Here is a 144,179-nt window from a genome sequence, read left to right as displayed (position 1 = left end):
GCAAGCCGTTCAATGTGATAAGCATTAAAATCACCAATAACAACAATATTGGCAAAGGGTTGAAGAGAAAGGGCATTTTCAATTTGATCAGAAATTACATCTTTTAGATGTAGTTTCCGAAGTTTTGAGAAAGAGCAATTATTAACAAAGAAAAATGATAAATTAAAGAGTGTTGAGGGGAAGCACATAAAAAAATAGTCAAAGTATTCAAACCTGATTTCTTGACAAATTGGTGAATCGATGCGTAAGTATGCCCTTAAGTCAGGCATGTGACTATTGGAGTCTATAATTTAAAGGATAGTACCCACCAATACTGAGATCGGAAGAAGAAACAGCTGAATTCTAATTAGTCTCACAAAGAGCAACCAAGTCTTGTAAATTTTGCAAGATATAAGGTTTAACTGATGGAAGGTTACTTTAAAGGCCACAAATATTTGTGAAAGATATTTTAATATTATTAATATTAAAATAGTTAGGTGGTGGGGATGGTTTTTATGTTTGAAATCAGATGTTCTAGGTATTTGTATTAAGTAGAGTACAAGGGAACCATGTTAGCTAATGTAAAAAAAAAGGGCATTTTACTCCAGGTTCATAACTTGTAAAGGCTGAGGGTAGACATAAGACTATCTCATCAGTATAAAAATTATGGCTATTGAGAGGCTATTGAGTACTTAAACAGTAGCTATGGAGGTTGTATTAAGTTGAACATTAAGATCATTATTATATAAATCAAAGAGCATGGAGACAATACACTTTCTTATGACACTCCATTACCAATAGTAAATGCAGAGATGTAGGTCTCGAGACCAAAGTCTTGGTCTCAAGACTCCTCGAGTCTCATATTTAGCTGTTCTGGTCTTGAAGCCTAAAGTCTTAGTCTTGGTCTTGAAAGCCTAGAGTATTTGTCTTGGTCTCAGAGAATCCCTTACACATGTGAGCATGAGTTTTATTGTGTTGAACTTCTTAGAACCTAAGTTTTGATTCCGGTCTTGTAAAAACTTTCAAAGCCTTGGTCTCTGAGAAAATGTATTGGATAGTAAGTCAGCCTAAAAGGTTTAAGCTATTTGACCAGCATACAAGTCACACTAGAGACAATTTCAGAGAGTTTTATAAATAATATCCCAACGCATTTTCATAAAAAATATGCTAATTCATTGATACCATTTCTGGTATCAATGCTAAATGCGTATTTGAACCACGAGACAAGTAAAAAATCAAAAAGTCTTTAAAATAGGAACGGGCATGAAAGTGAATTTTTTTTTCTTAAAAACCAAATTAACTAGAAGTCCCTATGAAATTTTTGTTAATTTTTGTTTTGTTTTTGTGAAACAAAAATTATACTATATTTTAGACTAAATCCGAAAAAAAAAAACATCAGCCAATTTTCTGTCTATTAAGTTATTCCTTCTCAACCTTATGACTGTATTAAAAAACTTGCTTGTAACGACGAGATTGCTCACGGTAATAACGAGATTGCTCACGGTAATTATGAGATTGCTCACGGTAAAATCATGAGATTTTCGAGCAATTCTTTCACTACTAATATCAGCTTCGTTTTAAACTTTTGCAGATTCAACCGAGTTTATTTTGATATCTCATATCATATTGCGATATTAAAATAAGATCGAAAATATGTTGAATATAATTTATCGAAAAATTAGGCAAACACTTTTTTTTTCACTTGTTAATGTAATAATAAAAGAAAAGTTCAAAATTAAGTCAAAACTTTTTGGCTGTAAGGTGCGCAGACCGTTTTTTTTTTTTGTAAGATTATGCGCAGACCGTTTATTTTTTCAGTTTAAATAAAGGTGGCACAATGGGGTCACATGGGAATTTGGATCATTTTTTGAGCCTATGTGTGCTACCCATAAAAACAACAAAATCGAAAAAAAAACTTTGGATCTTCAATGATATCTAAATAAAAATAATAACTTGGCACCCAAGGCAGATGGCATTTTTTGAAACCCTAAACATGTATAAAAGAAAAACCTATTTCACTGCTTTTTCGGGTACAAGTAATAGTATCAAAAACAGCCAAACGTTCAATTCGTTTTTTGATCAATTCTTTTCGATATTATTCTGCTTTCCCGCTTTTTCGATGAATCAGATATGCGCAATCTTATTCGCGGGTTTTAAAAGAAAGGGATGCGCGCACTCGTTAAATGTTAAAAATCAAAACAAATGTCATATTGCGTTTTGAATAACAAAAATAAAATGCACTAGTTACATAAAACATCAAATAATAAAAACAACAAAATTATGATTTTTTGATAGGCTGTTGTAAATTTAAGTACAAATAATTTTACAAAACTTCGCAACTTAAAACATGATTCTCAGAGCACAGAATATTATTTGAAAAGTAAAGATTAAAAAAAAGGAGTTAAATAATTTTTTTTTCCTAATGATTTTTAAAACTCAAAAAAAAGCATCAAAAAGACAGCAATTGCGAATCAAATTTCTATTCCAACCGCGTCCTTCAGGTCTGCAAACAAGAAAAATTATCTTTTCATAACAACAAAGTATTACGTAATTTAATAATTAACAATGTTTCTCATCATAAAAACAGTGTTTTTTCTTAAACATAACATTTCTTTGAATAAAAACATTTTCAGGGCCGACGACACGGGTTTTAAAGTGGAGGGGTACAGTCGTCAATTTCTTAAAAAAGTTCTCTTTAACTAGAAATTTCTGAAGGAAAAAAAAGTTAGGTAAGGTCAGGGGGCACTGGTTGTAAAATGAAACTTGTAGAAGACTAGGAAGTATTGAGTACCTCTTTGAATGGTTAAATAAAATGTTGTTTATAATATTATATAGTTTTAAGTGGTTAAATAGTATACATGATAAACATAAACATATTTAGTAAATAATTTTTTATAATTAGATTTATTTAGCCGTTTATAGTATTATAAATCTTTTTGTTGAGTTTAATACATGGCGATAAAATTGTTGGTATTATTTCTATTATTTTATTCTTTAGGTGCCCCAAAAAGTCCTTACGGTCTTATCACAGAGCTCCGTGAAAGAGCATTTGAAAGGAAGTTCACGCTTCCTTCCTTACCAATGCCATAAAAGTTGCCCAGAGGTTGTTGTGTTGAACTGCAGGTCTCAATTTCTGCAGGTTGCTGAGGCAAACGCATTAACTACTGCGCTATGGCTGCTTAAAGCATTTAAGTATGATATTAATGTAATATTAACTAATAATATACTAAACTATATAAAATAATAATAAATATAATATGTTTTTTCATTATTTTTCAAGGTGATTATTTAATGCTTTAGATGTTAGTTTAGTAAACATTTAGTGCATTCAACGTTTTTAGTTCAGCAAGGGTCAATATATCTTTATTATAAACTAATCTTGATGCATAGACTTTTGAATTATATAAAGAGTATTCAATTTGGATTTGTGTGTACTTGCCAGAGCCGTGGCTAGAATCCGCCAAACCTCTAATTGGAAGAAGGAGAAATAACAGCAATTTTATGGGGACCTTTTACAGGTTTGGAGGGACCGATCCACTAGCAATAATAGGTTGCAAATCATAATTAGGATATTATAGAGCTCTTGAAATTCTTGTATGTTTTAGATCCGATCCCAGCACAGCAAAATCCAAGATTCTAGGTCAAGAATTTTAGTTATTATTTTAAGAAATTTTGTTCTTATTTTAAGAACTTGATTCTTGTTTTAAGAACTTGATTCTTATTTTAAGAACTTGATTACTGTGTTATATATACTGTTCTTATGCAAATCCACTTTGCCTCGTAACTACTCTCTCATTATAATCTCATCTTATTCATTATATCCTTAACCACTCTTAAGTTGTTTCATTAGCCTCAATAATAAAACATAATAATAACATTCTGCTTATCAAGTTATGAAAAATAAAACACTCTGTATCTTTTGTTTTAAAACTGTAACAGATAACCACAAAGCCATCTTCTGTGACTGCTGTAGTTCATGGGTTCATGCTAAGTGCAACCAAATAGATTTGCTCACTTATAATCTTCTCACTGAAGACTCTTCAGAATGGTATTGTTTCAACTGTATATCTAAAAACATTCCATTTGGTCTGCTTACTGATAATGAGCTCTTAACAACATTATCATGCAAAAATCCACAAACTGTATCATCAAATTTTCTTGTATCTTCAATTCATTCAATAAACATACTTAAAGAACTTAATAGAATCTCTGGTTCTGCTATAAATTGTAAATTCTATGATGTTATTGACTTTAATAAAGCTATCAAATCTAATTCAGATCTATATCTTCACCTTAACATTGCATCACTTTCCTACCACATTGATGATCTGTGCAGTCTTATCAGCACATTAAATATTATACCCATGATAATAGGAATTACTGAATCCAACTTATATCTTCATGATACCAATATTACAGACATAACTATTAATTGATTCAATATTGAGCATTGCCCCCACTGAGGCCAAAAAAGGTGGTGCTCTTTTATATCTACAGTCTAATTTAAATTTTGTAGTTCATCATGACTTAAAGATGTACTTACCAAAATTACTCGAGTCTGTTTTTGATGAAATCATTAAGCCCCACAAAACAAATGTTCTAATTGGTTGTATATATTGTCATCCATCAATGAATCAAAATGATTTCAATACAACATTTTTAACTCCACTTCTTGAAAAGTTAAGCAAAGAACAAAAATTGATCTTTTTAATGGGTGATTTCAATGCAGATCTACTGAACTATAGTGAATCTAATCCTATTTCCAACTACCTTGATACCTTATGTTCTTACTCGTTTAATTCTTCCATAATCCTACCTACTCGTATAACAGCTAAATCTCAAACACTCATTGAGAACATCTTTATGAACTTCTACTCTTCTGATCATCTCTCAGGGAACCTAACTATTTCTATCTCGAATGGCACAATTTGTCTGTGTTCCTGGCACATCCAACCAACCAAATAAAGTTAAAATTTCTAGACGATGTCTAAAAAAATTTGACTCTAACAAATTTATTCTAGAAATTTCTAAAATCAACTGGGAGCTTATGATTAAAAATGATGACAATATTAATGGATCCATCAATCAATTAACAAAGTCATTTAATAGAGTTTTAGACCAATGTGAAATGTATAAAACTTTGACTAAAAATCAAATCAAACTTAAATCTAAACCCTGGATCTCTAAAGGGTTACTTAAATCTATTTCTGTAAAAAACAAACTATAAAAAATTTGCAAGATGTAAAAACATTAATACTAAAAATGAACTTTTCACAAAATTTAAATTCTATAGAAATAAAATTAGCAACTTATTAAAAAGTAGTAAAAAATCATACTACATAACATATTTTAATAACAACATAAACAACATAAAAAATACATGGAAAGGCATAAAAGATATCATAAATGTTAAAGCATCATTACATAAAACACCTACTTAGCTAAATCTTAATGAAAATACCATCACAGACCATGCCACTGTTTCAAATATATTTAATAACTACTTTGTCTCTATTCGTGAAAAACTACTCAATAAGATCATGCCATCAAAACGTACTTATAGTGACTTTCTTAATTTGCCTAATGCTAATTCTTTCTTTAGTGACCCTGTGAGTGAGGATGAAGTGTCTAGTCTTATTAATAATGATTTTAAAAGTGATAAAAGTTATGGACCTAACAGCATACCTACATTTTTTCTTAAACTTACTTCTCACATAATCTCCAAACCTCTTAGCATTATGATAAATAATTCTTTTAAAAGTGGCAAATTCCCTGAAGTTTTTAAAGTAGCTAAAATCATTCCAATTTATAAAAAAGGCTCCTTACTAGACCTTTCTAACTATCGACCCATTTCTCTTCTTTCCAACCTAAGCAAACTTTTTGAGAAGGCTATGCATAACAGGCTATACAAGTTTCTAGAAAAATTTAAATGCTTGTACCAACATCAATATGGATTTCGAAGCAAACATTCCACAACCCTCGCACTCATTGAAATTACTGAGAAGATTAGATGAGCTCGAGATAGTAAGCACTTTGCATGTGGGGTGTTTATAGATTTGCAAAAAGCTTTTGATACTGTGGATCACTCCATCCTTCTCACAAAATTGGAATATGGAATCAGAGGCATCCCACAAAAATGGTTTACTTCATATCTCCAAAACAGAACACAGTTTGTTTCCATTAATGGCACTAAATCTGATTTACAGAATTGCTCAAATGGCGTCCCACAAGGTTCAGTTTTAGGACCACTTCTTTTTTTTCTTTTTATTTATGACTTAAATACTTCTTTTAAATTTGCAACTGCTTACCATTTTGCTGATGATACTAACATGCTACTGGTTGACAAATCGCTTAAAAAAATCAACAAATATATCTTGTTAACAAATAGATCTTGGAAATCTTGTTCAGTGGCTTCGTTCTAATAAACTTTCTCTCAATTCTAACAAAACAGAGCTGATCATCTTTAAGTTTAATCTGGCACCAATTAATAAGCACTTAAATTTCAGGCTAAGCGGACAAAAAATTTATTCTTTAGACTCTATCATTTATCTTGGGATTAAAATTGATTCTAATCTTTCTTTTCAAGGCCATCTGAATGACTTAGCAATGAAACTCAGCAGATCTAATGGAATGCTAGCCAAAGTCCGCCATTATGTAAATCTAGAAACTCTGCTAAATATATATCATGCTATTTTTGGGTCCCATCTAAGATATGCATGTCAAGTATGGGGACAATCCCATAAGCAAATCATTTTAAGGTTGTCCCATTCCAAAATAAAGTTTTGAAAATAATATGTTTTCAGTAAAATAACTTTAAATCTAATGTGCTATACCTAATTTCCAATATATTAAAATTAAGCGACCTTGTGATGTTCCTTAACTGCCAATTTGTCTGGCATTATCATCACAAAAACCTTCCCCTATCATTTAACCATTTCTTTACAAGTACAAATAGTCAGCATCCTCTTCGCTCCATCAGTAGCTTAAACTTAGTTGTTCCAAAACACAACTCTGCTAAATATGGAAATAAATCCATTAAATATCAATCTATTACCTCATGGAACAAACTACCTCCTGATCTAAAATCTCTGAATTCAAAATCAAGCTTTTTAATTATTTGTTAAAAAAATACTATTAAATATTTCTACAAATTAATATTGGAATTCTTTATTATGTATATCAGTTCGTGATCCTTCAGTTTTTTATTTCATATTTTTAACTTTTTGAAATTTTTTTCTATCTGCCATTTTGAAACTTTTTTCATTCTAATATTATTAATATTAGTACCATAGTTTTGGAATTCTTTATTTATCTATCTATTTATTTATCTCTTTTAATTCAACCATTCTCTACTTCGTACTAAATGTTTGTTGTCGCTGTCATTATTCACTAAATTTTTGTTGCTGTTGTTATTGTCCTTATTTATGAAATTCTCTTTTTATTATAATTGTTATCATTTTGTTACTATTATTATTATTATTACTGCTGTTGTTATTATTATCATTATTATTATAATTAGTATTATTGTTATCAGTTATTATTACTAGTTTCATCAATGACTATAAGGTTATGTTGTATATTCAGGTATTTACTTTATATTAGTACTTGTACTATTGTAAATTTCCTTGAAATGTTATAACTATTTCGAAATATATTTGATTTGATATAATTTAATTTGATTTAATTTGATTTGATTCTTATTTTAAGAACTTGATTCTTAGAATTCTTATTTTAAGAACTACATTCTTATTTAAGGATATTTCAATAAAAAACATTATTCCTAATTTTATAATAACATAATGGTATTATAAAATTAGGAATAATAATAAGTCCTGTGCAATGAGGGGGGGAGGGGAAGGAGGGGTGTGACACCCCTCTATCAATGATTTATTCATTCATTTAGTCGGAAAATTTAACCATTTTTAACAAGTCAGTCGGGCAATCGACAAATTCTAAAAAACGAGGACATTATTTATTTATTTTTTTTAGTCAGCAAAAGCTGTAATCACCCCCCCCCCCCACGTGACACCTACTCGTGCCGGCCCTATATATATATATATATATATATATATATATATATATATATATATATGTATGTGTATATACATATATATATATATATATATATATATATATATATATATATATATATATATATATATATATATATATATATTTATATATATATATATATATATATATGTATATATATATCAAAGGCCTTTCCTTTTTACAGGCATACTTAAAAAAATCATTAAGTTTTGAATGGGACCCCTAAGTTCAGTGAAATTAAATCCATTAAAATTCCCTTCTAATAAAATTCCCTCCCTTCTATAGAATTTGCATTCAATAAGTGCGATTTTCATATCTGTGAATCTAATCTAGTATAAATGTGAATCTTTTGTAAGGGCGAAGTAGTTGCAAAATAATATAAGTGTTAAGTGCAAGCATAAGTGCAAACATGCATAAGTGTGATTAGGTTTGAAGAGCTCCATAGCTGTGCACTTTTTTATAATAAATGAATTAGGCAAAAATAAATATACTGCCAAGCGACGTATCAAGGAATTTTTGTAGGACAGTGCGTGGCTAAAAGGTCTGCCCCCCAACCTATTAGGGCCCAAAAATCTCAAAAACCTTTAATTAGGCACGGTTGATATGTTATGGTGCGCATATGCCAGAAGTTTTTAGAAATATCAGAGATTTTAAGATGGCTGCGGTTCTTAGCTACATAATCTTTTTTTAAATGGCAACTGTTTTTTAGTTTATTTTTGTAAAAATTTATGTTGCAACCATATTATTGATCTGACTCAAAAAATAAATGTCTTTTTTTTATTAGTAAATAAATAAAATTGAGGCTATAAGAGAGTGAACAATCCAAAATGTGGACTGTACATATGTTTTTTTTAATTTAATAACATTGGCATGTTATACATAAGCATGTTTTACATAAGCATGGTACAAGATGCCTTACATAAGCATGTTACATGCTTTTAGATGTTGTTGTTGTTGTAATATTGAGTGATTTTTTATTTTTTTTGAAATAAACTTTGAGAATTTTTAACTGCACAAATTAAAAGTTTTTTTTTTTTATTATTATTATTTTTTTTTTTTATACTTGACTATTTTTTAGTTGTTGCTTAAATTTAATTTTGCTGTAAAAATGTATTTTAAAATAAGGTGTATAAAAATGTAATAAAGATCAAAAGAGCTTTCTGTTTATATGGTTAGGTTTTGATGGCTATTGTTATTTTTTTGATATAGGAATACTTTTTAAGCCCTTTTTTTGAGAAAGAATCGATATATGGTAAATAATTTATTATACTCATTATGAATGGATTCGCCTCCTTGTTTGTAGTATGCTTTGTTGTTTGTATTAATATATATATATATATATATATATATATATATATATATATATATATATATATATATATATATATATGTATATACATATATATATATATGTATATACATATACATATATATATATATAATTTCAGTGAAATACCCTATAAACTACTTATCAACCAATTATTTTTTAAGAATATCTTATCTAAAAACAAGACATTTAAAATAATATACCTTCAAGAATATTGTAAAGAATTATAGTATCCTTTACTTTCTATCCAAAATTATTAAAAATTTTTGTCTATTTTTGTCTATTTGTCTGGAGTCATACGCAAGTTACCATACCTCTCTCCATCTGTAATTTTTTTTACTTCTATAAAAAGTTCTCATTATTATCTTCAATCTTTTAGTAACCTTAAAATTATATATCCTAAATCATTGTTCAGTTAGTGCAACCATAAATCACAAACTAATGCATAAAATCATGGAATAATTTACCATATTTTATTCATGAAATAATTTTTTTTATATATTAAATTTGAATCACTAAACTATGCTAAAACTGGTCTTTATGCCTTTTTTTGGAGAGACTGTTTGTAAAATGTTGGGCTCATTGTGGGTTATTATTATTATTGCTTTTGGTATGATTATATGATATATATTTTCATCGCATTTTTTTACTATTACTCATATCATTATTGTTTATTGCTTATTGTTTATAATATTGCTATTTTAATATTGTTATTTCTAATTTTTTTTAGATTAGTACTAGTATTATTTCTAAATATCCATGAAATGTATGTGTATGTTTTATAAATACATACACATGATATATGTGTGTGTTTTCTTTTTAGCAATGGCAAGTTTCCAAATATACTCAATGTAAAGTAAGTAAAGAAAAGATTACTTTCAATTAGTAAATTTAATATTAATAATTAATTGTGTTGGTTTTTTACATTTTATAATATGATCTAATTAAATGCTCCAGAAAAAAATTATTACAAATTAGATGCTAAATTAACTGACCAGGGTAAATAAATGTTCAGTTAACAGAGTTGATAGAAATCGCAAATTCTTTCTTAAGTGAGTAGTTATTTTTTCAAAACTGCAATGTCCTGTTAGGTTATTCTATAAGTATCCTCTGCTTTTTAAAATTGTTTGTATGCTTTTCTTTTATTATTTTTTAATTCAGATTGTTAGCGAGATAGCTTGTGTATTAAAGTCTTCTGTCACAGTTGACTCAGTGAGAGTAAGCTTGGCTTTAAGAAATTGACTCACTTACATTCTGGAATACTCAAGTTGGTAGTTAATTAAGAAATTAAGAAATTTTCAGAATTAAAAAAACTAAAGTGGGCAATAAATTGCCGACCTTAAACTTTGCAGATCGACATCAGATTACAATTGGCAAACATAAAACCATTTTCACAAAGGTTTCACCATAAAAGATGAAAACGAGGTCAGGGTTATTCCCAAATGAAATTCTGAGAAAAAAAAGACTAAAACTGGACATATTTTTATAAAATGCTGTAAATATATATATATATATATATATATATATATATATATATATATATATATATATATATATATATATATATATATATATATAAATATATAAATATATATATCAGCCCTCGGAATTAGGGTCAGCATTCGGCAGTGTCAACCTAACTACCAGCCTAAAAGGTGTTTGAGAAACAGAAAATTGCTGACCTCGTTTCTATGTTTTATGGTAGGACCTTTGTATTAAATTTTTCTTGCCGACCTCTAAAAGATTGAGGCAAAATATCTACTATATCATATTTATGTAAGTATTTGCCCACTTTTTTTGCTTATCTAAATCGATATGACTTTTTTGGGGGAAAAAAGGAAAAAACGAAGAATAATGAATGAAAAAATTGCTACCCCATGCCAAACCCTCAGTCAATGTAGCAGCATTCCACTGCTAGTCAGGGTATTTGTCAGTCGATGTATGTACTGAAGCCCCCAGCAGCAGGCTATTTGAGTATGATGTCACACTGCTCACCTAAATCAGCATGTGTATATATATATATATATATATATATATATATATATATATATTATATATATATATATATATATATATATCAAAGTAAGGATTTCTGAAATTTTATCATATGAAAAGATGTTAAATTTTAGATTTGAGTTTGTTAAATTTATTTTAAGATAAAATAAATCCTTATCATAACAGACGATGGAGACGAGGCAATCGTTATGCAAGGCGAAAAAATTATTTTACGAAGTATTTCATTTTCTGACGCCGTGATTGGACTTATTGGAATACACTATGTAATGGACATGGATTATGACGCCTATGTTATGACGGCATACACAATTTACATTATATTTTACACTTAAATTATATTTTATTTAAAGATAAAAGCTCAACAGAAACTCGTTTGAGTCAGATGAGTAGCCTATGGGAGGAGTATTGCCGCTACAAGCATTACCAATAACTGGACATTCTAAAGAACAACAAGTTTTATTCCAACAATGAGATTTGTTTAAATGTATAAATCCTTTTTGAATATTCTTATTTTATATCATCCTAATTTCAAAATGTTTCATTTTTTCCATAGAAAAAATACTCTTGTAATATTGTTTAACCGTTCAAGGAAAATATTATTGAAACAATATAATAGAATCTTATTTTAAGCAAAAATGTCCTTGAAATAAGAAAAAAATTCTTATTGATAAAAATAAATCTTAAAACAAGAAAAAAACATCTTTATTCTATACAAAAATATTCTTGAAACAAGAAAAAAAATTCTTATTTTAAGAATAAAAATACTTAAAACATTTTCTATTGTGATATTGTATGTTTGATATATCTTTAAAGTATAAATACTTGCCTTATTTTCATTATGTATGAGCTTTAGGATTAATTGCTAAGATATGTTTTTAAACTCCACTTAAACCCGTTATAAACCCATTTTGTATTGTAGAAGAGAGATATGACACCTTGGGTTGAATAATAATACGTGTCTCTTTAACCTTAGGAATATGTACTAACCTTAACAATATGACCTACCACTGCGTCATACTTAGCTAGCAAAAGCATAGTTTTTAGAAAAAGCGCTACTATTATTCTACTAGTGTCAACAAGGAAAGCAATATAAAGCAATTTTTTAGAGTGAAAAAACTACTCATGATCTATTTACTTTTTCATTGCCTGGTAAAGTTTTGTAAAACCAGTCATAAGATATGGAACGATTATTGCGGTCTTTTGAAAATGGCTTTTCCTTATTCTGGATTTTAAAAAGACCATTCTTAATCAATTCCTGTTTTGAAAGTTTATCTAAAACTAACGGTCAATACCCCTCATCATTAAATACATGTAGATTGATTACTTTGTCATCCAAGTGTTCACTAACTTGCGCAGAACTTGATTCAACTTCAAAATAGTCTCGTAAGGGTTGTGTGGTATTCTCTATTTCTTCAAAAAATAGTTCTTCATGCGCATCATCTTCTCGATTGATGTCATCTAAGTGTGGGCATTTGTCATTATGTTATCTTTGTGTTAGGCTAATCTTTTGAGACAAGACAATAAGTTTGAAGAAATTGTCAATAAAAAGGATTGTTGTGCAGTTTCTTCAGATTTTTCATTTCTTTAATTGAGGAGCTATCATACCAATGAACTAACCAAGAAAACATACAATTTGTCACGTGTTAAGATGTTGTGCATATTATATGATTGCGATTAAAAACATACTGCTCAGAATTTTTCAAGGTTGGCACGTTCACCATTGTGCTTTATAAACTTGTCCAAAGCCCAAGCTTGCTTCTGCATGTTGCGCGTTTTCTGTGCTCGCCGTTTGCGGCATTGTTGCCCCTTTCTTATGGCATTTTTTGTACCACTATACTAAGAAAACCGCCACACAAAAAATGTTAATAAGGATATTATTGATATATTATTATAATAAATATACTTTACTATATAAATAATATTTTGTCAAGAAATTATAACAGAAATAAACGTAATTTTTGCAACTCGATTTCGTTTGTATCGTAATGATTTAAACGCCTACCGTCATATCAGCTATCAGTGAGAGGTGATATAATATCGTGATCATATATCGCTAACTTAACTTATTGATGATAAAACAAGTGTTAAAAGTGTATAATAATATAAGTAGGGGAGAGGGGGCAAATTGATACAAAGCAAATAAAACAGCTATTACACTAATTGCGCGAATAAGATTTGGTACTGGAAATAACTTTTTAGTTCCCTAACGTCCGATGTAAATATTTGTTCCCTAACGTCCGATTTTGTTCATTTAAAAATTGATCAAGCTGGGAAGCATTTTGTAAATCGAGCAACTTTCGAAAAAAACTGATAACGTGTTTCGTAAGAGAATTTACAAAAAAGGTAAGTACTTTTATCTCATCAACCCTTCCATAAGTTTAAGAAAACATTGAAAAATGATTTTGTATATGTCATTTGTTTGTTCATCGCTTCTGTTAAAATTTAACTCGAATTTAATGCAACGCGGTCTAAAGGGGCACGTTGATACAGACCACTTGGGGCAAATTGATACACTGTATCATCTTACCTTTCGGTAAAGCATTTGAATATGGCCGAATATATTTTTGTTTATGGATTTGCATAAATGCAATTAAATTGTTTAGTGTAGACTAATGTTTTTTTTTCTTACAGAGATAGTAAATAGGTAAATAGGCCTAAGAAAACATTGTTAGTCCTACGGCCTAATTATTAATACCACTATTTAAAACTTTTGCAATCCAATCTTTTGGATTGCAATACAACTAAGTTGAACAACTTCCATTCTTATACTTCACGTTTCTAAAAAAACGCGCCCAAATTTCAAAATCAACCAATGAAAATTATAACAGAGTTTAAGTTGCCGTACCGCTAGTATCAGTGTTTTCGTATATTTGTAGTTCCTAGTGTGATTTTATTGGTATTAAATATAAATTTAAATTACCAGAGAAAGTAAACATTTTTAATTTTTAATAATTTCAGATGGTGCGAACATATAAAAGGGGCCTCATTGTAAGTCCTTAAGCTTGCTGCTGAGGAAGTCATTTCAAACAAGCAAAGTCTCAGAACTGTCGCAGCGAAATTATTTTTTGGTCTTTCGCCAAAAGAAACAGGAAAGCTTGCATATCATTATGCTAAGAGTCTACAAAAAATAATTTCTTGTTCCTGGCATGCCATTCAATCTGCAGGAGTAGACTGGTTTAAAGGGCTCATGAAAAGACATGAAAATGTCCTGTCTACCTGCTAACATACAGTCAGGCTTCGAATCTACAGGGATTTTTCCTTTCAATGGTTTTCGAATTGATGCTGTTCTGTTTCTATCCTCGCCTGTTAGTGATAGACCAGATCTTGCAGTTTCTGGAGGTGTCGATTCTGCTTTGAACGTGGAGGAAATTGCTACTGCTGAAAACAATGGTCATCTTCAAGTAGACGTCACTATGAACTTAGCTTCATTTGAATTTCAACCGTTGACATCAGCTCTTTCAGATTCGTTAGCAATATGTAAGGAAAGTCCAGTAGCTTCCACATCTGTTGGAACTATTTTAATAGCCAAGCTATAGCTTCGCCCTATGTGGTACGGTGACTTCCTAAAGCCGGACCACGCAGCCAGAGTAAACGCGGGAGAAAAGAGGGCAAAACACGTATTTTGACCGATACACCAGAAAAACTGGCTATTGACCTGGCAGAACAAAAGAAAAAGAAAAAAGGAGAACCAAAATCTAAATTGGTTGCAGCTATATCTAAAAATAAAACTGTAAGGACTTCATTTTCGAATTCAAATGAAAACATTGATGATACTTTCTGTCTTGTGTGTGACGAGCCCTATTCAAATAGTAGATCAAAGGAAACTTAGGTTCAGTGTGTAGACTGTAAATTGTGGGCCCATGAAGAATGTACAGATGGTACTTCTGCTTTTATTTGTGAAAATTGTTTAGAGTGATTAAAAAAAAACACATCTTCTTTTAGTTTGTTTACTTAATCTTTTGTATTTGTTTACTTAATCTTTTGTGTTTGTTTACCTGTTTACCTAATCTTTTGTGTTTGTTTACCTAATCTTTTGTGTTTGATTACTTAATTAGTTTTTTAAAGCTTCATTTTTAAGTTTTATTAAATGTATCAACTTGCCCCATGGTGTGTATCAACTTGCCCCAGCATGGGGCAGGTTGATACACAAATCTTTACTTCACTTTTTGTGCTGTATTTATTTTAATTATGTTCTAATCAATAAATTGTGGTACTAAAATATGCAGGTTACTTAGTGTAACATATACAATTTATTATTTCCACTCTAAATGTAATAGTTAGCTTTTAATGTCAGAAAATGTAAAAAGTGTATCAACGTGCCACCCTCTCTCCTAATATAAAAATAAACTTACAGTGCAAGTCAAATCTGACTACAATTACAATTACTCACAACTGAAGTAAAATCTAACAATTTTTATTCTATATTAAATAATTATTTGACGTAATTTTAATATTTTTTTAAATTAAGTAATGTCTTTAAAAATAACTTTTACAAAAATTTCATAAGATACAGAGCGTACAATCAGGTGCGACTTGTTTATTATTTATTGTGATTCATTTTATAATAAAATGAATCGCATGATAAAAAAATAAAATGAATCGCATGATAAACAATTTAATTACAAAAAAACTATTAAGGGGCCATCCATAAAGGACGTCATCCAAATAGGGGGGGGGGGGGGAGGGGGGCCAGATTAAAAAGATAAGAGGGAGGGGGTCATCAGAAAAGGACGTCACTTTATATAACTTTTTATATGTAAACATGTGTCTTTATGAAGTTAACGTGAGGGAATGGTATGCTTTTTCAATTTCAATTTTTGAAATTCGTGTTTATATTTATTTAAGTTTTATTTATGTATATATAAATATATTGAATATATTACAATTAATTATATATTGCTCAACCCTTGGTAGTTTCTCGTATCATATATATCATTAGTTGATCGCTACGTGTTTTTGCGCTAATTCTTTTTGCGAAATTTTTCCCTTAGTGTTGATATCATTTATGATTTTTAAATAGAGTTTTACAAATATTTTTCCCAAGGGAATTGCTTGTGTAGCAGTTAATAATGATTGTCTAAAGCGAATATTACAAATGATTGTCCTAAGGGAATTGGTTGTGCAGCAATTATTACATAAAGCATATTTTATTATTTTTTTAATGCGTGGCAAAAGTGTCAAAGATCATTGTTGTCTGTATATTAAAAGATGGATAAAAACAGTCTTCTAAATTCGCTTATAAAATTTTAAAATAATGCTGATTAGTTCAAGAAAAAAGTCGATAGTCAAAAAAAAGTCCATAAAATATGGAATGAGATCAATGAAAAGCAAGATTTGGAGGTTCAAGTAAAGACTTTGATCCAAAAGTATACCTCAATGGTCTTGAAACAAAAAGGTTTTTTAATGTCATTTTGGGCCCATCAAACAACCAAGCAATCTGTTCCTTCTCATGCCAGTTCTTCCTCTTTAGAGTTCCAGCTTTTTTCAGATCAATTTATTGAGCCAATAGATGTCGTTGATACCACTTCAGATGCCTCTCGACACGACATCTTGAGCACAGTTTAAACTGAGACGAAGAAAGCCAAGACTCATGCTCAATACTCAATCAAAGCAGAGATTGTTATTTTAAATCAAGAAATAGTTGCTATGAAGAGCAGAAAAAGAAGTGGCTTAAGGACCGATGCTGAATTAGAAACCATTAAAAAGAAGAAGGCCAATGTCCATGAGCTTACGAGTAATCTAAACAAGTTGATTGGCAATATGAAGTCAAAACAAAAATCAAGGGCTGAAAAGAAAACTGTCATGAATCAGTTAATATTTATCGCATCATATAATAATAAGTTACAATAATAATATTGTAGAAAATGAACATTAGCTTATTTGTATAGTTCTTTCGGTACTGTAGGTGTTCGCTAACCACCCGGAAGTAAAAAAAGCTCTTAAAGTACGTGACGGAATCGGTCGCCCTACTATTGAGGTAGAATAATCTAAAATATTGCGTGTCATCATTCAGCTTGCTGAATATGGATCTGCTGCTCATGAGAAAAGACAATCTGAAGTGTATAGGGTGAGAATACAACATTAAATAATAAATAATTATAATGGACTATATTAGGTCTCAATATAAATTTTCAGCCTCTGAACTTATTCACTGATTATTTTTTAATTACTTTTAAAGAGCCTCAACTCGTTGGATGAGCTTGGTGTCGAGCTCGAAAAGAGAGGTTATAATTTTAGTAGAAGTGCTTTACATACTCGTTTACTGCCAAAACGGAGCAATTCGCTTGAAGGAAAGAGACACGTCCACACGGTTCCAGTTAAGTTGCTGCGAGCTCAAAATGACCTCCATTCAAGTCACGTGGATGGTCCATTTTGTACAGCAACATTAAAGAATGTGGAAGAAGTTTGCTCTTTTTTGGGCCCCAAGGATGTGTGCTTTATAAGTCAAGACAATAAAGCTCGGATCCCTATTGGAATCACCGCTGCCAAAAAACAAGCTCCAATCATGATCAGGAAGAGTTTCTCTTCCTGATCATGATTGGGTTATCGTTGCAAAGCACAAACTCATCTTATCCGTCTACGCAGGTATTGCAATCAAACCAGATAGGCTTGGAAAATCTGACGCAGTTTCCTATTCCGGTCCCACTTATGTTGCTATTCGATCTGGAAAGCATTTATCATTGACAGCGTATGCTCACGGATTGGACTTTGAACAACTTTTGACTCTGCCAGAGTTTGATTCTATCACAAAAAATCCTTTGACCAAGTTGGTCAAGCAAGTGGTTGTCTTCAGTGTTGATGGTGGACCAGATAAGAATCTACGATACGCTAAAGTCATCAAAACTGGTATAGCCTTCTTTTTCAAATTTTTTATTGAGATCTATCAATACAGTTATGTTTCTTCTAATTTAAACATCTATTTTGTTTACAGCAATTCATCATTTCCTTACAAATGATTTTGGATGCCTTATTCATCATGACGAATGCGCCAGGACGGAGTGCTTTCAATCGAGCCGAGAGAAGGATGGCTCCACTGAGTAAAGAGTTGGCGGGATTGATCCTACCTCATGATCATTATGGACCTCATCTAGACTCTCAAGGTATTCAAATTCATTTTTAATATCAACTGTTTATCAAAATACAATATATATACAAGACTTAAGGAGTTAGTTATCTGCATTGCGACTTATATTTAAGGCAGGACAGTGGATCTTCTTTTGGAGAAACAGAACTTTGAATTTGCTGGAAAGAGCTGTGCCTCGGTCTTTTCAGGTCTGATGATTGACCAGTTTCCAACGGTGGCCGAGTATACAATCCAGACAAAAAGACGGAGCTCGATGTCCATCATCACTTATCAAAGGATCAGGACTGGTTTGCCTCTCATGTGCGCACCAGTCAATATTTCACTCAAATTGTGAAATGTGAAGATCCCGGATGCTGCGCTTTGAAAAGGAACTCTTACTTCCATGTTATTCCTGGTCGATTTCTGCTTTCACCTATTCCAATCAGCCAGTCAGAAGATGGCTTGAAAGCTGTATCCATTTCAGACGTCGTCTGCAAGAATTGTTTTCCTTCTGTATTTTTTCTTATCGCTTCCAATATTCAGAGCATCATTCCTCGATCATTGCAATCATTCAAGCCTCCTCCTTACGATCTGTTTTGTCCCTCTGTGCAATCAATTTTGTCTCAGAAAATTTGTAAGCACTGTAACGTGTACTTTGCCTCCCAAGTCATGTTTAAAAAGCATGTCAACTTTGCTTATTCCAATGTTATTAACCGAATGGCTATTACTCTTTTGCAAGTCAGATCTGTTCGCATTGCCGCCAAGCGCAAAAGAGAGTTAATGGCCGTAGTTGCAGTAGAAGAGAACGCGGCCTTTGCTGAATGGTTTGATGAGGACGAAATCGAAACGGAAGGCCTTCATATTCCGAATAATTCAACTATTTCAGACGAACCGGACTGCTCCTTTCCAATCATATCAATTGACAATCACTTAAAAAATCCTTGGATAAATGATAAGTGAGGCAAGTTCCCATGATACACTTTGATTAAATTTAGTATGTCGGATAAGACTAAAGTAATATTAAATAATTTTTTTTTCAAGACAAAGAAACAAAAACAAACGTGGAAATACCTAATCAGATTCTGAATGATATTTATAGGGAGGGGGAGGGGCTCAATTTTATGACGTCCTTTTTAAGGGAGGTATAGGGAAAAGGGACAATCGGTGACAAAGGGGGGAGGAGGGGGTCAAAAAATGCCTAATAAAGGGTGACGTCCTTTATGGACGTCAGTTGCTAGAGACTAAGTTGCAGTTTCGTTCATTTTGTAGTTAAAAAAAAACTAAAATTTTTTAAAAAGTTCGAACAACAGTTGTTGTTTTTTATACATGCATTTGAACAAAATATTTTTAAATTTATGACATTAAATTTTATTTTCTCTTTTGAAAAAACTAAAACCATATATTCTTATATTATTTTTAACAGAAAAAAAAAATTTCAAACATAAATTGTTTTTTCTAATTATTCAGATTAACATGCTCAAGAAAAGACAATTCGCTTATCTAATGTTGATCTAAACAAGATTACTGACTTTACATCGGCTAAGTCAGTATAATCTTGCTCTAGAGAATGACAAGTTTTAAACAAAAATGCTCAATCTTATTTTGTTATTTCATTCAGCATTTTAATAGTTTGAAATTTTTTTTGATAATTTAAATATTAGTGTTTTTTATGGAAAGCTTTATATATAGTCCTTCCCTGATATTTCTTTATTCAACCTATGCACTATTTATTTATTTATGCACTATTTATTATTAGTATTATGCTTTATTTCCCTAAATATAAAGAAAAGTTAAAGTTTAGTTATATTATATATTAAGTTGATAAAATATTTTTTAAATTTAAAATATATTCAAATTTCTATTTAGCTATATTCTTTATTAATGCCTGGTTTATATACTATTTTTTTATTAATTTCATTTTCCTTGTTTACTAAATTTTGTTTTCTGCACTGTTTTACTGAGTGACATTTAAATTACATAGATACCGTTACCGTCTAGATTACATTGTTAAGTGGATTAATTATTTTAATATCTTCTGGCGGCTTTTTAAATCTGCGAAATGATTATTCACATCTTCCATGTTTCTTCCGAATAATTTATAATTTAAAGAACAGCTAGAGCGTTTCTGTCCACTTTTAGACCTGTAGCAATTCTTCACCCTTTTTAAAGTTAAAAAGAATCTTTACCGGATTATTTTTAACAGCAGCAGAGAAAATCATTCTTGGAACAACATTGAAATTAGGCATGTTTGTTTGATTGAATAACTAAAGACAAATTCAGATTCACCGATACCAATTTCAATCGAAGTAGAAACGAAGCTCTTGAAATGCAGACATTCGTTTGGAAAATAAATTGGAGAATGTCCGCATCATTTAGGTAGATTTATACAACTTCCTGGGCGTCAATTTTTCATGTTGGGATTTGCGTATTCTTTTTATTTTTTGAACAGCAAAGTACTTTTTAGTGCCCACCAATATCAATTTTGAAATTTTTCTAAAACTAAACTCTTGAACGAAAATAACTATACACTTCATTCACCACTGTCAAATCAATTTCAACGACTTGAAGTACTTTTTTCACTTTTTAAACCTTTCTATAACTGTTTGTTTTTATAAAAAGTCTTAATCCGCCAGTGGCGGAATTAAGACTTTTTATAAAAATAAAAGTTGGAATTGCCAACTGCATTCCACATGCATTTAGTGCTAGAATAACAAATGCAGTACTAAGAAAAAAAGCCTTAAAAAATAATAGAAGCTTATTGTGCAAGTACTGCACAACACACGAATATTCATTATGTAACAAATTTAAATGATTTTACCTTAACATATATATTAAAAAAGGTAAGTATACAATGCATATAAATAAATATATACTACATATAACATGATAATATGATATATAATTTTTCATACAGTTTTTGCAGAAAAAACTTTTAACATAAAGTAAATAGTCATCCAGCGTGCATACAGTTTGTAAGACGTTCTATGGACGCTTTGTGTCCACTGGGGAGTGTAACTTAAAAAAATATTTAATTCTTACCAAAAGTTGAAAAGCTATAAAACTCATTTTAAAAACCATAAAGAAACGTTAATGACGTTATTAATTAACGTTATTAATTGACGTTACTTAAACATTTTAATTTTCGTTACTTTAACATTTTTTTTTGTCTAATATTAAATTTCATTTACTTCTAACTTCAATGAAAAAATTTTTCTGTAAAAAATATTTTGTTTCTATAGTTTATTTTTGATAACTTAATTTTATATTACATTTTTAACGAAGAAATCAATTTTTAACTGAAAATGAATGAAATGAATGAAAATTTACAAGTGCATTTTATTTATTAATACAAACGTTAAGCAGGTTTGGAAATGTCATAAGAGTTAAGCAGGTATGTAAATTTTATTAAAGTTAAGCTGGTATGCGAATTTCATCAAAGTTAAGCAGGTATGCAAGTATCATCTTAGTATCAAGTTTGAATTAGGTAAATTGTCAAATAAAAATATTTTCTGTTAAAAAAATTTACTTTTTTATTTTTTAATTTTTTTTTGTTCGTTCACAACAGGCAGTTGATTTGCAGTTAAGTTTTTCTTTTAGAAAGCTTTACAAAAATATTTTTACATAACATGCTAATCATGCGTTGCATACTTTTACTTTTTTGATTTGTTAATTTATTCTCATAAGATTTAGTCTCAACTTCAAAAAGTAAAAATTATTCTATCTAAGTAGTTATAAAAGTTGTTTTAATATTTAAAAAATAAAATTTGAGTTAAAAGTTTAAAACCTACCCCTCCCTGCCAAGCTAGGTTTTTTGTAAATAAGCATTAAACAACGACTTTATATAAAAAAATTAATTTGTTGGAAAAAGAAAAAAATATCAAGATAACTAATAAATAAAAAGGGAGCATTAAGAAGGGCGGCTAGCGGAATTAAAACTATTTAGATTTCTTTTTTAACTTAAAAACAAAGATGGTTGCTAAAAAATATAGCATTTTTTGATTAAAATTGTCAGAGGCACAATTATCCAAAGATTTAAATCGATGGACGTCCTCTAATTGCACTGAACGCTGCACAGTAAATCGTCTAATACTGGACAAAACATTTTTTTTCTTCAATTCAATTGATCTTGTTATGAATGGTTGAAATAAATAATACATTACTGTTTTATTAGATAATTACCTAATGAAATAATTACCTTGAGTTTAATAACTTAGTTATTTAGCTGGATACTTATAAAAAAAAAAAGTACGAAGTATAAATGTATACAAAAAGCAAGCATTCATAAATTTAAAAAATAAAATTTACTTATAATCAGAAATCTGATATAGCTTATATTAGTTCTCAAACTGTTTACAAAGAGAAGCAATAAATTACTGGTAGTGGTTTTGAATTTGATTTTCCACTAAAAATCAATGGAACATGAATCAAAGATCTAAAATTTTTGTTTTGTTCATTTTTAAGATATTGACTTTAGATTATTAAACGTTCTGTTTTGTTTTTTTCAATATTGAATGAAGTTTATTTTTAGCTCACGTTTCTGAAACAGAAATAAAATCTTCTGAATTTAAAATAATAATGGTAAGACGCTGTATTTATTAATATTTTTGTTTTTAGAAACAGTTCATCTAGGTTTTTATTCGATTCAACCATGAGACCGACTTCCTTCAGATGTTGTGGAAGCACAGGACTTATCTTAAATTCAAAATTATTTCCCTCTAATCAACTTTTATTTTTATTTAAAATGTTGTCCATTGTTCGATATACTACGGTAAACTTCTTTTTCGAATTTAGCGGATATGCTTGCTTTTTTAAATTGTATTTTTTTTTTTCGCGAAAATCTTGTCACTATTTCTGTACTAAACTCTTTTAGAATAAAATCACAAAAAGAAGAATTTTGTTATTTTTTCGTATATTTTCTCCATTCTTAAAAAAAAATCTAATTTTGCAATATAATGCACTATAAAAAAATTACAGGAAAACGCGGGAAGCGTAGTTTTTATATCTTTACACCTTGAGGTTGGGGTTATATTATGCAAAAAAATTTAGCCTAGATATAAGTTGTTAAAATTAGTTACCAAAAAACAAATAAAAACGCATTTTAAAATGGTTTTGGGATTATCAAAATTGGTCTTTAGTTCTCGTTTGAGAACGCAATTCTTATTTAAAATGTAAAGAAAATTTGCATTTAATTATTTTTGTTAGACTTATAATATATTAATAATATATTTAAACAAATTATAATATACTTACATAAATATATACTTTTATAATACAAACAATTTTTTATTTTTAAGCAGTTTATTTATTAAATTAAAAAAAAAAAGTTCATAATTTCAGGTATAATAAAAATATCATTGCCCTCTCGATGCTTCTGCACCTGTGTTCTCCTATGTTGCTTCTTAAGCTGACTTAAAGACACACACAAAAATTATAAGTCTCTTTTTTGCTTATTTAAGGCTTCATATCCACTTGAATGTAACAGTTATATTATTAACAACCTTTTTTAATGTAATGTTCTCACTGTGCAATGTCACTATTTGACCAGAAATGTTCTCACTGTGCAATGTCATTATTTGGCCGGAAATGTTCTCATTGTGCAAGTTATTATTTGGCCAGAGCCGACATTGAATTTCAAAAAGTGTTTCTTTTTATGCATTATAAAATATTTTTGAAATTTTTCTATAATTTGGATTCATTCGAGACCTAACAAAACAAAAATTCGAAAAAAATTTTTTGTAATATTAAGGGCTTAAAATTTCATGATATTAAATGTTCAAGAGTCTCTAAAAAGATTTTTTTTTAATTTTCTGTTCTTTATTTTACATTTATTGTTTATCTTTATGCAATATATAAAATAGGAAAAAAAATACAAATGAGTATATCAATAAAAACAAAAACTAAAGAATACGGAAACTCAAAGAAGACAATTAGGTCTTGTCGCAGAGAATCGCTAAGGTTTAAACTTAACTTTTTTTAATATTAGACTTATTTTGGGTATTTGTGGTGTTTCTGTGGACATTCTGTGTTAAACTCTTAGGCGTTTTAATCAATGAGCAAATAAGTTGGAAAAAAACATTTTATTCTATCAGAAAATAAAATTTCAAAAAGTATTGGAATCTTGTATAAAACTAGATAGATGTTGGATAAAAATCTTTTTACTTTTCATTTATTCACAGCTATATTAGTTATTGCAACATTGCCTGGGCAAACACTTATCCGTCAAGACTTAGGTAAGACTTGGGCACTTATCCGTCAAGACTAACGTGCATCATAAAAAAACAAAAACAAGCAACCCGACTTATATTAAATGCTAATAAATACACCAATGCCAATCCACTGCTTAGAAAGCTTGGAGTGCTGAATGTTTACCAATTAAATATTTATAATATTCGTTTAAATTTTAAATTTTATCTCAAATATTATTTTGTTTTTACTTTTATTTTATTCTCTTTTATTTTTCAACTTTCCCTTTTGTTATAAAGCGATTTCACTCTTTACATCATCTTTAAATTTTATTTATTTTTTTTATTTTAAGACTTTTGTCTTCTGCCTGCTTCCCTTCGCATCTTAACTAAAGAAAAAAATATTGTAAATAGTTTATTATGAAGATCAGGCCCGGTTCTAATAGTTTTCTATGTGTAGGCGAGATGCAAATTTGCCGCCGCAAAAATTAAAAATGCAATAATTTCCAATTTGAAGGAAAATAGAAAAACACTGAAAATCAAACTTTAATATATTTTTATTTTATTACGAAAAATTACACAAAAACAAAGTAAATAAAAAAACTGAATTTATACAAAAATAAAAAACAAAACAAATTCCATTCATGAAAAAATAAAAAACAAATCGTAATTAAAAGTGAATTTTCCTAGCTTTTAATTCTGCGAAATCTTTAACCAAATCTTTTATGTCCAAATGATCAGCAATTTCTTTCTCGATAGAAATCGTAGCTAGACCAACTAAACGATCTTGACACATTTGTGATCTGAAATAGGATTTTATTATTTTCAGCTTTGAAAAGCTTCTTTCAGCACTAGCAACTGTGACTGGTAACGTTAGTAGTATGCGAAGAGCTATCGAAAGGTTTGGGAATACTTCGACAACATTAGATGTGTAAATACATTTTGATACACTTTTTGGATCGCTATTGGAAGTATCAAGTCGTCTCCCAATAGCTTTAATTTCATACCAAAGTTCGACCCCGTTGATATCAGATTGGCCATCAGACATAAGCGCTAACTGCAAGTCCTTACAGTGTTTCAATAACTCATCATCCGTAAAGTGTTTGCTGCCGATATTGTAAAGAAACCCAAATAACTCGTTATATTCCGATAATTGCGTAAATCTTTCATTTATTGCTTGAATTGCGATGTCCAATATTCGATTGAAAAAAGATACTCTGATACTCTATTTTTTTTTTTTTTTTGGGAAAACACAAAATAAATTAAGAAAATGCCGCTCTAGAAAAGTGCCGCCGTCGTCGCCTACGCTTAAAACCGGGCCCGATGAAGATGACGAAATATATATTAAATATATATATATATATATATATATATATATATATATATATATATATATATATATATATATATATATATATATATATATATATATATATATATATATATATATATATATATATATATATATATATATATATATATATATATATATATATATAAACCGATTAGTTGCAGTATTCGAAATTAATCGGTTTTCATTTTAAAACTCTTGTAACTTTTATTTGATTACGTTTGTTTATTCATTAAAAGATTTCTAACAAAGAGGTATTTTAATTCAACTTTATTGTCTCTATTTCGTCGTTTCCTTTACTGTCATTTAACTAAATTAACTTTTTAGCGTCAGTATTAATTAACGATTAACGATTGACAACATGTTTAGAAAATCAGTTTCCTGATGGAAGAAATACTTCATGCTTTAAAAACTTTAATAACAAATGCCGGACTTATTCTTCAACTTTTATGTAAGAACATTTATTTATCAATTAAAAATGTGAGTCATAGTTAATTTTTTTCACCTTTGTTACTAAGCATTGTTACAAATTTCTTTCTTTTTTTTAGTGGAAAGTTTTTTTCGTATTTCTAGTTACTTTTTTGTGATGTACTAACGAAATTGTAATATGTAATTGAAAAACATGTAATTAATAAATCATAATATGTATTTTAGACAACGTGTATATAAGAATTCGTAATATTTAAACTAGAATTCATAAACTGTGATTGTAAATGCACAATATAAACTTGCGGCTTACTCAGTAAAAAAAAATATCCGTTTTATAACGGTTAATTACCGTTACGTTCAATTTACAATTAGTATGAAAAAAACATAACGGTGTTTTTTTCATACAAATTATACATCGAACATAAGAGTAACACAGTTGACGGTCAATTGCTTTTTTTCGAATGGCCAAAATTTTTATTTTTTTCTTTGTTTAAATTTTTATTAGTATTAGTTCCTCATGACTAAACTTTATAAATACAAAAATAACTTAATGCTTAAAAATTAACGAATTGGTATTCCTTTTAAAATTATAAATTTAAACAAAATAATTGCATTTTTAAAATGGAAACTTGCAAATAACAAACGTATTGAATACCTGCTGATGTTAATAGTTTTAAAATGTTCAATTTAAATCAATTAAAAAAAGAGGTTTGATAAATCCCAAAAATTTATCGATTATTTTTTTAAATAATTTTTAGAAATATTAAAAAAATATAAGCTGAAAACTTAATACTAAAAGAAACTGTTTTATGAAATGCTTCTATAACATTAAGTTATGTTATTTTTCAATATAAGTTTATAGAATTTTTATTGAAAAGTTTTTTCTTTTCGACAGATGATTTTAGCTCATATCTCGCTTGTGTTAAACGTGAAAGTGTTGTTTGTCTCGTTTTGGTCGCCACCGTTATGATAGATTAATGTTTAATGACTTTATTCCCATTTAATTATAGAAAAAAAAATGTGTCAACGCGCAATAATTTTAACTTTATTTAAAAAAAATTAAATCATTGCAAATGGTGGGAAAAGCTTCGAGATAAAACATTTTATGAAAAAAAAAAGAGAAACATGTTTTTAAGTTAACGACGTTAAAGAAAAATGGTTGCACACTTTATATCTCTTTTTATAAAAATCATTTTAATGTTATTTAGTTGAGGGACCGTCCATAAATTACGTAACGCAAACTTTCACAATAAACAAAACAAAAGTTTTTCCTCGCAAAGTCTTAATTTAAATAAAAATCATAATAGCCCCCATTAAGTTTAGTGAAAATCTCAGGGTAAAAGAGTTTATTATTTCCTACTTCTGTTTTTTGAACACATTTTGCGTTTCGTAATTTAAGGATCCCTGATATTAATGTATTAACTCTCATGCGCAAATACTATATTTAAACTGATTACTTAATACTAGAAAGTCAATCGTTTTATGAAATCTACTATAAAAATTAAAACGTTACTTAAAACGAGATTATTACTAAATAAGTATATACTAGGGTTGTTCGCCGTAAACAAAAACTTACGAAAATTTCGCATTTTTATCTTCCGTATTTCAAGTTGTTCAAGGAGCGTTTCGGAATGTGCGCTTACGGAATAAACTCGAAAGTATTCATTAAACTGTTATACAAAAAAATATTATTATTTATTATTTAAATAAAATAATGTTGTTAAATGATTCTTCAATAGTTTTTACATATATATCTATATATCTATATATATATATATATATCTATATATATATATATATATATATATATATATATATATATATATATATATATATATATATATATATATATATATATATATATATATATATATATATATATATATCTATATATATCTATATATATATATATATATATATATATATATATATATATATTTATATATATATATATATATATATATATATATATATATATATATATATATCTATATATATATATATATATATATATATATATATATATATATATATATATATATATATATATATATATATATATATATATACACACACACACACAGACTAAAAAAAAAAGTAGAAATTTCTACCTTAGGGTAGGATATGTGATATACCTTTAGTAAGGTATAATTTTCTACCTTTTAGGGTAGAAAATTATATTAAAAACAATTATTTGTCATACAATTTTCTAACTTAAAGGTATAATTTTCTACCTTATAAAAAAATTATACCTTACTATTGCGGGGAGGGGAGGATCAAATTTAAAGCGTACGTACTTTATGGAGTAGTTATTTTTTAGGATTGACTACATGACCTATATCTTTTTTTGATTTCAACGACAGCATTGTTTCCCAATCACGCAATTTTATTCGTATAAAACCGTTTCTTTTTTTCCATTAACTTACTGACTCAGGGGCTAATTAACTGCTCTCTCACAACTTCGGGTAAGTAATGAATTTAAAGAAAGGAACAGGAGAAAAACTGCCTTTCAGTTAAGCTAACGACAAGTTTACATTAAAAATTAGTTCGATAACGACCCTTTTTTTTTAACCGATTTACTATTTGAGGCAAATCTACATGATCCCAAACAAATGACTTACATGCTCTAAATTTTCTTTTTTCCCTCAAAATGGGAAAGTTTATGTTGTTCAAGTTATGTTCACTATTTAACTCTTGTTCATTGAAAGATATTTTTAGTATATCTTATGAAAGTCTAGGTTTATTTATAAAAATTTACTAACTGAAACATATCAATAATTATTATAATAATTAGTATTTTAGTTACCTAGCTAATCATACGTATTTGATTCATAAAACGTATTTAAATATTTTTAATATGCCGCGTTTCGTAAGTGTTTTTCCGTAATGAAGTTGTTTCGCAAGTTTCAGTGCGAAAGAGTTTCGTTTCGAAAGAAATTTGGTTTTTTATCATTATTTCAAAAAATAAAACCTTAAAATGTTCATATGTTGCAATACTGAAAATAAAATTTTATTATAAACATTTTGGTATATAAAAAATTTAATTTTTACAATTATATCAGTTTTGCCAACAAAATTTTGTTATAGACTCCGAAACGTCGTTTAGCGAAATAGCTCATTTCGCAAGTGTGACTTCCGTAAGCCCTATTTTCGTATGTTGCAAAATAGTTTTGTTTCGTAATTCAACTTGCGGAAGACAACATTTCGTAAGAAGCATTTGCGAAATGAACATCGGCGGTTTTTTTTGTTTCGTAAAATTCGGTACGAAAAAAGAAAATTCCTTATTCTCAATATCCTTCCGAAAGAATTTTATTTTTCCGGAATTGTACGAAACATTCCGGTAAACAACTCTAGTATATACATATTTTTTTTTAAATTTCCATTTCAGGAAATAAAATGCAAACGCCCAATTATCTCTATAAATCATTCATTTATTCATTGCAATTAGCGGCAAAAACTTACGAAGAAAAAAATAAGGAAAATTTAATTAAAAAAATAAAGATGACTCGGTAGAGTTGAAAGGAAAAATGTTCTTAATTAAATACAGAGTTGTAAACAAAGGCCAAAAGTAGCAAGGCCAAGGTCACACGTTACAAGGCCAAGACCAAAAGTTACAAGGCCAAGGTCAAAACAAAGGCCAAAAGTTACAAGGTTAAGGACAAGGCCAAGGCCAAGAGTTTTAAGGTCAAGGTCAAGATTAAGAGTTTTAAGGCCAAGGTTTACGCAAACATTTTCGAGGCCAAACACTTTAATTTTTGCCTTACGTTAAGACCAATTATTAACAAAACTAGACGTAGCAAGTGCTGTGACAATAAAACCACATTTTGTAAAAATAAACCAAGGTTACGGGCAGAATTCAACGAAATCAATAAGAAAATATGTAATTTTTTTCAAGGCCGAGGCCAAAACAATCAAGGCCAAAATTTTCAAGGCCAACCAAAAGTTTCAAGGTCAAAGCCTCAATTTTTAGCCATAAGGCCAGGCCAAGGCCAAGAACTAACAGCTCTGGTTAAATACAGCAAATATTACATATTATGCCTGTGAGGAGGGAGGGGGGGGGGGTTCGTCGTTGTCGAGTGACCCTCTCTTTTTAATAAATTTTTTTGTTTCACGCAAGTATTATAATAAAAATTTAGTAAAAATTTTATTTGCTATTCTAAACTGCCATTTTTATTAACGTTGTAATTTTTTTTCTCGTTTTATCAATAATATACGTAATCATTATGTGTAGTTATAAATACAACAAAAAATTAAGCATTATACATGAAATTACTCCATATAAGAAACAATTTGTAACAATTACTAGTTAAAATGCGAAATAACTTCATTGCAACCGTGGTGTAATGGAGTTCTTTCTCGAAATCAAGAGGTCTGAAGTTCAATGTTGGCTCTGACCAGATAAGCGACATTGGTAAGGAAGGATGTGTAAACTACCTAGTTAAATTGCATCTGATTCGCAAGTAAATGGGCTGCCTTGTAATTTCAAGCAAGCTAAGATATAGTATCTTCTGAACGTCTAATATAAAGTTTACAGTTCTCAGTTGTTTCATTCATTGGTTCCAACTGTATTTTATATTTTTAAATTTTTTAACATAGAGACACATTTCCTGAAAAATTTCTAAATTACCTAAATCTTGATTTCACAATGGTTTGGATATTTAAGTATATTACCACGAGAAATTTTTGTAATCGACGGTATTTCCGAAGTCGATTGCAATGAGTGCTACGCTGACGCTTAAGTTCAATGTTATTTGTTATATATATATTACAAAAACCTGATTAAAAACGTAATACATTTTTTCTATTATTGTATCTTTTTCCAATCCCATAATACTTTCTTATTTTCTGTCGAAGAATTATAGCTAAATTTTACTAAACCGTTTGCAAGAATTATACAATCATCCAAGTTTTTTTGTTGCGTATATACAAAATTTCCGATAGGGTAGATTAGGGTAATATGAGCACCTTAAGCAAAAATTGGAATAATTTCAAAAATAATTTAGCTGGATCCAAAATTTTTGCAAATAAACAATATTTAGGGATCCCTTCTCATGATCCACTTATATATTTGGGCATCCAAAATTTTTCTTAAAAACACAGAGGTTTTAAAAAAGTAACAAAAATGCCCATATTACCCAGACCACTTGGTAATATGAGCACTTTAAATTAGCTTACAAAAAGACATTAATTTTGTAAAAAAAATACCAACCTGACAAATAGAACTAATTTTTGGAATATAATGATTTGTTATTAACAAAATTTATCATTAAAAGATCAAATTTTTAGCCACTTTTTGTTGAAACAATACTATTATGTTTTCCGCAAGAAAAGAAAAAAAAAATTAGTTCGTAATTTTTTCAATTTTATCAACTCAAACCTATGAACCATAAAATTCAATTTTTTTGAATTTAAGTTACAGAAAAATATTTAGTATTGTTAAAATAATAAAAAGTTTTGCTATATTTTATTTTTATTCAAAAAACCAATTAAAACGACTGCTTTTTTAGGACTTTAAACTAGGTAATTTCAATGAAAATCACTGGGTAATTTGAGCATGCTCATATTACACAAAAATGGCATCTTTAAATAAAGTCAAAACTAAATAGTTCTATGCATTGTTTTTCAAGCCAATAAGGATTGGATTTTTAGCTAACATATTTTCTTTATGAAAAAATTAATTTCATTATTTTAGCACCAAAATTTCGCGCCACAGAGTTATTCATGCGCGATGATATTATTTTAAAAACGCAAAATATTTAACAGCGTTTTAATTAGATGATACCCGCTAATTATTGCATATAGATTTACGCTAACTGTACTGATTCCTGTTATCACCTCATAAAGTCGATTCAAAAAATAGCAACTTTAACTTCACTGCTTACATCTAAGAAACCTTTAAGTATGCTCATATTACCAAGGTGCTCATATTACCCTAATCTACCCTATATAATTTATTGTTGACTTTATTAAAGCCAAGTACAAAAACAACCCTGAGTAAATTTTGTATGAACAAATGAGTAAAGGCAACTTTATATGAACCGTCTATTACTGGGAAATTTCTAAAGAAGTTTATTAATTTTGATTTATTTGTTTACTAGTTTATGATTTATTTATTTATTAGTTTGTTACGTCTTGTTGCAATATTTTTCAGTTTTATTTACAATATTTTAACTTAGATACATATTATGCTACAAATAATTAGGTATCTGCTACAATGAAGTTTGGCATGCTCGTAAAAAAATAATGTTTTAAAATTTTCTCCATAGGTTCAAAAATGTTCTCAACATACCTTCAATATAAATTTGATGTCTGATCAACAACGACGTTTTTAAGAAAAGTTAATTCAATAAAAGCGGTTGTAACTACAAAAAAAAAAAAAAAATACAATGTTCTAAAAATACAAAAAATACAATGTTCAAAAAATACAAAAAAAATACACGAAGTTCTTGTCTTTTGCTTTTTAAAAGATGAACTCTTCTGCTTTTTAAAAAATGTAAATGTTTTAAAAAGCAGAAGAGTTCATCTTTTAAAAAGCAAAAAAAATTTTCCGTGTAAATGTTTTAAAAAGAGGTAACAAATGTGGAAACGTATACATAAAATAAAAGGATACATGAAAAACATTTGTTCACTAGCCGTATAGTATTAGTTTAAACAAATTTACATAATCAAACGTTTAGTTTAGTATTTATTTTTTTTTTTTTTAATGTAATAATTTTTTTTAGATAAAATTAAGATTATTATATACTAAATATACTATAAATATACTAACCTTTATGAAAAGATTTAATAGATTAGCATTTTAATTTATTAACTTGTTTAACTAAATAATATATTTTAATATTGTTTACATGTATTTTATTCTACATTCATAATTATGTTTTATGCTATATGTGCTATGGTCATATGATGTATATGCTATATGTGCTATGATGTATGGGCTATCAACACTTCTTTTATCATTTTATATATTTTAGTATAAAATGGCCGAAAAAAATTTAACAGTGAACGATGACTTAAGCTAGGCACTTCAACATTATTTTTAAAAGTGTAAAGTGTATATGAAACAAATATCATAAGTTAGAGCTAGATATTAACGTTAAAAAATGTCAAACTTATATTATTATTATATTATTATTAGTTGAAAAGTTATGCAACTTTTAAATAAAGCTATGCAACTTTTAAAAACTTAAAGTTAATAATTTTTTTTTTGAATGACTTTCGACGTTTTTAGCAATTTAGCGTTTTTAAGAATTGCATCAACGTTTCCATCGCGTTCGTTTTTTTTACAAAAGTAACTATAAACAATACCGGTTTTTTTTATTCAAAACTAAGAATATAATAATAACAAAAACTATAGTAATTGGTATTGTATTGGTATTGTACACGACCCACTTTTGACATAATTAATCTGCGACAGTACTTTTTTTAAAATTTAAAAAATTAAATTTTCGTCTGTTTAAAAATTAAAAATAAAAAATAAAAAATTCCAAGTTAAATCTTGAAAATTGACGATTGTGCGATCAAGGCTCACCATTTAAACTTAAGCTCACTAATATAATGCTATAATTAATTTTATTATTAAATCAAAAAAAACACCAAATACGTTAAAAATATTTATGTTATAAAATGATCCTAATTTTTGAATCAAGTTATCTCTAAAAATAAAAATCTCAAAAATTTTTATTTTTGATACTATTGTTAAGCTGTGGTTAATTTTTTTTTTTTGCAATAAGCAAACAAAAAGTTGTATTTTTTATTGTATTTTAAGTCATTGGTTGAATGATGGAAGAACATATACATCAAAATTTTTTGTCGACATTTAAATTCTTTAGCCGTGTTTTAAACGATTATCAATATTACGCTCTCAGATATTGAAGTACCTACTCAAGATCATCTGAAAAAATATTTAAAGAACCAAACTTTTATGATATTGAGAATTATTTATTATCAGGAATTTTTCCTGTACATTTACAAGGTATTGGAACATAGGTATTAAAACAAAATTTAAAAAACAAACTGACAGGGGTATAATCGTTAATGGAATGTTACATTACAAATATAGAAAATCATGAAAGTTATCTGGTCCAGAGACTTTATGTGTTGTCAAAGATCTAATGTCACGTGATCAGTACAAAAAAGCTGTACGTGATAGATTAGGCACATCAACTGAATCATAGTCTATAGGTGGATATGTTGGAAGAAATAAAAAATTATGGAAATTGATTGATTCAGGATATTGGTGGCCGAACATGAATAAAGATGTTCAAAATTATGTCGCCACTTGTGAACCTTCACTTGTGAATCAAAAATCAAAATCAAAAATGAAAAAAGTTTCTTCAGAGTTGCATCCAATACCAATTCCAACAAAAATATGGCATGACGTTGGTGTTGATTTCTGTAGTCTTCCCAAAAATCCAGAAGGTTACGTTGGCATTTGTGTAGTTATTGATTACTTTTCAGTATGAATCGAAGCGAAGCCTATATATAATAAAAGTGCTAAAGAGGTATCAAGATTTTTATATGAATTTATATGTCGTCATGGTTGTACATCAATTTAAATTAATGATCAAGGTTGAAAATTTTGTAATAAAATTATTGAAAATTTGTTGAAACTTACTAGAACCTATCATCGTATTACTTCAGTTTACAATCCTCAAGCAAATGGTTTGGTCAAAAGCGCTAAAAGAACTGGGTTCTATACTTAAAGTTCTGAACGGAGAGCAAGAAAAATTGCTTTGTTCATTAGATGGCATACTGTTTGCGTTTCAAACAACTTGTCACACGTCAGCAGGTGTCACTCTCTTTCAAGTTATGTATGCAAGGAAGCCAGTCTAACCTTTACATTGCAAAAATAATTATCAAAGCTAAATTCTTGATGTACCTGTTAATTTAAACAGAGAAGAAGATATTTATTTTAATAAATTAATGAAATGAATTTATTAAACTTTTACGTACGATATGAAAATAACAATGAAGTACATCGAAAAAATGATCGCAAAAAAGCTCAAAGAACACAGAAAAAGTATACTTAAAGAAACTAAGTGGTTACTTAAACTTAAATAGTTGACTTAACTATTAAGAGCAGGAAAAATTTTTTACATTAATAACGAGTGCAATCGCATCACATATATAAACGACAATCAAATAAAAATACTACATAAAAAATCAGTAGACTTGGAAAATCGATCTAGAAGAAATAATTTAGGAATAGAAGGATATAAAAGAGTCTTCAAAAGATAGCTGGGGCGATTGTAAAAAAGCGGTAAAAGAAATCTTTAATAAACAACTAAAAATATCAAACGAAATCGTGAAAGAAAGAGCTCATAGCATTGGTCAACGCAAAGATAATAAACCAAGAACATAGTTCTAAAACTTTTAAATTTCCACAACAAAAACAGAATACTCAGTTCAGTAAAACAAAAGAACTGGCGTTTACATAAGCAAAGATTTTACCCAAAATCTATCGAGCATTGAAGAAAGCTTTCGGAAGAAGTGAAAAATTACGTAGCGAAGGTAAATACCCCATTTTAAAATATGATAAAATTTTTAGTCTAGATTTTAAAGATACGCACTTTCAAAAATAATTCTACGCAAATCAAATTCTATTTTAAAAGTTTTAACTTAGTTAAGCAAACGTGTTTTTTAATTTCACGCTTTTAACATTACAGGGACAACTAAATAAGCGCGAAATTCAAAAGTGCGAACTGGCACAAGTGCAAATGGCGTAAGTGCAAACTGGCATAGGTACGAAGTTGCATAAGTGCGAACTGGCAAAATTGCAAAACAGTTGCAAAAACTGGCATAAGTGAAATCAGCATAAATGCGAACTGGCATTAGTGCGCTAAAAGAATTTGTTAACATTGACATAAGTGCGAAATGCAAACTCGCACTTATGTTAATATTTGCAATTTTGTTCGACGCATTAATGCCTAATCGCACCTATGCTAGATCGCACTTATGCCAAAGTATGCAATTTTTTTTGACGCACTTATGCCAATTTGCTCATATGCAAGTTCGCACTTATGCCAGTTTTTGCAACGCTTCGCACATATGCCAGATCGAACTTATGAAATTCGCCACCCGAATTTAACTAACATAACTGGGGCCGTATTCTCAACTCTCCGTTAAACTTAACGGAGCGTTAGTCAAAAACTTCTTATTTTAAATTATATTTTTAAAGGATTTTTTTATTAATGTAGTTAATTATAACTACATTAATAAAAAAATTATATAAAATATAATTTTTTAAACATAAATGTTTTATTTTGGTATTAGTTTTATTTAAACGAATTTATAGAAATTTTCGTCGTTTCTATACTTAGAAATATTGTAATGAAATTTTAGACAAAAGCTCCGTTAAGCTTAACGGAGAGACGTGAATACGGCTGCTGGTAAAACTGGTAACGCTGTTCATACCTAAACATATAATTTTAAGGAACATAACATTTAGGACATTCTTTACTTAACAGATATAACGTTAAATTTTTCATTGATCGTTATGTTAGCGTTATATTTTTTACTCTTTATTATGAAACGTCTTCTTATGCATGAGTTAGTTATATTAAACTAATCTTTTTTGTATACACCAGCAACAATTATAAAACCGAAAGATAATCATGTTATATGCTAATACACTATGAGCCAAAATTAGGTCAATAAAATCCGTTCTAATATTTGTTTCACCAAATTGTTTACATCCATTGTTTAAACAACCATATTTTATTTGTTCAATGTGAATTTTCCTCAACTAACTTATAATCAAATGTCAGATTTATCGCTTTTAAGCAAAATTAATTTACACTGCATATAGTAATTGCTTTCAACATTAAGAACTTTCATGGTCTCAATTTTATCTTGAATGGATGTAATATGCAACTAATTCAACATAATGAGTTTTCCAAATATTAACGTTAATAAGTTATTTTTATAAGTTCCATCTTATTACTCAAGCCGTGCATAAAACCAAAATATTTTATTATCTAAATTATTTTTAAATTTTTAAAAGTTGCTTTTAAACTAATAACGATAAAATCTACTATAGACCAAATAAATGTCTTCAACAAATTATTTCACCATCAGTAGGTTCAAGAACATTGAGCACTCTACTTGTAGAATATACTAACATATATATATATATATATATATATATATATATATATATATATATATATATATATATATATATATATATATATATATATATATATATATATATATATATATATATATATATATATATATATATATATATATATATATATATATATATATATATATATATATATATATATATATACATATATTAGCCTGTGTAATTAAGTAAAAAAAACATACTTTCCAATCTTAGTCATTTAACCCAAAAAGGCTATATATAATTTAAACTTTAAATTTAGAGTTTTAGTTCTGTAGGACAAGTCTAATAGGATTATGTTGATGCTGCCATTTTTTACAATTTACTTGAAAAACTAAAAGTCTTACTAAAAACTTTTTTAATTTTGTCATAAAATTTTTTTACTTTTTTGTAATAAAGTTAATAAAGTATTTTTAAGATAATAAGAGTCATTTCATCTGCATTTAAGTAAAAGAACATAAAAATAAAAAATGCTAGGTGCTTTTTATGATACTGGTTAAGACAAAATATTTAAGCAGCCACTTAATTTTTAATTTTAAGAGTTGACAAGATACTCCTGTTAGAATGCAAAAAAGGTTAAATTTTTTTGGGGTACAGTTTTCATATATCTTTACATAAGTATTTAGGATATACTTTTTTCAATAGGGGCCTCAGAATGTCAGGTTAAATATCAGTATGTAATATTTACTGCTTCCAATTTTGAATAGAAAATCATAAATTTCTGCATAAAAGCATTATTTTCCCTGCTGAGTATATTTTTAAATACTTGGTTCACTTACACTTTTACTTTTTATATTCCGCTACAAAATTCTAGGTTAAGAAACCTGAGAATGCTATGTGAATGAAACTTTATTTAAAAAAAGTTAATTTTATTCAAATTTTTCTCAACATTATTAAATAAATATTTTGCAGTATACTTCTGTATAGTTCTGTTATCAAATCTCCTTCAAAACACATTTTAGTCAGTTTTCTTTGTTTGCTTTAAAAATTAATTGGTTTATTTTGATATTCCTTTGGAGTTAGAAATGGGAAAGTATTTTTTATTTATTTTTATTTATATTCTTGTTTTTCATTGTAAAATGAATTTTTATCTAATTTTTTTCAAACAAAATTAATATATTGAAATACATTATTAATAATGAACGAGGAAGTTTTTGCTACTTATCCTTCTCTTAGTGAACTGAAAGAGTATCCTTTTGTTTTCAGAGCTATATCTTTCCATATCGAAAGTTTAAAAAAAGATTGCCAATCTTCGAACTCATTACATAGTCTAGCTATTGAAAGAACCAAAAACCTTTCAAAAGGAAAAAATTTTTTTCTTAAGTTTTTTCACCCGAAAAATACCTCCAAAAATAAAAATACTGGTCTAGTGATTAGCATAGCAGGCGACTTAAGTAATATTTATAATATCTCAATAGACTTAAGTAATATTTATTAGACGACTTAATCAAATTAATCAGACAATATAAGTAATATTTGTAATAGCCAACCAAACATATATTACCTGCCACTTAAGAGCCATCAATCTCACTCCCTAAATCACATATAACTTTTATTATTAATGTCAAGATTGATATAAAATTAATGACTAGACTAATATTCAAATTATGTTAATATTTTGAAATTATTATTTTTTAGGCACCTTATCATTTGTGTATAGCTTAAATGAGAACATACCAAATGGCTTTTGTCTGATAAAAGAGGAGTGTGATAGTAAGTTTAAATTGCTATTTTTGTTTATAAACCCCTAAAAAGTTTTTAAATAATTATTAAAAATTAAAAACTTACTGTAAACATTTTTAAAAGGTTTATAAAATAAAATCTTTTATATATTTTTTATCATAAAAACTCTTGTCTAATGGTTTAGGAGAAGATTATTCAAATGACTTTAAAACCTTTCCATCGTTGAACCATCAAACCTATTTAATTAAAGAAAATGAGTTTCCTCAAGTTTTATGGTGGTATCCAAACATTTATCCGCACCATCTTGAAAAAAAAATTCACTGCAAACTTGGTAAATAGTTATAAAACTGGTATTTATAAAATAATAGTTAAATAATAATTAAAGACGTTTTCTCAGTATAGCATTGTTTGTGTATAACTAAAATTGCATTCATCTATATATGCATATATGTATATATATAATTATATATATATGCATTCATTTATATATGCATACATGAATATATATGAAATTAAATTTTACTTTCAAATTTTTTTTTCACAATATGGAATAAAATAGTTCCAATAACAACTTCTAATTACTAGTTATTAAAAAAAATTGAAATTTTTTGTAAAAAACATCAAATTTTAGCAGAAAAAGGTCTAAAACTTTACACATGTATAAAACAAGTAAAATCAAAGATAAAACGTCTATTAAAATTTCTCTTGAAATTTTGCTAATTTTATCTAATTATACCTCCTGACTAAAGTGAAGCAAAAAATAGAAAAGAAATTTGAAATTTGCTATAGCTTTTACCACATTTTGATGGCACATTTTACATGAAAAAATTATGAGCAATGAGTAATAACACTGTGAATATAGCTTGATTTTAGTTCAACATCCAGATTTAAGTGATTACTCCAAACACTGAAAATTTCAGTACCATATCAACAACCAAACTAGAATTATTTTGTTTCATGTAAAGGTAAATAGTTGTCATTTCCCTTGTCACCTGATTTCTTCCACTTACACCAACTTTCAAGTCCTGCAGGACATAAAACATTGTGTTGCAATTGAGTGTTGAAATTGGTGCAGTGAAAAAGTTCTACTCTGAAAAGCAACAATCGTTCTTAAGTAAATATCAAATGCTTTATTTTGTGTTTTTTTCCACAGTAAAAATGCACCATTCATATGTACAAAATGTACATTTGATTGCGTGGAAATCCCATTTCTTAAACTGTGTGGAAATCCCATTCTCTTTGAATTGTCATTTTATATGGTTACTCTATTTTGACAATCTGGGGAGCTACCAACTTGCATCAAAGTTTCTTTGAGAACAGAAAAATACATAAACAAATTAAAATCATCTAAACACTGTTTTTCATTCAGTTTAGATGGTTTTATGACTTATTCTTCCCCAGAGATAAATAAGTCAGAGATCTATAAGAGCTCATATAAAAGCTCACACTGAAAGTTTGTTTATTTTATTTTAATCTACAATATAGAACAGAATTGATCATTGTCATACTTTAATTCAAGTATTTGAAAAGTACGCCAAGTATACAAAAATTAGTCCAAAACAAGGAAAAAAAAGTGTGTTGCTAGGGGCCATTGCTATGAGAAATATGTTTAACCATCTTGCTTAAATCTTAAATTAAATCTTTTGTGTTTATTATACTAAAAAACAGATTTCCAAAATGAATTCAGTGGTAGGTACCACTGAATTTATGTCACTATTATCCTAAAATCATTATCCTATCCTTATCTATAAAATCATTATCAAATTATCCTAAAACAATCTAAACTGAAAATTTGAAAAAATTTAAAAATATAAACTTTATTTCATGGTAAACCACCTTAAAGATTATGCTTCAACTCATTTGCTTTTAACACTTGTGTTATGGCTTTCCTTAGAAAGTATGAGATTTCTGTTTTTAAGTGAAGTGCTTGTATTCTTATTACTTGTATAACAGACTTTACTAAAATACTTTTATTTTATTCTAAACATCTGTTCTGAATTTTTTTTTTTTTTGTTGTTATCTTATCATTCTTTAAAATTTTACTTCACTTTATCAAAATGTAAGCATTTTTAAAATTAATTATACTTGGTTCAAAAATTATTATGATTATGTTTTTTTTATTCTTAGCTGATCATTTTTTTCCCTTAATTTTACCAACAATTTTATTTTGCTATTATATATCGAGGGTATACTGCCAGAACGCACTAAGTCATTTTTCATTGTTTTGAGATAATGGCAGTTTAATGAAAAAAAAATTTTTCATGCAATTATATTCCCATTGTATATTTGAGAATGATCAATAACTTGGACCTTATATTCTATATAATAACTTATTATATAGAATATAAGGTCTGGTGCGTTTTGGAAGTGATAAAGCATATAATAATGAGTGTTTATGTTGACTTAACTCAAAACCAACAAAAAATGACTTCTGGTGCATTCTGGCAGTATACCCTCGATATGTTTGTGCCATTATTTATTAGTTTGTGTCATTATTTATTATTTTGTGCTTTTATTTATTATTTGTGCAATTTTATTATTATTTTTGGGCTCTCTCTATCCTAATTTACATTATTTATTGTTAGCTGTTTCAGGTGGACTTTAAAATATCCATATTACACTCTAGATTATATTAGGCTGGCATGTGTGATTATAAAGAAATTTTTTTTTTTTTTTTTTGTGATTTAAATTTAAAATAATTGACAAAAACAAAAACGAAAGCTCTAGATAAATTTTGATTGAAATAAATTCTATACAAAAAAACTAAAATAATAAGAAGGCAAAATGAAATATTAAATTATAAAGAATGTTTAAAATAAAAAACGGCAATACATATATATATATATATATATATATATATATATATATATATATATATATATATATATATATATATATATATATATATATATATATATATATATATATATATATATATATATATATATATATATATAAAGTTTTAAATTCTAAATAAAATACTTAAAAAAGAAACGGCAAAAAAAACTAAAAAAAAATCTTATACTTAAATAAAAAAAAGTTTTATTTAAATTTTTAATACAATAATTAAAAATTAAAAACAGCAAAACAAACATTTTATTTAAATACTTCATTCATAAAAGTGTTATCACATTTTTTCATCAATGCTTTTGATGAACAAAAAAGATTTGTTGCAATTTAAAAACACACTTGTATATTTTTGGCAAGCATTGTTTTCAGAGTATTTATTCCAACATGTCAAATTTTTTTTTGCGAAACTTACCCTAAAGATAATGAAAATTCCATTGTTTAGCTGTAATAAAGCTTTGTTTACATTGATTCTGATTGGCAGTTACAATTAAAAGTGTCGTGAGTGGTGTTTACAGCTTTCAATTGGTCAATACAATCAATATACTCAAGTTTTATTTCACTGTATGCTGTTTTTTTCAGTTTTCTAAGCTTATAGCTGTTTCATCTTAGTGTTTTACTTACATAGGTATATAAATATATCACCTTATTTCAAATCATGTCTGCTCCTTCTTTATGTTGTATAAACAATCCTAACTCCCCTTGCTATATTTGTGGTCATTCCATGATTCTAAGTCAGAGGAAAAACATTAAATTTGTCAAACAAGCATATTTTGCATATTTTAAAACTTTAAAGTTGGCGAGAGTAAAAAGATCATTGCATAGACTGTTACTTTTGTTCAGTGAAAATAACAGGATTTAAGAATAAAAATAAAAGCAAAAAAGCGCTGGCAGGATGGTCATTTTTAAGTAAGCCTGCATGATTTAAAAAATTCATTTTATTCTGCTATTTAAATTAAAATAAAAATAGCAAAAAGTATACTTTGAATAAATACTAGATAAAATAAATTAAAAAAAAACTGGTAAGAAAAAGCATTTTACATAAAAGTTGAACAAATGAACAAAAAGCTTTCGTTGCAATTTAAAGTAAAATGCTTTTATTTTTTTGGTGAGCCCTTTTTTATGCACTCGCCAAAGTTTTTCTTGGCATGTGGGCAAGCGCGAAAAGACTTGAGCGTGAAAGTGCTGGCTAAATGGAGAAGACTGATCTTTAAGTGTGTCCTTATACACAATTGCAATTTATTTGGTGCATTTCCTATTGGGCATTCTGTTATTCTTTGTGAAAAACATGGAGATATAAAGATAGTCATTGAGTTATTGCAATACAACAAACACAACTGGGTACAACAAGCACAATCTGTGTTAGCCTTTAAATAATGTGCTTCCTTTTTAGACAGGAAGAAAATAGTATATCCACCTCTGTGCATAAAACTAATGATTGATGGTGACTGTTTTAAGTATATCATCTCACAATTTCCTGGAAATTTTCAAATGCAAAAATATAGGGTGGTGTGTTTGATGGTCCACTAATTTGACAACTTATTAAAAATAAACAGTTCACTAAGAGTTTACTAAGAGTTCATGTCAGACATTGAGAAGAATGCTTGGTTATCATCCAAAGATGTTGTCAAGAACTTTCTAGTATAATACACATGCAATTAATTATGCAGAAATTTTTCAGAAACTATTAGAGAGCTACAAAGCACTTGGTTGTAAAATGAGCATTAAACTCCATTTTTTGCATTGCCATCTTGCCAGCTTTCTGGAAAATCTTGGTGTTGTGTCAGTTTATTACAGGGTTCAAGACAAACAACAAATCATTGTTCATTTTTTTAGTAAAAATGAACAATGGTTGGTTGCCTGACACATATTTTTTGGATAGTTCTCTCTTTAAAAAAGTGGTGTTGTTAACTTATATCATATTATAGAAATATTATAACCTCCTTAACTTTGGAAAAAATCTGAAAAATGCTAAAATATGCCAAAATGAAGTTAACTGTAGTACTTTTCTATTTATACACAAGTCTTTACAGGTAAGTTATCTGCATCGTTTATGTTTGTATACACAATCAAAGTTCAAGTCTTATGGTAAAAGCATTCATTACAAAATGAATCATGTATGTTTCATGTTAGAAAATAAAAGCATGTATTTTTCCGGGACATATCTTACAAATATGAGAAGTGTCCCATAAAAAAAAGATTTGGAAAAGAATTAAATGTTCTTGTGCTATTTAATTAACTTATAAACATTGGTTGAAAACTGATAGGTGCTCTTTAGAAACAATAGTTAAAAGGAGTTTTAGCTCTATTGGGATTAGGGATAGGTTTCTTTTTAAAGACCTCGCATAACATAATAGGTCTTTAAAAGGAAAGCTATCCCTAGAAAGTTAATTTTAATGTTATATCTGACAATCTGCTTCACAATACTGAGGTGCTCTTTAGTTATGTTTCAAAATCATACCAATACTGAAATAAGAGTATCTGCAAGTTCAGAAGACTCATTATTTTACTGGTGGTGCAGGCAACCAGTGTAAAAATAGTTAAGTTAATTTTTTAATCTACAATAGTTAAAAAATTCTGATTAAGCAATTTTAACCAAATCATATTTGGCTCTTGAAATGATGTTTTTCAAATTTGATAAATTAATCAGCTGACTAAATATATCCTAGATGTATTCTTTTTTATATTACAGGTTTAATATAAAAAACCTTTGTTTTTATAAAAAATACTACAAATTGAAAGCAGACTGGCATTTTTTAGCATAGCATATTGAAAAAGTGCATGTGATGGAGTAGATGGTACTGGTAAAAGAGTTATTAATAAACTGTCTTTTCAAAAGTTAAATGGAAATCGACCTTTGATACCAATCAACATATTTTTAGGTGCTAAAGAAAATTGTAAAAACATCAGATATATAGCATTTTATTGTCTTAGTTTATGTCCATTAGTTTTTTTAAATAATTGATGATTTGTATCCTATATCATAATGGACTTTTAATTAAAAATAATTAGAATAGCTAAATTTATTTTTTGTTATAAAAAGTCAATCCTAATAAAACAAAATTTTTTAAAGAAAATTGTATAGAAAATGATTCATTAAAACAAGATCTAACTAAATATATTTTTAAAATTCTTCAGATTTATCTGATTTAAATTTATTCTTAGATTTCTCTATATATCTGAAACCAAAACATCTGCAAATACACATGAAGTGCTCGCTAAATGATTTGAGAACGTTCTTTCTATAAAAAAAACTGGCGAATTATTACATCTAACCTCAACCATGTTGTTTAAAAGCTTATCTAACTTCAATGACCAGTAAATTTGACATTTTTCACATGCTAGAAGATATTTTGCTTGAACAAAAGTCAATAAATATTGACATCAATATTCATTAAATATCTGGTTGTGCATTATTTTGGTGATTTTTTCTGGTAAGAAAACAGTTCTTATATGTGATTCTATGTGTGTCAGCTGTTTACAAAATGCTGGCAATTATTTCAATTATCCAATAACACCAGGTATCCATTAGTGTCCAGTGAGTGACATTATTGCCACAATACATGAGCCTGAGGTCAAAAACACAAGATGGTTTTACTTCTATCTTATTAAAAAAAAGATAAAATAAATGATCATAAATTGAATGAAATATAAATTGTTTTTAATATTAATTATCAATTAGAAAGTAAAAAACCAAACCTAATAACAAAAGCTGCTTATCACATGTTTTGACTTTTTTTCTTTAAGAATCTCTATTTTTATTATAGAATACTTTAATATTTTCTTTTATATATTATGAAAGTCTTTTAAGAAATGTTCAGCATTATTTTGGAAGATATAAATCGTTTTTGACTTTGAGATCTAGTACTCCTTAATTGTGTAAGTTATGTTTAAATCTCAAAATGGCTGAATATTGAACTTTTTAGGCGAATGGACAATATACTTTTAAATATATTTGAGTTCTAAACTGCAACAAACTGATTATATTTTGCCCATTTATTGCAAACAGTAGTAGGTAATTAGAAAACTTACCTGTAAAGACATGTGGATGAACAGAAAAATGCTACAGTTAACTTCATTTTTATATATTTTAGCAATATTCAGATTTTTTCCAAAGTTAAGGAGGTTATAATTATCTCTAATAAGGTACAACTTAATAAAAATCATTTTTTAAAGAGATATCCAGAAAAAATTCTAGAAAAAATAAGACACTTGTTAAAAGTGAGAGAATGTTATAAGGGTCTTAAGTAGTCTACTTTGACCATTTGTAAATCGAGAGGGGACCACAGTGTCTGTTTATAAGGCTATAATTTTAAATTATATATTTTATATATATTATATAATTTAAATATATAGTTATAAATATAATTATCAACATTATGTAAATGAATCAGAGATGGTTTTTCCACAAAGTTTTTTTTAAATTGGTTGAAATATTTTGAACTCATTTTACTCAGTGAAGAATATAAAACTATTAATTATATTCCTATAGTTTACACCTAAGAACACTATGGCCCTTATCGATTTACAAATGGTCAAAATAGACTACTTAACCCTTTGACTGCAGCAAGCCACGATTGTGGCTTTTTCTTTGAAGTGTGACTAGCCATAATCGTGGCTTTTAAAACTGATCTTTAAAATTATGACCTTTATTGCAAAAAATTATTGCTTTTCTAAATATCATTCATTATTTATACAATGAGGGCTTAAATTTTTTGCTTATAAATTATGTAGAAGTTATAAAATGAAAAATGGCATACAAATCAAAATTTTTTTTTTCCATCATCGGTTTTTCAGTTGAATTTTTCTTTTAATTTTATCAAGCAGCCAAAGTGTTAGGACCCTTATAAAACTTCTCACTTTTAACAAGTGTCTCGTTTTTTCTAGAACTTTTTTTAGATAGTTCTCTCTTTAAAAAATTGGTTGGTATTAACTTGTATCATATTAGAGAAAAATTATAACCTTCTTAACTTCGGAAAAAATCTGAATGTTGCTAAAATATGTCAAAATCAAGTTAATTTTTCTATTCATTAAGTTAAAAGTTAGTTACTACTCTTTTCTTTATTGTCATCTGTCTTATCTGCCAAAGGCAATTATTAATGAATCTTAGGAAATTAAAGACATGTATTACAGCCATTATAAGTATTATTGACATAATACCCCTTATGACTCTGTAGTCATTAGGGATAATATATTAATAATAATTTCTCTTCTAAACTTTCTCTCCCTGTACCACTGTAGTGATACAGGAAGAGAAATTAATGATATCGCTATGAAACATTGGCATCTTATCAGATGATCCACACCTAGTAGTACTGTCACGGTACTGAAATTTCAGTATTCAGTACCAATACCTATCAAAATACTCGGTACTCTGTACCAATTTCGGTACCTAAATGAAGGAAGAATTATATTGCCCACAAACCAAATTGTAAGCATGCACAACATCATAATTTTGCTTTTTTTAGCAAAAACTCATATTTTTTTGTATTTCTAGTCTGTTTTTCTATAAATATTAGTATATACTTTATTTAGAAAAAAAATTTCTAAATAAAGTATATACTAATATTTTCTGATGATTGTTTCAATTTATATACTATAATTTTTTTAAATACTTTTTAAAGTTTATTTTTCTTTTGTTGTATATAAATTGCTTTACCAAATTTTTGTTATTTTAGAAAAAAAAAGAAATATTATTAAAACAAGTTTTGGTAAATGTCTTACTTCCTACCTACCAGAAACCGCTAGGAATTTCCTAAACATTCCAAACTTGGCTTTAAATCATGGTAATGGTGCCATCAAAAAAGATATGAAATAGATTTTTTATAAAACATTTTAGTTCTAATTTTAGGACCAAAAACTTAAGTAGAAGCCTGTGGGATAGTGACTGAAGTTAAATGCCTATGGGTAGGAATCGCCGATTTAGCTTTAGATACTATATTTAGTTTTAAAAAACAATTTGATTAAAAAAAAAAAAATTGTAAATTGAATACTTACACAAACTGTTTATGTTCGAAAAAGGAAAAAAGTGAGTCAACCAGTTATAATTCAATCACTAAGATTTCCTAGATACTTATAAGAATATATTCAGCTTGTGCATATTAGTATCGATCCAATATAACTTCAAATATATATTCAATTATCTTGTATCTATTTAATAAAGCCTCGAAATATCTCAAAAGAGATATTTTTCTACATTTATAATAATATATTTATGCTTAATTTCCTTTTTTTCTTTTAATAAATATTTAAGCATTAAATGTTATAGTATATTACACTATATTAATATATATATAATATTGCTATAAATTTCAAAATATTATTGTTTTTAAATAAAAAAATCAAAACAAATAAAATAACATTTAGGCAGTTGCTTAATTACTAAAGATCGTAAACAACTCACAAACAAATTAACTAGAGGAATAATATTTTATGGTACATCATTTGATGGTAGAGATTTACCTTTACCAAGGTTACCACATCATGAGTGGGCATTAATCCATGAAGAATCCCCAAAAAATAAACGAATGTTTTCAACTAACTTGGGCATCAGGTATAGTTTTACTTTAAAACATTTTTTTTTTTTCAATTATAAAGTATTATTTACAGAGAATTGTATAAACAAACAAGAGACTCAAAAAGGATACAGATAACTAGATTCAATACAATCTTTTTATAAGATGAGCTTTGACAAGTGTCAAATAAAATGAAATTGTCTTAAATAATTACATATGAAGGATAATAATTAAAATAAACATGACTAAACATGTAGACACTAATATAAACAGTATAAAATGTATATTAGGAAAATTAAAATAGGTGTATATAATATCATTTAGATATAAAAATTGCCATTAGGTATATAGAGTACTAAACAATAAATTAAACAAATATATTAATCCTTTAATTATATAAAAAAATAAGTTTAATAAAACAATGTACAAATATGTACATAACAAGCATTACAGCTTTTACACACAATTTTATATATGACATTTTAGCAGAGATAATGAGGAGTTTATTCTTTTGTTGAAAAATATTTAGTAATTTTAAAGGATGAAATAAATATTTATTCAAAAACTAGTTGCTTTAATGTAATAATAACTAAAAAGATTCAAAATTAGACTACTCCCAAATTTGCATCAGTTAAAAATCAAAGAAGCGTTACACATTATGTGGGAAAAATCTGAAAAAATCCTAATAAACAGGTTTTTAATTACATACAATCACTGCAGCTTTTATGGACATTTTCTATTACTTTATGACATATGTATTACACTAATTATCTACATTTTCCATTATTCTATGAAGTAGGGTAATGACATAGGGCTTCACACCTTTCATATTTTCTTTGTTTGACTAACAAATAAAGTTAATGATTGTTTTCACTATATATGAAATAATTTTTGTATTTTTATTGTATAATTGAAACATGTTTAACCTGAAAAAAACTGTTATGTTTATTGACTTATTACAAAATTAGTGCTATTATGACCATATATATATATATATATATATATATATATATATATATATATATATATATATATATATATATATATATATATATATATATATATATATATATATATATATATATATATAGACATTCATATATATAGACATACATATATATACATATATATACATTAGGGATATGACTTTTTTGAAACCTACTAGGCCTGTATCGTAATTCAATGAACTTTTATGTAAAAAGAACGAGTAGATGTTTCATTTTGACATATTTTGAAAAAAGGTCACTCCAAAACCAAAAAATCGAATTTTCAATAGGTACACTTTTGTACAGTAAATGAATATTAAAGGCTGAAGATGTTGTAAGAGTCATACTCCTGTTGTTATTTTATTTATTTATGCAACATGTACTGTGATATAACAAAAAACATTATGTGATATATAATTATACAAGTATTACAAAATTAACAGTATCAAAGCGTCTAGTACAACAATATACATAACTGTCTGTGTCTATAGGCCTACTGTGTTTAGTACATGGGTCACATGATGCTCACGTCTCATAAAGAGTCTAGCGCTTATTACTTAGAATGAATCGAAGTTGCAGTTTGTCTTTCTTTCTGCAGGAAGCATACAGGTCTTGCATCACCTTGATTGCACGTTCAGCTATCTGATTACTTCGTGGTATGTCGATGACGGATGGCTCTTTCTTCCAGTGATTTTTGAATGACTGCAATGCCTTTTTGTAAGGCTTCAATACATCAGATAAATTCTTGAAGTCATTGTCATTGTACTTTTGACTACTAAACCAATGTTCTGCCCACTCATATGAAATGAACCTGCAAACCTTCTCCAAATTCTTTCTCGCTTCAGGCATAAGAATGAACGCCAGAATGGCGAGAATGGCTCTTGAGTTCCATCTGGCATTGCTCATATTAGGAATGTTCTGAAAGTGAATCAGAGGGAAGTTTCTTTGTTCTTCATAGAACCTAAACACTCTTGTTAAATGGTACAAAAACTTCATATCGTCTCTCCACCCTGATTTATCAAGAATTTCTACAGTTCCATTCACAAACTTATCCTTCAGTTCATCATACTTATTCAACAGTTCAGACACAAATGGGTATTCAATGTTTGGAGATTTATATCACCCCCAAGTTCTTCGTCCATCACCAGACGGAGAATCCTGTCTAGTACGTGATGCTGACAACCGATAAATTGTGGTATTGTGACACCCTTTAATTTAAACATACGTTGCAACTTCACAACAACTCCATTTCTCTTCCCAGTATTGACGTTTGTTGTATCAGTAATGATCATCTTAATTGAATTCCACAAATTGTATTCATCAATAAGTTTGGCAATTTTTTCAGCAACAGTTTCAGCTTTGCCATCTTTTAAACGCAGTGCATCAAGTTTCACGTCAGTTCTTTCATTCTGAAGTACAACTACCTGATATTCCTTATCATCTATTCGTTTGCCGTCAAAGTGTAAGGACCACTGTTCCATTTTAAGTTGTTGTATCATTTCTTTTTTTAATTTACCTGCCTCTTTGAATATGGACTTGTAAATTGCTGATTGACTTGGAGTTGGAATATCAATACCTTGTTGTGATAATACATTGCATATTTTAGCAGCTTTCTTTGTGGAAACTCCACTTGATGTAACCATACTTACAGCAAATTTACTTTTGTAGTGCTTTCTAGTTTTTTTCTGAGTGTCCTCATCATCGTCTTTATCACCGTCGTCGTCTTCATCATCTTCACTCTTACTTTTGCAGTTTTCAGATTCAGTACCACTGTCTGTGGTAGACAGGACTTGTGATGTGGAAGGTATTGCTGTTCCAGACTGGACTTTCCTTCTCTTGGAAGGGTGAATGGTTTCTTTACTTGCCACTTGTCCTGTTGAGTACCCCACCTGTCCTTTACTTTCTTTTTGTAGGTGGTATAGACGTTTATCTTCCGAGGATAACCACTGGCCATTCACTTTCGTGATGTCAAATAATGCATTGAGAACATCATATTTTCCACGCTTGACACATTCATCATAGACCTTCAGCACCTTCATAAGCTTTGCTCTTATCACTTGATCAGACACACGTGGAAAATTCAGTTTATTGTCCCACAATTTTGTAATTTCCTTAGAAATTTGGTCTATTCGTTCTTTTCTTCCTTTAACATATGCTCCGAGAAACTGGTATCTTCCTACGATCTGCAATTGAAGTGGTATTCTGGATTTTTCATCGAGTGAATGTTCTTCTACAGCCACGCTTCCTCTTCTTCTGTGTGACTCTTGAAATCTCACCAAATTTTTAGTCCAAGTCTTTGTTACTGTGGTATGACTTTTCTTGTGAGACATCATATAATATTGTTACGACTTTACGGATAGCTGAGCGTAAATATCCGTTTAATAAAGTCGTTTAATTAATAAAATACTTTAATTGTATAGTAATCCAATTATAGTTCGATAATCCAGTCAATGTTGATAACAGTTCGATAATCCAGTCCGTATCCTAACGATAATGCTACAACTACTTATACTTCGTACACTTACAGCGTCTTTAGTTCGCTACAGTAGTTCCTTATTAGCTCAGTTACACGCAGAGTACTTCATAGAACTATTCACATTATCAACACTGAGCTCTGACAGCAGCTCGCTTATATAATTATTTAGAGCTTCCAGAATGTTCTACTAAGTTCTATAATCTTCTACAGTCTGTTACAGTCGTCTATATCACCGTGGTAACACAATGACGTCATCACATAACAATTCCAAGTATTTGCCGGCACACGGCCGTTTCGTTGCCATGGTAATGTGTGGCGTTATGTTTATAAATTCATAACAAAATAATGAAATAAATAGAATTAAGCTGAGAATTAAGCTTAAGATTAAAACATCGGTCAAAAATGAATGTATAAAAATGGTAAATCAAATTTTTATTTTGGGGGTGACCTTTTTTTGTTGCAGAAAGCTATTTGGGCCTTTTTTCATGATTTTAGGTAAAAGTTCATCGATTTATGATACAGGAAACAGTTTATTTGAAAAAAAATTAAAAAGTCATATCCCTAATATACATACATATATATATATACATACATATATATATATATACATACATATATATATACATACATATATATGTACATATATATATATATATATATATATATATACATACATATAGAGGCTTACCATATGTCCCATTATGACCAAAGCTATCCTGGTTTTATACCATTAGTCCCAGTGTTCCAACGGTTTTCATTTTGTACCGTTTTCATCTTGGTTAGACTTCTTATGAAGGCTTACCAAAATGAAAATTTTATTTTGAACTTTTAATAAAACGCAGACTCAGAAAGTCATATTCTTTGTGTACTAATACAAATACTAACAATAACTTTTTGGTCTGCATTTTATCAAGAATTCAAAATCTTGTTTTGAATCATCCTAAAGAACGCTAACCATTGACTTTATTAGTGTATGTGTATAAGAAGCTGTGTTTTCGTTTGTTTGTTTTTGTTTAAAATATCAAAAAGAAGTTGCTAATTTACAAATGAACTACAAAAAGATTGCCCATTTGTGAAAAAAATTAGTAGTGAGAACAGCATTGTTTAACAAAATTTTCTGCTGCACATGGTGGGCGAGCAGACATTTGTGCAGACATGGATGAGCAGACATAGGTGCCAAACACAAAGCTGGAGAGGGTTTTTTTAAAACAGTGAATCCAATGAAAGTGATTTAGTTATTGCAGCAAAGGAGGCAACATTTGTCTTTCACACAGTAATGCACAATTTGAGCTTCAAAACATCTGCCTGTAGTTTGAAACTAATCTCAAAACTTTTTGAACCAAATTTGATGCTGCAAGAACCAAATGTCAAGCAATAATTTTAAATGTTCTGACACCTTTATCAGTAAAAGAGTTTCATTTTGACTTACTGAAGACGCATTTAGTAAGTGTTTCTAATGACACATCAAATTAAAAAAAAGTAAAACTATCAACAGTTGTTGTTAGATATTTTTTACCATTGGAAGGTATCAATGTAAAACTGCTGGACTTTGAATCTGTTGATGATGAAACATCTAAAATATTGACTGATAAGCTAATTTCAACATTGCAAAGTTATGATATTGATAAAAAAACATAGCTGGTTTTTGTTCTGACAATTGAAAAGCTCAGTGCTAAAAGTACTTAAGTTTTTTGAGAAAATCTACTTTGATAAGCCATTTTAAATCCTTATTTTGAACTGTTATATCTCTGATCAAAGTAAATTTCCTCTAAACATTTATTTTGTGACTTGAGTACATTTAGCGCTAAGCTCTTCAATTGTAACACAAATTTTGGAGGAGTGCATAAAAGAGGTAGAAATATCTTTTACAACAGGCTCAAACAAAAACTTGGTGTTAATTTTGTTGGCATTGGTTGTGGTGTAGAAATTGTGCACAATACACTTCAATCTGCTGTGGATGGTCTGCCTATTAAAATTAAAGCTGTTCTTGTGAAAATATATAAGTAGTAAATTTTCATGTCTACACAGTTTGGGTAACTGAGTTGAAGGAATTTTGCGAATTTGCAGATATGGAGTATAGGAAAATAATCTAGCATGGAACTACTTGATTTTTTTCTCTTTTTTGCTGGCAGATGCTGGCAAGAATTTTCTATATGTTCGAGGCACTGAAGACATATTTTATTCCTTAAGAAAGCTGTCCACGTGCTTTGCAAGCATTTTTTGAAAGTGAAACAGGTGGGTTTTATTTTTTGTTTGTGGATATGCAGATATATAATTTTAACAAAACTGTATTACCAATGGAAAAAAGTGAGGCAAATGCATCAAAAATTATTTTGGAACTAAAAAAGATAAAATTTAATCTTGAGGAAAGAATGAATAGTAATTTTGTCTCCTAAGGAGCAAAACAGTTGTTGAGAAAATTTAGTGCCTAAGATGTTAATACATTTAATGACAGAGGTAAATTTCTTTTAAAAAACAATGTATCTTTTATATTGAACTGTGAGAATGAGATATTCACATGGATTGGACTTTATCATGTTTTGAAGTGGGAGGATATTGAACAATCTGCTAAAGCTATAAACAGTATACATGGTTCAGATAATCAACAAAAAGTTAATATTGACAGTCTTTTTGATGAGATGAAATACAGAAACATTTTTTGCATCAAAAAAGGAGTGGAGTTCATTGAAAATTTAAATTGCCTATGTTGACAAATGGGTCCAATTGTTCAAGCATTTTCAAGAAAAAGACATTGGTATATCTAATTTTTGAATGCATTATGTGTTTGCCAAGAACATCTGCACCTGTAGAGCATATTTTTTCAATCATAAAAACCATTTGGTCAGATGACCGAGGCCTTTTGGAGGAATCTGCAATACATGCATGCTCTGTACTGCAAGTTGAATTTTGACATTTTGACATTTGACTTTTTTTTTGATTGTATGCTCACTTTTTTATGACAAAAATTGAAAAAATTAGAAAAAAATTAAAAATAGCCTAAATTGGGTTGCCATGTAACTTCGGTCATTTAAGAATAAAGAACAAAAGTGCATGTATATTTCAATTTTTATAATCTTTTTTTTTCTCTAATAATATTTGTTATCACTTTGTGTATAAGAATTTTAAAAAATGATAATGTTTATTTTAAATCTGCTGAACAGCAGATTTAAAAAAATCTGATTTTGCAAAACAAGAGTTTTGAAATTATGCATACTATTAAAACCTAAGCAAAGTATTTAATAAAATGATCAAATTTAGCACTTATATTAAAGAGTCACCAAGTTAAAAATATTTGAAAAATTTTTGTCTTAGTTTTTAAATATTAATTACTTTTTTCTACAAAATCAGTGATGAGTTACACAGTGACATGTTTTTGAAGCATAAAAAAGCACTATTTCTCTACCCCCTCCCTCTCTGGTTGCTTATCTCAACATTTTGCAATTATGTAATAAATAAAAGTCTGGACTAAATTGTATAACTTTTAATGGGATGATCAATTTTATTAATTTAAAAAGTATAGTAACAAAAAAAGTCTAAATAATGAAATTAAATGAAGTTATAAGTATTTCAGGTCATGGCAACAAACACGGCTCACTCTTGTAAATATTGGATTGTACATCAGCTAGCTGATGTGCATGTTATATGTCAATTTTCTTGATTGAAAACTCAATCTGTTTTTGAAGTTTACACAGATTTTCAGCTTGCCAGTTTTTATTGTACATCAATCTTTTATACAGACCAAAAATCTTCAATTGGTCTTAATTCTGGCACATTATCATGGTTATGAAATTTTGGTATGAATTAAATATTTTTGAATTTAAGTCTTGTATTTGAAATGAATAATGTGAATAAATGAATAAAGATCAGAAAATATTACTTTCATTTTTATTATATTTTCCAATGAATTTTTCTAATCTGACAAGAGATTTTGAAATATACACATTTTCAATGACTGCTTGGCCCAATAGAGCAATGTAATGATGCGAGATTCCATTTGTTGAGAATGCAATCTAAGCAAGTAATTTTGCCTCTAATTTGTTTTTTCTTTCCAACCTTACATCATTTGATACTTGTTTTTAAAACTTCTTTTTTGCATTGGGACTACTTCCAATTTTTCTTTTTGGTCCTATATTGTTCTCCATTCTTTTAGTATATTATACATAGTAGATTTTGGTATGTTTTCTATTCAAAAATTATTTACAATAAAGCTTTTCTTTCATATGGATGCAAATCCAAAAATGCATTTTTTTCTTTGCCTGTCATTTACACTCTTCATCTGGGCAATCTGGGCATCTGGGACTCTCACAGCTTAGCAAGTAATATCCTAAATTTTAATTCTCAAATATACTAATAAGTTACTTTAAAAAATAAATTAATTAAGTACCATTCAATAATTAAATATTAACGAACAATTCAAATATAATTGTTGTTATTAATAGAACTTCTACAAATTTTTTTTTTAATGTTTTTTTATGAGATATCAATATTTTACTAACTTTGCTTGACTGTGGATATTTCAGAAAATTATATGAATGTATGTGCTAAAAACAAAATATAGCCATTTTTTAGTCATCACGGGGGGTAAAATATAAATTAAACACCAATCCAAACTTAAAAAAATTATTACTTTTACTATTAGCACCGTTTCATGTTTTCATATAATGGTTACTTTGGTTTTTTTCATAAATAATTTTGATAAATAATTGATAAATAGTTTATACATATACTTTAATATGTATAAATTATCAGAACTATTTAGTAAAATAAAATAAAACAGGGCTAAAGCATCAAAAGATTTTGTAAAACATTTTAAGACTTATATTTTTTATGTCTTGGAATATGTTCTGAAATGGTTTGTCCATTTTGAGACCAGGTCCAAGAGTTGATTCCTTAGACAAGACCAAGGGTAGAACATTTTAAAACTAAGATTAGGCCAAGACATAAAAAAAGTAGATCGCAATGGGCACAATTAAGTGATTGCAAATCCTAAATTGCGATGGACCAAAGCCATCTTGAAATTATATTATTTGAAGCAATCTTTTTTTTTTATATTTCTGGGTAAAAGTTTTTATGTAAATAGGTTTCATTATGTTTTAAAATGATGTTGATACAAAATAACCATTCGAATATTACTTTTAGTGTTTACTCTTGAGAATTCTTTCTCAAGAATTGCTCAAGAAATTTTATTTTTCAATTTTTCTTTTTAATTTTATTTTTCAAATTTTTTCGAGAAATATCAAATAATTTCTCGAGAAATTATTTGATATTTCTCGAGAAAATTAAAAATTTTTTGTAGACACGCTAACATCGCATTCAAACTGCAATCTCTTTAATTTAAATTGTATAATGTTGTCTGTGGTGTTGCTGCGTGTATAAATATCTTTTAAATTCACCTTTTAAAGTCCAAAAAAATTTGAATATTAGGGAAAATAATCATAAAAGGGAATAAAATAGGAGCTTTTTATTATATTTTATGTACTGTTATGAGCTAGTAAAAAATAACTGCAGAAGGGTCTTTAAAATTTTTATTTGGGAAGTTAAAAGAAGTTGATTCTAAAAGTCAAGAATTTCTATAGAAAATAAAAAAAGGAATCAATAACAGAAAAAAGAACAATGTTGTATCTTTATAAATTTTTACAAAATCCAAGTTCTGACGACAAAGATGCCCTCATTTCTTTTTTTAAATCTGCATCAAAGAATGAAATTTATAAACCTGCGAAAACTATACTAAATAGATTGTTCTTCAATTGCTTGGAAACAGAGAGTGATGAGAACAACGATGATTTTGCTTATGCTGAAGCCAAATTAGAATGTAGTGATTAAGTACAATTATCTCTTCAATAACAATTAAACTTATCAATTGAAGACACTGTATAGAAATTGATACTTTGGATAGTATTACAATAAGACAATAAGACAAGAATATCTTACAAACAGTTGGTTCCAAAACAAAAAGTTTAGAACTTTTTAGGGATGAAAATAAAACCTTTTTTAATTTAAAATTATACGGTCGATTATAAAGAAAAGTGTTTTATGTAATAAAATAATATCAATTTAATTTTTTTTTTAGTAAATTTTTATTACTTTTTTTATTTTGAATTTTTAAAAATTAAAAGTAAAAAAATTAATAAAAATACAAATCACAATATTTAAACAACCAGATTTTAATCAAAACAAAAATAAAACCTCAACAAAAACAAAATTTTTCCACTGCCAGTGATTTTGTTTCAAAGAAAAGAAGTTTTTGTTTTTCAATTCTTTTTCGATTATTTAACAACTATTTTTATATGAAATATGTAATTTCAATGCATTTTTATGTAATTTCAACGCGTTATTAATTTTTTTTCTTACATGTTTATTTATATATATTGTGTACCTATTATTAAACGTTTGTGCACAAATATGTAATATTTTATGTTCTCAAGATTCATGAGAATTCTCGAGAAAAGAAGAAAAAAAATCTTTATTTCTCAAGAAATAAAAATTATCGGGAAATGTCAAACACAAATTACCAATTACCAAAAAAATACCAAAAAAAACAATTTATAAGTAAAAACGATTTATAAGTAAGATCAATTTATAAGAAAGAATAAGGTTATGTTGTATAAAGTAATATTTTATAAAACTGTTTTGTTTAATTTAGCATATTCAACCATACAGCAACATTTAGACGTGAGTCAGACTATCCTTTAACCACGCAAAACATGCAAATTGTTGAAGAATGGATGGATAAAAAATATTTTGTTACAACCAAAGAAAAAAATCGGTTAACAGTAAAACTTATTTTTCAGATATTTATCATTCAGATTTTAGCTTTTAGCCATTTTAATTTATCATTTTGTGAAACGTTTTGTTAAGTACAGTTGTAAACAGTGCATTCCAGTTTAAGAGTGATTTCAGGGACTTTTTAAAAAAATTATATTTTTATTATTTAGCCATATTTGGCGTGACATACGGTTACATATATCATGCCAAATGTGTTACAAATTTGGTTTTAATATTTAAAAAGACAAAATATGATTAAAAATAAAATTTTTGAAAATATGTTTTGAAATTTGTTATAAATTTTGATTATACTATTAAAAATACTTTGTGTAAGGTGCTGCATTGCTATGTCACTAAGCAGAAATGAGGTGTTTTTTTTCTGAGATTTTTTCAAGTTATAGGTATTTAATTTTTAGCTATTTTTTAATTGTTTACAGTAGTTCCACTAACAAAAATTTAAATTAAATTTGTATTAGATTTATAATTTTCTTATACTTCAAGGAGGGGGTTTAGGGTGGGGTGGTGAACAGAGTCCCCCACTCTTCCCTATTTTTTCTTAACTCAAACTCAAAACCAATTTTTTACTAGCATATATGAACAATTATTATTATAGAAGATCTACTTTCTTTAATTATGATCTAATAATATGAAAATCATCATCATGAATATTTTAGTACAGATGTCATTTTTTTTAGTTAAGTAAATTTGTTACTATGACATCACTTATGGCCAGACATTTTAATACCGAAGTCCGTATCGAAAACGGAGTAAGTGAGAACCTTAACTACTGCTGCTCTACTTTAAAGTCTTATACATAACTTATAAATAATAAAAACATGATTTTAGTTAAATATATATATATATATATATATATATATATATATATATATATATATATATATATATATATATATATATATATATATATATATATTTATATATATATATATATATATATGTATATATATATATATATATATATATATATATATATATATGTATGTATGTATGTATGTATGTATGTATGTATATATATATATATATATATATATATATATATATATATATATATATATATATATATATTAATAACATTTTGTAAAAAAAACTCTTGTCACCCATTATCATGACTACAACATAGTCTATACCAGTTTCTTTTTTTATTTTCTAAATCACTTAATATCAGATATAAAGATTTTTATTACTATAACCTTTATTCTAATGTACTTCATTTCTTCCCTCAGGCGTTCACTGCTGGTGTGTGACCATTCGGCGAATTTATATGCCAAAGTTTTTAAATAACCTAGTTTTAAAAATAGTTATCATGTTTATTTTTTTTTTTTTTTAAATATTACGTTTCTGCTGATATTTTTTATATTGTTTTATTCCCATCGCTAAATTGGCGTTTGAATTTATACAACGCAAGATAAAATCAAAAGATAAAAGTTGTTATTTAGCCGGTCCTAACGGCGGGTATCTTTATTTTAAGCTTTTTTTGAGGGGTAAAAACAATATTTTATTTAAATGTGTAATCCTAAAAGGTAAGTTTTATTTATTTTTTTATCAGCATTCTCGTTTTTGCTGTAGTTATTAATAAGGACTAACCCAGATAGCACAAATTCTTTATTATTGGGCCGATAATGGCTGCAAACATTAGGTAAATATTGGGGAGCGCAAATTGGGCCTTTATTGGGCAAATATCGGCAAATGTTACAAAATCCTTATTTTTATTCATATACAAGAAACAATTTAGGTAAACTTCTAGATTATTGTTGGCAATATTAAATTTATGTTGGTACCCAGTAAACATTGTTTTAGTGGATTTGCAGTGGACCTACATAGGCATTTTCTAGCGGTTCATTGAAGTTTTGCTCATTGGTCACTTAGTGAATAATTAGAGGCAGTCACTGTAAATGGCAAGTCGATAGCTTTCCGACATGCTAGTAATGGCTAGTCATCGGCTAGCCACTTTTGGCGTCTGTTACTAATGGCCCCCTAAGCAACCAATGAAAACTACAGTGGTCCGCTCAAAATGTCTATTTAGGTCCACTGAAATTCCGCTATAGAGTGTTTGCTGGGTACATAATGTAGCTATAGTGTGATTTAGACCAAACAAATAAACTACGGTTTGTAAATAAATTTTTTGACGGGGAATTATTTGATTAAATATTCCTCTTTATTATTTTGACGTTGAAATATTTTGTATCGTTTGAAGTCTCACATATAATAAAATAATTGAAATCTGTTTTCATTTTAGTCTGCAAAAGGAGTTAAATCTAGCAGCAGTTGTTTATTTTCAAAGTGATTGTGATCCTCCGTCTGATCGAGATACATATGTAAAAGAGCTTATGAAATATATAGCAGTTGACTCATACGGTCCTTGTTTAAACAACAAAAAGCCACCAAAAGAAGTCGACGGGTTTCAACATTTTTCAAGTGAAACATTTTATCACTTTTTGGCTCGTTATAAGTTTCAGTTAGCTTTTGAAAACTATTTATGTCAAGATTACATGACAGAAAAACTTTTTCGACCTTTACTCATTGGATCGGTTCCAGTGTATTTAGGGTCTTCTTTAGCTGAAGAATTCATGCCCAGTGAAAAAGCCGTAATCATGGTACAAGACTTTAGTTCGCCAAAAGAACTAGCGGAATATCTAAAACAACTTGATGCAAATGATGAAAAATACAACGAGTATTTAAAACATCGGTACACCGGCAAGTTTTCTAACCCAAAACTTTATGAGTCTTTAAAACTTCAAAAATGGTCGCTTCCTGAGGAACATATGTTCGCGGGATTTTCTTGTCATGTTTGTGACAGTTTAAACAAAAGAAACGATTTTTTAAAGAAACATCTAGAAAATCCAAAAAATCCGATTCTTCCACCACAAATTGCTAAGTTTGATCACATGGGTTGTCCAAAGCAAAGCAAAATTCTTCCACATTCAACTAATAATAATTATGAAGAACTGCTTCAACAATATGCAGAACAAGAAGCCATAGCTGTTAATAACATGTTACAAGCTAACGAAACAGACTCAAAACTTTTTACAAAAAAATACTTAAAAATTAAAACTGATAACTATTATTAGAGTTATTATTATTAATTAAAGAATAATTATTTTAATAACTATCAGTTCTTTTTTAATGTGGTAAATATAAAATCTTTAACCTAGTTATACTATTGTTTGCTATTTTTCTTTATATAAGTATTATTAAATAGTATAAATAATTTTTATTTGCTCAAGTTCAATGTCAACAGCAGCGAAACCTGTTCCGAGCATTTTAAAATGTTTTTTTTTTAATTAAAGGCCTGGAAAAGTTTAGATTATTGGCTCAATTTTGGTTGAAAGTTTTGGAATTAATTGAACATTCCTAGAAGCAAAGTTCAATAAATTGCAAAATGAAATCCCAGCAAGAGATTCAAGTTTATTGTTCATACAATCGCAGGATATACCTAACCAACCTTAAATCCCCAGTTGGTAATAAAATCTCTCAAAAGTCAATAATTTTCAATAATAGTATTAAAACAAAAATTAAAATGAACAAAAAATAAATCATAAAATTAATTTTAAGAACAAAAAAATTGTCAAAGTTGCAATTAAATTTCAAAAAAAAAAATTTTTTTAAGAATTCTTTAATTAGATTAATTTTTGAATGCGTCTATATTTTTTACATATTTTAGAAGTATTTTATACTAAAATTTTATGCCAGATATCAGGAGCACGAAATATATACTTTCCTGTTGTTTTTTTTGTTCATTTGTTCCTGTCTAGTTTTGTATAAAGGTTTAATTAAAGAGTCTGTTGTGTGCAAATTAATGTTAAATTTAATTTCATAAAGATCATGAAAAATTGAGAGACATTGAAATTAATATTACAATTTTTTACGCAAGACATAAAATGTTATATAAGTTATAACTCGTATGACGTAAAAATATTTATAACTTCAAAAACTGGTTTCGTTAATTTTTTTTTTTTAATTTATTATTCTAGTTTTCGATAGAGTGTTTCTAGTTAGCTTTTAAAAGTACTACTCCAAACAATTTTCTTGCAATTTAAGTAACTTTGTATGAAACTGAAAGAGATTTGTTAAGATGGTATTTATTCATCTGTGACCTGTGGCTGATATTAAATACTAACCTTTTTTGATATATTGTTTATTGGTAATATGTTTAGTCCAAGTAATATTTTTGTCAATAAGAACACCAAGAAGTTTTCACTCTTTCGCGACTTATTTTTGTGTTTTCAACAATTGGTTTTGAGAAGAAAAAAAAAATTTTTTTTTGTTTTTTATATAGAATGAAATAATGAAAATTTTGAATTAATAGAAAAATCATATGCTATACTGCCCTACTTACAAAATAGACATTAAGAGAAAAATGACTTAGAACCGGAATTTACTTCATTAACATATATTCTCTCATGGTACAAAGCAAAAAGACCGTATTCGTTTTCTTTCTTACTTTAAACATGCTAACAAATTAATAATTTTAGTACATGGCAAAAAGACTGTATGTGCTTAATTATGATAATTAAATAAAAAATCATTAAAACCTCAGAAAAGCTCTTTTTTTCAGTCAATTGATGATATTAAAAGTTTCTGACATGTACAAAGCTAACTGGTTGGCTAAATACGTTTTTTGCTTTTGAAGAATATCTCAGAATGGAAATTTTGTGATTTTATAAGTAGGGAAGTATAAATGATATTGAATTTTTTTTTGAATTTATCATTTATTTGTACAAAAAAAAAATGAGTTGTACATATTTTTAGCGTAAAAACTTTACACTAATTAGCAAATATTGTTGATGTAATAAGATTAGACCGATAGGGAACACTTCGAAAAAATCAAAGATTAATTTGTTAGTTTATTAATTCCATTTTTGAATTGCGTACGTTTACTTTATCTACCATTCCCATGTTTGATATGCTTCTTATGCCATACATATTAAGTTTTTTTTATCTGTATTTTGTGAATTGCTGTAACAAAGCCTCGACGTTTTTAATAAATACAATTAAGTAACTCTCTATTTTTAAAATTATTTTATTGATTAACTGTCGCATTGGATTTTTTACTCTATTCACCTTCACAAAGCCGAGTAGCAAAATGAGTAGACTACTGCATACCACTACAGTGGTATACTTATTTAAAAGATTTTAAAACTGGGTCAAAACATAGCGCCCTCCAGGTGTTTGAACTCAAAAAATTAATAAATTGTTTGTTTAAATGATAAAAAGATAAAATAAAAGTTATTATTTCCTTCAAACTATTTATGGCAACCAAGTTAAAGTTAAAAACTATTTTTGGCAACCAGTAAAAAAATATAATGCCACAGTTAATCAATAAAATAATTTTAAAAATAGAGTTACTTAATTATATTTATTAAAAAAGTCGAGGCTTTGTTACAGCAATTCACAAAATACAGATAAAAAAAACTTAATATGTATGGCATAAGAAGCATATCAAACATGGGAATGGTAGATAAAGTAAACGTACGCAATGCAAAAATGGAAGTAATAAACTAACAAATTAATCTTTGATTTTTTCGAAGTGTTCCCTATTGGTCTAATCTTATTACATCAACAATATTATATAAAAGTACAAATTTCTGAATTTTTTTTTAGTAATACTTAATAAAGCTAAGTTTTTTAAGGTGGATACACATACCTCAAAAAATTCAAAACTTTCAAAATTTAAATGATCAATTTTGGTCAATTCGACAATGCTAATTCTTAAAATAAGATAAAATTTAGACAAAACGGTATTTAAATTACTCTAATTTAGCATTTAAAAATGTTTATAACTTTCTAATTCCTTAGCAACGATCTTAGCAACCAGAGTGATACCAAAATTTATTTTATTTCCTATCTTAAGTGTGTTCATTCAGCATGGAAATTAACTTTATAGCTTATAGAGCTTCTTGTTTTGACTTATGTATGCTTCTAAAACTTTTAAAATTTTATAGTAATTGTTTAAATTAATTTTAGTTCTTTTAATAAGACTTTCTCAGATTTTTTCATTTTGATCCAAAATAACTTAAAATTTGTTTTATTTATTAAAATTTTCAGGGTTTCATTCTTTACATAAAAGTCTATGTTCTGAACTAAAAAAATGTTAAATTTTTTTTTTCTTATTTTCATATGCATCTTTATATTTCTTTTTGGTGAAAATTACTCAAATTATTGTAATTGAACAAAAAGTTATACTTTTGATTAATTAACTTTTTGCATTGCACCATTATTGATTAGTTTTGCACTATTATTTGATAAGCTTGCAAAGTTTGATGTAAATACCTTTTTCCAATCGAAAGATATATCGGAACAAAGAATCTGCAGAATTTGGGTATTTCCCTTTTATTATTAATTTTTGTCATTATAAACCTAAAAGACATAATTATAAATAAATATTTTTTTATGGTATGTAACACGTTAAGATTTCTTGGGTCCTAGTGACTGGTTTTTTGAGGGAAAGACTTTAAACTACTAGCCACGTCACTGATTATATTGTTTATTATTAATTATGTTATTTCGTTGGAGCAATTTACTTGTAAAGTAAATTGCTCCAACGAATCAACAAGTAAATTAATCCATTACCTCCACAGACCTAATTAGGAATATGTGTAGCAGAAAATAAGTACCAAAGAGGACACTAGTATTTCTATAAAAGGTTAAAAGCTTCTTTGATTTTCAAAAAGATTAGAAAATATTAAAAATTATCTTTTAAAATTGTATTAGAAAACACAAAGGAAAAATAAATTTAAAAAAATTCTGCCAAAGTAATAGTTTTTTCTAAATTTTTACTTTTAATATTGCTACATTTATTTCACACGTCAATGTTTTCATCTTTCAAATAATCCTCATTAGTAGCTTCTAAATCGTTCATTATTTCATCTTCTGAATTAACAATTTCTGTTGGTTCTGATTATTTTAACTCTGGTGATTCTAGTTTAGACAGTTTTATTGATTCCTTATGGTTTACTTCTAAAATTAAAAAACTCTTTACTTCTTCTAGAAGCTTGCGCACAATTTTCTTTGTTCGTCTTTTCAAGATTTGATTCCCAGGAGATCGAACTGATAAGAGGATCGGAGAATCTCATTTAAATTTCAAGTCCATTTCAAACTTTTGATTTAACCACTTTTTGTGTTTCTTACCAAAAAAATTTTGGTAATTCGATTCAACTCCATTTAACTTTTCAACCAAGTTTTCTTTTTCACCATCCCTCACACAAACTCTAGAAATAGGAAAGCGTTGTTTATATTTTCTTTTTTTGTTCAATACTTCAAACAGCTAATAATACCTTTAGTTTTAAAATCTTTTTGATTTTATCAGATTAATATACGACTTTTATTTTTTAAACTTAAAAAAAAAAGGCATCTTTTTTAATTATGTTAATTTTAAGCATGGAATGTTATTTTAAAGCATGAATAATATATCATAGACAAATAATTATCTAATTTAATATCACTTATCAATAGTAAACTATCATTTTCAATTGATTGTTGAATACAAAGTCTAATGTATACTTTTGATCAATTATCATTTGGGAAAACAAAAAATTGAAAATTGGCTATAATCCAGGTAGTGAAAACTTCAAATAGAAATTTCTCGCATAGTCGCAAAAAGTCGCAGCTAACTTTTTAGTTTCTTAAAAATACACTCTATTCCACGTTATTTAATAATAGTTTAGTCGATAACTTTTGATACCATATTTTTTGCGAGTTCACGGAAATTCTGATTTAAACTATTTTTTCAGCTTTCAACGGGTGACACGAATAGTGTCGAAAAATGAAATTCAGAATAGTATCGAATATACTAAAAGGGCCTAATGTCGCAAAAAAAAAAAAAGGAATAGTATCGCAAATAAATTTAATGAATAGTGTCGAAAACAAAAAAAAGGAATGGTGTCGCAAATAGTAAAAACGGAATAGTGTCCTAAACAGTTAATTTCAGCAATTGCTTACTCGTTTTGCTTATATTTATAGCATACGACTTTTACAGAAAAAAAAAAGAAGAAAAAACAAAGAATAACGAAAGAAAAGGTTGCTGCCCCATGCCAAACCCTCAGTCGATGCAGCAGCACTCCTTTACGGGTCTGGCTATTTGATAGTCGATGTATGTACTGAAGCCCCCGGCAGAAGGCTATTTCAGTATGACATCAAACACGCTATCTAGATACAGATTTATAGTTATTATTTTTTTATTTTTGTTACTACTCATTCAACTCCTTTAGGACATTATTCCTTTTTACTATTTTTGACACTATTCATTGAATTCATTTGCAACACTATTCCTTTTTTAAATTTTCGGCAATAAAATTTGCGACGTTAAAAATTTGCGACAATCAAAATTCTGCGACACTATTCCGCTACACCCTTTCAACATCATGAAAATTGAAAAAGAAAAAAGTTTTTTTTTATGCGCATCTTAAAACGTAAATAATTTGATACTTTTTAACATATAAATTAGCAGAAAACAAAAATTATTCATGAAACACTGCAAGAAATACAAAAAACATATAATTTAAAAAAAAAACTTAAACTTAGCTACCATTTTTAACTTTGTCACTATCTCAGGGACTACTATAACCAGAGTAAAAATATCTTGGGTTTTTCTTAATCTGAGTATTTTAAAACAGTAGAAGTTTTCTTTTTAAATCTGAGACATCTCATTTTTGTATTTTGGCCTCCCCAAAACACATAGTGCGCTGTGCGGAGAAACAAGTTGAGCGCGGTACTATCAGGGACCTGAAGGACATCGAACTCGAAACTTTTTACTTTTTCTGTTTTTTAAAGCTTTTAATATTAGTCTTTAATACTTAAATAATAAAATTAGTCTTTAATATTTGTAATGTTAATTCTTCATATTTTTGCACATTTCGAATATTTGAGAGGTATTCTTTAAATGATTTATTCACATTACAAACATTTGCTGCAAGTTTTAGTCCTATATTCTTAAAAAAAATTTTAATTTGTTTGCTTTATTGTTTTTCTTATCAATAGATTTTACTTATATTTTCATTTAATTTTTGGTTGGCCTAGTATATTATTTATAATTTATCGCTTTTTTCCTCGAATTTAGTTGACATCACTATTCCATTTTAAAATTTAAATTAAAGTTTTCAACGAAAGTACCAAAACAACAATATAAAAAAATAATAATAACAAAATTTTTTGTTAAATTCAATATTTTGAATTTAACAAAAAATTGTCAGTTAAATTAGGTAACCTTGACAAGTAACATCAAAACATGCAATTTTTTAGTTACACACAATTACCCAGACAGGAAGGATATACTGGTCCGATAATAGCTAGCCAATGCCAGCGAGTTCATTAAAGGACCGATAAAGTTCCGTTCTTGGATTGCCAGTTCTAGGAAGCCGTAACACGGCCAGAGCCTTCATAACATTGCCTGAGCTGGGTAACCGCAAAAAAACCGTTAATGCTCCAACAAAGATTTGCCAAGCAGAAATTGGGTCGATACTGGCCCATCAGTGGTAAAATTAAATTAAACTAGAGCATTTACATATACAGCACAGATTTTTGCCTCCATCTTGAAAGTCGTTTTTTTTCACTTTTCATACAAATATAAAGAAATACTTTCAGAGGAGAGTCTATTATGTTTTTTTTTATATTCAATTTTGAGTATATAATAATTTCTTGATAAATTTTAAAAATTAATATTTTAATAAAGGAAGTTTATGTTTTTATATAATTTCTAAATAAATAATTCATTTGTTAAATAAATGTAACTATTTACATCAAACATCAACCATTAAATTGGTTTAGTGTTTAAATTAATTTTTTTTTACCACGCTACACTGGTTAAAGAAACTGAAAACCTAAATTGTGAAAATGACGGCAACTGAAGAATGATAGAAATTGATAGAAAAAAACTGATAGGTTTGATAGAAAAGGAAATATAAAGTATATGTACATTATTGTGTAGATTATTTGAACAATTTTGCCCTATTTTTAGGTATGTAACATAAAAATTTTAAAATGATTATATACTAGATTGTTATATATCATTAGAAAAATCTTCAAAACAGTATTTTAAAGGTAAAAAAATTATCAAAATTCAACATACCTATCAAAAGTTATGACGTTTTAAGTACCGATTTTTCGATATATGGATTTGTTGAAGAAACTGTGTTCAAAATTTAATTTTCCTTCACTAAAATTGTTATAACTTTGTCAATACTTATCTAAAAATCTATATCTTGTTATCAAAAGATAGGTGTATGAAAAGACTATGTGTTTACGTTGGTCACAAGTCAATAGGCGTTTCCAGGGCGTTAGAGGGAGAAGTAAACCACCGCCTTTCCCATCCAATAAATGCAAATTTCAACCATAAAAGTGTGTATTTAAATGAAGTAGTAGGTTTTTTTTATACAAAAAGTTATTCTTGTTTCATTTTACATCCCATGAAAACATTAGAAGTGTATCTTATAGTTGGGGTGGATGTGGTGGTGACGGTTTTATACACCCTAGTATAAAAAAAAAATAATTTTATAAACAATTTTTTTATCAAAACCATTATAACAATTACAACAAATTAAATTTATATTCTACTTGAATAAAACATATATGAGTGGTGCATAGGTTGACATGGGTGTATGGTCCTCCCCTCTGTCTTTGACCTAACCTCTGAAAAAAATAATCATCTAATTGCTTTTGATGTGCACTAAAGTTATTAAAACAAAATTTAAATGCAACTATGATACCTCATGTCACTTGGTATAACCGAGTGGGAGCTGCTCCGCCATCTTCACTATCTAAAAATACATATTTCTTTAGACTAAAATCAAAATTTCATTTTTATATTCATAGTTTTATCTTTATATTCATTTTTTTATCAAAACTGTTATAACAAATTAAATTTGTATTTTACTTGATGACAACATATACCAGTGGTGCATAAGTTGACATATAGGGTGGAGGGAGGAGGAAGGGGTGAGAGGCGCGTATGGTCCTCCTTCTCCGCCTTTGACCTAGACCAAAAAAAAAAAATTTTCTAATTGCTTTTACTGTGCGCCAAAGTTTCCAAAACAAAATTTAAATGCAATTATGATACCACATGTCACTTGGTATAACCAGAATGGGTTGCTCCCCCATCTTTACTATCCCAAAATACATATTTCTTTAAACTAAAATAAAAGAATGATGCAATTTTAAAATTATTTGTATCGTTATAAAATGTGTTAAAACTATTAAAAACATGCTAAAAATTACCTATTTATCTGTGTTGTGTTCATTTTCTTTTGGGATAGGGTATTTTCCCCTTCCCAACTAAATTTAAGGGGTAAACAGATTCTATCTGTTGACCAGCCTGGCACTCCTTCTTCATCTATTAGGCACAAATGTATTTTTAATACATTGTTTCCAGTTTAGAATGTTGAATGGTGGAACTTCTAGACTCAATGCATGCGTTTTGATTGCGTCTCTGTTTTTATGACTAGGCAACTCATTCTCTTATCTCCTAATGAGGGTACAGCTCTAAAACTCAATTTTATGGTTCAGAGGCCGGCTGGTAGTCAGGTTTCCCGAACTCTGTGGTAGCTTTCAGAGAGGCTGATTCCATCAACAGCTAAAATATATCAAAGTATTAACAGTGCCATGTTGCGCATTGATGGTGTCTCTGTTTGTACTTTTGCTGTGCATTGCCAAGACCACATTTAGTGCCCTTTGTAACGGCTTAGGGTTTATTAATAGTAATGAGGCAATTGCTTGGGCTATTAAATAGTGTACTGAGTACTATGCTTTGAGTTAAGTTTTTCAACAAATTTAAAAATGACTAAAGTACCAAAAACTAGAAAAACACATAAAACCATTGTCATCACCAAGTTCTCTAAATCCATAATTCACTAATATTTGTGGCCTTCGAAGTAACTTTTCTTTTGTTGAGTTTTATCTCTTGCAAAGTTCACCAGACCTACTTGCTCTTTGTGAGACTAATTTGAGTTCAGCTGTCTCATCTTGTGATCTTAGTGTTGATGGATATCTTCCTTTATTTTGTAAAAACTCCACTAGTCACATGCTTTGTCACCTCACCTAAAGACAAAGCTGAATTGTTTGATAAAAACTTTTCATCAATATCATCGCTTGATTCCACTTGTTGCGTTCTATCTGGCATTGCCAATAAACAGATTTATCCATTGCTTGACATTCGTATAACTTCAGCTTCTGTATCTAAACTGATTTCCTGCTTAGACTCTTCTACAGCTTGTGACCCGGACAATATACCTGTTATAGTCTTGCAGAAGTGTTCTCCGGAGCTGTCGCCTATACTTTCAAAACTATTCAACAAGTGCTTATCAGAGTCCTGTTTTGCAGCCTGCTGGAAAGCGGCATCTGTTATCCCTATTTTCAAAAATTCTGGAAAGCAATCTGATTTGTCTAACTATCGTCCCATTAGTCTTCTTCCTATCATAAGCAAGGTTTTTGAATCTTTAATTAACAAACACTTAATCTCTCATCTTGAATCTAATAACTTACTTTCCGATCATTAATATAGATTTTGATCTTCTCGTTCTACAGTTGATTTGCTAACAGTAACAACAGATAGATTTTATCGTACATTAGATAAAGGTGGAGATGTTAAGGCCATCACCCTTGATATTTCTAAAGCATTTGATAAAGTTTGGCATGCTGGTCTTCTCCATGAACTTTCTTCTTACGGTGTATCAGGTAACATCTTTAAGATTATTGAGTCCTTCTTTTCCAATTGCAGTATAAAAGTTGTCCTCGATGGATAGCACTCTCCTTTATATCCTGTATTTTCAGGGGTTCCTTAAGGTTTAATTCTTGGCCCTATACTCTTTTTAATTTACAGTAACGATCTTCCAGATGTTCTCACATCTTAGGTGGCATTGTTTACAGACAACACTAGCATTTATTCTTGTCATGATTAGAAGCTAACACTCTCTGATTGCTTAGTGGGGGCATCTGACCTTGAAAAGGATCTTACTTCTGCCACAGCATTGGCCTCACAGTGGCTGGTGAACTTTAATTCAGATAAAACCCAATTTTTTTCAGCCAATCGTTATCGCAATAATTTAGATCTTCCTATATTTATGAACTGTGATGTACTCGACGAGTCATCTACCCTTCATCTTCTAGGATTAACTCTTACTTCCGATCTTTCTTGGAAACCTTCTTGGTATATCAAATCCATTGCAAAATTAGCATCTGCTAAGGTTGCATCTCTTTACCGAACTCAACACTTTTTAACTGCGGTTTTTATTCTTTATCTCTATAAACCTTAAACCTGTCCTTGTATGCAATACTGTTGCCATATCTGGGGCGGATCTTTTAATGATGCCCTTTCTCTTTTAGACAAGGTTTAAAAATGCTTTGTAAACATAGTTGGACCTGGTCTTGCAGCCAACCTCCAACCATTATCACATCGTCGTAATGTTGCTTCTCTTTCTCTTTTCTACAAATACTATCATGGTAACTGCTCTAAAGAGCTAGTGTCTCTTGTTCCATCTACTAAAATTCATTCTCGTGTTACTCGTCATTCAATTGAATCTCATCCTTTTTCTTTGACTGTTCCTAAGTGCTCCAAAAACTCTTATTCGTCTAGTTTTTTTCCTCAAACATCAGTACTTTGGAAATCGCTTCCTTCATCTTGCTTTCCTGATTCATATAATTTGCAATCTTTTAAGTCATCTGTCAATCGTTATCTTGCTCTACAAACTTCATCTTTTCTCTTCCAGTAACTTCCAACTCTTATAGTGGTTGCTTGCAGCCTTGTTGGAGGCAAAGATGTAAAAAAAAAAAAAGAAGAAAATTTTTTTTCGTCACTGATAAAAATAAATATAGTTGTAACATGATATGTTGTATATATGTTGTGACCATTTGTATTTACGTTGTTTCTATGTTTTATAAGTATATATTTAACAAACTTTTAAGTTTTGCATATGTTTATTTTTATTTTAAAGTTAAAATAAATGGTTGCAAGCACTAAAGTAGAAAATAACGTTACAAATTGAAGCAGCAATATATAACAAATCATGTTGGCGATATGAATCGCAGAAAAGCACCATTGTCGAATTATAAATCAAACCATTGAGTAATGATTGTTTTTTGTCGCGTAAATATTTTGAAATTCACATCTGTTTTTCAAATTTATTCCTAAAAATTAAAAATGTCAATAACCAATTACCTTATGCCTTTTATTGTCCTTAAAATACGCCAAGTAACTAAAAATATGTCAATTTTTAATCAAAAAATTACAACCGATTCTGTTAAAAATAACTTTAAGTAATTAAGAAAACGGAGTCTAAAAGGAAAATATTTGGGCTTTAAATAGGATTGCTTAATGAAAACCCATAATAAAACCATGCGCGACCCTGTCAATTACTAAAGGCAAAATAACAGTAGTACGGTATAGCAATAGCTAATCATTGTTCTGCTAGTTCTTTTCCTGCAGTGGCTAGCCGCTGTTTTGCCATCACTGGCTAGCCACGGCTGGTCCATGAGAAACCCTTAGAGCAAAACGGAGCTTCGCCAACGTCGGCAACGTCGGCAAAAAAAGTGTTAGGACATTCTTTAAAAGATAAAAAATAGAGAATAGATAAAAACAATCTCGACAATGATTATAAACAAAGTTCAGGGGGAAGGGGTGTGCAATAAGTTTTGTTCCATGTCTTGAAGCTAACATCCAGACATGGAGCAAACTTCAAACATTTATATGTTTATTAAACATATTTTTTTTGTTGATAAAATTCGATGCTCTTACACAATATAAACTCAATAGAAAAACGCTAATAAAAATTTATACGATAAGAATGATCAAATAATTATTAAATTTAAATAAATGAACTTTGTTTATACTTATGTCATTATTAAATATATAAATATAAAATTTTTTTTATCTATGTAAACTTTAAATTTGTATAAATAAACATTATTTATACTTCAAAGTCAAATAATAATGCTTTACAAAAAATTGCGATGACCAGGGCCTAGGAACAAAAAAAATCTAAAATTTTGACCACATTTGCCCCAAACGTGGGCACAACAAGCTGATAAAATACTTTTTTTTACTATTCTCAACTAATTTATATTCATTATAAATTTCATACGATAATAACAATAATAACGTTCGTAGCGTTCAAAAATAATGACTATATAAAGTGTAAACCCCCCTCAACTTTAGGGTTATTAAATTGGTGTAATAAGACCATAGTTTTTGAACGCAAAGAGATTATTGTATGAAACTTAAAATTTGTCAATGAATATAAATATAGTTTAGAATATCAACAAAAAAATTTTTTTTAACAACTTGTTGCTCTCACATTTGGGGTAGTTTTGGCCAAAATATTAGGACTTATTTGTTCTCAGGTCCTAATCATCACAATTTTTTGTAAAGTATCCTTATTTGATATAATTATGAACATATAAATATTTTGAGTTTGCTCCATATCCAGAAGTTAGCAACCTCAAACAACAAAAATTACTGCAAAAAATTACTCGCCCCTTGAAGTTAAAGAGTATTGTTAAGCAATCTTATTCTTTCGAAAATATCAAAATAATTCTTGAAATGCCATAGTCATAACTAATAACTAAATATAAATAAATCATTCAAAAAAGAATCACAAACTAAAACTTAAAATAAAACGAGGCGAGTATTAAATTGACTTTTCACTTGGCTATATTTTAACGGGAACAGGAAACGGGAGGTAAAAATATTTCCGCAAGTACGGATAGTCTTAATTCGGAAATTGTAAAATTTAAATTTAAAGCTTAAACTTAAGGAATAAATTTATATATTAAAATTTAAATTTAAAAAAATAATTTCGCGAGACTACTTTTTCCTTTTATATACTTTTATATTATATACGCAATTTTAAACTCACCTTGATGATTAAAGAAAAAAGCGTTTGCTCATCTTAGGTAAGATGAAAAGAACTCGGTAAAACTCGGTAAAAAAATTAGCTTGTAAAAAAAAAAAAAAAAAAAAAAAAAAATTAGCGCAGCAAAATCTCATCTTAGGAAAAAAGTTTCTTAAGATGATAAATTATTTAAAAAATAAAAATCATGAGTATAAATCAAAAACAAAAAAAGAAATGGTAAATGTTGTCGCTACACGGTTGGATAAATGCTTGACAAGCTGTGCAAACGCTTTAATTAGTAACGATCGACAATTTCTCTAATTTAATATAAGAATAATATAAAAAATTTGAAGAATGGTAAGAAAATCGTACCAAAACTTTGCCTGTCATTAAATAGACATTCGGCCCGTACGTGGGGGAGAGAGAGGGGATAGTTAGATGCGATCGACCCTTTTTTTGTGAGAAGTGCTCTTTATTTCGCTCAAATTTTGTTAAGAATATCAAAAAATAGTCATTGGTCTTCTAAACTGCCTCATTTTTCATAAAATTTAACGGTATGGGGTTGGATATATAAAAGGTGGATATAAAAAACATATTATAATATCATAGATACTAAAAAACTTTTAAAAGCATCAAAGTCGAGCAGATTAACGAAAACAAAGTTCTTCTACTAATAGTTTTTAAAAATTTTGTTGTATACAACAACTAGTTTTGTTGTCATTTTTGATCAGCCAAAAACTTGAAAAAGATTAAGCTAAGTCCTATGTGTTTTAAGTCACCTCTTTGTGAGCATGGTTTGCGGGATCTTAATCTTCACATAATGGCGCATTATTGATAAACAATAGCTGGTTGAGAGCTTTAAAAAATGCTAAAAAATTCATATTTTTACAAGCCCTTACATCTTCTCTAAAAAAGTCCTCTAAATGGTAGTTTTATTGTTTAGTTTTTTTAAATTGTTTTTAGATTATAAATAATTTTTATTTATTGATGTTTTTCACTTGAATAAAATAAAGACATAAAAATGACAAATGACATACCTAATAGTGTGCATATTCAGGATAAAAAGAATCTAATCAACTATGTCTTTTTCTAATTTGTTTTTTATATTAACTTACGTTTTACTCTAATACTTACATTATATATATGTTTATACTAATTTTGTTTACTACTATTACTCCTTATTTATATTTTTCTTCTCATTTTTAAGTTGTTGCATTTTCTAAGTCACTACACTTTTGTCAAATATTCAAAAAAAGTTCTTTATCATTTTATACAAGTAATTATTGAAGAATCTCTAAAACATAGCTTTTTAATCTTATTATTATAGCATAAGTTGTTTGGTTATTAAATTATATTTGTAAAACTGAAAATTGTTGAAGTTCAAATATCCTGATTTTTTTGTATATATGTATAAATATCCTGATTTTTACACATTTTTATTTTGTTTAATAAAAATATATATGTTTTATAAATAATAAATACATTTTTAACAAGTATTGTTATACTTCAATGTCATTTATAAGTAGTATAAAGTAATATAAAGTAAACACTTAATATTTTTTATACCACCATAGTATCACAGTATAATAATAGCATATTTACCAGACATATAGGCGTATTATGAGACTTATTTAAGTGTAAATATATAGTAAATAATATTATATATACATATATACATATATATATATATATATATATATATATATATATATATATATATATATATATATATACATATATATATATATATATATATATATATATATATATATATATATATATATATATATATATATATATATATATATATATATATTAGGGTTGCCAGATGTCCCGATTTTACGAAGGAGAACTAAGTAAAAAAAATATTTTTACATATTTGGCGCAGAATTCTCCTTCGTAAAATCGGGACATCTGGCAACCCTAATATATATATATATATATATATATATATATATATATATATATATATATATATATATATATATATATATATATATATATATACATACATATATATATATATATATATATATATATATATATATATATATATATATATATATATATATATATATATATATATATATATATATATATATAAATTAGTAAAAAGCACTTACCTAACCTTTTTCTTCAACTTGAAGTTTCACCAATGCTGGATCATCAGGAAGAGTTACTAAATCTCAAAAAAAAAAATTCAATTTATAGAAAATGGTGAAACTTCAAGTTAAAGAAAAAAGTTAGATAAGTGTTTTTTACTAATTTTTAATTGCTTTGTTCTTTAAGAACATTGAGCAATAAAAAAATCTGATCAAGTATTCTGATTAAAAATACAGCTAAGTTAGATTTATAAGTTGAAATTATATTATAAGATTTGTAAGCTTAAATTAATGTAAAATGCTTTTCACTACTATTAACTTTAAACTTATAAAGAAAAATAGTTTAAATAAATGCCCTCCTGTCCTCCCAAATAATAGAAAACAAATACTATTTTTTTTAGCTGCTATATAATGTTTTTTTAAGAAATTGCTGGTGAATAGAGAATATGTTTTAAAACTAATTTAATGTGTTCCACTGTTGAATTGAAAATGCATTTAGAAAAATCCACAATATTATTTTAAATGAACTTGTGAATAAAAAAGATTGTGTTTAATAAGGTCTATAGTAAAAAAGTTTCATTATGATAATGATTGGGTCAATTTACTGTCAATTGTTGCTTTGTGATAAAGACTAGGTTTTACCAAAATCAAATGTCATAAATCTTATCTATAAATATTATATGGATATAGTCAAATAAAACAGCTTCAAGAATAGAATATTTGAAGAAAAGTAAAGAAATTTAAGTTTTTTTTCAATTTGAATTTTGGATTTCACAATTCAAATGATTGCTATGAACTACTTATCAAAAAATTTGAGATGTTAAGATAAGTCTTTCCACTAATGAAGTTTGCATAACAATTGATAGTACTTCTGTTATAAGAAATTTTCTCCTGCTGAGTGTCAACTTTGTTTTTACACATGCAATAAATTTAGCTGTTGTTGATGTCGTTAGACATGTTGTCTAATTATGAACTTAAATTAGTGTTCATCCAACCAGAGTCTAGGTGATAGGGTGTTTAGTTCAACTAGAATATAGAGAGTATTTAGTTTAACCAGTGTATAGATGGTATTTAGTTTAAATAGATTGTTTTTTACAAATTTTAGAACTAGATTGACAGACACTCATGTCAATGCACTGATTTTTCTAAGAAGTCACTTCAGATATAAAAATATTTTAAAAAATAATGAGAAAAGTGTGTTTAATTATTTGCAATAGGTAACATCCCTTAAACATTGTAAATGATTCTTGCTACTCTGCCAATGAAAATAATCTAGGAGTTTGCAATCTCTAACAACAATGTGCAATATTTTAGAAAAAAGAATTAGTTTTTATAAGTTAAAATTAATACTAAAGTAAAATTTTGTAATTTTTTATTTTAAATAAATTTAATAATTGTATGTAGTTGTATGTTTACACTTAAATAATGTTATATTTAATTTGTAAAAAATATTTTTTGGCATCATTATTGTGAAAAGATTGCTAAGTTGAATTTGTGATTTTTTTGTTACTACCTGTCTAATACTGATTTTATTTCTTAAAATATTAAAAAATTTTTATTTTATTATTATTTTTTTCTTATTTTTCTTTTTTGCATAATGTAAATTTTCTTTTTTTTTTAGTGCTAATCATGTTTTATTTGAATTTTGCTGTTCCTAAACTGTTTGAACTTTTCTATTTGGTTTTTCTTGTTCTCTTCAAACTGTTATATAATTAGGATTGCTTAATTAATACAAATTAATTTGCAGGAAAATGCTGCGACACCAAGTAAAATTGCAGTCAAGCTTGAAAGTCTTCCTAAAGAAGAGTTACTTAAGTTCATTAAAAAACAAGCTCTTAATGCCAAAGAGTTAAAGAAAAAAATAGATGGTATGTTGATTTAAATTTTATATGTTTACATTATTTTGTAATTTTAAAATATTTTTTTAATAAGAATAATTTTTAAGTTTTTCTTCTACATACTTATGTTTGGTCTTGTAATAGGAAGGCTAATATATTTTTTTGCTTTTTATTTTTTTGTTTATAAAATTAAACTTATCTTATCCTCTTTACAAGTATTTACTCAAGCAACCTTAATTTTTTTTTTTTTTTTTTTGATAAGCAAAATTTTGACATAATTTCGTTTTTTCCTAATATTAAGACAATAATAAAAATATCCAGAAAAAAATAAAATAAAATAGTTTAAGTTTATATTATAAGCTATAGATTTTTGTATAATTACCTCATAAATGTAATTAATAAATAATAAAGCAATTTTTATAAATAGTGTTATGTATTTGAATGATATATATGCATTGATTTAGCATTTATACATAAGTTATGTTACTATAAATATCTTTTGCTCTGCACTCATATATTGGCTGAAGAAGTCAATTGTCGACTGAGGAAGTCGACTGCAATATGTACAGACAATCTTTATATGAAGGACATTTATTTTGTCAATATTTGTGTTTCAAGGTTGTAATCATATGTATCAGTTGAAAGTTGTAATAACAGTATTCTCTTAATCTTAAGGAGGTGAACATATATAATGCAGAATCTTAAGGAGATAAACATATATAATGCAGAATCTTAAGGAGGTGAACATATATAATGCAGAATCTTAAGGAGGTGAACATATATAATGCTGAATCTTAAGGAGGTGAACATATATAATGCAGAATCTTAAGGAGGTGAACATATATAATGCAGAATCTTAAGGAGGTGAACATATATAATGCAGAATCTTAAGGAGGTGAACATATATAATGCAGAATCTTAAGGAGGGGGAACATATATAATGCAGGATCTTAAGGAGATAAACATATATAATGCAGAATCTTAAGGAGGTGAACATATATAATGCTGAAATAAAAATTACAGATGCTGTATTAAAAGAGTATTTTACAGTTTTTCTAATCTTATCTTTTGATATGTAGCATCACTTTTTGTATATACTTAACATTACACTAAAGTAGAAAACTATGAGGAATGCTAATGTAAGCTTTATTATTATTTCACAACTACAGCAACAAAAGAGCAAAATTTATTAAAGTTCAGTTAAGCATAATTTTCTAAAGAAAGTAATAAGAATTTTGATTACAAATCATTTGTATTGTTGATTATGTTTTAACATTGAATTATTTTTAACTGTTTTTTACTAATAGCTATTTATTACTTTAATGTACTTTTTTCTACTTATTTTTCTTTATTTGGACAGTCTAATGTACTTCTTCCATTTAATGTTTCTTTATTTGACAGTCTAATGTACTTCTTCCATTTAATGTTTCTTTATTTGACAGTCTAATGTACTTCTTCCATTTAATGTTTCTTTATTTGGACAGTCTAATGTACTTCTTCCATTTAATGTTTCTTTATTTGACAGTCTAATGTACTTCTTCCATTTAATGTTTCTTTATTTGACAGTCTAATGTACTTCTTCCATTTAATGTTTCTTTATTTGACAGTCTAATGTACTTCTTCCATTTAATGTTTCTTTATTTGGACAGTCTAATGCAGGCTTGGTCGGGAAAGGCGTGCGATCGCACTCTGATCTTGACCACGCATACAATATTTAGTTGCGACAACTTGCCCACGGCTTCATAGATGTTTTGAGAACATTTCAAAAAATAATCAAGCGCAAAAAAGTTCAACTGGACCGATGAGAGACAATTACAAAAGTTAAAAGCTGCCTGATTAAATTGTTATAAAATAAGTTTAGAATAATTAATAAACTTCGTCTTTTATAATTAAGCGACATTCTTTTATATAAAGTAAAAACTTACTATTAATAATTGTTTAATAAAGAAACAATGGTTATTCAATTTATCAAAGAGTTTAGTATAATTTCTTTTATTTGAGTACTTCTGATTTATTTCAACAAGATTCTAATAAACAAACGTTTGTTGATTTATTTAATAAATAAAAAAGTCAATCTTTTTTTAACCATTTCGCGCTTTACGTAGTTGGCCTGAGTTTTGTTTTTACAAATTACATACGATTCTTTGTAGTACGACGAACAAAAGAAACAATTAAATCATTCAGTTACTATGACATCTTCATAGATGTTTTGAGAACATTCAAGTATGTTTCCATGTTTGTCCGCATAACAATAAGTTTTAAAAATACACGCAAAAAAATTAAATTCATAACTTTAATCTTTACTAATTAAATGATTTTATATTGACGAATGCTTTAAAAAGATTCGCTAATATAAATTTGTTTTGTTTTAATACGTTGACTTATTGTTGGAGCCACACACACACAGATGTTTAAAAGATTTAATAAAATGGCAGAGTATAAACTTTTTAATAACATATTTTGATCTATATTATTAAAAAGTTTTATATATACAGCATATAATATATACATATATTAGCTTATACGCTGCCTTTTTATTAAATTCAACTTATTTATGCAATCGTATAACAAGAATATGACAATCAAAGATATCATATATATAATGCTAAATATATTTTCGTCCTTCAGGACTCTTAAGTAATGTACATAAATATAAAATTATGTGGGATAAAATTTATATTACAAATTTTTTATCCGTCCGATTCAGATATAGAACTTATATCTTCACTGGTGCAGCTTTCTTCGCTACTATAATCAGTGGCAATACTAGCATTAGCTGAATCAAGGAAAAAAACTCTTCGCTTATCTAAGAAAATATCCACAGCACGACTTAAAATATCATCGCGTTCTTGTTGAGTGAAATTCGTGTCATTCCCTGCTATGATTATTGAGTCTTCCATTGTTGAGTGGTTCATCTTTAAACGCCTATCAGTCAAAATCACAGTCAAAATACTGAAAACGCGTTCGACAGCTGAATTAGAACCAGCAATACACATCAGAAGTTCAACTAAAAGACTCAAGTTTGGAAACTTAATTTTATAATAAAGAAAAATATTCTGCCATATTTGCAATGGTGTGAGTGCAGTGGTGTACTGCGCATTTATTAATAGTTTTGCAGCTCTCCATTCCGAAAGAACCATTTTAAAATCCATTCCTAATTTTTCTAGAGGGTAAAAAAATTCGTTTAGCAATAAAGATATGCTGGCATCACCATACATGCTGTCTGCTGTCCATACTTGCGGATCTAACCAATCCATTGATTCGAATATGGGATTTAACAGCGAACTAAATCTATCGTTTATTAATGGCAGAATGATTTCAATTGCTAATTTTCTTACTTTAATGGCAGAATGAATACATTCAAAGTTAAGATTAGCCATATTGTTGAGTTCAATCTCAACAAACTCAGGGTTTGATTTATTCAATTCGTTACCTTCTTTGAAATACGAAGAAAGAAGATTGGTTGAACCATCTTTTTCATTGATTTTAAACTTGAGTAAATATGAATCAATAATATTATCAATATCTTCATGGCTTAATTCCGCTAAGCTAGCCTTTGTTATATCCACCGCTGGTTTTAACTCATTCACCATTAACATTTGTTTTTCAAAAACCAATGATAATGGTGATAACTTTTCTAAGATGTCCAAATAACTACAAACCATACATAATAGTCTGTAGTCATGCAACCGTTTGGACAATCCAGAAAGTTTAGCACGCATATCTGCTTTAGTGTCGCGATCAGCAAGAGTATTATCGAAACCCACAATAAGCGAAGGCCAATTATGTAAAAGTTTTGTAAAGCCGCGTCTCCTGTGACTTATAAAGCGCGTTCCAAATATTTTAGGCAACGTGTAATATGTAATGTTCAAAGCCTCAGCAGCTTTTTTAACTGCGCATTTTAGCTTTCCAGAATTGCGAAATAAATTAAATATGGAAATGTAAAAACGTTCACACTCTTTATACTGGGAAATATCTTTCACAGCATCTTTTATTGCTAATTCTAAACGATGGTTTACGCAGTGAATTTTTATCAGCCACATTCTATCTTTTTTTAATTGTGTTAACACGCCATTATAAATTCCAAAATTAACGCAAGCTCCGTCGGCCGTAGCGCTTACAAGTTTGTATTTGTAAGCTGACGCAGTTAAAGGAACACTACCGGTTTCAATAAAAATGCTATCAATAGCCTTTTTAATGGTATTGGCATTCATACCACCCAAACTGTTCATATCAAGTAAAGAAACTACAAAACAGGCAGGGGTCCCTTCGCGTTCAACGCGCACAAGAATCAACTCTTTTTCATCCTTTGTTTTTCTAGCCTGAGAACCATCGGAAAGAATGGAGAAAAAGTTTGTTTCATTGACAATTTTAGCAACTTTTTCTTTAATGGCACTGGCAATGCATGAGATATATTCACGTGCTAAAAAAGAAATTAAAAACAATAAAATAAAAAAATAATAATAAAACTAATATTTTTCAAATTAAAAAATAAAATGGATAAATCAAAAGGATAAGACCATTCGAATGTAAAATCTTAAAAAAAAAAAAAAAATTAAACTTTCATTATAATAGTAACGTAACTTTAATTTGATTTTTTCATTTGAATTATTTTATTAAATTACGAAAAAGAAACTGAACCTAAAAATCAATAACCTGCTTTATTGTTGTCTTTTCCTTGTAAAAGGAGTGCACCATTAAGTCTTTGGCATTTGATCAGTGTCTTGAAATGGCTATGTGGCATGCTTGGTTTTAGAGCCATTTCATAGGCTGTTCTAATCATCTTTAATAACGCTTCGCGGTTGTCTTGTGTAATAGTTAACAAGTTTTCCATATCGAGGTTAGCAATACAACTACTTCCAGGATCTTCTGAGTTACCATTATCAATCAGCACCGCTAATCTATGGCTTTGCCCTCTAAGATGGCGATCAACCTTTATTATTATCAAAGAAAAAATCACGGTTCAAATTAAGCAATTTTCTAAAAAATTTATTCACTTAGTAATATAGTAAATTATAAGATAACTACAGTTATAAGTTATATAATGGTAGAAAAATTATGTTTAAATTAATTCCTGGAGTCACAAATTAAGAACAAGCTAATTATTTTAATTTTACCTGATACTTTGTCACCACACAAGTTCCCTCCGTAAACGCTTTCAAAGAATGATTTGATACTCCTTTAACTAAAGCATCCGTTAAAATTTCAGTTTTGTTCCTAGCACAAATCTTACACCATATTTTGACAACTAAGCCATTTTCTTCCGTGTATCCAATAACTGATTCTTTCCCCCACGAAAGAAAAGTTTTTAAGTTCTTAGATATTGGTTTACTATCTTGAATTTTTTTTGCTTCAGATGTCATTCTTACAAATTTGTTATACTTAAACTTAAATTTACTTATTTCTGTTTTAAATACTTATTAAAATAAAAAATAAAAAAAAAGCCCACTCACTATTCATAATCAGTGGTAAAGCAGTTCCGCTTCCTCCTCGTAATTTATTTTTACCTTTTGAGTTTAATCATAAAAAAATGCTTTCAGATAGTTTGACGTATTTAAAATTTGGTTTTGGTTAGTAAAATAAAAAAAAAATATATAATTCATTTGGAATGTAATTTTTTTGGATACTGATCATTATAGACCGCTAATTCAGGGGTCTAGCACATTGCGGAATTGTTTTTATCATTTTTAAAGATACTGCTAAAAACAACGTTCTAACATTGTCATAGTAACTGAATGATTTAATTGTTTCTTTTGTTCGTCGTACTACAAAGAATCGTATGTAATTTGTAAAAACAAAACTCAGGCCAACTACGTAAAGCGCGAAATGGTTAAAAAAAGATTGACTTTTTTATTTATTAAATAAATCAACAAACGTTTGTTTATTAGAATCTTGTTGAAATAAATCAGAAGTACTCAAATAAAAGAAATTATACTAAACTCTTTGATAAATTGAATAACAATTGTTTCTTTATTAAACAATTATTAATAGTAAGTTTTTACTTTATATAAAAGAGTGTCGCTTAATTATAAAAGACGAAGTTTATTAATTATTCTAAACTTATTTTATAACAATTTAATCAGGCAGCTTTTAACTTTTGTAATTGTCTCTCATCGGTCCAGTTGAACTTTTTTGCGCTTGATTATTTTTTGAAATGTTCTCAAAACATCTATGAAGCCGTGGGCAAGTTGTCGCAACTAAATATTGTATGCGTGGTCAAGATCAGAGTGCGATCGCACGCCTTTCCCGACCAAGCCTGGTCTAATGTACTTTTTCAATTTAATGTTTCTTTATTTGGACAGTCTAATGTACTTCTTCCATTTAATGTTTCTTTATTTGGACAGTCTAATGTACTTCTTCCATTTAATGTTTCTTTATTTGACAGTCTAATGTACTTCTTTGACTTATTTGTTATATATCTGACAGTCTTATATACTTCTTCCACTTAATTTTTATTTATTTGACAGAACTCAATGAAGAGCTTGCAATTGAGGCAAGCGAGAATGCTAGACTACAAGAAGAAAAAAAAGATTGGTTAAAGCATGAAATCTCTTTAGAATTTGAAAAAAAGAATAAGGTATTTTGTTTTAATAAAATTTTAAAAATCAGCCATTTTGTTTTTTTAATTCTGATCGTCTCTGTCATAATAACTATTATAAAAGTATATAAAATTTTACAAAAAATATCTTGATGAAAAAATGTAAAGAAAAGAATTAATAAAGACTTTTTTTTTTCTTACTAATTGTTTAGCACTTTTATTTTATAGTGGTTTTTAAATATAAATTTTTTGTAATAAAACTTGAATATCAGTGTTTTTAAATAATTTTTACTTTTTGCAGTTTTTAAGTAAAGACAATGAGCTGCAGCTTGCTGCTAAACTGGGTAAAGAAATGTTAGCTGAAAACGATGATCTTCATGGAGAAATTGAAGAAATGCAACGAGAACATGAAGAAGTTATACAGGTTTTTTAAACTTTTCTATAATGTATAAAATTATCTCTAAACCATTGATGAGAATCTCCCAAGCAGTTATCTGCAAGAAGTCATAAATAATCTTTGAACCAAGTCTGCCATAAATTAATGAGGATCTTTAAACTAGATATCAGCAATCAATGAAAGTATTTAGTGCTACATGTGTTCCTTGCATAAGTTAAACTGAAACTTCATTTTAAAATATATCAATCTTTGACACTGAAATTTCTGTTATGTTTAAAAAAGAGTTTTTTTAAGTTCCATTTAAAAAATTTATTTTTCAAATGGAGCTTTATTTGGAAGTTTAATAGTTTTAATATTTTAATTTGGAAGCGTAAGATTTTAGGATTTTGTTGATCTTTTAGCAATAAAAGAGGTTCTTGTTGATGTATTTGAAATCAAATATATATATATATATATATATATATATATATATATATATATATATATATATATATATATATATATGTTTACGTATATATATATATATGTATGTTTATATATATATATATATATATATGTTTACGTATATATATATATGTATATATATATATATATATATATATATATATATATATATATATATATATATATATATATGTTTACGTATATATATATATGTTTGTATATATATATATATATATATGTTTATGTATATATATATATATTTATATGTATATATATATATATATATATATATATGTATATATATATAAATGTATATATATATATATATATATATATATATATATATATATATATATATATATATATATATATATATATATATATATATATATATATATATATATATATATATATATATATATATATATAATTCATAAAAAATGTCAAAATCAAATGTAATGTAAAAATGGATTGGAGAGTACAAAACTTATATTAAAAATGAAGTCAAAAAAATAATTTTTGTTTAAATGTAAATCATTTTGCTTTACTGATACAAATTTGTTGCTAGAGTACAAATAGTAAATTAGTATACAAAAAGTTACACAAAAAACTGTTTACAAGTATGAATCAAAGCTCAGCTTCAGTTGCCTAATATAATTCAAAACATTTGTATTCAAATAAATTTGTTGGTCCAAATGGATAATAAGAAGTTGTATGGATGTGTTAACTTCACCTTTATACTTTAATTTTTTTCTATTAAATTATAGAAATGCCAAAACTACTTAAAAGTGTTAATAAATTGTCTTATTACATATATTTATAGATTACTTAATTATTAACAATAAATAAAAACAGCGTTGATAAAAATATATTGCAAGAAAATAACAAAAATTGCAAAATGATTACGAACGTAGTTTCTATACTTGTATTAGACTAAATTTAAAGTAATGTCTTAATCAAATAGCTATCAGTTATACAATCAACAGTTCCATCAAAAATAAATTTAAATAATAAGTTTATGTACCATAAACAAATTTTAATTTTGGATATTAGGCTACTCAAAACATTATACACAGTGTTTGTGAGACCTCATTTTGAATTTGCAATACCAGTGTGAAATGTTCACTAAAGATGAATTAAAAAAGTATATCACTAAGCAACTCATCTCAAACTTTCTAATTTCATTAGAAAGTTTGTATACAAAAAAAAAGATTAAAGATTGTCATCATTTTTTTCAAATTTTGTTGTTAATATACAGAATATATTGCCATGGTCAGCTGTAAATAGTTTTAATACAATATTGGATAAATATACAGAATATATTGCCATGGTCAGCTGTACATAGTTTTAATATTGGATAAATTTTATCTAAAACCTTGAAGTAATAAATCAAAAATGATTAACAATAATTTTAATTTTATTCTCAATTACTTAACTTTAAAATAAATTGTAAATTTTTATGTAGTTTGTCAAAACAAGTTATACAAGGTCTAACTTGTTGTGGCATAATAAATACTATTACTACTAGTGATTAGGTTACTACTAGTCATTAGGTTACTACTAGTCATTAGGTTATTACTAGTGTTTAGATTATTACTAGTACTGCTATGTATTTAATTAGCAAAAATTAAACAAAATACAAACATTTTGTTTCCTCTGTTGAAGTATTTAGAATAAAGTTTTTTTTTCTTTATTCCACAGACTGCTGACATATCTCAACAGACTGATGACATATCTCAACTGAACAAGGTAACTTTTTTTGATATTCCGAATCTCACATTACTTGACTTGAAATATTGAAATATGATAATTAAAAATAATTATTTATAAACACAATTTAACGCAAATACTATTATCTACAGTAATAATAGTATGAAGTGTTATTTTTGTTTTATTACTGTTATTGTTTTTATTAATATTATTATTATTGTTTTGATTATTATTGTAATTTTTTTTTGTTATTATTGTTGCTGCATATATTATTGTTATCAATACTTGTTATAATTATTTTATTGTGCATAATTGAGAAATGGCATCATAAGAAACATCAAACCTCTACATGTGTAGAAACAAAAATACTAGAACAATGATTATTATTTTTATTTACTTTAGTTAACAAAAGGCTAATAAACGCTTTTAATATAAATTTTATAGCTAGGATTTAAAATTTAATATCTCTTTTTTTAAAATCTCTTTAATATCTTTTCATTTCTTTATCTAATAACTCTACATTACCTTTAAAAAATGGTAATTGGGACTATAGATCTTTTTATAATATTAAATATATATATATATATATATATATATATATATATATATATATATATATATAATTGTTTATAAAAACATATATATAATAAATAAACATATTTTTAACATATTTGCTAATAAAGTATATACAATATTTAGTGTAAGATGATTTTTCAGTTTAAGTATGTTGAAACAACATAAGCTCTACAGTTTTTTTTATTATTAGAACTTTGAAGATGAAATAGATAAATTGCAATTTGAAAAAGAAAAAATGGCAGAGACAATAAAAAACTTAGAAATAGAGTGTTCAACACTACACAAAGATGCAATGGTATTTATTTAATATTTATAAAACTATCTTTGTATTAGTAAAGGTTGCATCTGTTATCTGTTGTGTTATATAAAACCGAAGGAAAATAATTATGAAAATAAATAAAATATACTAAGATAAACCCTTTAGACATTCTGTCTAAATGGTTTATCTTTGTATTCTGTTGAAATTTTTTAACAATATGTTTGAATGAATATTAGATGTTCAAAAATTAAAAAATGTTAATAGTTGAACAGTTTGTAATTAAATGACAACACACATCGATACAAACGTGTTGACGTTTGCATTGATGCAATTTAATAAACATGTTGATGTTTGCATTGATGCAATTTAATAAACATGTTGGTGTTTGCATTGATGCAATTTAATAAACATGTTGGTGTTTGCATTTTAATAAACATGTTGGTGTTTGCATTGATGCAATTTAATAAACATGTTGATGCAAATCTATTATTGTTTAACTTAGTTTTAAAAGTATTTTTTAGCAATACAGAGAAGAACTAACTTTAGTTAAAAACAAATGGATTTCTGAAAAAGAAGCCCAAGACTTGAAAGAAACAATAAAAGTAAATTTTATTTTATAAGTTTTTCAGTAGTAAGCAACCCATATTTTTTAGCTTTTGATTGATTGCACATACATTAGTATCTGAACAAAAATAATGTGCGAGAGTTAAAATTTAATTTTTAGTTACATAAGTTGAAATTAAAGAGAAAAAAAAATCCTATAGCCATGTTCTTAAAAGTAATGTTAAAATAGCATTAGAACCATAAACTGTTTTCTATGGTAGGAAGCTCTTGATGTGGTGTAGACCATTGTTGGAATATTTTAAAAGGTAGTAGGTGAAGGTAGTAGGTTTTTCTTGGATTGATAGAATAACTGTAATTTATTTTTTATTTTTCCGATTTTATCAATATTTTTTAATTTGCCTATTTTATCAATATATGGAAAAATATATTTTAAAGGTAAAACTGTGTAAATATAAAACCAGGGCTTTAGAGTCGGAGTTGTGGTGTTGGAGTCGTGGAGTCGGAATCGCAACATTTTTAGTGGAGTTGGAGTTGGAGTAGCTAAACAAAATTGTGACTCCGACTCCAATAGTAAAACTTCTTGGTATTGCACGTGCATGTACAAAATATTTAACCTTCAAAGAACTTTTCATATATTTGGCAAAAATAAAAAATTTTAATTGTGTAATATTTTTTAAAGAATTCAAAGAATTTTTCAAGAATTTTACTTTGGAGTCCAAGTCGTAGTGGGAGTCGTACTCCCAATTTCAACAATTGGAGTCGGTATCGGTACTTTTTTTTTTACGACTCCACACCCCTGTGCAGGTATGCGGAGTCCCAAAAGGACTCCGGCTTTATATCTCTACTTTTTCCAAGTCTGTAGTGTCCAGAAGCTCTAAACATGTTTTTTGACTTATGATCTAAGAAAAAAATTCATGAGATTTAATGACTTGAAACTTATTGTTTTTAAGCCCAGAGTCCTGGAGTCCCGGAGTCCTTGCCACCATTATACCTACAGACTCCGGGTTCAAAAAATGATTGTTCCTCTAACCTAAAAGTCTTAATTTTGTTCCTATCAGTAGTCCATAAACTTATTTATATTTTCAGAGCTCCTGGATACCAAAAACTAGGATGAAGTAATCTTTTTGTGACTTTCAAATCTGGAGTCCTTTTTGGGACTCGGATCCCTGCCCCTGTGAAAAACCAATGTGTATTATGTAAAATATAAAATCAATGTGTATTATGTAAAATATAAAACCAGTGTGTATTATGTAAAATGTAAAACCAATGTGTATTATGTAAAATATAAAACCAATGTGTATTATACTATGTACATAAAAATGAGTACTGACTGCTGGTGCTTAATAACAGATGTAAATAGTTTAAGTGTTTGATAAATAGAGCTTAAGTCATAAGTCATTTTCTCCTTCAGTTTTAAAACTATAGCCAAATAAAAAACATTAGGTGTTTTTTTGTTTGTTTGTTTGTCTGTTTTTTTTGTTTGTTTGTTTTTTGACACAAGCTAATGCTGAAATGTTATTTACAAAATATTTCACAAATTTTTTTTTGTGTTTTTCAGAATCTAGAAAAAGAGCTAGCTGCAAGTATTTCAAACACAAAGATGCAGTTAAAGACAAAATATGATGATTTAGAGAACACTAATGTACAGAATAAAGTAGTTATATTTTGCACATTTTCAGCAACTTTAAAAATGCTGTAATATTTTAAAGTTACTTTAAAATACTGAAACAAAATAGTTTTATAATTTTAAAATTATTTAATAATGCATGAGTTTTTTATTATAAATTATTGATTTTAAAAACATTCACTTATTTTTCTTACATATCTGTTCTAATTTTTGTCAACAAGTTTTTTATTTGTTTGAATAAAAATATTTATAGATGAGTACAAAAAATTATTTCATAGGAGCTTAAAAAGAAATTAAGCGATGAAAACAAAGTAAAGTCTGAACACATACTTGCAATGGATGCAGAAATGAAAAATCTTCGAAAAGAAATTGCAGTAAGTTTAAATTTTATTTGAGTTAATAAATTAAGTTTGTATTATATAGATATTTAAGATTGTTAAACCAAATTTAGTTTTTTTTTATATTGATTATAAAATTACAAGGTATTCCAAAAGGAGCAACTAAACCACAATAATGAAATAGAAAAAGTACTTAAAGAAAATGCTTTGCTAAAAGAATCAATGAAGCTGAGTTTAACAAAAATTGAAGTACGTATGATTACATTGAGATATACATTTTTGATATGTTGTTTAAATCTTTTTAAGATATATCTTTATTTTTTTTTATTATTGTAGACTTTAAAATATTTAATGTCTATTTTGATCTTGTAATTTGTATTACAAAAATTACTTTGAATAAAAAATCTTTAATTTTTCTTTCAAATTTTATTCCTTTTTTAACCCTATAGCTCTGAAACATGTTAAGTGGTTTCGTCCCAGGCCTTGTCTAAATATGAAATTTTATAACCCTTGCCCTGGCTTAATACTATTATTAGGCAAGGCTAGGATATAATGTATAATAAATTTTTGTATACATGTTTATATATATATTTGCTATTTATTTACATACTTGCATATAATATGCCATATATATATATATATATATATATATATATATATATATATATATATATATATATATATATATATATATATATATATATATATATATATATATATATTTATTTTATATATATATATATATATATTTATATTCTTAAGTTACTCCCCAAAATAATTTTTAAAAGCTTTTTTTTAACGTTATTTTATTAAAAAAAAAAGTAAATTTAAGGTTCAGAAAAAGCATTAAAAACAGTTGCTTACAAGACACATTAATTAACATTTGCTATTTTTTAAAAATAATTTTCTTAAGGAGTTTGATGGAGAAGTGCAGAAATTAAAATTAGAAAAAGAAAAGCAATCAAAATCAATAAAATCTACAAAAACAAAACTTGAAAGGGCTTCGCAAATGGAAGAAGTATGCTTCAAATTTTGGTTATAGACAATAATTTTCACTTTTTTTTTTCTGTTTGCCTAAATTTTCTTATTTTAGGAACTGAAAAAACAGTTAAACATTATTGTTGGTGAGCGTGATGAGTTATTAAAAAAACAACAAAAGTTAGTCCAAGTATGTCTTCTTTTTTGTTTCTTTTTAATTGAGAACCCTTGAAATGTTTGTAAAATGTTAAAAAAAAATGTAAATGATGAGTCTCCTTGACTGTAGAGAAGATAAGTACAGTAAAAAAAAACATTTATATATGTATATATATATATATATATATATATATATATATATATATATATACATATATATATATATATATATATATATATATATATATATAAATATATATATATATATATATATGTAACAAAGAAAGTGAATTTAGTTAGGCATAGCATGTTACTGATCACATCATACTAAAGTAATCTGCAGTGACATCAGTATATACACCAATTGAGGATTTGAGTTAGGACAATCTACATATAAAGGACATTTTTTTGTTGTTGTCTGAAAACTGTCTGGGCTTAATCTAGCATTTTTTAAATTAAAGTATACAATAAATATTGGGATCAGTGCCAACCTAGGGATAAAAATATATATAAGTTACTAGGTGCTTAGGTATGCAGGGTACAATTATATTCTGTACTTTTCAATACTTAAAATGCACATTGAAATCCTAAATTTCCAATTTTTTTTTAGAAAAAAACTTACAAAAAATACATTTTTTTTTTAAATTTTGTAGATCTTCTTTTTTGCGTGGATTTAAATAGAAGCTTTACAAACCAAATCCTAGAGCTTTTCAAAATTGGTTTTTTTTCTATAGATTTTTTTTTTTCTATTATTAATATTTGATATTTTCTAAACAAGTTATTTTACAAAAAATAAAAAGACTTGTAAAGGAATGGTATTAGCATTCCTGTGCAGAACCCAAAGTTGTTGCACTACCAAAGTTACACTACCATCATAAATCAGGCTATAATGTTTCTTTGCAAATAATGTTATAAGGCTATAATGTTTCTGTTTTGCAAATGATATTTTTTTCTTCTGATATAGTGTTTTAAGGCAATTCATTAAAATGTAGAATATATGTTCATTAGAGGTTTAAATTTTTTTGAATTAATTAAATGCACGAAAGGCAAAGAAAAAAGAATTAAAACAAGAATTTCTTTAAAATTCCATTGCAAGTGTGAAATAAAATGAATTATTCTAATTCAAGTTCTAATTTTTTTTTTAATGTTCTAAAATATTATTTGATAGAAAAAAAAAAAAAATCTTATCAAGCCAAGTTTATTTCTCTCACATTACTTTCAATTATTTTAATTGGTGCTTTTAGTTTGACATTATTAGTGACATTTTATGTGTATCTAACAACAGTGTAATATTGCAATCATCCACCAGTATAAAATGACTAGTCTTCTCAAATGCCTACTATTAATATGAATACCAGTCAGTTGATAAACAGGGCAACCAAACTATTATTAGTTACAAGGTTTTTATTAAACCGTTTACATAATCTACACAAATCTTTGTTATGAATATTTAAACACAACTTTCAAATAACATTATTTTGATTATACAAGTGAAAATAATATTTAACTTAATGGAATAATAATAAGCTTAGAGTATACAAATTACACACACACACACACACACACACACACACACACACACACACACACACACACACACACACACACACACACACACACACACACACACACACACGCACACACACACACACACACATACACACACACACAATTGTATGTATATATAATATATTTACAAGTGTCTGTGTGCCTATATGTGTGTGTGTGTAAGTATTTATATGTGTGTGTGTGTGTCTATATATATATATATATATATATATATATATATATATATATATATATATATATATATGTATTTACATATATTTATATATATATATATATATATATATATATATATGTATATGTATATGTATATATATATAAATATATATATATATAAATTGATTAAATTTGTGTTTGTTATCACAATTCAGAAGTTGAAAGCTAAAGTAAAGTCAACAACAGAAGATGAGTTATACAAAGAGCAACTTAAAGTAACTGTTTTTTTTATTCAGCATTATAATTTTAAATATATATATAACAAAATGTATACATTAAGATAAGGACAAAATTTATAGATAAAAAATATTACTAATGAAATAGCACTGATGCTACTAAAGCTACTGTATTATATGCTATACTGTATGGTAATTTCAAAAGGAAAATAACACTCAAAACTCAGTAAAACACTAATTAAAAATCAAAATAAAACAAACCAGCAATAACAAAGAAAATTTAAAAAAATGTATAGTCATAAATTTTCTCGTCATGATTTTGTTCTGGTCATGATTTTGTTCTGGTCATGATTTTGTTCTGGTCATGATTTTGTTCTGGTTACGATTAAACTGATTATACATAGGGACAGGTCAGGCTCTTTTTATTTGGCAAATTACCTAAGAGAAGAAAAACTCTGATGTAAAACCCCCAATTTAATTGTGGGTATATATAATTTTTGGACGGTAATCCTTTTAGTAATGGTATTGCAATAAAATTTTAGTCTTTATACATAAAAGAGGTTAGTGCCAGTAAAAACTCTCAATTGCAAAAAATTGCTTTAACTGTTCCTTTATGTTATTTTTAAATCAAAAGTTCCCATAATAGTTGCCCCATGTTAACATTTTAAAGCACTTTGTTTAAAAAAAATAAATATAAAGATTGATTTCTTTTCAAAAATTAAAAAAAGTTTTTATTCACTTTTTTTAGGATTTCAGTAAACAAATTGAAGAACTGACAAAAGAAAATGTTGCTTTTAAGTTATCAAACAGTGATTTAATGAAAGCTAATGAAGACTTATCTGAAAAGTTAAAGGTATTTTTTCCTATAATGTTTTCTCTTCAAAATTTTAACTATTATTCAAGGGTGGAAGCTCCAGTTTTGAGGTTCCATCCCTGTTATTAAATATTTTTAAATTGAATTTTTAGTTTTGTTTTTGCTCTTTAGGTATATTTTTAAGCTTAAAAATTGTTAAAAATTTTTAAACATTTAAAAAATTTTTTAGTCCCTTCAGTCAGATTGTATAAAAGTTAATACTGAACTCGAAAAACAGTTAACATTAAAGAACAAGCAAGAGGAAGAAATGAAAACTTTAAAAAGCAAACAGGATGAAGAAATAAAATTATTAAAAAAGGAACAGAAGAATGGAGTCATAAATTTCAATGTAATTTTCTTTAATTTTCTTTAATTTTCTTTAAATTTGATAAACATATTTCAATTGTGAAGCAAACTGATAAAAGTTTTTTGCATGTTTAAAAACATAAGTTTTAAAGAACAATTTTGTTTTTTTAAACTATTTATTAATATATAAATTTTGATTTTTTGTAGTTAAATTTTTTGAATGAAGCAAAAATATAAAAAGTATGACTTAAATTTCTAACTCTTAAGTCAGAAATCTATGGCATGATTTTTGTTTCACTAACAAATATTAAACATTTATTGCTTAATAACAAACAATCGGTTATGAATACTTAAATTGAAAAATAAAATTTTGGATTTCATATTCCCTTGAGAAATATATCTTTGATGAATACTCTTCAAAGATATACTTATTTTTCGTCGTTGTTTAGGTTCTTTGCAATTATTTTTCCTATCATTGTTTAGTTTCTATGCAATTATTTAAAAAAAAAGTAGTAACATCCCCTAAATATTTGATTACAATGGTTTGTAAAAAATGTTACAAGACACTTTTTATAGAATTTTCTTGCAGCCATAATTTTATTTAATTCCAATAAATAAACTGCAGTTTGATAACAGAATGATTTCTTTTGTAGCAGTAAAAATTATTTTTCTTTTCAATTTTAAAAAACTACTACAGGTATATGTACTCCAAAAACCACACAGACACATTTTGTGCTGTAGCCAGGCCTATTTAAACATAGTAAGTATAAGAATGCAATTTTTTTGTATTTAAATGTTCAAGCTAATGAAAAAAAAACATTGATATTTTAATAGCATAAAATAATTTTTTTAAACCTTTTCGAAAATTTTCTCTGGTTTCTTAAAGCAATATTTTCAGTAAAAATACTAAAAAACGTGCAAATGTCAGACTAAGTTTGTGAAGTTGACTTATTTTTTTAAGCTTTTGAATGTCCTTTTCAATAATAATCAAATGGTTAAATCTATTATAAGCTATTTTTTTGATTTGTTACTGTTCTTTGCAAAGCTGCAGCAGAAAAAATTATTGTAGGTTTTTTTCCATCAACACAGCATGCTAACTTGATGCATTGGGATTTCAAAATATTTTGGGCATTCCCTCAACTTTTTTACTCTACAAATGCTTTCAGTACACACACATTTCTCTTTACATTTAATAAAGACTTTTTTTTCTTGTTCTTTTTTTCTACATTTTGCAACAAGTGTTTTCGAACTTTTTGTTCTTTCTTTTCATTTATATTTTTAACTGAACTCAAAACATCTTTAGCCTTCATGGACCCATGCACTTGAGTTATTTGTGTTGAATTGGTTGATAGATTTGGCTTTACTTTTTTAATGGTAATAAAAGCGGATATCTCCTCTAATTGGATGCTCTTTTCATACAACTCTTTAATCAAAGTTTGAGCACTTTCAAATTTTTCTTTCCAGTACAATGCTGATCCTTTTCTTTTATCTGGAGAGACAACAAAAGAGGAATCAGAGCTCATGATTGATGGTGTGGATGAAACTGATAGCACTTCAGGAGTCTCCATACAATTATCTGCTTTATCAAACTTGTCTTGTTGCATGAATTTAATGCTCAAAGCTTCATTGTTACACGAACTCGTTTTGCAGCTTTTATCAGAGAGGATTTTGCTTCCCATTTATCCCTTATATTGGCTAAAATAAGCATGAATGCTTCTTTGTTTAGTGCATTTGCTTTAGTAAATATTTTGTCTTTTTCCTTTCTATATTTGTGATGAATATTTTTATTTAAATGGTCTAATAACTATGTAACCCCTGCTGTATCTGGAGGTGAAAGAAACATCCATATGTCTTTTGATTGAAGGAATTTGATAATAGGACTACAGGTCTTTTAATATTGTTCTCTTTTAAATAATCATCAAATTTTTCAACAGCAACTAAAAGTGTATGACCATCTGATACACCATGTTCTGAAGTGGTTACTAGTAGATGTTTTATGTTAGCTGCTGCTTCATCAGGCTTGTTATACCGACATTGCTAAGTATTACTTGACACATACTGACCTCTCCTGGAATAGTAAGATATAGTTTTATTAGTAATATTATTTCAGTTCAAGTTAGTTTAAAAAGTTACTAAGCAAAACAGTTTTATTACTTTTGTTTTTAAATATATCATTGCTGCAAAACAAGACTCAAGTCAATTTTTGCTGAGAAAAAGGTATTTACATCACTGCATTTGATCTTCTTAATTTGACCAAATTGTTTTTAAAATACTTATAGAATATGTTTTTATTTTTTATAGTTGAAAATAAAAAATTTGAGTTATGAGAACAATACAAATGGACTTAAGATAATCTTAAAACTTTATAAAGTATGACAAAATTCTGCAAATTAAATTGCCACAGCTAAACAAGACCATCTTAAGCCTGTTTTGGCTGTTCTGAGAAAAAGACATTTAAAGTTTTGAATTTAATCCCTGCTTTTAATTTTTTTGATTAAATCTACTTGTTTTTAGTTATTTATTATATGTATTTTAAACCAAAAAAGTTTGTTTTTTTGATGAAAAATGGACTTAGATAGATAGTTTTGTTTTGCAGCAAGGATGTCTCTTAATTATTTTTTTTAGGGCATATTTATAGATATGTGAATTTTACTCATAGTTGCAAAAATTGAATCAATTTTGGTTCCGTAATTTGTGAGATGACTTTGGTGCACCTAAGGTGTATTTTAAACCCAAAAAGTCAATTTTACAAAAAATGGATAGTTTTGCTTTGCAGTGATGATATAGAGAATCAATCAGTTAAATCAAGTCTCGATGAAAAGAGATTTTTTAGATAATGTAGATTATAAGAAAACACCCGTTTTACAGCTAGTTATGATGGAGCAAAACTGAACATTTTGTAAATATAGAATACTAAAATAAAAACAAACATGAGAATGAAACAAAGGGATCAATGCTTACACATCACTGGGTTTTTTTTTGCATTTTTTTACATTAATCTTCTTTCGCAGCAGAAGTTCCATCAACACCATAATGAATGAATTAAGGAGTTTCATCATTATTAAAAATTCTTGTGGTGTCAATGTTTCCTTTCCAAATCCCTTCCTCAATTTGCTCTGCTTCTGTCATAATTCCAGCTGCAATAAGTTCCTATGCTAGTGCGTCTACAATATAATTGATTAAATCATTTATACTTATTTACACTTTAAAAGGAGGGAAAGAGCTTTAAAGGGAAACACATTATTATAATACAACAAGTTAGGTAAATATGTATTCTCCAGAAACATGAAACATAACATTTTTTTAATAACAAACAATGATTGCAAACCATTTTCCTTGTACAATTTAGAGCTCTGCTGATTGACACTCGCCCCTGATGTTCGATTGTTAAACTATCATGTTTTGCATGAAATCTTAGCCAAATTGAGCGGCCAAATCTGAAGAAAAAAGATACTAAAAATTAAAGCCATTTGTAAACGCAATGTTGATTTTGCAGCAGATGATAGTGGCAGATATTTTCGCCCTCCTCTTAATTTCTTGTTGGTGTAATCTTTTATTTTCAATGTATTTAACATTAATTTGGTCAATTTTGCTTTATTGATACCTTGCACGGATCTATTTTTATTTTTCAAGAAGCATACAATTGAATTTTCTTCTAATAATAGTATTGAGCAGTATTTTCGTTTTTTTCCTGTCTGTATTTTACCATCCAAATGTCAATTTGTTTCTTGATCTTTTATCAAGGGGAAAAGTGCACACTGCCCTCTTACACCCTTATCTTTGCACCATGCTACAGCTTCTACCAACTGTTTGTTTTTTGCATTTGTTTGCAAAAAACTACTAAAAAACTACTGCTTCTGCTTTACAATTTGGATTGAAAGACGTTGTTCCAAAATGTAAGGTAAAATTTGTTGTCATTTTTTGAATATTTTTAATATTTATTCCTGTATAACAAATAAAAATATGTTTACAAGATACTACAACAATAATTCAAAGCAAAGACAAGATGAAAGTAGTTAAGTTAGTCACCTGTGGTATAGATACAGATGTATAACAAAAATCAATAATTGTTTGATGCAATTTAAAGATGTATTTTCAGACATCAAAGAAACACTAATATGGGGGGAATATGATTTGGTTTTTGTAGTGAGAAACGTACTAACAAAAAAAATAGTCTATAGTCACATATACAATCCACTCAGAGTATCATAAAACTAATGCGAATCAAATCCTGAAGCTTAAATTTATTTAGATCATGTTTTATAAGCATTTTTGTTGATGTGGTTTTTGAGGTGCGTAGTGAAAATGACTTTTTGACAGAGTGAAAAATAGTAACCATTTATAAATAATTTTTTAGCAAACCCCCAGTAAGGAGTAATTTTTAGTAGTAGTAATGAAACATATAAAGAAATTTTGTCAATATCTTATCTAGAAAATAATATGAGTATTATTGATGATACCTGTATATGTCCGCAAAAACTACATCAATGTGATTTTTGCGATACTTGGTTTCTTAATAAATATATAATAATAGGTTGTTTTTTTTTTAATTAAAAAAAAAAGCATTTTTATAAGCAATTTTAAACTTTTTTTGTGTACTTGATTTTCATTCTTTTTGTGTATTTGATTTTTATTCTTTTTATGTACTTAATTTTTATTCTTCAAGGCATATTTTACTTGATGTTTTTTTATTTTTTTTTAATATAATTTTAATAAAACTATTTGATTTAAACTAAAATTTTATTTTCATTATCCATTGAAATAGTTTGTTGCCATAGATTATATGTTATATTAAGTTATATACTAAAGTTAATAACTAAATTGAAATAATCACTGCCTTTAAAATAGTTACTTTTTGAAAAATTTTAGAAAATCATTTTTTGAATTAAATTTTTTTTTCTTTTTGATTCCATGAAATATTTTAACTATTAATAGTTATTGATGAGTGGTATTGAATCTTTGATTTTTAATTTCTAACAATTTGTTTACTTGGTTAACATTTTGGTATATTTGAGTGCACAATAGGGTGTATTATGTACATGACAAATGATGCAAACATTATTTTTTTGAGTGTGATAACAAAATTCATTTGTTGAATTCATAAAAAATCAATGTTTTTTTTCTCTGACATTAACTTTTTAAATGGTAAAATTCAGCAGAAAATTTTTTTTCTGTTGAATTTTATCATTTAAAAAAACATCTTTTTAAATGCACAGAAGCTACAAGAAAAGTTTGATGATCTTTTGATTGAAAGAGAGAGTTTGCAAGCTCAAGTTTCACAGCTAAGCGAAGACATAAAAAAACAAAAGGCTTTACTTCAGGTATTTAATATTACTTAGTATAGTTTTACCAAGTTATTTACCATAAATAAATATTATTAGATAAAATTATAAATTTTAATATATAACTATAAGTAGTGAACTGAAATTAAGTTAAATTTGGGTCAGTAGAGTTTAAATTTGGGTCAGTAGAGTTTAAAGTTGGGTCAGTAGAGTTTAGAAATGTTGAATTCAGTTTGTTTATGATTAGCATTAAAGTCATTAAAAAGTTGATATCATAATATATCAAATTAATTTTTTTAAAGTTTATCTTAGTAAGTTGATTCTAGTATATTTTTGCTCAAAATTTTAAATTATTCAAAATATATAGTCTGTAGGCTAAAAACTATAGACTATTAAATTCTATAGTTTTCAGGAAGGAGTAGGAAAAAAAAAACTTTTTAGAAATTATTGAAATAAACAGTTAACAGAAAAATATTATCGGGTGTTTTTTTTTTGTGTGTATATTTTATATAGAGTTGAAGTTGCAATATTACTTTTGAAATTAAGTATCAAAATTATAAATTGTAATACATATTTTTAAATATTTTATAAACTTCTTTCTAATTTTACAATCTTAATAACCATTTATTTTAGTTTAGTGAGTAAAGCATAAAAGTTCCCTCCCCTTCTCCCTCTTTTTAACAAAAAAATAAACAAGTTATATTTTCAATACTTTAATCAGTACTTCATTACATTACATACACATTAGAGTTAAATGTGATTATAGGTGGAAGGGTTACATGTGTAATAGGTGTTTATAGGTGTGTTTATATGTGATAGGGTTACATTCTCTAAGAACACATTACACAAACAACTAATTGTGATGTGCTTCATATTCAAATACTTTATAAGTATTGTTCAATACTAGGATATTACAGCATAATAAGATTATTCAATACTAGAATATCTTAACAGATAAAGATTTATAGTTTTAGTTAAAAGTTTTTTTTTTTTTTTGATAGACTAGAAAAAAAGAAAGAAAGCCGTCTGCTGCTTCCAAAGAAACTCAATATTTTATTGTTGATGAGGTAAACATAAGTACTTTATTTATTTGAATATTTATCCTAAAATTTAAAATTTATTTTTTGTAATAGATTTTATGTTGTTAAATATTAGTTTATATTGTATATTATTTATTTATTTATTTATTATTATTATTATTATTATTAATAGTATTAGTATTTTATTATTATTATTGTAGTTATTGTTATTATTATCATTATTATTATTATTATAAAAATTAAAAAAAATAATCATCATTAATTTAAAGTCTGTTATTTGTTGATGGTATATATTATATATATGTTGATGATATAACAATGAAAAAGTTAATAAAAAAAAAAAAAGCCAATATTACAGAGTATGAAACATTTTTAATTCAAATTTTTTTTTTTGCAATAAATGATCATTAGAAACAAAAGTTTTTCTTAAACACTTTTAAAACACCTGTTTTACTGTAAGTAAATATTATTTGTTTCCATGTTGACTTTTTTTACTAAAGTAAATCTATGTTTTTTTAACCAAATAAATTTTAACACATTGGCCTCTGATAATGATTTTTTTTCATTGAAAAAAGCTGTTATGTAATTTGATTTCTGTTAAAAGAAAAGTTTCTTATAGTTTCTATCGACACCAAAGTATAATTGATGCAATCTTTTATGCTTCCTTTTAAAGTGACACATCACATTAAATAGAAAATTAGTATGCATTGTTTATAATCCATCAATACATATAGTTTAAATAAGATTAATTTTTAAATAACCATGTAAAATGATAAGAAAGTCAAGAAATGGTTTTGATGTTTTGGTAAAATTCATTCATAAACGTTTTTTTTTGTTTTTTGTTTTTTGTTTTTTTGTATTAAACAGTTTTATATTAAACAGATTTTTGAATAGATAAAATGTTTACACAATAATTTTTATGTTGTATTCGTTCTTATTTTTTAATAAATAAAATGTTCACAGTAATTTTTATATTTTTAAGAAAATTTTTTTCATGATTGTTATAATTTTTATATGCTAATTTTGCAATTTCAGCAGTTTTAATGTATGCTGAAATTTGTTAGGCTTCTTGTAGTAATTTTTTTGCATTTACTGTTGTAATTTAAGTATATTGCATTAATTTTTGGTACATTGTAGTTTTTTTAATATGTTTTGTTTGTTGCATTAATTTTATGTCTGTCGCAGATAATTTTATGTTTATTGCATTAATTTTTAATGTGTTGCTATGCTTTTAATGTGTTTATTGCAACATTTTTTTTTGCCTTTGCCTGAGTTTGTTGCAATAGTTTATGTAAATTACAGTAATTTATGTATCTTTGTTATAGTAATTTATGCACATTTAACATAATTGTTTATGCACTTTTATTATGATTGCTTATTGAATTATTTAATTTATTTAATTTAATTTTTTGTGTTTATTTTATTAATTTATGCATGCTTATTGAGAATTTTTTTTGTTAAAATTTTAGTATGAATTATTGTATTTTGTAAAAATAATTTTATTGGTAACTGCAACTACTATATAATACTGTATGTTATTTTTTTTATAATTTATATTATAATTTTTATTAAAATATTTTCATTAGAATAGAACCATTTTTATTAGAATGATTTAGTTCTGCAAATAAACATACTTTAATTACAGTATTATGTTTGCTATAGTAATTTGTATTTATTATAAGAAATTTTTTTTTTGTATACGTAAGTTTTGTATAAGTTTTTTTGTAAAATAAAAATGTAAACAAAAAGAAGAAAATGCACCATAAATATAAGCTAAAGCTACTAACCCTTGTATCATCAAAAATGTAATGAAGTATGTTATACCCATAATCTCCTTGATTATTTCAAACTGTGTTTATCAACTTTTGACTAAGTAATAGTTTAAAAGCACTGTGAAAGTAAATTGGTAGTGATGTTGTGGTTTGCTTTGTAAGTGTGAGGTACCAAGTTATTTTTGAACCTTGCTTGTCAAGGCTTGTGTTTAAAGATAAAAAATAAATCAATAATATTGATTGTGAATTTGTAAAAGTGAGTATTCTTTATGACTGTAGTTGTGCCTCTAGTCTCAGTGAGTTAAATGTCTTTAAAATAAAAAAGTCATATTTTATAAAATAATATGAATTCTATTAAAAAAGTGTAAATGGTAAAAATTATATCAATTTAAAAAGTTTAGGATCATAACATTAAAAATATAGTCATATTAAGAACAATATAATCATTTTAAAAAGTTTAGGATCATATTAGCGTAGTGGCTACGCCACTACGCTAATATGATCCTAAACTTTTTAAATGAAATGTTTTAAAATTATTTTGTTTGCTCAAATTTGTGGCCATTAACTTTTTTAAACTACCAAAATTTACTAGATTATTGCAACACTATTTTAATTGAAAAATTAACTCGAGTAGATTAACAAATTAACAATGTAGATTTACAAATATTTAAAGAGCTATTTTGCTTCCAGTTTTTTTAAATATAATATAAATTTATTTCTTTTCTTGAAGTTTGATACAATCCTTTCTTTAACTACTAACTAGCTAAATAAAAATATACAAACATAATCACCTTAGTAAACACCTTTAACCAAATGTAACTAACCTAGTATACACTGTTATTCAAACAAGTTTAACATTTTGTAAGCACATTTTTCAAATAGTATTAGAACAGGTTTACAAAAAATTTCAAAGATTTTTATTGTTTTTTTTTTTATTATTAAAGTTTAACATCCTTGGTTTTTCATTACACTTCAGTATTTTTTTTTACAGTGTTCAAACATGCATCATTAAAATCCTAAAAAGTTATAAGAAAAAAATCTTTAAGAAGGAATGTCAAAAGTGTAGCTTATTGAAAAGCATTTAAATTTTATTCCTAGGAATCAGCTTCAACAATTTTGAGATTGGAAACTCGTATTGAAGAACTTTTATATCAACTACAGACACTTAATGAAGAGAAACTAGTAGGTATTCATAAAGTTTATAAGAGAATAATGGCAGTAAATTTATAAAATTGTTTAACGTAATGCATGCGGGACATGTATTAGTATGTTTTCTAACAAATAATACTTGAGTGGGGGACTTGTACATTTTCTGACGATTGATGCTTTAGTGGGGGGCACATACTAGTATGTTTTCTAAAGGTTATTACTTGAGCACTTCTCCTGTACAAGTTTGTGGTTAGAAAATCATGTAGGAAGATTGATCATTTTAAATTTTAGTTTTCTTATGTTTTTAGAATCAAGAAACCCAACTAGAAGAATTATTTAAATCTCATGATGACTTACAAAACAAGTACGACTTTGAATGCAAAGAGCGCGAGGTATTCATTCAAGAAAAGATTATATATAAAGTCGTTTTTTTTTTTTTTTTGGAAAAAAAGAAAAGGATATTGCATGTTTTTTTTTTCAGAAAAAGGACACTGTATGTTTTTTTTTTAGAAAAAGAACATTTTATGTTTTTTTTTTTTTTTAAAAAGAATATTGTATGTTGTTTTTTTTTAGAAAAAGGAAAAGGATATTGTATGTTTAGAGGAAAGGTTAGAGCAGTACGAAAAAGAAATAAATAACTGTGATGCAGAGGTTTTTAATACTTTATAGCTTAATAATTTTCTTTGCTGAAAAACGCTATACGTTAGGGAAACTTAAAAAAATGGATTGATAATTTAGTCATAAACTCTAAAAATTTACTACTAAATTATCAATCCATTAGTTTAAAAAAAAAGCTTTTTGGTACTTAAATATATATAATTTGAATGATATTTTGATTAATTTAGGAGAAGCCCTTTCTCTTTTTACTCACAATGTAATCATTGATTCATTTTAATGCTTTCACTTTCTTTTCTTATGAATTGTAAAAAACAAACAAAAAAGTTACTTTTTTTTTACCCCAAAAAAACTTAAAATGACCTTTAAGTCATTACGAGTCAAATTTAAAGTCAACAATCTGTTAGATACTGCTTAAAGTCAACAATCTGTTGACTTTAAGCAGTGTTATTTGTTATTTTGAATGTATTTAAAGTTTAGAGTTAAAAGCATTAGTAAATTATTTGAGAAAATATTGTGTGGTGTTTTTGTGGGTGCTAATTGTGGAAACTACTTTAGTGCAGTGTTTTTGTGCGGAATCGCTATGATATAATTTTTTTTTCTACACTATGATATAATAACTTTTTCATTAAGTTTCAATATGATTTTATACTTTACATTGTTTATTAATATCTTTTTTTTTTTTTTTTCAAGTCTAACTTCAAACTTCATCAGCAGATTGTCCAGCTCACTTCTGATGTGTCTAATCTTCAATCGGAGATAAAAAAATATCAACAAGAAGTTTTAGTAAAAGAAGAATATATTATACAAGTTCGAAATGAATACGAGGCAGTGTCTAAAAAGCAAGCTGAGATCCTTAACCAATCAGTCTCTCGTAAAGAGATGGATAGAGTTGTTGAAAATTTTCATCAACTTGATGTTGAGTTGATGACAACTAAGTGTAATTTAGAAACTTCTCTGCAAGAAAATAATTCTTTATGTTTGCAACTTCAAGAATTAGACAAAGGTTTTTCTGCTATGAAAAAAGAGTATGAAATTAGTTCAAATGAAGTCCAAAGTTTAAAATTAAGACTTTCAGAATTAGTTGAAGAAAAATTAGTGTTAATAAAAAATTATGAACTCTTAAAAAAAAAAGTTGAACATCACAGAGTACACAATAAGATATCAGATATTGAATCTTTTTCTCAAGAAAACACACAGTTGTTAATAACAAAGAGTAGTTTTGAAGAGCATGCAATAGAAAGCACGCAAGAACATCTTATAGAAAACACGCAAGAGCCTAATATAGAAAGCACGCAAGAGCATCAAGTTTTTAATGATCAAACTGAATTAAAAGAGATTTCTGAGGAAGATTTACAAAAACAAACAAGTGTAATAAATACCCTTCAACATGAGATAGATTTGATTTCAGGAAAGTATGGTCAGCTAAATAATGATTATATTCAATTGAAAAAAGAAAACAATGAACTCCAAACCAATTATACAGAAATGCAAAATATGCACCAAGATATCCAACTTAAAAACCATGAGCTTCTAGATCCACTTTTGCAATTTCAAAGTCTATGCGAAAAACTGTCTTGTCCTGGTATACTGGAATTAGAAGCATATGTTGATTCTCTCGAAGAAAAAATTCACCATATCCAATCAACAAACGAAGAATCAAACAAAGGTTTAATAAATGAGGTAATTGATAATTTAAGGACTCAATTAGAAAGACTCAATTGTAAAAATTTTGAACTCGAGGAAAATATTTCTGAAATATTATTAAAAATAAAGGAAAAAGACAATGTTATATTAGATTTGAATTTGTCTGTTAAATCTTTGGAAGCTGAAACCATGCGTTTAGTAGATGAAAATGAAAAATTAACAAATAATATAGAAAGCTATAACGCTGAATTTAAAAAAGAAAAACAAGAAATTTTATTAGAGAAGCAAAAATTAAAAGAATTGTGTGATGAATTAAAATGTAAAATAAATGAAAACAGCATACATATTGAAACATTAGAACTTGAAGTGAAGAAGTATCAAACCGATTTTTCTGCTCTGACAGAAAAACATAATCTAACAATAGAATCATCAAACAAAACATTAGAACAAAACAATTTTCTTTCTAACCAGTGTGAGAATTTGACAATTAAGTTAAAAGAAGCTGAACAGTTAATTGCTGGATTTAAAATTGAAGTGGATTCCACTCAGTTAACAGATAAAGAATGTAAAAATCTAGAAGCTTCATTAAATCAAGTTCAAACAGAAATTTTAGAAAAAAATAACATTGTAGAGGAACTAAAATCACAGCTATGCATTATAAATAAAAAACTTGATGAGCAAACAGAGATTCTTACTGAAAAAGAAAGTTTGCTACTGAAAACTGATAACAGACTAAATTTTTTTGAGTCTATTAATGCAAAGTTAGAGTCTGAAAATCATGAGCTCAGCGAAAAACTTAAGAATATTTACCATAAAAATGATAGTTTGTTAAATGATTTAAAGACAGAACAGAACATTTCTGCAGAGCTAAAAGCAAGTTTAGATTTGTTAAAGGAAAATGAACTTGGTTCTGAAATCAAAGAGAAGTTTGTTGAGGAAATCAAAAAACTTAAGGAGGAAAACAAACTTCTTTCATCAGAAGCTAGTAAACTTAACATCTCTTTCGTTTCCAGCGAAGAAGAATTGCAATCTGCATTAAACAGAATTGAAGAACTTGAAAATGATGCCAAAGAAAAATTAGAAAATAAAGGTTTTTTATTTTTGACATTCTTTTTACTTTGTAAACTGTTTTATTCTATATCATAAATAATATTATTCATATTACTATTTTTTTACTTTTTAAGTAAATAAAAAAAGTTCTGTAAAGAAAAATATTTGTTTAACACCATATATATTTTTTGTACACAATAAAAAACAGAAAAAAAAGTTTTATAGCAACACAAAAAAAGAAAATTCTATAGCGGAAATGTATTTCTGTATTAATCTAAAAAAAATTGTTATTATTATTACTCTTGCTATCATACTTATTTGTTATTTATTATTTTTTAAATTTATTTGTATGAAACAAATATCATAGTATTTATCTTTTATACTATGTTTATTTTATATATATATATATATATATATATATATATATATATATATATATATATATATATATATATTGTATTATTATAATGTTATGTATCATTAGCTCAGCTTGAAAATGTGATTCGTGAGACCAATGAAAAGTCAAACAAGTTTCGTAATGCTGCTATCAAAGCAAAGAAAGACCTTGAAGTTGCAAAAGTAGAGTTTGAGAAAGAAAAGTTACGCTTAGAGGAGTTGATTAAAGCCTTAAACAATGATATGAGAGATATGAAAAATGAGATTGTTACTCAAAAGACTGAATGCTCCAAACATGAGGAGGAATTTCAGGTGAGTCTCTTTTATATAAACTATTTTTAAGATATAGATAAAGTAAGATAAAGAAAGTATTTTTTACTAAAAAAATAATTTTTAAATTTTTCTATTAGTAACTTACCATTTTTTCACCTTCTGAATTGAAATATTCAGAAGGTGAAAAAATTTACGTCAAAAGACGGTTTGAACTAATCAGAGATCAAACCATCATCCCTTTACGTAAATCACATACAACATTTTCAAGAACCCCAACAAATGCGTTTGAAACACTTAAAAGCGAGAGAAAGTCTAATGAGACTTTGCCAATGCAAATTATTAATAAGTCAACTTCTAAGTAGCTAATTACTAGAAAACTAAGAATAAAAAATTGTAGTCTTCAGAAATTCTTAAGTCTTTTGTAATTTAGTGTTTTACACAAATTCTTGCTCATTTTGAATAGTTTTTTGTTTAAATATCGAGTTCTAATTTTTTTTTTACACTATTACAGTATTTGGCAAAAGTAAGCACATTTTTAAAAAGTCAATATTAGAAACTTAACTCATTTAATAAGAATGAAAAATTAAAGTCCATGTAAGGAAAAGTAGGAAAAAATTTAATAATTAAATGAAAGACAAAAAATCTGTAGTTGGTTAACACAACCTTTAAGGAATACAGGTTTTGTAAAAAAATTCTAAAATTCTGTAATTATTTTTAATATTATTTCAAAGTGTTCTATTTATTTTCAATAATATTTATTATTGAATCAAATTTTCAAATATTTCATAAATGTTTTTAAAATTGTTCAATATATATTTCAGCTTATGCAAGGCGAGATCAAACAATTGCAGGATAAACTTGAGAGTGAAAAACAAGCAAGTGAAGATCACCAATCTGAGAGTAAAAAACTTATGCTATTACTAAATCAACTCACTCTAACATCCACTGCAAATGAAAAAGAAATTGCTCGTCTTCAGAACTTGTTAGCAATGTCTGATAAAGCAAATTATGATCTCACTGTTGAAAATGAAAAAGTAAAAACTCAAATCTTAGAATATGAGCAATTAATTTCTCTAAAACAAAAGATTGTAGACGAAAGAGATGAAGAAGTTAATTATTTAAAAAAAACAGTTGAAAATCTTAAAAAGGTAATCTTTTAATTAACTTTTTTTTTTCTATTAACAGTTTTATTTTCTTTATTTTTCTTTATTTCATAAAGTTGAGTAAACTTAAGGTGATATTAAGATTAATAACTAAGAAATTTTTGAGTTTAAAAACTAAATAGATTAAGAAAAACTAAATATATTAAATTTTTTAACTTAAAAACTAAAATATACGAGATTTAAAATATATAAATAAGTTTAAAAGCTAAATAAGAAATTTTTCTAAAATATAATATTTTTGAAATTTTATTCAAAATTCTAATATTTAATAATTTCTATTTATTTCTGACTATTTAAAATATTGGAAGAGAAAGTGGTGAAAGTTATAAATTAAAATAGAAACTTTCATATTAAGAAAACCTTTGTTTAATCACTTATGAGTGCATTTTTTCATCAGTTAAATTTACTTGTTAAAACATTGTGTGATAATTCATGGTAAGTCAATCAGCTTATACTACAATTGGTCAATTGGTTCTAAAAAGATTTTCTACCATTTTAAAATAGTTAGTGCTTAGTCCTGATTTTTTAAATCTTTATTTTCTTCATCTATTTTATTTGTCTTTATTTAAAAGGAATCTGATCAAATTAATGTGATGAGCCTTGAGATGAATGATTACTTAAAAACAACAGAGAGTTTGGAAGCAAAGTTAAAAGTTAAACAAGAAGAACTGCTTGAACTTCAAAATACTTATCAAGCGTTACAAGGAGTAAAAGAAAATCTTGTATCTGATTTAGGTAGGTTTCTTGCTTACAGCAGTTTCTAATCACAATGAATTAAATTATATACGATAACTTCCATTTTTGCATCGAATGACTTCTCTTCTTTTTTTTTTTTTATTCTTTATGTTATATTTCTTTTGCATTTATTTCAACTTATATCAGAATATTTATATGGTCTACAAGGTTTCAATAATTCATAATAAAAGTTAAAAGTTGTAAAACTAAAAATAAATAAAAATAAAAAAAAAACTTTTTTAATTTCAAGTTTTTAATTTTAGATACAATCAAAAATGAAAGAAAAAAATGCGACGATCAATGTAAAAAACTTAAAAACTTAGTAATGAAGCTAAAAAATGAGTTGAGTGATGAACGTAAAAAGTTAGTTGAACATGAAACTTTACATACACAACAGAATTTAAAAATAGAAGAACTTATGCAGAATTTGGATGAACTTAAGTTGTTAAGTGCCAAGTTTAGTGCAGATAAAAACATGTTGCAAGTTGAGGTAGGTTCAGGTTGTTGTTGTTTTTTTGGAGCAATAAAGTTTATCTTTAACTCTTTTTCAATTTTTTCTTTCTATATTTTATTTTGTCACTATTTTGTTTTGTTGTCACTGTTTTATTTTGTTTTCACTATTTGTGTGTGTGTGTATATATAAATATATATATATATATATATATATATATATATATATATATATATATATATATATATATATATATATATATATATATATTTATATATATATATATATTTATATATATATATATATATATATATATATATATATATATATATATATATATATATATATATATATATATATATATATATATATATATATATATATATATATATATATATATATATATACAGAGAGAGAGAGAGAGATTTTATCTAGAGTATTATTAATTTTATCTAGTTTACCTAATTTATTATTAGGAATTTAAATTATTTAATGTTATAATTATTACAAAGTTAAATTATTTCAGTAAGTTAAATGTTTCAGTATTTTAAGGAATTGTTTTTAATTTGGACATAAAAAGATGAGTATTAACAATTTTAAACTGGTATATATCAAGAGCTCTTATGCTTAGAACAGGTTGAAGATAATTGTTTTTCTGTGACCACCTGTGACATATGATTGCTGGTTGGGTGCTGTTGCACTTGTAAATAAGAATATGAATGGCAACATATGTAGATTAGCCGAATCTTTTCTCTAATCTTTTACTGCCAGCAAAATCTCTTCAGAAACAAATCAAACCAATTGAAACCATCTGTTTCTATTATCTCTTTCCTCTTCTTTTTCTATAAAATAGCTTCTATAATCTCTTCATTTTTTTTTTTTTTTTTTTTTGAGTTTAAAATTCGCATTTAAACATTTGTGTGGTTTGGATGGGTTTCCGTAATTACATTTTTTTATTTCAATATGACATAATTGAAAAGTTTTGTTGACACAGATGCACTTCCTGGCGCTAACCTGTTCTATTGTGATACTAACACAAGGAAAATTAGTATCAGAGAATGAGTAAAATAATATTTGCATTTGTCGCATTTCAAATTAAGCTAGTTAGATTAAAGTCAAGATTTTAATTGTCCTCGTTTTACATTTAATCATTTAGTTTCATTAATTGGAAAGATATATCTTTTTTTTTGATCAACAAGTTTAACTGGATTCAGCTAAAATTGACAAATTTGAAATTTTTCAATTCATTTTCTCAGTAATTAATGTATATAATTCTTTTAAATATAGTTTATGACTGCTATTGAAAACCATGAAAAATCTTACAAACTGCTTGAAGTAAAGCACTCTCGATTAAACAATGACATTATTTCATTGCAACGCAATTATGATGACTTACAACAAGAATACGAGAGTTACAAAGTTCGAGCGCATAATGTTCTTAAGCAGCAAAAGAATAAACAAAATGATATTGAAAGAGAGAAACAAATGAATGAGAGGTCAGTAAAAATGTTTTGATTTTAAAATGTCATTTAAGTATAAGGTATTCATTAATTATTTTTTGATTAATGTTTTTTTAATTGCTAATTTATAGTATATGTTCATATTGCATACCATATTGCATACCATCTTAGCCACAGTTTCTTAGTTACTCAAGGGTTGAATAAAACGATCCCAAATTGCAATATCTGAAAATATTTCTGGTCAAAGATTCTGAAAGATATGGGCAATGCCATGAATCTGTTGTTGAATTAGATGTAAGATTTTTTGCTATTCTACATCAAAAGTAAAGTTCAAAAGAGTTTAAATCTTAAAATTATAATACAAAATCTGTTGATTTAAACTTCAAAAGTTTATTCACACGAATAATAAGTTATAAATAAAACTAGAAAGTATAAATCTAATATTAATAAAAGTAAACATGTTTATAAAATATATATGTATATATATATATATATATATATATATATATATATATATATATATATATATATATATATATATATATATATATATATATATATATAAATCACAATAGTCTGAAAGAAATTAGCAATCATGGGATATTTAAATAATTGTAATAATATGAAAACAAATGACACTTTTTAATTTTATTTTTATAATTAATTTATTTGATAAGTTAAAAGCATTTAAATCTTTAAATTTGTAGTTTAAGTAATGTTTTTAAAATTACATTTGTAAAAGTTCCTGAAGTTTTTAGTATTATTTATTTATCTATTGTAATTTTCCTAGATGCATTTCTATTTCAATTAAAATTAGGGATATAATATTTAATCTTTTTTTTTTATATAATACTGTTGTTTAAACAAGCAATAAGTTATAAATTTATGTTATGAGTAAGCTAGTGTTATTTATAACCATTGTAGTCATAAATTTATTGTTTTGTTTTGTTTTTTCATAACATTTTTGATAACAAATTAAAGTTAGTTTACCCCTTCCATAAAAACAGAGTTAACAGTTTTCCATAAATGAAACTCTGAGGACCAGAAATTTTTCCATTTTTTGTAATTAGTGATCACTTTATTCAACCCTTGTTGTTATTTCATCAAATGATCAAATAACAACTAAGAAACAAAAAATTTTTCTTCAAAAATACTTTGAAGATAAATTGATATTAAAAAAGATTACTTTTTATAACAGTCATTAATAAATAATTTTTTTTTTTTGAAACAGAGCTGATATTGAACAAAAGATAAGTGTCTTAGAGGAAAAGTTGTTAGAAAAAGAAAATTTATTAAATCGTATTCAAATGGATTGTGATAGATTGTATGTTGAGAAAGATTCATTACAAACACAGCATCAACAAGCAGTACAGGAAAATAGCAAAATTGAATCAGTTTGGAGGAAAAGGTTTTTTCTACATTTTATTATGTTAATAAGTTTAGTGTCTATAGTTCTTCCCTTTGGTGGTTGGGATAGGTTTCTGAGGTAACTTTTTAAATATGAAATTATGTAAGAGTTGCAGCCATTTAGTACAACCAGATAACCTTCCTAACATCAACCTGTTTTGCAGATCAGGACTGACTACCAGTGGGAGGATAACAAGATTTATGATCTCCTACCTGTACCCATGGGTTTTTTTTATTTGAATTTTCATTTTTTTAAGTAAGATACCTATACAACAGCTTAGGAGCCTCACCAAATAATACCCCAGTACAAGATGAGTTTAACATTATGACCTGACATAATTGTTAAAAATCACGACTTAATAAAAAAAGAAAATTCATTAATCATTAATTTAAAAAAAAAGAACATAGGTAAAACTATTATAAAATCACAAATAAATCAATTTAAAATAATTTAAAATCTTTTTTAATGTTGACTATTTACAAATTGTTAAAAACTTAATTAAGTTCATTAAATATGTTAATTCGTTAAGTTCAAATTGTCAAAGACTTAACTAAGTTTATTGGTTCTAATACTTACTGATTAAATAGTTTGAATAGCAAAACTAATTTCTCTGCATTATTAAGTTGACTAAATGATGAAAACACCCTTGCAATGCATGCAGATGAAACAACAGCAGTTAGTAACTGCAGATGAAGCAACAGCAGTTAGTAACTGATCAAAAATTTTCAGTAAGTTATGATTCACACAATCATTATGAGATTTCCACCAATCACATTGTTTTATAGTTTAAACAATATTATCATGGAACATAAGCTTTTGAAAGTGTGCAACTTTTGCTTAAAAATTAACTAAAGTATAGAAAATCTGGATTCTTTGAAGCCAAAAAATTGAATTCAATCTTTATTTCTTTATCTATTCAAACTTTACCTCAGTATTTGAGATTAACAATCTTTACCTCTGTATTTGAGATTAACAATCTTTTTCTCTGTATTTCAGATTAACCTCTGTATTTGAGATTAACAATATTAGCCAAGAAATGAGCTGGGGTCATTACCTGCTGTATTTTTTTGCTTAAATTTTTTTTACCATCTTAGCAAAGCTTTGGTGTTAATTCCTTCTAAAGGTTTATTCATATACACTGTCACCAGTAGTACAACTGTCCCTTTTTATAAGGTCTAATGCAACAGCAATTGGTTTAAGATTTGTAACAGTTCTTCTGTGCTTTACACCAAGATTATTATTAATATTTTTTATTTTCTTATGAATTATTGATTTTTTTTTTTCCATGAACTCCTAATAGAATCAGCCAGTGTTTTAGATATGATTTAGGACAATGAGCCAATGTGTTCTAAATGACATATTTGAGCATTATAAGTCTTAATCCCCCATTTGCTTTGTATGTTGCTGCAGCAAAATGGTTGTTTCTAAAATAAGAAACAACTTAAACTACCTTCTCCTCGATGTTTAGAATTGCCAAATCTTGAAAGATTGTGTTTATGAGCGGAACATCCATATGTTAAAACCTCAAGTTTTAAATTCTTCCAATGGTTGTCTCATTTTTACCACATTTGCTGTGTTTTCAGTTACTACAGTGCAAACTTTACAACCAAATTATTTTGTCTCATGTCACATTTATTTATAGAATTAACAGCTTTTTTTTCACATGTCACATTTATTTATAGAAACTAATGGTTTATTATAGACATTGCTCCACCCATTAATACTTATGGTTATGGACTGATCATGAGGCAAACTTGAACAGCTAGCTAAGCTGTTCTTGTGGACAGTATCTAGTAATTTACCACCTATATCAATTCTATTAGGAGGGTTGTATTTTAGGTGTAAGAAATGAATCATTTTGATAAAGTATGGATGGTCAATCATTCTGAAAGGTGAGTTGTTAGCATAAATCATTCTTGCTATGTGCTCATCAATTGCTTATTTTTCAGATTTTAATGGTTTTATTAAGGTAGGAATTTAATTTAGTTGACATTATCCTGACACTGCGTACTATTGGCATATAATTTATGAATCCAAAAAATTTGCTTTTTCTAAAGTAGATTGAATAGATTCAGTTTTATCAAGAAAAGGTTTAACTAGTTTGAGCTTTGTTGATATGTTCTCAGTTGCTTTGTTGATATTTTATACAGTGTCTTGTATTGACAAATATTGTACAATATTATACTATTGTCTTGAAAAAGTTGTTCTTGCCACAACATTTGCCATGACTTTTGTGGCTTTTCATTCAAATTATCAAACCTTGCACTTGCACACCACAGCCTTTGCACTTAGCTTTATTACCCTTTTCCCCGAACTTTGTTGGTATTTCTTCAAACCATGTCCAAACATGGTTTGAAAAAAACCATGCTTGAACATGGTTTAAAAAAATACAAGTTGGACATGTGTTTGAAGAAAAGCAATGGATCTTTTTTTTAACCAGCACCTGACATTATTTTATTTCAAGCTATATTGTATTTATTTTCAGCTAAAAAGTAGCTAGTATTTATAAATGAATAATTTATTTTTTTAGTTTTTTGAAAAGACTAAACTTAAATATAACTCTTATATGAATTTGTATCTATTTATATCTATTATATAATTAACAAAAAAAAATTAGAAATTATTATAATTAGCCAATAGGTTAAAATGTAAAATAAAAAATTTGCTTGAATGGCTACTTAAAATATATATATATATATATATATATATATATATATATATATATATATATATATATATATATATATATATATATATATATATATATATATACATAAATATATACATAAAAAAATATATATATATATAAATATATAAATATATATATATATATATATATATATATATATAATATATATATATATATATATATATATATATATATATATATGTATATATATATATGTATATATATATATATATATTAAAGTAATTTAAATGAAAAAGTACAAGTTTATTATGGAACTTAATAACTTTTGGCAATCATCAGCCATATTATTTAAAAATAAAAACCCTTATAAAAAATACAAGTTTTGCGTTGCAACGGCATCTGACCTTAAATACACATCTGATATTTGCTAATTGTCGCAATTAAAATGAGATTTTCCTATGTCACCAGGCGGAAACCAATTCATTTTTTTTTGTTCAGTTGTGATTCACTATCAAAACTCATAATAAAATATTTTTCATAAATACAAAGGTTACACTTTTTTGCAGATGAATTGTAAAATTGGCATCTTTTAATTGTTTCACTTTATCATTGGCATGTTACCTGCACCTTTATTTTTCCAGTTTTCTTTAGAAAGTTCTGTATCATATCTGTACCTGGTTGCATAAAAGGATTTTAGGTGGTTTGCAAATCTATGCTTGAATGTGTTTTCACTAATACCAATGTAAGGTCCAAGTGGCTTTATATACAACATTTTTTATAGACATTAGTTATTTAATGGCCATGTTGTTTTCTTAATGCAGTTGCAGTTTGTTTCATTACCGGTGAGTATCTTGCGCAAAATTTGTTGGTTGTGTGAATTAATAATCAAATATTTGGCATGTAGCTAACTTTATTGTATTTTTGTTGAAAATGTGTGTAGCTTATGTGTAATGGGAAATGTGGGTCAATTAAGTTTAAGAAAATGGTTAATTTTAGTTACAACATTTTTGCTAAAAGGAGGATAAAACTATATAACATTTCTTTATCTTTTATTTGTGTTAGATGGGTTTAGAGTTGAATGAAATAGGAGCAGTGTTTTGAAAAAAATTTTCGCTTAAAGAATTGGAAGATAGTATATGTTCAATTGAGTTTGGTATTTTTGGTATTGATTGTTTTAAGATAATCAGGGATTATCTTTTTATAAGTTTAGGTATATATTTTGTAGTATATTTATTTTTTAATTTTTTTTACTCATCACTTATAGAAAAATTAAGAAAAGTTATAAAAAATTTAAAGCAACTCAGCTAAAAGCAAATTTAAGAGGAAATTATATTCCAGATTTTTTCCAGATATTTTACCCAAACAATTTTCCAGATTTTTAAAATATGACCTAGATGATCTATGGATTATAAATTATTAACAAAAACAGAAAATAAAATAAAATAAAAAAATTAGGTCTAAGTGTATTTATTTACTACAATTACCAATTTTATAACAGCTTTAATATAACTATATACCAATACTAGTAATAATAATTTATATAGGAGTTATTTTTAGCATTTGAATCTAAGTAGATTAAATCAATAAATATACATTTAAATTAAAACCAATTAATTTAAATCAAAAAGTTTCAGTTTAAATCATGACTTAAATCAATTTAAATCGAAACAACCCTGTGATAATGTATAGCATTTGGTTCATAAGTGAGAAGTTTCGAATTTGGTCCCCACCACATCCCTAATAGTATTGCGCTCAACTTGTTTCATTGTGCAGCTGCCTTGTTCATCAAGGTTTGTGTTTCAGAGTTAAAAAGTTGAGAGAGGGTTGTAACCACAATAAAGTAGCTTCCTCGAAAGTAGTGGCCTTCTCGGTCTTGGGTAGGTGAATAACATAAAAAATATATATAGTGTTTTATACATTTGTTCAACATTATGCACATGTATTTTTATCATCATAATTGTTTATTTATTTTAGTATTTATTTAATGTTAAAGCTTTTGTTTTCAGTTAATGAATCAATCAATTTTTAGTTTTATAATTTTTGCAGGAATGCCCAATTAAGTGATGAGTTGAATGCAAAGATCTTGAATCATGAAAAAGAAATCTTATTTTTAAAAGAAGCAAATGAATCTGTGCTGAATTCACTGAAAGTAAATTTTCAATTTATAATTTATCTGATATGATGTAGTAATCAACTTTATAAATTAAATTTATATACATTTGTTTGATATAAATTTTATACTGCTTTTGAATTAGATTTTTGTTTATAAGGTCGTTTTAGTATCTCAATATTTTTCTCTAAAATCTATGGGTTTTTATATTATTTGAATGTTCTTGTATCTGATTTTATATCTGTTTTTATATATATTTGTTTTTCTTCACCATGTTCTGTATACTAAATGTTTTTTTAGGAGGAAATCTTCTTCAAATCAAATGAACTAGAGAAACGCATGAAAGAAATTGATTCTTTGAAAGAACAAATAAAACAGTCTCAAGTTTTAAAACTTGACCAGGCCCCACCATTGAAAAGAAAAGAATCTGATACCAAAAGTGAATTAGCTTCTTTAGATTTTCCTAAATCTGTTCTTGAGAGACAAGAAGGCGAGGTGAGTTTTTAATTTCAAAAGTTCATTTGGTATAAAGATTATGCAAAGATGTATTACTTGTTATTTGTTTTTATATTCTATAGGGAATGGATTCACAAGAGCTTGAAATGATAACTCTAAAGGTATATATACATACATATATATAAATACATATATATATAAGTATATATTTTTTATTATTATTATATTGTTGTTATATCATTGATATTATTATTGTTGTTTGAATTATTATTAATATTCTATAATATTGTCATAAATTTTATTATTAATATTACCCTTATTATTTGTTCAATTTATTTGTGTTTTCTTTTCATATTTGATTATTTTATTTTTTATTCTACTTTTTTTTCTGTATCCATTAAATTTTATTTCTTTGTTCTTTAGGGGCTGTCCATTAATTACGTCAACAATTTTTTTGGCATTTTTTACCTTCCCCCTCCCCTTCATATGTACAATTAAAAAAATGAAAAAAAAGTCAAACATTTTTAAATAATAGTAATAACAGTAGCTTACAACTTCAAGAAAAATTGTTTAAAAGTAAAATGTTTAGAAAAAAAATAGTGAATAGGAGTAAAAGGGATTACTACATGCAACACTATTGGTTTAAACTTCTTTCAGTGCATGATAGAAGGCTAAAAAAATTAAGTTCACTCAACTTATCAAAGAACTGCAAGTCAATATTATGTTAATAATAAAAAAATTTAATACTTCTCTTTTTTCTTTTAAATTCCAGTTATGGAATTTAAAAGAACAAAGAGAAGTATTAAAACTTTGATGGAGGAGAGTATTCCTTGATGTTTTCCAAAATTCTTACTATGATAAAGAAATTGTAACTATTGAAATTTTTGATAAGATATTCAAGATCTTCTTTTACAAAACAAGTTTATATTTTTAGTTTGTTATATTACGATTAATAATTGCTAACTTATATATATATATATAATTAATCTGAAAGTTATGAAATACATATATATATGTGTGTGTGTGTATATATATATATATATATATATATATATATATATATATATATATACATATATATATATATATATATATATATATATATATATATATATATATATATATATATATATATGTATATATATATGTATATATATATATATATATATATTGTTTTTGCCTGGATAAGGTTAGCATTTAGGTAATTTGGGATAATGGTAGTAACCAACGTGCCCGTCAACAGACCTAGATACTCCTAGATAATGTTAAATATTTTTTAATATCATCAAAATATTTTTAATAAAAAAATCATAATATTTTTATATTAATTTATGTACAGTGCAGTGTCACAAAACGTGAATGTGCCAATCCTCCTTACTTCAACTTTATACCTAACCCAATTCCACATTGAAAGAAAACTAATTCTAATAGAGTCTAGCATAACAAAGTAATGCATTTGATTATTTGTGTTAACAAGGGGTTAGCAATCGTTTAAGACGGAAGACCCAAAGTTTATAATTTATAAAAATTTTCCAGTTTTTAAAGAGCTACTAACATCTTGTTTTCAATATTACAATAGTATTTGTGCATGGAGCTGGAGAGTCACATAAAATTGAAGTTTTAGCATCAAATGTTTATACCAGAGTTAGCAACCTGCTTGCGAGTAGCAGGTTGCCGATTCTGGTATAAACATTTAAGTAATATAATGTAGATTATGTATTTACATAAATCTTTATTTGTTTTTACATCAGGCCAACAAACACAAACTTTGAAAAAATAATAATGTTACAAGTAAACATCTTGCGTGTGCTTATTTAGTTCTGTATGTGTCAGGTATTTTTAAAGCGCAACACGGTTTAAAAAGAGTAGAATATACAAAAAATGTCATTAAAATACTAAAGGTTGGGTGAGTATGTAACACAAGGCTACAAATGATGCCTAATATTCCTTTTTTTAAGTTTAGTTTAGTTTATTTTTTAAGTTTAGTTTAGTTTATTTTAGTGGTCAATAATTTAAAATATGTACAACGATCCGTAATAAATTAATAGATTTTTGAAAATACTCATAAATGTTTTCTATGTTTAAATTACCATCAAAGATGCGCTGTATCAGGCACCTCCATACTACCAGTCTGGCGATACTTGTGCACATCTGAGACACAAGTACCATACAACATAATAGAATACTGGAAGCATATGTGGAGAGAGTTTATTTCCAGTTATCATTTAAAAGTTCTCTTTTAACTAATTTAAATGTCGATTTTTAAAAATGTTGACAGAAGTCGCGTCAATTACTATTTGCAGCAGAATATTCCACTGCAACGCAACAGGGTGTGTGAAGAATTTCTCTCTTGGCATGCAATTGAGTACTCTTTGCTGTGCAAGTCTATGATTATGACCAAGCACAATATACTTTGATGACGAAGGACGATTGAATAATACATGAAAGTTTACTTCATCAAATTAAATCACCTCTTGTTCTTCTTTCTTCAAGTGTCGGAAGACCTAACATGATGTTTTGCTGTTTGGCATTGCAATGCCTAATCTCAGGAATGGTTTTTGTAGCACAGTTTTAAACTTTTTCTGGCGCTTCTATGTCTGCCTGTTGGTAAGGTGACTACGCTTGAACTCTAGGTGAGGACGAACATACATGGTGTACGCTTCTTTCCACAGTGAAAAACTATGGCTGCAAATAGTTTTTTTCAGTTCTAAGGAGCAGTTAGCCTTCACTGCAGCTGCTGAAACTTGACCATTACGTTTAAGATCATTTGTGATAAGAACTCAAGATCTCTCTCTAACTGAGCAACTTTGATTGCAAGTGGCAGGGCTTCTGATCCTGGTATGTAATAGTCTTGTTTTGATACCTTTTTTCTCAGCCAATATGCATGGCTAGTAACTAAGTAACTAGATTTATTTATAAATGTAACATTGTTGATGTCAACTTTTCTTGACCTCCCCCCCCTCCTCCCTCTGTCAAAAATCTCCAGACACCCCCCTCCCCCTACTTTGTTGACGTAATTAATGGACAGCGCCCTAAATAGACTTCCTCTTATTGTTTTTTTTTGGGTTTTTTTTTTTTGTTGTTTGCTTGTTTGCACTTTTTATATTTATAGGTGTCAGTCCATTGACTAGTTTGTAACTATATAAGTGATACCTAAACAATTTTTAAAAATTCATTATGAATTGTTGTTAATTTTTAATAATATGGTTGAATAACTATGGTTTTTTCATTATTTTTTTGATATAGTTCTAAGATAAAGGCTATAATAAATTAAATTTTAATAATAAATATTATTTGCATATTTTATTTTAATTATCATTTATTTATATGCAAATAATATTTATTATTAAAATTTTTGTTATTATAAAAACTCATTCTTAACTACATGAATAATGACGTTTTTGGTTTTTTTACAATTTAATATTTGCTGCTTTCAGTTCTATCAATTTTTACAGGCTCCAATTTGTTTATTTAAAAAATTGTAAATCTAAAATAAAATTCTATAAGACAATTGTTGATTAGATTATTCTCCAAGAACTAATTGACTATTTTTTATATTGAATTTGCATTGTGCATAGAGTTCTAGTGGTGCTTCTATTTTGCATTGTTGAGCACAGTTGATTTAAAACTTTAAGTTTATTAATTGGAATAGAGCTATTGCTTGCTTTATTGTTCAGGTCATTACAGCATCAATAAAAAAATTTAATTGAACCTAGTGTCAAGAGTGATTTATAATGATTTAACTTATCTTTAAATTCATTGAAGAAATTAAAAAAATACTTATAATAGAGACTTATAATATCAGTAAAAAAGATTGAATTTGTTGTTGCTCGAATTTTTTTTTAATGTATTTACCTTCCCGAAGCTGGGAGGTAAGTACAATAAATTAAGTTGTTTTTTTTTTAATTTAAATTGTTATCACAAACCTGACAAACAAAGCTGTTTTGCCGAAAAAAAAGTTTTTTGTGTAAAAAATTTTTGTAGAAAATTAATGTAAAAAATAATTTAAAGAAACCATTTGAAATGTAAGTAATGTAAAAACTAATTTAAAGAAAACATTTGAAATATAAGTAAAGTAAAAAATAATTTAAAGAGAACATTTGAAATGTAAGTAATGTAATTAGTAAATATAAAAGCTACATTAGCTATGTTCATTAGCTATGTTCATTACCCATGTTCAAATTCGATAGAAAAAATTTACTTATTGTAAAATGGCTCATGGAAACTAAGTATTTTAAGTAAGTTAACTCAATGTATCAAAATTTTAGATTTTTGTTGTAATAATTTTCAGTATAAAAAATAAAATTGAGCATAAATTAAAATACATTCATAGAATAAGAAAAGTAATAAACATTAAATTTTCAACCAACAAAAAGTTCAAATTTTTATACAAGAACCCATAAAAATGGACTTGGGTAGGTCTCCCTTTCAATCATTAAAAGTAATTTGTAGTGAAAAAAAAAAGTAACATAAAATTATATGAATGATAGCAGTTAAAAATTATCAAAAGTATTAATTATAACAATTTCAGTTATAACATTGTTACAACATTTAAATAGCTTTTAGTAAATGATTATTAAATGCTTTGAAGTTTTACAATATTTTGTCTTTGCTTTTAGAAAATTATTATTATTAAAAACACCTTAACTTTTGTTAAGAAAGTATTTTCTAAAATCATTTATAACACCAGGAACTCTATCTAAAAATGAAATAAAAATGTTACTGAAAATGCTAACAATATATAAGACATTTACGTGTTATGTATTGTTAATTCTTTTGAAAAATTAAACTCAAAAAAATGTTATTAAATTAATAACAATCTTTCACTGTACTTAAATTCAGTTAAAATAATAAATTAAAATTAAAATTAAAAATTATATTAAATTTAATAAAATATTCAAGTTGCAAATTCTATAGCAAAATTAACTGAAATTCAACTTGATTTGAAACAATTCAGCTCCTAAAAAAACATATTGCAAAATGTAGAAGATAGATAATATAGAGCAATTGATACAAACCTTGGTCATTATTCAAATTTCCTTCATTCTTTCAAATCGATAATACAAAAAATTTATTAACTATTGGTTGTATTAATTAACTAATTGTTAATTGTAATAGACAAAAAATAATATAACCAAAAAGTTGATTTTCTAATGTGAAAATTTTTTTGTACTTTAAATTATATTGTTAAAAGTTTATATTTATTTTTATTTATATAAAATATCTATTTTTATAAGTTATTATTTTTATAAAATATCTATTTTTATTTTTATAAAAACTTTTTTTTGACTATAATAAATTTCTTTTGGCTCAGAGATCTTTAATGCGCAAATTTTTAGGGCTCGTTTCCACAAAGTCCGATCTCACCCCTAAGCAGTCATTTGTTGGAAAATATTTTATCTTCTGAAGTCACAGTCACTCCACCTACCAGTATGTCTTATGCAGTTTTCTTGATAACTTGTAGCCATTTACTCAAATTATCAACATAATAGTAATAATTTCTGCTTTGTTTAGGTCCAGGTGGATTAAGAGAGGAAATTTTATCTTTAAGAACATTAATGAATAGTCAAATAAAAAAAAATGAACATGTTACCATGGTGAGATGTTTGTTTGATAATGATTTGATTTTAATATTGCTGTAAAATTTTGTAAATTTTATGAATAGTTTCTTTTCTTTGTTAGCTATTAAGAGAGAGTGAAGCTAATTCCTCAAGATTGGATGATCAAGTTAAGCTTCTGAAAGATGAAATACGAAGGTATATAAAAAAACTCATGTCAAAATATAAAACTTTGAAAGAAAACTTTTAAAAGTTTATTTATTTTATTATTATTGCTTTATTTTTAATAGATAGCTTTATTGTATATGTATATTTTTTAAGTTATTTTATATGTAGTGGTAAGGTTTTATTGCTTTATGATTTGTTTTAATGGATTTTTAGTTTTTAACATTTAATTTTTAAGCATATTTTATACATAAAATATGCAAATATGTGTATATATATATATATATATATATATATATATATATATATATATATATATATATATATATATATATATATATTATGGGTTGTTTTATCTCTTGTGCTTTTTTATTATTTATACTACTTATGATGCTACTCTTTACATTTTAGGTTAGAAAGAAATGTTGAAAGAGAGCAAGCATTGTCTAACTTGGAGTACTTAAAAAACGTCATCATAAAAGTATGGTTGTTAATTTCTGTTTTATTTTCAAAATAATTTTGTATGTTTCAAACTTTGAAAAATAAAATTAGTTTTTAATTATTAAATTTTTTGATTTATTAAAAAATAATTATAATTAAGAAATTATCTTTGTGTTTAATGTTTTTACACTGGTGTTTAAATTCTATTTCAAATATAGCATTTTAAAACAAAAGAATCTACAAAAATAACATACAAATGATAAAATAAGTTCTATGGAAATACAAATAGTAAAGATTAACAGAAACCGAAAAGTCATAATAAAAAATGATGTACAACTGTCAGGTTGTAGCTGAGTTAGAAAAAGAAAGTCTTTTAATTTAAGTTTTTATAAGGCAATATGAGGTTTTAAGTATGTATTCTAGAGCAGATTAGAAAGGGATTAAAAACTGTTTTCTTGAAATAAGAAAAGGGGTGGGGGGGGAGGGTGAGTAAAAAAGATTTTTATTACTTACACCCCTCCCCTCTTACCCCACCCCTTTTCTTATTGTGTGACATAATTTGTGGACAACATTATTCAATTACAACTTCAGTTGTTAAATCTTGTATGAGATATAGGTTGATTTTTTATGAACTAGATGTTTTTTTCTAGGACTGACTAGAAAGTTAATTGAAACAGTTTTCTTATCATTTGAGATGCCAGATTTTTTATTTATACTGCAAGATGTCTAGAATTTTTTATTTATACTGCAAGATATCTAGAATTTTATATTTATACTGCAAGATATCTAGAATTTACCCAGGAAAAAAATGTACAATATGTTTAATTTTTAAAATCTTCTTAACTAGACATCAAGGTCTTGCAAAACTTGTCTAAAATAAAAGTCTCTCTAGTGCTCTAAAATTTTATATTGCAATGCAGTATTCAATCACTTGTAATATTCAACTATTAAATTTATGCATTATTTAATGTTCAATTTTTACAATACTTGAAAATATTAACTGTAGAAATTTAATGCTTCACTTCTAAATTTTCACCGACATTAACTATATAAAAAAAATTCTGTAAAATCTTTTTCTTAATTTCTTAAGGTATCCGCAAAAATCATTTAAACAATCATTTCTAACAGTTTTACTTAATGAATAATTTAAGTTTTACTTTTAATGAATTTTGTTTTGTCATATCAAATAAATTGTTGTTTTTTTCTATTACCAATATGATTGTTTGTTTGTTGTTTAGTTTTTAAAGGTTGGCTCAATGGAGCGAGAACAATTAATACCAGTGTTATGTACAATGCTTAAGTTAAGTAACGAAGAAAAGCAGTTTTTGTTAGAATATGCAAAAGGTATCTAATAATTAATTGTTAATTTATTGGAATAATAAATTCAAATAAATTATCTATCTAAAATAAATTATAATATGAATTAAAAAATTTAGTTTATTCGTTATTTATCTAGAAATGTTGTTTTTATATGTTTCTTATTAAAAGAATCGGACAACGTTCTATTGTTTGTTCCTTATTAAAGTGAAATGTGAGGGTAGTAGTTAAGGTGCACCTATGAAAAAATTTGTGAAGTATAAAGTTATATTTAAAATAGAAATAACATTTATAAAAAATTATGAAATTTATTGAAAAAAAGGGGGAAAAAAATTTAAAATTATCTTGCTTGCCTCTTCATTATATATAAAAGTGAAAAAACAAAAACTTCAAAACACATTTTCTTTAAAGTAACAATTGATAAAGACTACAAAATTGGTATGGTCTTTCGATATAAGTACACAATTCATTTGGCATAGTATTTTACAATTTGTCTCACTAGTTTAGATTATATTAAATTTGGATAGATATCCTGGCAGAACTCTAGGAATCTGTTTTTCATTTACTAAGTATCTTGTATGAAGTGTTCTACGCACGCTCTTTGCATATCAAAGATGATTTGCAACTTTTATTAACAACTCGCTTTTGGTGTTTTGGTTTTGGTTTTGTAACCAGTTTTGGAATAGTCACTAATTTTAATAATTAGAACTTAAAACTGATTTTGAATTATCTCCACCATTGTTGTAATGAATTAATGCATATTTTCTACTAATTTTTAAATACTATTTGATAAATGTTCTTCTGCTTACAAATATATTTCTATAACAGCATGTCCATAAAATTGAAAAAATTCTGCTTTTGAATTTTAGTCTGACCATTTTGTTAACAATTCATCGTCAGATAATACTTTAAAAATAAGTCATTAAATTGTAAATAATCTTTCAGCTTGTCTAGTTGTCATTTGTATCAGGAATTATTGTCCCTAGGGCACAGAATGATGAGTGCAATTTGTGTCAGGAATATTTGTCCCTTGGACACAGATTGATAAATGCTATTATCACTAAATTTTGTGCTGTAATGCAATTCTGCCCCGACTGCGTTTCTGATTGCATAAATGTTGTTAGTATTATTTCTTATTGCAATACCATAATGACTCTGCATGGAGTTAATTGTACTGTTATTCAAATTTCTTTTTTCTGTTTTTTCATTCCTTTTTTATACTTGTACTTTTTTTTGCTAGTGTGTTCCTTCTGCACATTTCCTATACATTTCAATTTTATGGTTTAAATTTTTCTTATGAATTCTTTAACCCCTTTAAAAGATGAAGTATCATCATGCCTTTCTTTGATGATCTTTTATGTTTTTTCCATATTGAACAACATTTATATTGCTTAAAAAAAGCTTTTGTATCTATAATTTTGTTAATAACAACAGCGGTTACAACTCCATTTAGTGATATAAAACCTTGTGTTTGCTAAGTGATATGAAATCTTGCATTTGCCAAGAGCCATCAATTGTTACTTTTTTTTTTGTTGGACTGTTCAAAGTTTTGTATTGAGCTTCTCAGCTGTTTATATATATATATATATATATATATATATATATATATATATATATATATATATATATATATATATATATATATATATATATATATATATATATATATATATATATATATATATATATATATATATATATGATTATATAGACTTTCAAAAATGTTAAAACTCACTGTGTAACCAGCATAAAGTGATAAAAACGTGGACTGCAAAAATAAAGCACACGCAAATACATTTTTACTAGTGAAAATATGCCCTGGAGGAAAATCATTAAACAAAAGTTTGCTGAGATTAAATGTAACCATTTTAAAATATTAAAACATTATTTTAAATAACCATTTTAAAAGATTAAACCACGCTCAACTTAGAAGTCATAACTTAAAGACAAGGAACAAAAATACCGCTCCGCATCTAGTGTTGTTTTTGATACTTATTAACTAACCGGTTTTTAATAAAACCCACTGCAATGAATTGATATTATATAATGTTACTACAGAGGTAGCCAGAATATTTTTTCACTTCTAAAAAGTCTATTTATCGAAGAAAATTTATAATAAATAAAAAACTGGCTACCTCTGTAGTAACATGGTCTAATCAATCAATCTTTACGGACACACAAAAACAATGATCTAAACTTTTTTTTTTCTTTTCTTGGTTTTTAATTTACAAAATGTATCATTTATTTGATAATATGCAAAAAAATTGAGGAAATACGAAAATTATCGTATGTAATGTAAAGATTTAGTGAAAAACCGGGTTTTTTTACCCCTGAAAATCCCGCACTTAAAAAAGCAAATTAAAAAAAATTGAAATAAATATTTTTTTATTGACTAATGCTAACTTGTTTTGGCTAAAAAATATTTAAAATATGAAAATTGAAAATTTTTTTCAGAAAAGTAAGTAAAATCCTACTTCCGCTTCGCGACGCATCTGGTGCGGCGCATAGTGTGGTTGTTTTATTTAAACAGCTTTTTGAATTTAATTTTAACTAATTTAAAGTTTGATGGAAATAATCTTTTATTGTTAGTATAAAATGGTTTATATATATATATATATATATCTGATATTATTTACTGTAATATACCATACTGTAAATTACTTATAAAAATTCCAATAATTTTGTTTTTGCAGGTGCTGAAAGTGATTCTGGTGGTCAGGGAAACACGTGGACAAATTATATGTATCGATGGGCAGGAGTTTCGTAATTTAGACAATATCTTTAAACGCATAAGTGCTGTCTCCTACAATAATACTCTTTCGTATTCATCTTTCTATATTTTACATTTTAAAAATACATCACCAGAATTTTTTTAAAAACCAAAAATGATATATTGTGATTTTTTTCATAGAGTGTATTTAATGTTTTTAATCGTTCACCCTGAATTTCATTCATTATTCGTCAATTTTTTAACTTATTTATTCTTATTAAAATCATTTTGGAGAATATATTCATTCTATATATTTGCTGAATTTTACCGTTTTAACGTGGTAGAGTTACAGTTATAAATTGGTGATACAAATGCGTTTAAAAATTAGATAGGGTAAACTTATTTATAAGTTAGGAAACGGGTTAACTCAAAACCCCTCTAAAGCACTTACAAAAATACTGTGGCTTCTGATTTTTTTTTTTTTGTTTGTGTCATTAACGCCTCGTGTATATAGTAAGGATATAGAAAAAAAAATTATGAAAAAAGTCAGAGGTATTGAAATAAAGCTTTATAGAGTTAACCTTTGCTGATCCGAAGAAAAAATCTTCCATATTACAACGACAATTATACTCTTTGCTTCTACAGCTTCGACGAGGGTTGTATCTCTGTAAAGCAGTTTTTCATCGAGTAATACAACAAAACTATCAGAATCTCTGAACGCTCTAGCTCTCAACTCATCCGTCCTGACTACTTTTGTTTCGTTATAACTTGAATCATGATCAAAAGTTTGGAGCATGGTATAAAAAAACATGATTTTTGTCAAATTATTTCATTTTTGTATCAAAATATGTTAGTAAACATGATAATTGACAAAAAGAATAACGTAAAAATGTTAGCAAATATTCACTTATCAATTTAATACTTGGTACGGTGTCTTTGAGCTTTTAAACAGTTAGCTAAATGAATAGGAATAGAATGGATAAGCTTTCTCAAGTATTCAGAAGTAATATGCTGAATCTGTACCTGTTAAGTTTTCTCTTGTAAATGATCTTTAAATTTCTGTAAAATCATTTACAAGATCTACAAGTTCTTGTTAAGTTAGATTTTTAATAGGGTTGATTGAATTGAAAGTACCAGGCCAGATGCCAATGACCTTTATTTCATTCTCATGTAAGTAACTGCTTACAATCATGCTGCAATTTTTGGGTATTCATGAAAATTTTAAGTTTTTTTTAAGTATTTTAAAATAAACGTGGCTGTTTATTGTGATGTTAGGAAGCATAAACTTTGATGGGCTGTAATGGCCCTCCATAGGGGCAATGATTCGCAGTCAAAAGCAAATATTGGTAGTTGTATCGTTGGCAAGGCGGCCGTCTAACCATTGTAGAACGACAACCAAGTTGTTCAGTTAATGATTCATCGCCAAATATTACATTTGCCCAATTTTCCACTGATTTGTCCTTGTATTTCTGACAAAATACCATACGGTCTTTTATATTAAGAATCTCTTTTATTATTTTTGAGAAAGACAAGTTTTTTTTGCTGGAGCATAACTCTTTAAATAAAATTGTACAAACGTCTTTTAATTGTCACAACACCAGCGGAGAATACTTCAGTTGAAATTTTCGAAGCAAATGGCAAATGGATACGCTTTTAGCATAGTGATTAAGGCCATTATCTGCCCTTTGAGTAATCACATTAATATACGACATTTAATTAATCGTAAACGTTTTTTAACTTTATCGTCTATAGTTAAGGATTCTTTAAATATCATTGTTGGTCAGAAATAAATTATAGTCAAAAGAAATAATGGTTTTATTACATTTGAAATTTCAGAAGCAAATGGCAAATGGATACGCTTTTGGCATAGTGATTAAGGCCATTATCTGCCCTTTGAGTAATCACCTTTGGTGATTACTCAAAGGGCAGATAATGGCCCAGGTTTTTCTGTTGTTCATTAGTTTTTCTCATTAGTTTTAATTTTTAAAAATAACAACAAACTATGTCTAAGACAACCTTTAGTGGTTTAAAACATAAATTATCCAAGTGTAGAATATTTTGTACTCAAAATTTTAAATGTAAACAAAAGTTTTTTAGATAACTATTTGAAATTTCTGCAAATTTTAAAAATGTTCAAAACTTTTGATCGTGACTGAATACATTTCAGCAAGTTTGAGGAATTTTTTTAATAAAAAAGAGCTTTTTAAACAAAATTTGTATGTTTTGCTTAAAGTGCAACTATTCATACAATAAATAATACACGTTTTACAATTAAAAGAGCAGTTCTAAACTTAAGTATTATATAGTTATATCATAAATACCTGATTGCATCCATCGAAAGAATAAAATTTTTCAATTTAATAATAAAGTATTAAGTATATCAAAAGTACTCCAAACAATTCTATTTCAAAGATATGGTGCACAATGCGATACAATAGACCACATTATAGGCATACATTAGGTATATAATAGATACACATTAACCTTATATATTCAACAAAAAATAATTTAGAAGAGTAAAGCAATCTGTAAACGGATTGCATGTGTAAATATATGTTAAATCCTATGTTTAAAAGAAATTTTGATCTAATTTTAGATGTGAACACTTATTTTTTGAGTTGTTGAAAAAAATTTGATGCTGTTGTTGCTGTTAAAAATTAGTACACGGCATTTAATTATTCGTAAACATTTTTAAACTTTATCACCTATAGTTAAAGATTTTTTAAATATCATATTTTAAATAATGGTTTTAATACATTTGAAAATTTAAGAAATTTATATAAATCAAAAACAATAGCTCTAAAGTAAAAGCTATGTTCAATAGCCATTGTTACTGATGTTATTTACTAAATATCTTTTAAACCATTTTATAACTTTCCATTTAATTTCGCAGTATTTCGGATTTTAAAGATATATTTCATGATTGAAAATATCAAATGCTTTTGATTTAATTTTAAGTGCAGCCATGGCGCGGTGATGAGAGTTCTGGCTCAGAACCAAATGGTCCGAGGTTCGACGCCGGCTCTAGCCCAATTGCATAGTGGAACAAAATCAAGTTTTTTGTGCCAAAATTATTTTCTTAGTTGTTTTTTTTTTTTAATATTTATATTTATATATAAAATATATAAATAAAGTAATAAACATATAATTATATAATATAAAAAATATATATTAATAAAATGAAATTTTGGTGAAAAATACGAAATATTTTTAATGGAATAGACAACTTTTATCAGTGTAAACATTTAAAATATTGCTTTTCAATGCTTGTATTTGTCAAAAAATATGTTTTTTAGATTTATATTTACAGAACTTATATATTATAACAGTAATGAAAGATTTTGTAGGTATTCTTTGTGTACAAAACATCTTTTTTACATGTTCAGTATTTCTCATCAACTGACCATTAACCGAAGACCAATGTTTTGTTATAACTTTTTTATTGCAAAAAGTTGCAAAATATTTATGATGCATGGCTATTTACATACATTTAGCATGAGATTTGCAGAATCAAATGTTTGGAGGATATTGGAGGATAGTTTATCTGATACCTAATAGTAAAGGTTAGTAGCAAATAAATATCGAAAACTGTCTGTTTTCGATGCATAAAAACTAATGATTACACTTACGTTAAATTGTTTTTAAAAGTCTGAGCGAAAAAAACATTTTTTCGCTCAGACTTTTAAAAACAATTTAACGTAATTAAAATAATATATTTGAAAATTAAAGTCAATAAAGCTAATTAAAAATAATAGTAGCGTAAGAAAGTTGATAAACAAAAAATCCAAAACAGTGTTTTGGAACACATGTCAAACTAACGTGTCAATAACCGCATAAAATAACGCTTAAATTCATATTAATTTTTTTTTAACTAGATATTTCCTCTAATCAATATGTCTTTCCCATTATGACAAATTTTCAAAGTGCAATGCCGACATTGATTTTTAGGTATTTTGGCACACTCCGTCCCACTGTATTTGGCACTGCATTGGTAAGAAAGGAGGTGTGAACTTCTTAGTTAAATGCTCTTACGCGGTGCTTTGTACCATTAGAACTTCTGGGAGCACCTTATTAACAACAACAAAAAAACTATGCTGATTAATAAGTAAAGGATTATCAGTCAACCTGAAAATAACAAGAATTTCAGGTAAAGTTGGTAAAACCCTGAAGGTTAAATAAAATATCTCGACTTTCTCATTTTGCATAATAATTTTTTTGTATCAAAATTAATTTAAATATAATTAAATATAATTTAAAATATAATTTAAAAATAATTTAAATATAAGTATTATTTTTAAATATAATTTAAAAATAATTTAATTATAAGTATTAAAATTGCTAAAACTCGGCATATATGCTTTGAGAAATTATTTGAAGAGACTGTAAACTTTTTTCATCGCTTTTTTTGCTACTCAGAATTTAAAAGTGCTTAAAGTTTGTCTCTGCTATACAACCAGATAGCAAAGTTGTATTGCATTAAATCATTATGTAATGTAAATTACATAATGGTTTCATGCCATACATCTTAATAATTTAGCAAGGTATGGCATTAAATTATTATGCAATGTAAATTAACCATCAAAACGACAGGAATCGGATAATTGTGCACTTGCTCGAAGGTAATAAGTTTTGTGAATAAAACCTAATTCCATGGCAGAGGAGCAGCGCAATTCAAAATTTTGAAACTCGTCGGTACTTTAGATGTTTAGCAAGTAACTTACACAGAGCACCTATCTTGTTGGTAATTTTCATCACAGACATTCAGATCTTACTAGAATCTTTTCTTGACAAACTAACGGATTCTAAATGTATTGAGAGCTTGTTTTTATACTCTCGCTAAACGGCGTCTAATACGGCAGTGGTTGATAACTTAAAATATCACCCAAATAGTTAAGCATTCGACAGACATTTAAACTTGTTAGATTCGACTGACATTTAAACTTGTTAGAACCGAGATTTCGTTCAATGCGAGTTGCTAATTCTGGATTTACGTAACTTCAAAGTTTTTTTATTTTGATTAGACCTTTAAAAAAAAGAATAAAAGTTTTTGAATGAAATTTTTTACAATAAACAAAATATACGGCATTTTTAACGTACCTTTTACATGAGGCATTTTTAACGTATTTTTACCTAGCTTTAATTTTAAGTACGTACTTGCTTTAACAAAAGATCAGTAAATAGCTTTATTATTAGGGCTGATTAAACTTTGTTATTATTTTTTAGGGGGTCAGCATGTAATTGAGTAGTTTTTTGTTTATAATTAAAATTTAGCGTTGCGTAGTTTATGAACGATCTCTAAAGAGATATATCTTAAAAGAGCGAAGGTTAGAACGCCTGCTTCAGAATTGAGAACTTTGAGGTCATAGGTCATAGTCCAGGTCATACTTGCGTCATCAGTAAGAAAGGAGGCTTGAACTTTCTTGTTAAATGCTTTTCCAAGGTGCTACGCGACAAGACCGTTGGGACTTCTTGAAGCACTTTTATAGCCAGTTAAAAAATAAATAAATTCTTTAAAAATGTTCATTTATATGTATTGATTGATCAGCATTCAGAAATAATTTCACTTTTTACAACACATGCAGTTTGAAAAATAATTACTTATATATCCCTTACAATTAACATTCCATTTTTACAATAAAACATATTTAAGTGTTTGATTTAATCTTTATTTGTCGAACAGGTTGTAAAGTCTTCCACAGTACGCTACTACGATCAGTATCGGTTTCAAACACGTACTGTAAACCTGTAAAACTTCTCGTTATTTCAGTACTATTTCCTAAACTAAACTGTGTCGTTTTAACTTGAAACCCGTGTGGAACCAAAAAGCTCGAAAAACCATTACTCCAAGTACAATTATGAATATTTTTCACCTCATACTAAATATTATACAAAAAAACAAACAAGCAATTAGGCAATCAATAGCAAATAAAATAACTAAAAATTATCCCCAAAAAAAAAACAGACAGTAATATACAAACAGTAGCAAATGAAAAATTGATAATTTTTCAATAAATTTATCAGAGAACAGACAAAATTGTATTTACAGTTTTCTCTTTATCTTTTCCTAATTCAATTTCTTTTACATTGTCATCAATATAGTCGCACATTCCTTTAAAAAACGGCTTTTCACAAACTTTAACTAAAAGTCTTTGATTTCCATTTTTGAATGTGATATTTCTTACAAACCTTTCATCTCCAAAACATATATTTTCACGAATAACTGGTCCTGCTAAGTTCATGGTGTATGTTTCATCATCATTTTCATTTTTTTTTCCAACTAAAATAATAAACCAAAAAAATCTTATTACGTGAATAAACAATATAGGAGTTTCTTATGTTAAAAGCCTTTTTTTTCTTGAAGCAAAACTTTAAACTTTTTGTTTAGCTTTGTTGTTAAACATTAAAGTGACCAAATAACGTAAAATAAACATAAGACGTTTAGAAGATTTTTTTATATATCTATACGATGAAATGGGTTTATCTTAGTCTCGATATGATATTGAAACATAAAACCAGTTTGTACCTTACTTAAAAAAATTACTTTCAACAAGATACATCACTAAAAATCTTTTCAATAGAATATTCTCAAGACACGGTTAGCACAGATCCTAATAATGCCAACCTAGCTGACCAAAAAAATATGGGGTGATAGCGTACACATCAAGGTACCCTGTGATGCAAATTTTGAAGTCTTTTAATTTTATCCGCGGTAAATAATATAATTTGAATGTTCAAATCAATTGAAATTTTGACTTTATAGTACAACAATAAAAACATCTGTAAAACGAGAACCACTTTATATAACTTGATAAAAATTATTGCAAAATTAGCATATGGCCGCATTAAACTCCAGATTAACTAAATTTATGGCAGCTTTAGTTTACACTTCGTTAGTTTTTTGCTACTTATACCTCAAAATGTTATCGATTACTGTGATTATATGTGAGTGTTCTACTATGTAATGCCAACAATTTTTGTTTAAATTGTTTTATTGCTAAACTACCATTTTCATTTTACCAAAATATTTATGTTTTTTTTATATATATATTTAAAGCAAGGTTTTTTTATTTTTATAGCGTGGTTTTATATTTAAAGCGTGGTTTTTATATTTAAAGCGTTTTTTTTTTATATTTAAAGCGTGGTTTGACTTTGGCTTATGAATTGCGTGAAATTATGAACATTTTCAAGATATAAACGACTGTCAAAATGCATGAAAATGGTAAAAAATGGTTAAAAAGCTTTTTATAAAGATACAAAACCTACATAAAAAAATATAAAAATTTAGATAACTAAAACAATAAATAAAAAGTTTGGAGTGAGGAAAATCTTATGAAAAGGAGAATAGTTATATGAAGAGCAGTAAACATCTTTTGTAGAAATTTTATTTGATTTTATTTTATTTGATGAATGTTTCATCAAATAAAATCTAAATTGTCACAAAGTATGACAAGTGTCATTAATTTAAATAATTATTTCTTTTAAAGGAAAGAATTATGTAAGTACTATTTCCTTTTTAAATAAGTAATTATTTCCTTGATTTTAATAGTTTATAATAAATAATATTTGTAGATATGTTAATAGATTGTTATCGAATACAAATTCAGGTTAAATTTTATAAAAGGGATAGTTTGATTTAGTAAAGTTGGATTTAGTAAATTGCTACAATGCCAAATCAAGCAAAGGTTCATGACAAAAATCAAAAATTTGTGTTCTTACTCTGTCTGAAAAAATGTTTAAGACAACTTACTGCTTTCCAAGCAGATCGAATATACCAACTGTATAATGCAAAGATCAATATACCACAAGGACTCTGCAAATTGTGATGATTTATCGCAGGAAACAAGAGGGAAAAAAACCACCACGGAGAAAGAACCAAATGCACATTGCAGCACATGCCTCTGCCTTTTAGGAAAAGGTTGCCCCACCAATTCTCTCAAATAAAGTTCAATAATTTTCACATATATATTCAAAAAAAATCTTTATAAAAAGAGACAAGTATATTTTTAACAAGTTTCTAATCACTTTAAAAACAAATAATTTGAAAGTTTTAAACAAATTTTCTGAACAAAGTTTAATATAAAGATAAAATATGCAGTTTCAGGTCAAAGTAGTACCCAGTGACTATCACACTCCAAAATTAACCACTCTAGTTTTTGTAAATGTACAATTAAATATGGGGCTATCAAACAACGAATTAAAGAAACTGGTCAGAACTGTAAACCAAACATTAAGCAACAATTTGGTAGAGCCCAATTTTTATAAGAATTTCTTATTAGCAGGTCAATACTTAAGTGATTTCTTCACCTGCAGTGACTTAAAAATTAAAGATGGAAAAGGAGATTTTGGTACAGTTCCATTTTTTTGCTCACTGCAATGATTTATCAAGTCTTGTGAATCATGTTATTCAATCTCACAAAATTTTAGGTGGATATTTTGTTAAGCTCAGAATTGATGGTAAAGGTTTTCTCAAGTTTTGTCTAAGCATTGTTAATACTGTGTTAAGGATTGAATGCTGGACTGGAGTGGCAATGACACTGGAGTTAAGAGACTAATTCTTGTTGCGGTATCAGAAGATTTGTCAGAAACTCACTCCAATGTTAAACAAATCTGGTCACTGATTAATGCAAATGGAGTTTAACTAATTTTGGCTTGGGATACAAAAGTTGCAAATATAATTTGTGGTCTTTAAACCCATTTAAATATGCATTCTTGTACATGATGTGACGTCAAATCTAAGTTTCTTTCCAAATCTGGAACTTGCAAACACTGGGTTCAATCAAATCTAGCCTAGAGTCTTTTCAGTAATATGACAGGGTTGTTGCTCATACAAAGTATTTTGGCTTTATCATTTGAAAGCCAATCATTAATGGGCCTGATAATGTTCTGAACTAAGAAATAATCCCACCAATGGAATTGCATCTCCTTATAGGAATTGTCAATCATCTTTTCAAGAAACTTAAAACTGCTTGGATAGAAGCTGTTAAGTGCTCAGCTGCCTTCCACATTCAACTAAGCCCATATCATGAGGGTTAGTTCGAGGGAAATGAATGCAGGATGTAATTAAAAATGTGGATGTGTTTGTACCAGCAACTTGCTGGTACAAACACGGTTCTCAACATTCTTCACATAATTGAATCATTGAAAAGTTTCAACTTAGTTGTATAAGCTTGCTTTGGATTTATTCTTTAGCCGGATTTTGCTAAAATAATTGAAAATTTTAAAAGGTGTTACTTCATGATAACTGGTGCAAGCATAACATCTAAAATTCACACCGTCTTCTACCACATCAAAGATTTCAAAATATTGAAGAGTATTTCACTAAAAGAGTATATTAAGCTATTTTGAATAAATGTCTTAAAATTTAGGCAGTGCTATTTATAATGTCAAAAATAGGGTTTATATAGTTATTTTTCACTTCATTTTGAAAGTCAATGTATTTAAGAATGAATCAAGGGCCAATAAAAATTATTTTAACAGAAACGTTTTTTTTTTTTACTAACTGATAGTCCTTTTACCAGGTTTTGCACTTTTTTTGCATTTTGGTAATAATTTATACTTTAGGAAATGTTGAGATATTTACACTATGCATAAGCCAATTCAAACCACACTTCAAATAGAAAATTAATATTTATATCAATATCAATATGTTTATATAATAAAAATGTTACATGTAGCAATAAAAAAATTGTAATAAAAATTGTTGATACTACATAGTAGAACACTCATGTAGCCATTACTTTGAAAGTAGTGACCGAGTATCACATTAATGGATAATGTTTTGAGGTCTAAGTAGCAAAAAACTAAAACTGCCATGAATCAATAACTAGTTAACCATCCAACTGAAGTTTTATCCAGAGTTTAGTGTGGCCATATGCTGCATTTGCACCAAATTTTATCAAACTATATGTATGCTATCAATCCATATAAATAGCGTTCTTGGGTCAACTAGGTTGACATTATTAGGACTCGTGCTAAGTGTGAAGCCATGAGAAACTAATTGCTATAAAAATTTCTATAAAAATTTCTGATGACTATGCTCAAGAAGGCATTAATAAAATAAATGAAGTCATTAAAGCTGTTTTTGACAGTTTTATTAAAGACTGTCAAAATTTAATTAGCCTAGCTATGTTTCTTACTTGTTACTTAATTTGTATCATATTTCTTACTCACAAAAAGAAACCCCCCTCCCTCCCTGCTGCGGATTTTATTTCTTTTGTATCGCAACATGGCATTAAGTGCATTTTTATGATGGGGTAAACTAAAATCCTGTGTCCACCAGGATTGGAGTCAAATAAATATTTTTATTTGTTAAAAATGAGCTAAATTGGCGTATTTGTATTCATATTGTATTTAATAAAAAATTTCTTAAATATTTGTATATGTATTTGATTGAAATTTATTTGCAGCTCCATAAACTAGGTTAACCAGTGTTTTTGGAGGAAATACCAAGAGATGTTTTTTCTTTTTCATTTTTAACACTAAAAAAAATTAAAAACTTGTTATTAAGGGGTATTTGTTAGAAGACTTGTTTTTATTCTTCTATATAGTAGACCTTCTTTATATAGTACTATAGTAGTAGTATAGTATTGTCTTGAAAAATTTTTTTTATTTTTTTCTTAAACTAAATTACAAATATTTGTATTTGTATTTGGAAAATGCCAATTAAATATATTTGTATTTAAATTTGTATTTGGAAATCTAGAAAAAATGTATTTGTATTTAATCAAACGTATTTGACCCCAACCCTGGTGTCCACTTCTGAATGGGACTAGCAATTTTGCTTTAAGATTTTATTACAAGCAAAAAGTTTTATCAACAAATGTATAACTTGCCAATCCATAAAAGATAAATACCTTTATCAGGTTTTTGAATTGTATTTTTATCCAAATGTGTTGCAGTTATTACACAAGGCTCACTTTATGTTAAATTCATGGTATTTATGAACCATATTGTTATTTTTTCATTAAACTTAATGAAGCGTTAGTCAAAAATTACTTTTAAACTAATTTAATTAAAAAAATAGTCTTTAATAAATAAATAATATAAATGTTATACTTTGATATTAGTTCAATATAAACATATTTAAACAAAGATTTTGCACTTATTTAAAAAAGTAAATAAAAGCATTTTTGTTGAACAAAAAATAAAATTTATAAAAAATTTAATAATGAATGATGAATTTTATAAGTAGCTAATTGTTGCATAAATGCATCAGTGGCTCACAACACTTTTATGGGAGATGTGGTTCTACCAGCACTGAGAGTACTGGTAAGAAATGGTAACAACATTTTTATGGGAGATGTGACCAGCAATTAGAACACTGATAAGAAACAGTAACAACATTTTTATAGGAGATGTGGCTCAACCAGCACTGAGAGTACTAGTAAGAAATGATGAATGATAAATGATAAGAAATGATGAAAACTGAATAGAAATGATTTAACATGTTAATATAATGGTGGTTAAAAATTGGAGGGAAGGTGATTCAAAAGATTCAAGCAATTCAAGTGATCCAAGTGAATTAAAATATTGTTCATCAACAAATTAAAAAAAGTTTAAAGACGCTAAATGGCAAAATTTGCGTGCAAAAAAGATCAAACATTGCTATATGAAATTAAAATCACTATCTGAAATAAAAACAACAGATTATTAACTTCCTTATAAAACAATCCGAAGAAACACTTTGTATTTTTGCCACATACTCAGTTTCAAAGAATCATTTAGTTGGTATTTATATATAGAACAAGATATTTATATATAGAACAAGATTTATTACCAACAAAAATATTAGTGTACTTGTTATATGTGGGGAAAATGTTAAAGTCTGTTTAGATTCTTGTTGAGATTTGATTTGCTGGTTTTTGTTTTAATTGTTCAAGTATTTATTCTTTATAAACCATTACTTAATTTTAATTGAAAATTTAAATATTTCAACAAATTTTTGAATTTTTGTAAACCATAAAGTCAATAATTAAACAAAGCTTTGCAAACTAAAATTGTTTGTAGCCAATCAATAAATCAATACTTGCTCAATGTTTCCATTTACTTATTGTATAAATTTTGACTGATATCGATTATCATAGTTAAAATCTTCATATTTATCATATTTAACAATTTTTTCCTATGTTGGGTAGCTAAAACCAAAGTTACATTTTTATATGTATTTGTCTATAAACCTAAGCTTTTTTAAAAAAGGTTCATGCTACACGAACTCTTACAGAAAACAAAACTACTTTTAAAAATTACATTAACTTTATTTAACTTTATTAATTAAGATTTTAAACAAGCACATTAAGCTCATAAAAAAAAAACTAAATTAAACAAGCACATTAAGCTCATAAAACCCAAAAATAATACCAGTAAGTTGCAGTTGCACTCCACTTGGAATAAAGATGGATTTTATGGCTTTTGTTTTCCTCCATTTTTGTCCAGAATACTGCCATTCTGAAAAGTATTATAAAAAAATAAAAACTTTTATACAAAAATAATAGACTATATATAAAATAATAACAGAAGATAGCAATCAATCAAAATTTGAGACAATGAGTTACAATGTTAAAATAAAAAGAACCTTCCAGTTTGACTGTGTCAATGCGGGTCATATCTTTAGGAATCTGCATACATCGTGTTGACTTTAAAATATTTTTAAAATGTATTTAAAATATTTAAACAAATTTAATTAATTTAAAAAATTTTATTATACATAAACATAATTAATGAAAGTTTTAACTTTGACTTGAACTAATAAAAATCCCCCCTTTAAAAAAATGGTAGTGGCCCTTGTTTCTGATCTGCATGAAATGGAAAGCTAAAAATATTAAAATTACATTTACATATTTCGGGGTAAGGAATCTAATAAAACATTTAAAAGTAAACTTAACATTTAAAGTTTGAACATTTTTTATTTTACTGGGGCAAGTTGAATTACAAAAATGTAGCCTGATATTTTAAAAAAGTTTTGATTTTGTAGAAGTCACTCTGAATAGTTTTGCTAGAGTTATTACAATGAATTAGATAGTAGTCATCTCTAAACCAGAAACAAACAATGTTGACATACTATAGATTCAGTCACTTGCATAGGATGCTTATAGAGCTTATTATACCCCACCTCCAAACACTCTACCCACCCACCCACCCCAATATAGAAATTATTTTTACAATTAGAGTCTTGCTATTCCTTCTAATATCTATTTTAATTCTTATTGAACTGCTATAAAATCTATTGTGTAGAACTCTTTTTCTGCTATAATTTCTATTCTGTAGAATTCTTTTTTACAGGAAAAAAAAAAATTTAACAGATAGTAATGTATAACTTTTCTGCATTAGATATAAAAACTGATTAGTTAATAAAAAAATAACCAATAAACATAAATTTAAATAATATTAAACTTGTTAAACATAACAAATAAAAATATTAGGCTTGTTTTTGTAATAGAAAATAAAAAAACACAAAATAAAAAAACACAGAGTAAAATAGAAAATATTTTTTAACACAATATATAAGAAAAATATTTTTTTATGGTGTTCTACCAACAAATTGATTCTTTTTTAAAAATATCTTCACTTCCAACAAGGCTGCAAGCAACCACTATTAGAGTTGAAAGTCACTGGGAGAGAAAAAATGAAATTTATGAAGCAAGATAACGATTAACAGATGGCTTAAAAGATTGCGAATTATATGTATAAGGAAAATAAGTTGAGGGGAGCGAATTCCAAAAAACTCATATTCGAGGAAAAAAACTAGATAAAAAAGAATTTTTGGAGTACATAGGAACAGTCACAATAAAAAGATAAGACTTAATTGAATGGTGAGTAACACGAAAATAAATTTTAGTAGATGGTACAAGAGACGCCTGCTTTTTAGAGCAGCGCTCATTATAGTATTTATAGAAAAGAGAAAGAGAAGCAACATTGCGACGATGTGATAATGGTTGTAGGTTGACTGCAAAAGCAGGTCTATCTATGTTTACAATGTATTTTTGCACCTTGTTTAAAAGAGAAAGGGCATCATTCAAAGATCTGCCTCAGATATAACAGTATTTCATACAAGGATGGATTTGAGATTTATAGAGTTAAAGAATAGATTCCAAATTAAAAAAGTGGCAAGCAATAACAAGAAACAATAAAGAGATGCAACCTTAGTAGATGCTAATTTTGCAATGGATTTGATAAGTGGTTTTAAGAAAGATCGGAAGTAAGAGTTAATCCTAAAAGATGAAGGATAGATGATTCATCAAATACACTAGCGTTCATAAACATCAAAGGCATTAAAAATTTGAAGAGTGATAGCCTTAACCTTTCCATCCAATCCAAAATCTATCCAATGCACAATAAAACCCATTGGTTATTATTGTTAACAAATCAGCGGTAGAAAATCGAAATCTTAGCAGTAGAATGAGTACCAAAAAAAAAAAATCAAAACCTAAAGTAAAATCAAAAAAGTTTAAAAAGCTTTAAAAATGTCAAGAGCAATAGCCTTAACCTCTCCACACCTATCTAATGCACAACAAACCTATTGTTATTACTGTTAGCAACAAACCTATTGTTATTACTGTTAGCAAATCAGCTGTAGAACAAGAAGATCAAAATCCATATTGATGATCAGAAAGTAAGTTATTAGATTCATGATTAGAGACTAAGTGTTTGTTAAACTAAAGACTCAAAAACCTTGCTTATGATAGAAAGAAGACTAATGGGACAGTAGTTTGACGAGTCAGATTACTCTCTAGAATTTTTAAAAACATCTATAGCAGAATCTAAGCAGGAAATCGCTTTAGATACAGAAGCTGGAGTGATACAAATGTCAAACAATGGATCAACCTGTTTGTCATCTATATCAGGTAGGATATGATTAGTGGAATCAAGAGATGAGAATTATGAAAAGTTCTTAGCAAACAATTCAGCTTTGTCTTTAGGTAAGGTAACAAAATCTGAACCATGCAAGAGAGGTGGAATAACAGATTTGCCCTTATTATAGTCACTGTTAAAGATTCTCCAGAAGTCTCACAAGCATAACTTTTGAGATGAAAGATGAGATTTTGTGACCCGA

General features: G+C 27.0%; 4 protein-coding genes across 9 annotated transcripts in view; 2 read left to right on the top strand and 2 right to left on the bottom strand.

Moving 5' to 3' along the window:
• Positions 1 to 26,268: 26,268 nt before the first annotated feature.
• On the top strand, positions 26,269 to 61,974 carry LOC100204316 (alpha-(1,3)-fucosyltransferase 11). Its single transcript, XM_065787969.1, has 6 exons — positions 26,269 to 26,421; positions 39,169 to 39,243; positions 39,398 to 39,544; positions 48,427 to 48,613; positions 58,681 to 58,803; positions 61,060 to 61,974. The coding sequence occupies exons 1-6, from the start codon at positions 26,355 to 26,357 to the stop codon at positions 61,889 to 61,891; spliced, it is 1,431 nt and encodes a 476-aa protein (XP_065644041.1). The 5' UTR covers positions 26,269 to 26,354; the 3' UTR covers positions 61,892 to 61,974.
• Positions 61,975 to 75,098: 13,124 nt separating this feature from the next.
• Positions 75,099 to 129,443, top strand: LOC100203509 (GRIP and coiled-coil domain-containing protein 2). 5 transcript variants are annotated; one of them, XM_065787965.1, is made up of 36 exons: positions 75,129 to 75,564; positions 78,488 to 78,608; positions 85,046 to 85,155; positions 85,418 to 85,540; positions 87,659 to 87,706; positions 88,434 to 88,538; positions 89,024 to 89,104; positions 90,625 to 90,708; positions 90,972 to 91,067; positions 91,176 to 91,280; positions 91,945 to 92,049; positions 92,125 to 92,199; positions 94,103 to 94,162; positions 94,872 to 94,976; positions 95,167 to 95,325; positions 100,499 to 100,603; positions 101,566 to 101,631; positions 104,475 to 104,558; positions 104,834 to 104,917; positions 105,099 to 105,176; positions 105,834 to 107,877; positions 108,322 to 108,545; positions 109,328 to 109,654; positions 110,242 to 110,404; positions 110,668 to 110,894; positions 112,143 to 112,351; positions 113,547 to 113,723; positions 118,420 to 118,522; positions 118,784 to 118,978; positions 119,062 to 119,100; positions 124,279 to 124,369; positions 124,454 to 124,536; positions 124,622 to 124,695; positions 125,074 to 125,143; positions 126,342 to 126,447; positions 129,114 to 129,443. In XM_065787965.1, exons 1-36 carry the CDS (start codon positions 75,562 to 75,564, stop codon positions 129,185 to 129,187), a joined length of 6,003 nt encoding a protein of 2,000 aa, XP_065644037.1. In that variant the 5' UTR covers positions 75,129 to 75,561; the 3' UTR covers positions 129,188 to 129,443. The 5 variants fall into 5 exon arrangements, with proteins under 5 accessions (XP_065644039.1, XP_065644037.1, XP_065644038.1 ...); XM_065787964.1 differs by having other exon boundaries at positions 75,273 to 75,564; positions 90,625 to 90,720; XM_065787967.1 differs by lacking the exon at positions 87,659 to 87,706 and having other exon boundaries at positions 75,099 to 75,564.
• On the bottom strand, positions 81,269 to 84,157 carry LOC136075017 (zinc finger protein 862-like). The gene is made up of 3 exons (XM_065787213.1): positions 83,696 to 84,157; positions 83,235 to 83,511; positions 81,269 to 83,001 (listed from the first exon to the last, which is right to left on the bottom strand). Exons 1-3 carry the CDS (start codon positions 83,939 to 83,941, stop codon positions 81,269 to 81,271), a joined length of 2,256 nt encoding a protein of 751 aa, XP_065643285.1. The 5' UTR covers positions 83,942 to 84,157.
• Positions 129,444 to 134,636: 5,193 nt separating the features above from the next.
• Positions 134,637 to 144,179, bottom strand: part of LOC136075301 (uncharacterized) — a 68,281-nt gene continuing 58,738 nt past the window's right edge. For both annotated transcript variants that reach the window (XR_010635820.1, XM_065787963.1), the window contains 2 exons: positions 135,175 to 135,407; positions 134,637 to 135,006 (listed from right to left, as the gene is read on the bottom strand). Coding sequence is in view for 1 of the 2 variants with exons in the window: in XM_065787963.1 (XP_065644035.1) it covers positions 134,776 to 135,006; positions 135,175 to 135,407 (464 nt within the window). In the remaining variant the exon portion in view is untranslated. The remainder of the gene's footprint in view (positions 135,007 to 135,174; positions 135,408 to 144,179) is intronic.

This window comes from Hydra vulgaris, chromosome 01 (genome assembly GCF_038396675.1).
Source record: "Hydra vulgaris chromosome 01, alternate assembly HydraT2T_AEP".
Lineage (NCBI taxonomy): Eukaryota > Metazoa > Cnidaria > Hydrozoa > Anthoathecata > Hydridae > Hydra > Hydra vulgaris.
The sequence above is the reverse complement of the archived record's forward strand: the minus strand, read 5'-3'. Positions and strand labels throughout refer to the sequence as shown.

Coding starts and splice junctions, on each gene's coding strand:
- LOC100204316 (XM_065787969.1), top strand. CDS start 26,355: ATGGAAGAAATACTTCATGCTTTAAAAACTTTAATAACAAATGCCGGA. Junction 26,422..39,168: donor ACTTATTCTTCAACTTTTAT/GTAAGAACATTT, acceptor ATTATTTTTTAG/GCACCTTATCATTTGTGTAT. Junction 39,244..39,397: donor GATAAAAGAGGAGTGTGATA/GTAAGTTTAAAT, acceptor CTAATGGTTTAG/GAGAAGATTATTCAAATGAC.
- LOC136075017 (XM_065787213.1), bottom strand. CDS start 83,941: ATGACATCTGAAGCAAAAAAAATTCAAGATAGTAAACCAATATCTAAG. Junction 83,512..83,695: donor GTGTGGTGACAAAGTATCAG/GTAAAATTAAAA, acceptor ATAATAATAAAG/GTTGATCGCCATCTTAGAGG. Junction 83,002..83,234: donor AAAAGACAACAATAAAGCAG/GTTATTGATTTT, acceptor TTTCTTTTTTAG/CACGTGAATATATCTCATGC.
- LOC100203509 (XM_065787964.1), top strand. Junction 108,546..109,327: donor AACATGAGGAGGAATTTCAG/GTGAGTCTCTTT, acceptor TATATATTTCAG/CTTATGCAAGGCGAGATCAA. Junction 124,370..124,453: donor CACAGTCACTCCACCTACCA/GTATGTCTTATG, acceptor TGCTTTGTTTAG/GTCCAGGTGGATTAAGAGAG.